Source organism: Rhinopithecus roxellana, chromosome 7, assembly GCF_007565055.1.
Source record: "Rhinopithecus roxellana isolate Shanxi Qingling chromosome 7, ASM756505v1, whole genome shotgun sequence".
In the NCBI taxonomy this organism is placed as follows: domain Eukaryota; kingdom Metazoa; phylum Chordata; class Mammalia; order Primates; family Cercopithecidae; genus Rhinopithecus; species Rhinopithecus roxellana.
In genome coordinates, this window is record NC_044555.1 from 105,944,855 (window position 1) to 106,089,033 (window position 144,179).

Below are 144,179 nucleotides of genomic sequence, written 5' to 3' on the forward strand. Positions count from 1 at the left end.
AAAAAAAGCCAACCAGCATTAAAGTGATTGTCACTAAGTGACTCCAGGTTCTCACAGTTGGTTCTCCAGTGTGCAGGGCATCTGTCTGGTAGAATGGTCTCTAGCTTCCTCTCAGAGAATAAATTTGTCCCCATCATGTAACTCTAGGAATGGATCCAAACATATCTACCCATGGCTCTATCTTTAACACTGGATCTGGTCAAGACTATAGGAAATGTCTTTAGTTTGAGCACAGAGTTGAAGTTAAATCTACTTAGGACCAGTGGGAACATTCTGTCTTGGGCATTCTTACTATAATATAATTTAACCTTGAGGTCTCAGGCAGCTAGACACAAAGAATGGCAGCCCCAAGGCATCAGGACTGGCATGAAGTATGATGCAAAACTGCCATCTGAAGACAACAGGGCCTGTGGACCCAGCTCTACTCACAATGCTGTCCTCTTGTCTTCAAGCTATGATGGTCCTATTTTTAGGTCAGTTAGATATAAGATCTCAGAATACTTGGCACATGAAAACTCTGTTAAAACCTCTGCACTAAAGGATTTATCAAAAGCTAGAATGTCTTCTAGCAGTGTCCCTAGGGTGGCCCAGCCCTACTTATCATGTTTACCACAAAATTCTCACAGTTGAGAAAAAATGTAGTTTTTTTTTTCTAGCTAACACGTATTTGGTAATATTTAAACTTCCTTTCTTAGAGCACTCCTAAAAAGAGCTTACAATTTCCTAAAAAGAGATCTTTGGGTCATTGATGAAATTAAGACAGAATTTTAAAAAAAATCGAAATCAGGAGAGTGACAGCATCACGGCAGACAAGAGGCAGGACTAGATTGCAGCTCCGGACAGAGCAGCATGCAGCATCTTGCACTGTGAATTTTAGCTCCAGATCAACTGCAAGAAGAAACCAGCAATCCCGAGAGGATCCACAGACTCTCTAAAGGAAACAGACGGTGCCTGCAGGACCCGGGAGACACCCTGAATACTGTGAGTGCTCCAACTGTAGAAGTGGGAAAGGGAAACCCTCCTCTCCTGGGCCCACCCCCACTGGACAAGCCAAAGGTCAGTTTGCAGGAGAAGTTTCTGACTTTACCTGAAGCTGAGTCAAGTTAGAGAAACGAGTAAAATACAGGGGTAGAGGAAGTAGCAGAAAGGCCCTGAGAGCTCAATGGGTCCCCAAGCAGCCCATTCCTGCCTGGCACCACAGGGATGCATCGGGAGGGTGGTCAGAGGAACGGGGGTAAAACTCTACAGGGAGAAGAATTCTCTAGCTGAACTTTGTAACAATTTGAATGGGGTGAGAGGCCTCCTGACCAGAACTCGGGGGAGGGTGTGAATTGGGCTTGCAGACTTCACAGGAGGGGGAAGAACTTTTCTCTTGCAGCTGGGAGGCAGATGGCCTTGGGCAAGTTTTCAAGCCCAACTTGCCCACCACCTGGAAATAGACTCAGGGCTGTTTGCCGGGGCACAATGGGAGTGAGACTGGCCCTACCGTTTCTGTGGGAGCTGGGTGAGGCCTGTGACTGCCAGCTTTCCCCCACTTTCCTGACAACCTGCATGACTCAGCAGAGGCAGCCATAATCTTCCTAGGTACACAACTCCAATGACATGGGAATCTCACCCCCATCCTCCACAGCAGCTGCAGCAAGACCCACCCAAGGAGAGTATGAGCTCAAAGATGCATAGCCCTGCCCCTACTTGCTGGTCCTTCCCTATCCATCCTGGTAGTGGAAGACAAAGGGTATATAATCCTGGGAGTTCTAGGGCCCTGCCCACTACCAGTCCCTCTCCACACTACTATAGCTGATGATTTCTGGAAAGCACCACCTTCTGGCAAGAGGTCAACCAGCACAAAAATAGAGCATTAAACCACCAAAGCTAAGGACCCCCATGGGGTCCTTGCACCCTCCACCACCTCCACTGGACCAGGTGCTGGTATCTATGGCTGAAAAACCCCTAGACAGTTCACATCACAGGACTCTGTGCAGACAACCCCCAGTACCAGCCTGGAGCTGGGTAGACTCACTGGATGGCTAGACCCAGAAGAGAGACAATGATCACTGCAGTTTGGCTCACAGGAAGCCACATTCATAGAAGGGGGAGAGTAATACATCAAGGAAACACCCAGTGGGACCAAGGAATCTGAACAACAGCCTTCAGCCCTTGACCTTCATTCTGACAGAGGCTACCCAAATGAGAAGAAACCAGAAAACCAACCCTGGCAATATGACAAAACAAGGCTGTTCAACACCACCCCCAAAATCACACTAGTTCCCCCGCAATGGATCCAAACCAAGACGAAATCCCTGATTTACCTGAAAAAAATTCAGGAGGTTAGTTATTAAGCTAATCAGGAAGGGACCAGAGAAAGGCGAAGCCCAATGCAAGGAAATCCAAAAAATGATACAAGAAGTGAAGGGAGAAATATTCATGGAAACAGATAGCTTAAAGAAAAAACAATAAAAAATTCAAGAAACTTTGAACACACTTTTAGAAAAGTGAAATGCTCTGGAAAGTCTCAGCAATATAAATTGAACAAGTAGAAGAAAGAAATTTAGAGCTCAAAGACAAGGTCCTCGAATTAACCGAATCCAGCAAAGACAAAGTAAAAAGAATAATAAAATATAAACAGTCTCCAAGAAGTCTGGGATTATGTTAAATGACCGAACCTAAGAATAATTGGTGTATCTGCGGAAGAAGAGAATTCTAAAAGCCTGGAAAACATATCTTGGGGAATAATCGAGGAAAACTTCCCCAGCCTTGCTAGAGACCTAGACATCCAAATATAAGAAGCACAAAAAACACCTGGGAAATTCATCACAAAAAGATCTTTGCCTAGGCACACTGTCATCAAATTATTCAAAGTTAAGATGAAGGAAAGAATCTTAAGAGCTGTGAGACAGAAGCACCAGGTAACCTATCAAGGAAAACCTATCAGATTAACAGCAGATTTCTCAGCAGAAACCTTACAAACTAGAAGGGATTGGGGCCCTATCTTCAGCCTACTCAAACAATTATCAGACAAGCATTTTGTATCCAGCAAAACTAAACATCATATATGAGGCATACATGAAGGAAAGATACAGTCGTTTTCAGACAAACAAATGCTGAGAACACTCACCATTACCAAATCGCTACTACAAGAACTACTAAGAGGAGCTCTAAATCTTGAAAGAAATCCTGGAAACACATCAAAACAGAACCTCTTTCAAGCATAAATCACACAGGACCTATAAAACAAAAACACAAGTTTAAACAATCATTTACTATGTCATTTTTTTTTACCTTGAAGAACATAAACTGTTGTTTCAGTTCTACATATCAGCAAGATATTATTTATAGCAAGAAATATTCCATTGAAATGTTGTGCTGTAATGTGGGAAAATGTAAACGTTTTTCATGGTTTCTACCAATGTGAAATAAAATTTAATTCTGACTTTTCTGTGAAAGAAAAAAAAAAAAGCGAAAACAAAAAACAAAAAACACCAAGTACACAGACAGCAAAAAGCACAATGAAAGTAATGGTACCTCACATTTCAATACTAACATTGAATGCAAATGGCCTAAATGCTCCACTTAAAAGATACAGAATTGCAGAATGGAAAGAACTCACCAACCATCTGCTGCCTTCAGGAGACTCACCTAACATAGAAGGACTCACATAAACTTAAAGTGGTGGAAAAAGGCATTTCATGCAAATGGACACCAAAAGAGAGCAGGGGTAGCTATTCTTATATCAGGCAAAACAAACTTTAAAGCAACAGCGGTTAAAAGAGACAAAGAGGGACAGCATATAATGGTAAAAGGCCTTGTCGAACAGGAAAATATCACAATCCTAAACATATATGCACTTAACACTGGAGCTCCCAAATTTATACAACAATTACTAATAGATCTAAGAAATGAGATAGACAGCAACACAATAATAGTGGAGGACATCAATACTTCACTGACAGCACTAGACAGGTCATCAAGACAGAAAGTCAACAAAGAAATAATGGATTTAAGCTGTGTCTTGAAACAAATGGACTTAACAGCTATATACAGAACATTTTCTCCAACAACCACAGAATACACATTTGGAACTTTCTCCAAGATAGGCCATATGATAGGCCTTAAAACAAGCCTCAATAAACTTTAAAAAATTGAGATTATATCTGTGGGGAAAAAAGAGGTCAGCTTGTTACTGTGTTTACATAGAAAGAAGTAAATTTAAGAGACTCCATTTGGCTCTGTATTTGAGATGCTGTTAATCTGTGACTCTACCCCCAATCTTGTCCTTGCTAGAGACATCGCTGTGGTAATTAAAGTTGAAAAGATTTTGGGCTGTAAGGAATGTGCTTTGTTAGGCAAATGCTTAAAGCCTGCTTGTGGTTGAAGGTCAGTACCATTCTCTTAAATCTCAGTAAAAGAAAAACATCTGTCTCCTGCCCATCCCTGGGTAAATGGAACATCTCCGTGTATCTGTATGTCTTACTGCTGATTTACTCCCTTATCTTTTGAGCAATAAATACTGAGGGAACTCAGGGGCTGGTGCTGGTGTGGGTCCTCTGTAAGCACAGCACTGGTCCCCTAGGCCCCGCTTTTCTTTCTCTATACTTTGTCTCTGTGTATTATTCTTTTTCTCAAGTCTCTCGTTCCACCTAACGAGAAGCACCCACAGGTGTGGGGGGCAGGCCACCCCTTCATATATCAAGCACTCTCTCAGATCACAGTGGAATAAAACTGGAAATCAACTCCAAAATAAACGTTCAAAACCATCCAATTACATGGAAATTAAATAACCTGCTCCTTGAATAAGCATTGGGTCAAAAATGAAATCAAGATGGAAATTTAAAAATTCTTTGAATTAAATGACAATAATGACGCAATCTATCAAAACCTCTGGAATACAGCAAAGGTGGTGCTAAAAGGAAAGTTCATAGCCATAAACACCTACATCAAAAAGTCTGAAAGAGCACAAATAGACAATCTAAGGTCACACTTCAAGGAACTCGAGAAACAATAACAAACCAAACCCAAACTCAGCAGAAGAAAGGAAATAACCAAGATCAGAGCAGAACTAAATGAAATGGAAACAACAACAACAAAAAATACAACAATCAATGAAACAAAAAGCTGGTTCTTTGAAAAGATAAATAAAATTGATAGACCTTAGCAAGATTAACCAAGAGAAGACAGAAAATCCAAATAACCTCATTCATAAACAAAACAGAAGTTATTACAACTGACATCACTGAAATACAAAAGATCATTCGAGGCTACTATGAACATGTTTATGCACATAAATTAGAAAACCTAGAATAAATCGATATATTCCTGTAAAAATACAACTCTCTTAGCTTAAATCAGAAAGAATTAGATATCCTGAACAGACCAATGACAAGCAGCGAGATTGAAATGGTAATTAAAAAATTATCAACAAAAAAAGTCCAGGACCAGATAGATTCATAGCAGAATTCTACCGACATTCAAAGAAGAATTGGCACCAATCTTTTGACACTATTCCACAAGATAACGAAGGAACCCTCCCTAAATCATTTTATGAAGCCAGCATCACCCTAATACCAAAACTAGGAAAGGACACAACCAAAAAAGAAAACTACAGACCGATATCCTTGATGAACATAGATGCTTAAAGTCCTTAGCAAAATACTAGCTAACCGAATCCAACGACATACCAAAAATATAATCCACCTGGATCAAGTGGGTTTCATACCAGGAATGCAGAGATGGTTTAACATACGCAAGTCAATAAATGTGATACACCACATAAACAGAATTAAAAACAAAAATCACATAGTCATCTCGATAAATGCAGAAAAACCATTTGACAAAAGCCAGCATCCTTTACGATTAAAACTCCCAGCAAAATCAGCATACAAGGGACACACACCTTAATGTAATGAAAGTCATTTGTGACAAACCCACAGCCAACATAATACTGAATGGGGAAAAGTTGAAAGCATTTCCTCTGGGAACTGGAACAAGACAAGGATGGCCACTCATCACTCCTTTTCAACATAGTACTAGAAGTCCTAGCCAGAGCAATCAGACAAGAGAAAGAAATAAAGGACATCCAAAATGGTAAAGAAGAAGTCAAACTGTCACTGCTGATGATATGATTGTTTACCTTGAAAACCCTAAGGACTCCTTTAGGAAGCTCCTAGAACTGATAAAAGAATTCAGCAAAGTTTCTGGATACAAAATTAATGTACAGAAATCAGTAGCTCTTCCATACAACAACAGTGACCAAACAGATAAACAAATCAAGAACTTAACTTTTTTTACAACAGCTGCAAAACAAACAAACAAACAAACAAAAAAACAAAAAACAAAACAAAACAAAAAACCAGAAAACCAAAAAACCAAAACCAAAAACCAAAAACAAAAACCTTAGGAATATACCTAACAAAGGAGTCGAAAGACTTCTACAAGAAAACTACAAAACACTGCTTAAAGAAATCATAGATGACACAAACAAATGGAAACACATACCATGCTCATGGATGAGTAGAATCAATATTGTGAAAATGACCATACTACCAAAAGCAATCGACAAATTCAATGCAATCTCCACCAGAACACTACCATCATTCTTCACAGAATTAGAAAAAACAATCCTAAAATGCACATGGAACCAAAAAAGAGCCCACATAGCCAAAGCAAGACTAAGCAAAAAGAACAAATCTGGAAGTATCACACTACCTGATTTCAAACTATATTATGAGAACATAGTCACCAAAACAGCGTGATACTGGTATAAAAATAGGCACATAGACCAGTGGAGCAGAATAGAGAATGCAGAAATTAACCAGAATACTTACAGCCAACTGATCTTCTACAAAGCAAATAAAAACAAAGTGGGAAAGGACACACTTTTCAACAAATGGTGCTGGGATAATTGGCTAGCCACATGTAGGGGAATGAAACTGGATCCTCATCTCTCACCTTATACAAAAATCAACTCAAGATGGATTAAGAACTTAAACCTAAGACCGAAACTATAAAAATTCTAGAGGATAACATTGGAAAATCCCTTTTAGACATTGGCTTACGCAAGGATTTCATGACCAAGAACCCAAAAGCAAATGCAATAAAAACAAAGACAAATAGCTGGGACCTAATTAAACTAAAGAGCTTTTGCACAGCAAAAGGAACAGCCAGCAGCTTATACACAAAACCCACAGAGTGGGAGAAAATCTTCACAATCTATATATCTGACAAAGGACTAACATCCAGAATCTACAATGAACTCAAATCAGCAAGAAAAAAACAATCCCATCAAAAAGTTGGCTAAGGACATGAATAGACAATTCTTAAGAGATATACAAATGGCCAAACATATGAAAAAATGTTCAACATCACTAATGATCAGGGAAATGCAAATCGAAATCACAATGCAATACCAACTTACTACTGCAAGAATGGCCAAAATCAAAAAACAGTAGATGTTGGCATGGATGCAGTGAACAAGGAACATTTCTACACCGCTTGTGGGAATGTAATCTAGTACAGCCACTATGGAAAACAGTATGGAGATTTCTTAAAGAACTAAAAATAGAATTACCATTTGATCCAGCCATCCCACTACTGGGTATCTACCCAGAGGAAAATAACTCATTATTCGAAAATGATACTTGCATGCACATGTTTATAGCAGCACAATTCACAATTGCAAATTCATGGAACCAACCTAAATGCCCATCAATCAACAGGTGGAATAAGAAACTGTGTTATATTTGATGGAATACTATGCAGCCATAAGAAGGAATGAATTAACAGCAGTTGCAGTAACCTGGATGAGATTGGAGACTATTATTCTAAGTGATGTAACTCAGGAATGGAAAACCAAACATCATGCTTTCACTGATATGTGGGTGCTAAGCTATGAGGACACAAAGCGTATATAGTGGACTTTGGGGACTTGTGCAGAAGAGTGGGAGTGGGGCGAGGAATAAGAGACTACAAATATGGTGCAGTATATACTGCTTGGGCGATGGGTGTACCAAAATGTCACAAATCACCACTAAATAACTTACCATGTAACCAAATATTACCTGTACCCCAATAACTTACAGAAAACATTTTAAAAATACTCTGTTGCCAATAAATAAACACTTAAAAAATTGAAATCAATGAAAATAGAGACACAAAACAACCAACAGCCTGGGATACCTCCCAGACACTTTTGATTGAATGTGCCTATCATCCTGGTGGCCAAGAAAAAATCCCTGCACACTCTGCCTAGTCCTGAGCTGCATAAATCAGGAATCCAGGCACATAGAGTCATGGCTCAGCCAGGGCCAAAGACCGCTTGCATGAGGTTTTCCAGATGCTGATGTGTTGTGCAGCTTAACTGCCACAGTTCCTACATCTCCCATCAGCGTAGAAAATTGGAGACTCCAGCTCTTGCAAGGACCCCACTAGACAGCCTGGTGTCTGCCTTCAGTCAGTGACCACAACCTGGCAGCTCTGACTCTAGCACTGTGTTCCGCGCGTGTGTGTGTGTGTGTGTGTGTGGCTGTAGCGCTGTGTTTCTACCGTGTGTGTGTGTGTGTCTGGCTCTAGCATTGTGTTTCGTGTGTGTGTGTGTCTGTCTGTCTGTCTGTCTGTCTGCCTGTCTCTGGCTCTAGAATTGTGTTCCATCTGTGTGTTTGGCTCTAACACCGTGTTTCTACTGTGTGTGTGTGTCTGGCTCTAGCATTGTGTTTCTACTGTGTGTTTGTGTGTGTGTGTGGCTCTAGCACTGTATTTCCACTGTGTGTGTACCCACACGCATGCCTCACTGAATGCCAAGGGTCCCCTGAACATCCTTTTCTGTAGAGCCAGGTCTCAGAATGTGTAACAATGCATGTTCAATTCCCCTTACCCCAACAGAAATAGACATTAAGAGTCCACAGGAAAAAAAATAAGGATCTTAAAATATACAAAAATAAATTTTAGCGACTCATAAAGGAAATCAAAACAAAAACTACACTGTTGTATATTTTTTCACATATTATCAATTTCCAACCATGACCTGTCCCCCTCTGAGGAACCTGTATTACCTACCATTTCCTGACCCATCTTGGTTCTGGCTCCTATCAAGTGTTCTCAAGTAATCACACTATTTTCTTGCTAGAATTTGTCCTACACATGCAGATAGCCAAATGCCATCTCACAAGGTATGTAAAAACCACATGTTCTGGTGGCAATTGCTTTGTTTTCTTTACTGTTAAAATGGTTATAATCCCACTTAAAACACAGTGCAGTCCCTTATGTGAAACGGCCTCTTATGCAATCAAATCTCCATAGAACTTTGGTCAGTTTTTCTAATCTTGGAAATAAGGCCAAACTTTCGCCTTAGTATCAGTAACAAGAAACACAAAGCTCAACAAGAGCGAACACACACACACTCTTAACATCGTCACCTAGAAATAACCAGTATAACTGTCACAACTGTGTCTTCTTTCCTTTTGAACTTTTTTGTCTACATCTAATTTGTTGAGCTTATATTTTGCATTATTACCACTATCTTTTGTAATTTTTGATACTTTAAGAAGCTTCATTCTTTCTTTTTCTTAATAATCATGGCCGTTTCAGATCCTCCCATTTCACAGAACTGAAAAAAGATGAAAATGTGAGGGAGTCCCTGAAAATCTGGGGGTTGTCTTTCCATGTCTTTAAATGCGTAGGTGGAAACGGAGCTGTACTGCTTTTAGATCAAAATTTCATCGGAGGAAATGTCCCCTCTTTAGGGGTACATTCAGGGAAGCCGAGCCCAGCACTTGTGAGCACGCACGGCGACCACGCAGTTTAACCACCACTCAGTCCAAACCGACACAGCACGTGTACCCTCCTCCAGCCTGGTAGGTGGGGAGCACCTCAGTGGGGCGAAGGAATCTGTGGGCGCACCCTTCTCCTCCTGTTCGCCCCGCCCTTTGGCCCCACAGAAACGCTTCCAGGCCAACCCACGAGGAAGGCTAGAGGGACTCTGCTAGGAGGCTCTTCCTACACTTGCCAGAACTAAAAACACAGGCAGAGGTAAAAACTCAGTGCTCCAAAACGCAAGACCCCGACCCGCCCACACGGCCCTGACTCGACCCTCTGGGACTCCCAGATATCAGCCGAACGCCGGAGCCGGTGGTGAGACAGCCACCATTGCTCAAGGTCGAGCGCCCGGCTCTGGCTGCTCACACGATGGAGGGTGGGGAAGGTCCTCTGCACCAGAAAGGCCGCCTACGGCACAGACCCCGGCCCTACTTCCCCCAGCGTCAGGGAAAAGAAAGGCAAAGAAAGGAAAGACGAAGGAAGGAGACCTACCTGGCTGAGGCCGCGCGCCAGCGAGAAAGGTCCGACTACCTGTGATCTGCGCAGTGGGGAGGGCTGGACCCCAATGCGCCCCCTGCGGCATCGCGACTCCGGCGTTGCCACAGGGTAGGCTGCCATCCTTCCCTCCATCTTGTGTGTCTCCTGTTCCTCGGAGGGGGTGGGAGCTGAAGGTCAGAGGAAGGGGAGGTGTTGGGAATCCGGGTTGTGTGGTGTCGGCTCCGCCCAGGGGAGGAGTGGGACGTCTTAAGCCAGTACCAGGTACTTGAAGGATCCGGAGAGGTGGGCTTGGGAAAGTCAGATGGGAAATCTTTCATCTTGGCCAGTTGCTCGGTAGAATCTATTTCTTTCCCTTAGAGTAAGGTCCTTGTTGCTAGAGGGCAAACGATGATTGAGACAGAACAATAAAATGGAATATCTATAGTTCAATATTCGCAAAACATTTAGACGTAAAAGAAATTTAAATATGTATATTTTCAAACGATCAGTTTGTATCATTATATTGCCTGAGGTTATTAAAAGCCTCAATTGCTCCCTCCCCAGGTGAGAGGGAATGAGTAAGAGAAAAGGTCTGGGAGTATCTGGCCAGCAGGTGGTCTTGGGGTGGGGGCGTGGGGCTGAGAGTATGAGGGTCAATTGGTGGGGAGTGAAATGTCTGGTTCCCAAGACCAGACACTGCCGGTGCCCTATCACCTCCTGATTTTTGTCTGGAACTGTTAGGGGCCCAGTGCTGCTTCTGCGGCCTTCCAGGGGATGCTGCTGATTGGCGCACACGCTGCCTAGGTGGGTGATGAAATGCTATGTCTGAAAGAGTGACAGTGACTCGAAGGTTTCCCATGTCTGACCAGTGCCCTGATACCTTCCTCCTTTTGAATAAAAAGGAACACTTTTCTCTTGCAAAATAATAGTCGCAGAATGAAGACACTTGTAGTGTATAAAGAAAAATGAGGATAACCCGTGATGACACCACTCAGAGAAGAGGACTGTTTGTGGGGCGTACATCCTTCTAGCACCTGATTTCTTAAGTGAGAGGGAGGGATGCAAATAAAGATCCTTTTAAAATAATAGTCTGGTGAACTCCCAAGACCCATGGGAAGCAAGCGTGCAGGCTATTCAGTTGCCAACCTATTGATTGTGAAGATATTTTTGTGGACCCATTTAATTTCTATTCATAATATAGTCTTTGATGGATTTTTACTATTATTTTTTGTTTCACAAACTCAATGTTTTAGGACCTGATGGACTTTTAAAAAAAAAATTCTGAAGAAAACTGTTAAGGAATATTTTCCCTGCAAATAAACAAGTGTTTCAAGTGAGAACTGAAGTCACCGCTGCCCAGGTCCACTCACCAGTATACCCACCTTAAAAGAAACACTTTAAAAAGAAATCCAAGGTCTCTGCACCAACCTGAGGAGAGTGCAACTGGACTTTTACCGCCTCCAACTCCTCAGAATTTTCTGCCTCTATTTCACTCTGCACCAACTGACCTTCACTCTCTCAGTCCCCCATCCCCACCCCACCCCAAGACCACCTGCTGGCCAGATACTCCCAAACCTTTTCTCTTACTCATTCCCTTTCTGTTTGGGCAGATGTGGGTGGGAATTACCAGAAGATAGGGGGAGGAGAATAAATGGGCACAGGTGATACTTTGTTCTGGTCAGACAGTGCCTTCACCTGTTTAGGGGAGAGCTGAGGGAGGGGTTAAGACTCTGTCACAATTCCACGTTGTAGAAAATGGAAAGTGAAAAGAGCTTCCCTCTCCTTCCCAGGTGGAATTAGCTGAAAAAGAACTGGGCTATCAATCTCAGCTGCACCTCTCTGGATGCCTCCCTGTTTTTCTCCTCCTTTATTTAATGTAGGAATGGCCATTGCCCGACACAGAATCAAGTCATAGCCTTTTTTTTCTGTCTACATTATCTGAACTGACACAGATTCAATAAGCACTCATTGTGCCAGGAAACCAAGGTCCACAGAGGCTAAAGCTTTGCCAAGGTGAACCGGAGTGTCACAGGATGAATCCAAACATGCTAGGCTGCAAATCCTTTGCTCTCTTCATGCAAATGGGCAAGCAGCTCCATAAAGGATGCTGAATATCATTCATTTAGGCAAATACAAAGCAAAATCACGAGGAGATACACTTCACACTTACTAGGATGGCTAGAATAAAAACAAAATTGAAAATAACAAGTGTTATGAAGATGTAGAGAAATTGAAACTGTCATACATTGCTGGTGGGAAAGTAAAATGATGTAGACATTATGGAAAGGAGTTTGGCACTTCCACAAAAAGTTAAACATGTAATTACCACGTGATCCAGGAATTCCACTCTTAAGTATATACCCAAGATAACTGAAAATAGGTATTTAAACAAAAGTTATGTATGAATATTTGTGGCAGCATAATTCATAAAACCCAAAAGGAGAAACAACCCAAATGCCTATGAACCAGTGAATGTTTAAACAAATGTGCTATATCCATACCATGGATTATTATTTAGCCATAACAGGGAATGAAGCACAGATACATGATACTACATGGATTTAACCTTGAAAATATTATAATACATTAAAGAAACCAGACAAGAATGCATATTGCATGATTCCATTTATATGAAATGGCCAGAATAGGCAAATCTATACAGAGACAAAGTGGATTAGTAGTTGCCAGGGGCAGGGGAAGGCAGAATAAGAAATGACTGCTAATAGAAATGGAGCTTTCAGTTTAGAAAAATTCTCGAAAATTTGTTGTGGTAATGTATACATAATTTTGTGAATATACTAAAAAGCAATGACCTGTATACTTTTAAATGGTGAGTTACATGGTATGTGAACATGTCAATAATGAAAAGTAAACCAGCACATAGATTTAATAAAATTTAGGTACAAGATTTGTGGGAAATTTTATATCATGGGTAAATCAAGGTGAGAATGCTGCAACTCACTGATATGATCTTTTATATCAAACGTATGAGAAACATATTATGTGAATGCTGATATCATGCAATCAGAGTACAAAGCATCAACTATGAATGTTCCTGCCAAAAAAAAATTGTACCTGAATCTAACGACATCCATAGATCTAACTACAAGATATTTTGCTTATAAAGGAATAGGGTTTGCATTGGAATGGATACAGTAAAATGTAAAAAATGAATAATTCTACAGGACAAATTATAAACCAGTCTTTCACCAAAGGAATAGCAAAGAAAATAGGGAGGGTGGTGTTATAGATTAAAGAAGAAATAGGAGGCTGGGCATGGTGGCTCACACCTGTAATCCCAGCACTTTGGGAGGCCAAGGTGCACAGATCATCTGAGGTCAGGAGTTCGAGATCAGCCTGGCCAACATGGCAAATCCCCATCTCTACTAAAAATACCGAAAATTAGCCAGATGTGGTAGTGAGTGTCTGTAATCCCAGCTACTCGGGAGACTGAGGCAGGAAAATCACTTGAACCCAGGAGGTGGAGGTTACAGTGAGCTGAGATGCTGAGATTATGCCATTGCACTCCAGCGTGGGCAACAAGAGCAAAACTCTGTCTCAAAAAAAAAAAAAAAAAAAAAGGGTAAAAAGAAAGAAAAAAAGAAAGAGAGAGGAAAGGAAGAAATATTTGAATCAGTGTTATGTAGAAGGAGGCAGAACAAGATAACAGAATAGAAGGTTCTACCTATTGTCCCCACCCCTTGCAAGGACACCAATTTAACAACTATCTATACAAGGAAAACACTGTGATAAGAACCAAAAATTAGGTGAGTACTCATAGGACCTGGTTTTAACTTTATATCACTGAAAGAGGCCCTGAAGAGGCAGGAAAAACAGTCTTGAATTGTCACATCACCCCTTCCCCAACCCCTGGCAGTGAGTGTTTCTGTGTGCTGACAGAGGGAGAGTGCAGCCATTGTGAGTCATTGAACTCAGTGCTGTCTTGTCAGAAAGGAAAACCAGACCAAACTCAGCTGATGCTCCCTGCCACCCTAACACAGGGAGTATTTAAATTAGCCCTCACCAGAGGGGAATCTTCAATGCAGGCTAAAATGCCTTGGGGCCCTTGAAAGACAGTTTAGGCCAAAAGTATTGCAACTTTTATTAGTCCTAGTGCTGAACTGGGACCAGAGACAGTAGTCTAGGGGGACATGTGACCTACTGACACAGCAGCCTGGGTTGCTAAGTGAGTGCTGGCATCATCCCTCTACTAACCCCAGGCTGCACAACTCATGGCTCCAACAGAGACCCCTTCCTTCCACTTAAGGAAATGGAAGAGTAGGGAGGACACTGTCTTGCAGCTTGAATAACAGCTCAGCAACAGCAGGATAGGGCACCAGTCAGAGTAATGACTCCCACTTTCCAGGCCCTAGTTCCAGGATGACATTTCCAGACATCCTCTGGGCCAGAAGGGAACCTGCTGCTTTGAAGGTAAGAACCCAGTCGTGGTAGCATTCATCATCTGCTAACTGAAGAGCCATTGGGCCCTGAACAACCAGCAGAGATACCTAGGTACTATGTTTAGGGCCTTGGGTGAGGCTCTGAGGCTTGCTAGCTACAGGCACCAGCTTTGCCACTGAAGCATAGAGCACCAAGTGGGCTCTTGGAGTCCCTGATTCCAGAACTTAGATTTTTGAATGGCATTTTTGGATCTGCCTTGGGTCAGCGGGGAGCCCACTGCCCTGAAGGGTGACTCCCAGGCCAGGCAACATTCACTACAAGCTGACTCAAGATCACTTGGTCCTTAAGGGGACATTGGTGGTAGTCTGACAGTACTTCATGTAAACCTGTGGTGGCCGTGGCCATGGAGTAAGGCTCCTCTGCTTTTGGAAAGGGGTGGAAAGAGTGGGAAGGAACACATCTTGCAGTTTGAGTTCCAGTGCTGCAGCAGCACAACAGAACACCAGGTAGACTTTTAAGGTTTTTAACTCTAGTCCCTAGCTCCCTGATAGCACTCTGGACCCTCATGGGGACATGGGTAACGCACCACCCTGAAGGAAAAGACAGGCCTGGCTGGCCTCACCACCTACTGACTTTAAAACCCCAGGGCCTTGTGTGAACATAGGCAGTAGCCAGGGAGTGGTTACAGCAGGCCTTGGGCAAAACCCAGCATTGTGCTGGCTTCAGGGCTGATCCAGCCCAGTCATAGTGGTGTTGGCTGCAGGGGTGCTTGTGTCACCCCACCCTCAGCTTCAGGTGGCTCAGAACAGAAAGACACTTTGTTTGTTTATGAGAAAGTAAGGGAAAAGAACAAGAGTCTCTGCCTGGTAATCCAGAGAATTCTGTTAGCACTTGTCCAGAACCATCAAGGTGGTACCTGCATGAGTCTATCAGACCCACAACATTACTGGGCTTGGGATGCCCTGTAAAGCAGACACAGCTTAGATCACAACACCCAAGTCCTTTTGAATATCTGGAAAGCCTTCTCAAGAAGGACAGGTACAAACAAGACCAGACTGTAAAGACAATAAATACCTAACCCTTCTATGCCCAGACACAGACAGACATCTATGAGTATCAAGACAATCCCAGAAAACCTAACCTCATCCAATGAACTAAACTGGACACCAGGGACCAATCCTAGAAAAACAGAGATATATGGCCTTTCAGACTGAGAATTCAAAAGAGCTGTATTGAGGAAACTCAAAAAAGATTCAAGATAACAGAGAAGAAATTTAAAGTTCTATCAGATAAATTTAACAAAGAGATTAAAACAATTATAAAGAATAAAGCAGAAATTCTGGAGCTGAAAAATGCAATTGACATACTAAAGAATGCATCAGAGATTTTTTTTACAGCAGAATTGATCAAGCAGAAGAAAGTATTAGTGAGCTTGAAGACAGGCTACTTAAAAATAGAGGAGACAAAAGAAAAAAATAAACAAAATAAAGCATGCCTACAGGATCTAGAAAATAGCCTCAAAAATGCAAATCTAAGAGTTATTGGCTTTAAAAAGGAGGTAGAAATTAATAGGGGTAGAAAGTTCTTATAAAGGGATAATAACAGAGAACTTCCCAAGCCTATAGAAAGATATCAACATTCAAGTACAAGAAGATTATAGAACACCAACCAGATTTAATTCAAAGGTCACCTCAAAGCATTTAATAGTCTGGATCCTGAAATTCAAGGATAAAGAAATGATCCTAAAACAGCAAGAGGAAAGAAACAACATATAATGGAGGTCCAATATGTCTAAGACGTAGTCAGTACAATAAAATAGAAACAACAAAGAAGTGAAAAAGCAGGGGTGTGGAGATAAGGTGTAGAGTTTCTATTAGTTTTCTTTTTGTTTATTTCTTTATGCAAACAGTGTTAAGTTGTTATAAGCTTAAAATGGGTTATAAGATAGTATTTGCAAATCTCATAGTAACCTCAAATCAAAAAACATGTAATGGATACCCAAAAATAAAAAGCAAGAAACTAAATCATATCACCAGAGAAAATCCCCTTCACTAAAGGAAGACAGAAAGGAAATAAAGAAGATCTCAAAACAACCAGAAAACATAACAAAATGGAATGACCTGCATTTCCATCAATAAAGGAATGTTAAAATATTTTTAAAAAGTCACATGTAATACTTCTTTTGATCCTAAGTAGAACAAGTACAAGTTAAGAGCCATATTTAGGCCAATCAGGGAAATTGAACATGGATATTTTTGTGTGCCATTAGAGAATAATTCTAATTTTTCTTAGAGGCAAGGATGACATTTTGGTTATTTTTTCCTAAAATCCCTATTAGTTAGAGTGTATATTATTGTAAACTGCATGGATTGAATAGCTTGTTAGGATTCATACATTAAGTCATACAATAGTTGAAATATGCTTTGAGATATTTCAGTAAAAGTGCAAATAAAACATAATTTGTAAATGTTGATTATTGTTAAACTGGTTGCTGAGTACATGGAATTTTTTATGCATTGTTCTATCACCTTTGTTTGAAAATGTTCGTGATAAACAGTAAACAAGAACAACCAAATCAGAATTTGAGTGTATTAAGAAATATGAGTAAAAATACCAAAAATAAGAGTTGGTTATGGTCACGTTTACAGAACTATAATTGCTTGAGTTTCAAGGCAGAATTGGAAAAACATGATTTTTGTTTTAAGTATTGTCAAAATATTCAACAGTTTAATGGAGGTACAAAGTATCAATTTTTAATGGGCCTTTACATCAGAATGTAACATGTGGAAGGAAACTCTGAAAGAAGTTTACTCTATTGATGACAAGGCCACCTCTGGGAATGACACAAATATTAGAATTGTTGAACAAAGGTAACTTTCGTTAATTCCTTCAGCAAAAATTTGTTGAACAACTAGTATATTCTGATCATGTTCTTAATGCTGCAAGTACAGCCATGAAATAAACACAAAAAAGTTCCTATTCACATAGAGTTCACATTCTAGTAGAGGAGACTGATAAAACAGGATCAATAAGATATATATGTATCATAATAGTCATATGTGCTGCACAGCAAACTGAGCAGGGAAGGGGAACACTGTGGGGTGGGTGTGGGATTTTCACCTCTGGGTAGATTGTGTAGCTAAGGTCTCGCTAAGAAGGAGACATGGGAGAAAAGATCTGAGGGAGGAGATGAGAGCGCTCAGTGGATATCTGGGGATGGGGGTTGCAATGAGAGAGAGTATCCTGAGCTTCCCATGGATTTTTCCCTGTCAATGTATTCATCACTGACAAACAATAATGTTTCCCCAATTTTGATGCAAGGGGTGCTGCATTGCTGCATTGTTGTTTGGTAGTGTGAATTGGTCAGCATTAAGGCCACAGTTACCTTCAAGGTTCATACAATTAGTACATAGTTTCAGACTTTTGATGCTTAGAACAAATTCAGGGTGTAGCTATGCATAGTAACTGTGTATGCTTCTATAAAATAGATCTATTGGGAATATGTATAAACAGGTCCTTGCAATAACCTCTCAAGTGGTTCAGGCCAGTTTTGCAAGGTGTTTGTAGCTACTTGAGTAGCAGTGCTGTATGAATTTCAAACTGTTACTTCACACCCAATGTCAGGATACTCAACCATCACTGGAATCAAAAAGCTACAAGTGGGAGAACATTTCTGTATCCCAAGATGTAAAGCTAACAAGCTATTTATTAATATTTCATTAAATTCAGAGACAATAGCTTAAGTAAGCAGAAAAGGTGGATCAGTATTGTTGACCACAAGCCTGAATTCCAGCTCATTACTGTGTGAAGTCACTAATTGGCCATAGTTGATTACATCACAATTTGTTTTTCCCTATAAAGTTCAGACCATCTTCAGGCTTAGGCTTATTTCTCCTAAGAATGTATAATGGCTTGAAGGGTTTTTAAAATTGTTTTTCTTGCTGTATTTTTAAATAGTTAAAGAGACTGGGTTTTCTTTTTTTATGCTGAATTCTTAGGAAAATTGGTTTGTATCTATGGCTAAGGAATTCAACAACACTTTCTTTTCTTCTCAGGTTACAGTATTGTAAGGAAATAGAAGAGTGTGATTTACAGTTGGTGTGGCCCTGTGGGTGTGGACCCAGACTTCAAGCACAGATTAAGATCATACACTGATTTACCACATCAGATAGGTATGTAACTCAATTATCAATTGTACTTTGATTGTGTTTTACCCCATTCTGTACAATAGGCTTATTTTTTAAATGTAAGTATCTCACTGAACTTCCTCTCTTAATATCTGGTTAGACACTGTGTCCATGAATAGCCCATGGCTAGAGTTAATTATGATGATCATGAGCATTTCCCTTGTGTGATTGAAAATAACCTATTTGGTAAATTCCAATATTGCTGAACTCAGTTTAGACTCAAAGCCCCAGAAAAGGTCACTATTTAACTAGAACAGAACGCCTTGGTATTTAGAAGCATGACTTTCTATAAGTATCATGGAGATTTCTATAAGTATCATGGAGATATCTATTTACTGGTATCATGGAGATTTGGTAGAAACTGTGTTCATTAGGCTTTGACCTGCATCATAGCTACATTCTCAGTGCTCAACATTGAGCAAAGATAGGCAGGGTTATTTCAGTAACCTGGCACCTTGCAAGGCTATCAGAATAGCCTGATATTTCTATAAACCTTAGAGCTGGGAAAGAATTTGAGGTGACCCTGTTTGTCTCCTTGGATTGCTGAGAAAAGGACCCTCTAGCATCTTACAGTGGAATCTCTGAAGGCACTGTGAGCCTTCCCATGTGAAGTGTTCTCTGCTATGTGGCCTTGTAGTTAAGCAGTTGACTTTACTGAAACCGCTGTTGGAAAGGATTTGGCATGGACTAATTTGTGGTGCCTTTTAAGGAAGAAAACTACCACTATAAAATACCAGCTGCATAACATTCTTTCCTCCATAACATAGGGCAGGCTCACAGTGACATTCATAGGTGAATATTATTTATGATGTATTGTTCTTTTGTGATTTTAGTAATACACACCGTAGTTGATTTAAAATGTTATAAACAATTTGATCAGGGAGTCATAAGGGACTGCTTCCCCATCTTTCTATTGGCTTCTAATCTCTTATGAATCACATAGCACACACAGTCTCCCAGTGACCTGAGCTGGCTAGTTCAGGGTTCAACAGACACTGGCTTCCTGTGCTGTGTCCTTGTGATTATGTTCTGTTAACCAAAAGTATTGGGGCAGAGAAAGATAATGGGACCAGGTAAAAGAGGATAGTCAGCATCACAAACCCATTATGACTCATTAACTTGTCATCTCTGATTTTGACCAGATCAATTTACTGCTCCAGATTTGAATTTTCTCAACTAAAATAAGGGTCAAATAAATAAATGGTTCTTAAAATATTATGATTAAAGATCTTTTTGGGAAGCTGGTGAATGGTGTGGAAATTTTATTTTATTTATTTTTTATTTTTATTTTTTTGAGACGAAGTATTGCTCTGTCACCTGGCTGGAGTGCAATGGCGTGATCTTAGCTCACTGCAACCTCCACCTCCTGGTTTCAAGTGATTCTCCTACCTCAGCCTTCCAAGTAGCTGGGATTACAGGCACAAACCACCGTGCCTTGCTAAGTTTTGTATTTTTAGCAGAGACGGGGTTTCACCATGTTGACCAGACTGTTCTCAAACTCCTGACCTCAAGTGATCCACCCACCTCAGCCTCCCAAAGCACTGGGATTGCAGGCGTGAGCCACCACTCCCAGCCTGGACATTTTATTTTTAAAAATACATGCACATACAAAAAAAAAAAAAATTCAGGAACTTCAAGGAAACCTATGGCACTCTCTCTAGAGAGCACCCAGAATTGAAGAGCTCAGTATCTCTTCCAGTTTCACACATTTTTTATTCCAGTGTCTTTCATCATTCAAACTATATCAGATCTGCCAAATAATCTCCAATGTTTTTCCTTTAAATTTGAATTAAAACAATGACCAATCATAGTCAGCAGTCAACAAGATCTTGCTACTCTGCCCTCATCACTTACCACTTTTCTCCTTAGTTGCTTTGTCCTAGTCACACAGGTTTTCCTTTTTTTAAGCTGTGGTAGTACAGGTATAATTCACAGATGACAGTCTGCCCTTAAAGTGTATGATTTGATAAATATTGCCATATGTGACAGTTGTGAAAGTATCAGCACAATGAAGAGAGCAGACATATTCATCACAATCTAAAGTTCCAAATCCCTTTGTATGCACAATAATGAGACCTACGTTGTTGCTCCAAAGAGGATTTTTTAGTTATTTATGTTGTGCTTAACTAGGAGTAATTTAGTATTCAGACAATTACGTATGTGTTTTAAAAGCATGCACCTGGAGTGTTTCAATGTTCCTGAGAAGTTCCTTTACTATGTATTTGTACTTCCCACTCCAGATCCAATGTTACTTAAATAAAATATTTTACTAGAAATCCAGAATTAGAGTCTTATTACATATTATTTTCTTGCAGCTTTTGGTTTTAGAGTAATTTTGAGTTGCAATTGTTTTTAAAATGGGGTCTTTGGCACACCTGTACCCATAATAAGTCATGAAAGAAAATTTAAAAATTATATAACCATAAAATTTGAAAATATTTCAAATCCTTTTAAAAACCATGGGAATGTGGTCAAATATATTAATGTATACTCGGTTACAGGCCCTGATAAGCCCAGCATTGAAAACAGTAAGTTAGCTAAGGAAAGAACATGTGGTAGATAATGCTTTATGTATAGTGTAAGTCAGTTGCTTTTAATGCAATTGATAAAAGTTTTTAACATGAAAAATGGTAAATTACATGCTCTGTATTTTTAAAGTTTTTTTTTTGACAGAGTCTCGATCTGTAGCCCAGGCTGGAGTGCAGTGGTGCAAACTTGGCTCACTGCCACTTCCGCCTCCCAGGTTCAAGCGATTCTCCTGCCTCAGCCTCCCGAGTAGCTGAGATTACTGGTGTGTGCCACCATGCCCAGCTAATTTTTATAGTTTTAGTAGAGATGGGATTTCACCATATTGGCCAGGCCTTGAGCTCCTGAGCTCATGATCTACCTGTCTCAGCCTCCCAAAGTGCTATGATTACAGGCATGAGTCACCATGCCCAGCCCAATAAAAGTAATAATCTGCATAGAATTAGAGGCTGGAAGCCATCTTATGCCTGAGGGATCTGATAATTTCTAATTATTGCTTTTGTTCAATCTTAATAGATTTTTTGGGGACTAGGCAAAAGTTGAAAAAGTTAAAAAAAAAAGCAGTAGAAAATTCCAAAAATGTAAGATTATTGAGTATTTGATATAGTTGTTTTATTTATTTAATTGTGTCACACATCCTTTCCCTTCTCTTTTGCAAGACCTTGTAGATATTGTTTTAACTATAGAGTACTTTATATTTCTAGACCTAAAACATAATCACCACATATTGATTTGCTTGTCCTGATAAGGTCAGCATATGGTAATCTAACATTTCTTTTTGGATCACCTTTAATAGATATGAAAGAAAAACACTTGCCTTATTATATTAAAGTGGGAAATGACATGAAATAATATTAGGTTGTTGAAAGTCATCTTTAGAAACAATCAACCTAAATAAATCTCCATTGCATTCCTTCAGCTTTCACTTCTTTATTATAGATAGTTCCTTTGTAGAACCGTGGGAATAGTTATCTAGTTCTATCTGCTATAGTCTTTAAAGTCAGTCTTGTTGATAGCAACAAATAACAAACAGTAATCCCCACCTTCTTTGCTTAGAGTGAGCCCAATTAACTTCTTGGAATTTTCTACTTTATAATTTTAAAATGATACTACTACTGCATAGAGGTTTGGTGAAATTTGAGGTTGCCTTTTTCATGTTAATAATTTACATAAATGACTTTGAGCTAATGACAGCTTTATGAATATTTTAATGTTATATGTATATACACTGTCTTATTTTATGAAAGCATATCTGCAATTATATTAGGCTCTATCCAAAATTTTCTTTATTTTTCTTCCAGGCTGTATGAAACCTTAGGATAGTATTTCTCTCCTACTGGTGGAAGAAAGAAGAAATGAAGAACAAGGCAAAAACTCTGACAGGAAACTAAAGTGCTTATATGTTGCTGTCTCATTAATATTGACCTTTATTGGAGATCAGATTACTTTCCAGAAGTTTTATAACATCACATAAGTTACTTGAGGACTTCTGAAGAAATGTCTTAGGTCTTTCTGCTTCTAGAATAGATTATGAGAGCTTGAACAGAAAATGTGTAAATTTGCTGTCAGTTTTATTGGTGGGAAAAGTGTGCTTTTAAATAGGCCTTTATGTATTTGATGTTCTTAAGTCGCATATCCAAAACTTTATTTCAGGATATTAGAATCCACTTAATTTGGGGCTGGCAATTTGGAGCAAATTGTGATTATTTATCTGCCAAAGATTTCTGCAAGCATGTATTTTGGGAAAAGTAGCCCTAAAAGTAATGGACACATTTCAGTATTTAATGCTTTTTCTCATCACCAACACTTAGAATGAAAGCATGTCTTCTCTTTTCCTGGTCATTTAAAGAGGCATACAAAGTAGTAAAAACAGGTCATAGAATGATAGACACTTATTATGAGATCTGATCTCAGCCTTGCTGCTAGTTAACTGTGGCCTTAAGTCAGTCACTTACAACCCCTTGCAAATCATAGATTATTCATCATTATAAGGGGAGATAAGAGTACAGGACTTCTAAGAAGGCCTTTTCCAGTTCACATATTTCAGGCATGTAATTCTGATTCTATGTGTGGTTACAGATTGTTTAGCTAATTTTAAAATACAAGCAAAAGGATTGCATGTCTATTTGTAGATGTACAAAGGAACCATTTATGGAAGGAGATTGTGGACAGTGTGCTAGTGTAGGCACCAAACTCTAAAAGTACACGAGAAACTAACTTTGGGAGGGGCACTGGGAGTGTGGATTCAGAGAAGTCTTAACATAGATATTAGTGAAGTCAAGTTCACATTAGAGGACTTTCATCTCAGTGAACTGGGAAACAAGGTTATTGACTGACTGTAAAGGCTCTGGGGTAGGTTTGAAATTTACAGAGAGTAGAAAATACTTATATCAGCCATTTCTAGGGACTCATGTATAAATAAAGAGAACAAGTAGGTGTGGCTGGAAAGATGACCAAATAGGAACAGGTCTGATCTGCAGCTGCCAGCAAGATCAACACAGAAGGTGGGTGATTTCTGCATTTCCAACTAACATACACAGTTCATCTCATTGGGACTGGTTAGACAGTGGGTGCAGCCCATGGAGAGCAAGCCGAAGAAGGGTGGGGCATTGCCTCACCAAGGAAGCTCAAGGGGTTGGGGAACTCCCTCCCCTAGCCAAAGGAAGCCTTGAGGGAATTTGCCATGTCGAACAGTGAACTCCAACCCAGATACTACAGTTTTCCCATGGTCTTTGCAACCCGCAAACCATAAGATTCCCTTGGGTGCCTAACCACCAGGGCCCTGGATTTCAAGCACAAAACTGGGTGGCTGTTTGGACAAACACCAAGCTAGCTGCAGGAGTTTTTTTTTTTTTTTTTTTTTCTTTTCTTTTTTTTTTTCCCCAGTGGTGCCTGAAACACCAGCGAGACAGAACTGTTCATTTCTCTGAAAAGGGGGCTGAAGCCAGGGAGTCAAGTGGTCTAGCTCAGTAGATCCCACCCCCACAGAGCCCGGCAAGCTAAGATGTACTGGCTTGAAATTCTCACTGCCAGCACAGCAGTCTGAAGTTGACCTAAGATGCTTGAGCTTGGTGGGGAGAGGGGCATCCATCATTACTGAGGCTTGAGTAGGGGGGTTTTCCCCTCACTCTGTAAACAAAGCCACTGGAAAATTTGAAGTGGGTGGAGCCCACAGCAGCTTGGAAATCCACTTTAGCCAGACTGCATCTCTAGATTCCTCCTCTCTGGGCAGGGTATCACTGAAAGAAGGGCAGCAGCCCCACTCAGGGGCTTATAGATAAAACTCCCATGTCCCTGCTACAGAGCACCTGGGGGAAGGGGAAATTGAGGGCTCAGCTTCAGCAGACTTTTAATTCCCTGCCTGCTGGCTCTGAAGAGAGCAACAGATCTCCCAGCACAGTGCTTGAGCTCTGATAAGGGACAGACTACCTCCTCAAGTGGGTCCCTGACCCCCATGCCTCCTGATTGGGAGACACCTCCCAGCAGGGGTTGACAGACACCCCATACAGGAGAGCTCTGGCTGGCATCTGGCAGGTGCCCCTCTGGGACAAATCTTCCAGAGGAAGGAACAGGCAGCAATCTTTGCTGTTCTGCAGCCTCCACTGGTGATACCCAGGCAAACAGGGTGTGGAGTGGACCTCCAGCAAACTCCAGCAGACTTACAGCAGAGGGACCTGACTGTTAGAAGGAAAACTACCAAACAGAAGACAATAACATCAACATCAACTAAAAGGACATACACACAGAAAACCCGTCTGAAGGTCACCAATATCAAAGATCAAAGATAGATAAATCCATGAAGACGAGGAAAAACCAGTGCAAAAAGGCTTAAAATTTCAAAAACCGGAATATCTCTTCTCATCAAAGGATCACAACTCCTCTCCAGCAAGAGAACAAAACTGGATGGAAAAAGAGTTTTATGAATTGACAGAAGTAGGCTTCAGAAGGTGGGTAATAACAAACCCCTTCAAGCTAAAGGAGCATGTCCTAACCCAATGCAAGGAAGCTAGGATCCTTGAAAACAGGTTTCAGGAACTGCTAACTAGAATAACCAATTTAGAGAAGAACATAAATGACCTGATGGAGCTGAAAAACACAGCATGAAAACTTTCTGAAGCATACACAAGCATCAATAGCAGAATTGATCAAGCAGAAAGCAGGATATCAGAGATAGAAGATCAACTTAATGAAATAAAGTGAGAAGACAAGATTAGAGAAAAAAGAATGAAAAGGAATGAACAAAGCCTCCAAGAAATATGGGACTATGTGAAAAGACCAAACCTACATTTGATGGGTGTACCTGAAAGTGATGGGAGAATGGAATCAAGTTGGAAAACACTCTTCAGGATATTATCCAGGAGAACTTCCCCAACCTAGCAAGACAGGCCAACATTCAAATTCAGGAAGTACAGAGAACACCGCAAAGCTACTCCTCGAGAAGAGCAACCCCAAGACACATAATCATCAGATTCACCAAGGTTGAAATGAAGGAAAAAATGTTAAGGGCAGCCAGAGAGAAAGGTCAGGTTACCCACAAAAGGAATCCCATCAGACTAACAGCAGATCTCTCTGCAGAAACCCTACAAGCCAGAAGAGAGGGTGGGCCAATATTCAGCATTCTTAAAATAATTTTCAACCAAGAATTTCATATTCAGCCAAACTAAGCTTCATAAGCGAAGGAAAAATAAAATCTTTTACAGACAAGCAAATGCTGAGAATTTTTGTCACCACCAGGCCTGTTTTACAAGAGCTCCTGAAGGAAACACTAAACATGGAAAGGAAAAACCAGCAGCAGTCACTGCAAAAACATATCAAATTGTAAAGACCATCGACACTATGAAGAAACTGCATCAACTAATGGGTCAAAATTACCAGCTAGCATCATAATGACAGGATCAAATTCACACATAACAATATTAACCTTAAATGTCAATGGGCTAAATGCCTCAATTCACAGACTGGCAAATTAGATAAAGAGTCAAGGTCTATTAGTGTGCTGTATTCAGGAGACCCATCTTATGTGTAAAGACACACATAGGCTCAAAATAAAAGGATGGAGGAATATACACCGAGGAAATGGAAAAGAAAACAAACAAAAAAAAGTACAGGTTGCAATCCTAGTCTCTAGTATAACAGATTTTAAACCAACAAAGATAAAAAAAGACAAGGGCATTACATAATGGTGAAGGGATCAATGCAACAAGAAGAGCTAACTATCCCAAAAATATATGCATTCAGTACAGGAGCACCCAGATTCATAAAGCGAGTTCTTAGAGACCTACAATGAGACGTAGACTCCCACACAATAATAGTGGGAGACTTTAACACCCCACTGTCAATATTAGATCAATGAGATAGAAAATTAACAAGAATATTCAGGACTTGAACTCAGCTCTGCACCAAGTGGACCTAATAGACATCTACAGAACTCTCCACCCCAAATCAACAGAATATACATTCTTCTTAACACCACATAATTGGAAGTGAAACACTCCTCAGAGAATGCAAAGGAACAGAAATCATAACAGTCTCTGAGACTGCAGTAAAATCAAATTAAAACTCAGGATTAAGGAACTCACTCAAAACCACACAACTACATGGAAACTGAACAACCTGCTCCTGAATGACTACTGGTACATAATGAATTAAGGCAGAAATAAATAAGTTCTTAGAAACCAACAAGAACAAAGACACAATATACCAGAATCTCTGAGACACAGCTAAAGCAATGTTTAGAGGGAAATTTATAGCACTAAATGCCCACAGGAGAAAGTGGGAAAGATCTAAAATCAATACTCTAACATCATGGTTAAAAGAACTAGAGAAGCAAGAGCAATTAAATTGAAAATCTAGCAGAAGACAAGAAATAACTAAGATCAGAGCAGAACTGAAAGAGATAGAAACATGAAAAACACTTCAAAAAATGAACGAATCCAGGAGCTGGTTTTTTGAACAGATTAACAAAATAGATAGACCGCTAGCCAGACTAATAAAAAAGGAAGACTGAAATAGACACAATAAAAAATCATAAAGGAGATATCACCACTGATCTCAAGGAAATACAAACTACTGTTGGAGAATACGATAAACACCTCTGTGCAAAGAAACTAGAAAATCTAGAAGAAATGAATAAATTCCTGGACACATACACCCTCCTAAGACTAAACCAGGAAAAAGTCAAATCCCTGAAGAGACCAATAACAAGTTTTAAAATTGAGGCAGTAATTAACAGCCTACCAACCAAAAAAAGTCCAGGACCAGATGGATTTGGCCAAAATATTCTTAAGCAAATAGAAGGAACCTGGAGGCATCAAGCTACCTGACTTCAAACTATACTACAATGCTACAGTAACCAAAACAGCATGGTACTGGCATCAAAACAGATATATAGACCAATGGAACAGAGCAGAGGCCTCAGAAATAATGCCACACATCTACAACCATCTGATCTTTGACAAACCTGACAAAAAACAAGCAATGGGGAAAGGATTCCCTATTTAATAAATGGTGTTGGGAAAACTGGCTAGCCATATGCAGAAAACTGAAATTGGACCCCTTCCTTACACCTTATACAAAAATTAACTCAAGATGGATTAAAGACTTAAATGTAAGACCTAAAACCATGAAAACCTTAGAAACAAACCTACGCAATACCATTCAGGACATAGACATGGGCAAAGCCTTCATGACTAAATCACCAAAAGCAATGGCAACAAAAGCCAAGATGGACAAATGGGATCTAATTAAACTAAAGAGTTTCTGCACAGCAATAGAAACTATTATCAGAGTGAACAGGCAACCTGTGGAATGGGAGAACATTTTTGCAATATACCCATCTGACAAATGGCTAATATCCACAATTTACAAAGAACTTAAACAAATTTACAAGGAAAAATCAAACAACACCATCAAAAAGTGGGCGACGGATATGAACAGACTTTCTCAAGAGGAGACATTTATGTGGCCAACAAATATGAAAAAAAGCTCTTCATCACTGGTCATTAGAGAAATGCAAATCAGAACCACAATGAGATACCATCTCACGCCAGTTAGAATGGTGATCATTAAAAAGTCAGGAAACAACAGATTCTAGAGAGGATGTCCAGAAATAGGAACATTTTTACACTGTTGGTGGGGGTGTAAATTAGTTCAACTATTGTGGAAGACAGTATGGTGATTCATCAAGGATCTAGAACCAGAAATACCATTTGACTCAGCAATCCCATTACTGGGTACATATCCAAAGGGTTATAAATCATTCTACTATAAAGACAAATGCACACGTATGTTTATTGCAGCACTGTTTACAGTAGCAAAGACTTGGAACCAACCAAAATGCACATTAATGATAGACTGGATAAAGAAAATGTGGTACATATACACTGTGGAATACTATGCAGCCATAAAAAAGATGAGTTCATGTCCTTTGCAGGGGCATGGATGAAGCTGGAAACCATCATTCTCAGCAAAGTAACAAAGGAACAGAAAGCCAAACACCACATGTCCTCACTCATAGGTGGGAGAAGAACAATGAGAACACATGGACACAGAGAGGGGAACATCACTCACTAGGGTCTGTTGGGGGGTGAGGGGCTAGGGGAGGGATAGCATTAAGAGAAATACCTAATGTAGATGATGGGTTGACTGGTGCAACAAACCATCATGGCACCTGTATACCTTTGTAACAAACCTGCACATGCTGTACATGTATCCTAGAGTTTAATGTATAATAATAATACTAAAAAGAACTTTGAACCTAGAATTTTTAGCCAACTTTTTATTCAAATATGAGAGAATGATAAAAATATTTTCCAAAATATTAGGCCTTAGGGGGTTTGCTACATAAGACTCTACATTGAAAACTCAACAAGAAGTACTCAAATTAGAAGAGAGGCAAATCCAAACAAGGATGCTAAGAATATAGCAAGCTCAAATGATCGTTTCTTTCCTAAATGTATTGATGTCATCATCAATAAAAAGTTAAATTGTATTCATCATAACTCATAACTAAGCTTATAGCCTACATTAACATAATGGAGATGAGAGGAGAATAAATTAACTATAGAGCATGCTGAACTTCTTTTATTCTGGAGAAATTATAAATATGAATAAGATACAAAAAAGAGCAAATAAACATGATAATAATCATTAAGGTAAAAAAACTAGGGGGGCGGAGCAAGATGGCCAAATAGAAACAGCTCCAGTCTCCAACTCCCAGCGCGAGCGACACAGAAGACTGGTGATTTCTGCATTTTCAACTGAGGTACTGGGGTCATCTACTAGGGAGTGCCAGACAATCGGTGCTGGTCAGCTGCTGCAGCCTGACCAGCGAGAGCTGAAGCAGGGCGAGGCATCGCCTCACCTGGAAAGCGCAAGGGGGAAGGGAATCCCTTTTCCTAGCCAGGGGAACTGAGACACACAACACCTGGAAAATCGGGTAACTCCCACCCCAATACCGCGCTTTAAGCAAATGGGCACACCAGAAGAATATATCCCTCACCTGGCCGGGAGGGTCCCATGCCCACGGAGCCTCCCTCATTGTTAACACAGCAGTCTGCGGCGATCTAACCGCAAGGCAGCAGCGAGGCTGGGGGAGGGGCGCCCGCCATTGCTGAGGCTTAAGTAGGTAAACAAATCCTCTGGGAAGCTCGAACTGGGTGGAGCTCACAGCAGCTCAAGGAAACCTGCCTGTCTCTATAGACTCCACCTCTGGGGGCAGGGCTCAGCTAAAAAAACAACAGGGGAAGCAGGAGAGGCCTGAGCAGACGCGAACCACACTGTCTGACAGCTTTGAAGAGAGCAGTGGATCTCCCAACACGGAAGTTGAGATCTGAGAATGGACAGACTGCCTGCTCAAGTGGGTCACTGACCCCTGAGTAGCCGAACTGGGAGACATCCCTCACTAGGGGCAGTCTGACACCCCACACCTCACAGGGTGGAGTACACCCCTGAGAGGAAGCTTCCAAAGTAAGAATCAGACAGGTACACTCGCTGTTCAGCAATATTCTATCTTCTGCAACCTCTGCTACTGATACCTAGGCAAAGAGGGTCTGGAGTGGACCTCAAGCAATCTCCAACAGACCTATAGCTGAGGGTCCTGACTGTCAGAAGGAAAACTATCAAACAGGAAGGACACCTATACCAAAACCCCATCAGTATGTCACCATCATCAAAGACCAGGGACAGATAAAACCACAAAGATGGGGAAAAAGCAGGGCAGAAAAGCTGGAAATTCAAAAAATAAGAGCGCATCTCCCCCTGCAAAGGAGTGCAGCCCATCGCCAGCAACGGATCAAAGCTGGTCAGAGAATGACTTTGACGAGATGAGAGAAGAAGGCTTCAGTCAATCAAACTTCTCAGAGCTAAAGGAGGAATTACGTACCCAGCGCAAAGAAACTAAAAATCTTGAAAAAAGAGTGGAAGAATTGATAGCTAGACTAATTAATGCAGAGAAGGTCATAAACGAAATGACAGAGATGAAAACCATGATACGAGAAATACGTGACAAATGCACAAGCTTCAGTAACCGACTCGATCAACTGGAAGAAAGAGTATCAGCGATTGAGGATCAGATGAATGAAATGAAGCGAGAAGAGAAACCAAAAGAAAAAAGAAGAAAAAGAAATGAACAAAGCCTGCAAGAAGTATGGGATTATGTAGAAAGACCAAAATTACGTCTGACTGGGGTGCCTGAAAGTGAGGGGGAAAATGGAACCAAGTTGGAAAACACTCTAAAGGATATCATCCAGGAGAACTTCCCCAACCTAGTAGGGCAGGCCAACATTCAAATTCAGGAAATACAGAGAATGCCACAAAGATACTCCTCGAGAAGAGCAACTCCAAGGCACATAATTGCCAGATTCACCAAAGTTGAAATGAAGGAAAAAATCTTAAGGGCAGCCAGAGAGAAAGGTCGGGTTACCCACAAAGGGAAGCCCATCAGACTAACAGCAGATCTCTCGGCAGAAACTCTACAAGCCAGAAGAGAGTGGGGGCCAATATTCAACGTTCTTAAAGAAAAGAATTTTCAACCCAGAATTTCATATCCAGCCAAACTAAGTTTCATCAGTGAAGGAGAAATAAAATCCTTTATAGATAAGCAAATGCTTAGAGATTTTGTCACCAACAGGCCTGCCTTACAAGAGACCCTGAAGGAAGCCCTAAACATGGAAAGGAACAACCGGTACCAGCCATTGCAAAAACATGCCAAAATGTAAAGACCATCGAGGCTAGGAAGAAACTGCATCAACTAACGAGCAAAATAACCAGTTAATATCATAATGGCAGGATCAAGTTCACACATAACAATATTAACCTTAAATGTTAATGGACTAAATGCTCCAATTAAAAGACACAGACTGGCAAACTGGATAAAGAGTCAAGACCCATCAGTCTGCTGTATTCAGGAGACCCATCTCACATGCAGAGACATACATAGGCTCAAAATGAAGGGATGGAGGAAGATCTACCAAGCAAATGGAGAACAAAAAAAAGCAGGGGTTGCAATCCTACTCTCTGATAAAACAGACTTTAAACCATCAAAGATCAAAAGAGACAAAGAAGGCCATTACATAATGGTAAAGGGATCAATTCAACAGGAAGAGCTAACTCTCCTAAATATATATGCACCCAATACAGGAGCACCCAGATTCATAAAGCAAGTCCTTAGAGACTTACAACGAGACTTAGACTTCCATACAATAATAATGGGAGACTTCAACACTCCACTGTCAACATTAGACAGATCAACGAGACAGAAAGTTAACAAGGATATCCAGGAATTGAACTCATCTCTGCACCAAGCGGACCTAATAGACATCTATAGAACTCTCCACCCCAAATCAACAGAATATACATTCTTCTCAGCACCACATCACACTTATTCCAAAATTGACCACATAATTGGAAGTAAAGCACTCCTCAGCAAATGTAAAAGAACAGAAATTATAACAAACTGTCTCTCAGACCACAGTGCAATCAAACTAGAACTCAGGACTAAGAAACACAATCAAAACCGCTCCACTACATGGAAACTGAACAACCTGCTCCTGAATGACTACTGGGTACATAATGAAATGAAGGCAGAAATAAAGATGTTCTTTGAAAACAATGAGAACAAAGATACAACATACCAGAATCTCTGGGACACATTTAAAGCAGTGTGTAGAGGGAAATTTATAGCACTAAATGCCCACAAGAGAAAGCAGGAAAGATCTAAAATTGACACTCTAACATCACAATTAAAAGAACTAGAGAGGCAAGAGCAAACACATTCAAAAGCTAGCAGAAGGCAAGAAATAACTAAGATCAGAGCAGAACTGAAGGAGATGGAGACACAAAAAACCCTCCAAAAAATCAATGAATCCAGGAGTTGGTTTTTTGAAAAGATCAACAAAATTGACAGACTGCTAGCAAGACTAATAAAGAAGAAAAGAGAGAGGAATCAAATAGATGCAATAAAAAATGATAAAGGGGATATCACCACCGACCCCACAGAAATACAAACTACCATCAGAGAATACTATAAACGCCTCTACGCAAATCAACTAGAAACTCTAGAAGAAATGGATAATTTCTTGGACACTTACACTCTCCCAAGACTAAACCAGGAAGAAGTTGAATCCCTGAATAGACCAATAGCAGGCTCTGAAATTGAGGCAACAATTAACAGCCTACCCACCAAAAAAATTCCAGGACCAGATGGATTCACAGCTGAATTCTACCAGAGGTACAAGGAGGAGCTGGTACCATTCCTTCTGAAACTATTCCAATCAATAGAAAAAGAGGGAATCCTCCCTAACTCATTTTATGAGGCCAACATCATCCTGATACCAAAGCCCGGCAGAGACACAACAAAAAAAGAGAATTTTAGACCAATATCCCTGATGAACATCGATGCAAAAATCCTCAATAAAATACTGGCAAAACGGATTCAGCAGCACATTAAAAAGCTTATCCACCATGATCAAGTGGGCTTCATCCTTGGGATGCAAGGCTGGTTCAACATTCGCAAATCAATAAACATAATCCAGCATATAAACAGAACCAAAGTCAAGAACCACATGATTATCTCAATAGATGCAGAAAAGTATTTTGACAAAATTCAACAGCCCTTCATGCTAAAAACCCTCAATAAATTCGGTATTGATGGAACGTACCTCAAAATAATAAGAGCTATTTATGACAAACCCACAGCTAATATCATACTGAATGGGCAAAAACTGGAAAAATTCCCTTTGAAAACTGGTACAAGACAGGGATGCCCTCTCTCACCACTCCTATTCAACATAGTGTTGGAAGTTCTGGCTAGGGCAATCAGGCAAGAGAAAGAAATCAAGCGTATTCAGTTAGGAAAAGAAGAAGTCAAATTGTCCCTGTTTGCAGATGACATGATTGTATATTTAGAAAACCCCATTGTCTCAGCCCAAAATCTCCTTAAGCTGATAAGCAACTTCAGCAAAGTCTCAGGATACAAAATTAATGTGCAAAAATCACAAGCATTCTTATACACCAGTAACAGACAAGCAGAGAGCCAAATCAGGAATGAACTTCCATTCACAATTGCTTCAAAGAGAATAAAATACCTAGGAATCCAACTTACAAGGGATGTAAAGGACCTCTTCAAGGAGAACTACAAACCACTGCTCAGTGAAATCAAAGAGGACACAAGCAAATGGAAGAACATACCATGCTCATGGATAGGAAGAATTAATATCGTGAAAATGGCCATACTGCCCAAGGTTATTTATAGATTCAATGCCATCCCCATCAAGCTACCAATGAGTTTCTTCACAGAATTGGAAAAAACGGCTTTAAAGTTCATATGGAACCAAAAAAGAGCCCGCATTGCCAAGACAATCCTAAGTCAAAAGGACAAAGCTGGAGGCGTCACGCTACCTGACTTCAAACTATACTACAAGGCTACAGTAACCAAAACAGCATGGTACTGGTACCAAAACAGAGCTATAGACCAATGGAACAGAACAGAGTCCTCAGAAATAATACCACACATCTACAGCCATCTGATCTTTGACAAACCTGAGAGGAACAAAAAATGGGGAAAGATTCCCTATTTAATAAATGGTGCTGGGAAAATTGGCTAGCCATAAGTAGAAAGCTGAAACTGGATCCTTTCCTTACTCCTTATACGAAGATTAATTCAAGATGGATTAGAGACTTAAATGTTAGACCTAATACCATAAAAACCCTAGAAGAAAATCTAGGTAGTACCATTCAGGACATAGGCATGGGCAAGGACTTCATGTCTAAAACACCAAAAGCAACGGCAGCAAAAGCAAAAATTGACAAATGGGATCTAATTAAACTAAAGAGCTTCTGCACAGCAAAAGAAACTACCATCAGAGTCAACAGGCAACCTACAGAATGGGAGAAAATTTTTGCAACCTACTCATCTGACAAAGAGCTAATATCCAGAATCTACAAAGAACTCAAACAAATATACAAGAAAAAAACAAACAACCCCATCCAAAAGTGGGGAAAGGATATGAACAGACATTTCTCAAAAGAAGACATTCATACAGCCAACAGACACATGAAAAAAATGCTCATGATCACTCGCCATCAGAGAAATGCAAATCAAAACCACAATGAGATACCATCTCACACCAGTTAGAATGGCAATCATTAAGAAATCAGGAAACAACAGTTGTTGGAGAGGATGTGGAGAAATAGGAACACTTTTATACTGTTGGTGGGATTGTAAACTAGTTCAACCATTATGGAAAACAGTATGGCAATTCCTCAAGCATCTAGAACTAAATGTACCGTATGACCCAGCCATCCCACTACTGGGTATATACCCAAAGGATTATAAATTATTCTACTACAAAGACACATGCACACGTATGTTTATTGCAGCACTATTCACAATAGCAAAGAATTGGAATCAACCCAAATGTCCATCTGTGACAGACTGGATTAAGAAAATGTGGCACATATACACCATGGAATACTATGCAGCCATGAAAAAGGATGAGTTTGTGTCCTTTGTAGGGACATGGATGCAGCTGGAAACCATCATTCTTAGCAAACTGTCACAAGAAGAGAAAACCAAACACCGCATGTTCTCACTCATAGGTGGGAACTGAACAATGAGATCACTTGGACTCGGGAAGGGGAACATCACACACTGGGGCCTATCATGGGGAGGGGGGAGGAGGGAGGGATTGCATTGGGGAGTTACACATGATATAAATGATGAATTGATGGGTGCTGACGAGTTGATGGGTGCAGCACACCAACATGGCACAAATATACATATGTAACAAACCTGCACGTTATGCACATGTACCCTAGAACTTAAAGTATAATTAAAAAAAAAAAACTATAGAACATTAAAAGAATTATAACTTTTAAGACAATATAGAGAGGAAAACACTGTCCAATGGAAAGCACCTAATGGAGACAGTAAAAACCAAAGAAAATCTGTAGTATAATCTGATTTTAGACATTTCACAGATGCTCATCCATCAGTGTAAATTTATTAGATTTAGTCCAACTCCAAAAAAATTAAATTACCTCTTCTTTCAGACACTAGTTTACCATACACAGAATTGTTCAATACCCAGAACTTAATATTTTATTGAACTCCTTGTGCTCTGCTAAAAACTATTTTAGTGTATAATCAGCTGGTATCCAAATTATAGCACCCATAATTTGTTTGTATTTTGATCCTGCTCCAAGCAGTGTGTTATGGTCTGGTCATATATACACAAAGAGATATATACATATGCCATGTTTTGTGTATTTTTTTGTGTACTTAACAAAGATGAATAGAATTTTAATATTTAAAGTCAGCTTGCTGAAAAGAAAGAAAAAAAAAACTTAAGGTAATCTTTCAGCTACCCCCGTTTTGGACACCAGAGGGAGACCACGATTCACTTTTACTCAACTGAAAATAAGTGCAATTTTTAAAAATAGTAGACTTGTTTTTCCATTCTTCAAACTCTGAACCAATATTTTCTTTTAAAGGAATTGCTGTCCTTTTACTTAGTTCAGAGGCTCTGAGAGTCTAGGTATGGTTGAGAGGATTAATCTGTGTCTGAGGATATAATAGAAGCTAACAAAGTTAACATTTTTTCATATGTTGATTAGGCACCAGAGATGCTAAATTACTATACTCTAGCTATAGTCCTGCTAAACTTATAACAATGGAAGTGCTATCTGACTACTTGAGCTACACAGATCACCTACTCAGTACCCACACACACCCAGACAGACACACACATGTATAAATACAGATTTACACACACAGAGACACACATAAATGCAGACACACATACACACACACAAACACAAATGTACAAAATTATTGCTGTTGGTGGTTGAGCCTGGATTTAGTGAGACAGCCAGTAGTAAATGAAGATTTGGTTTTCCCAGTTACTACCCAAAAAATGCTGTTTAACTTCAACACCTGTCTGATTTTAGCAATATTCAAAAAAAAAAACCCAGAAAAACAATGAATAATTCTTTTTATTTAAATAAGGATTTTATAATTGTAAAATGATTTTACCCCTAATTGAGTGTATAATTTGATCATCTAAATGTAGCCATGTGTAGAAAATAAAGAGCATCAGAAAGCCAAAAAGAAACATTCATAACTTTCAAATTAAAAATATAAATTATAATTCAGTTTGGGTATATCACTTCATGAAATAAAACTGCTCTCAGGAAGGTACAAGGAGCCTTTGCTCTTTTTACTGATAAGACACCTTGGGGCCCATAAAAGTTTAACTGCAGTTAGGTGAGATATCTGTAATGGGGCCATACTAGAGGACAGACTCAGCTTCCAGTGATAAAAATAAGCCCAGCTTGGAAGGCAGAAAGTACAGAGGGAGGGTACAAAAGGGTGGACTGGTATATGAGTGGACATGGTATTGGCTCATAGGGAGGTAAGCAGGTTAAAAAATAAGACAAAACTCTTTGACTACGTTGACTAGCTTCTCTGTGTCTCAGCCAAAATAATTACGTCAACATATCATCTTAAAAATATATTTGAGTTCTCAGGAGGTGGAGCAAGATGGTAGAATAGAAGGCTCTGCCAATTATACTACCCCACCACCAGCAAGGACACCAAATTAACAACCATCTACACAGTAAAAACACCTGCATAAAACCCAAATATCAGGTGAGCACTCATAGTACCTGGTTTTAACTCTATATCACTAAAAGATGCACTGAAGAGATAGAAAAAACAGTCCTGAATCTCTGAGGCTACCCTTCCCCACCCCCCATCCCCAGCAGCAGCGGCGTGGTATATAAAACATCTCTGAGTTCTGGGGGAGAGAAAACACAGCAATTGTGTGGCATTGAATTTGGTGCTGTCCTGTTAGAGCAGAAAGGAAAACCAAGCCAAACTCAGGTGAAATCTGTTAATGGAGGGAGTATTTAAACCAGTCATAGCCAGAGGGGAATCACATATCCCAGTGGTCTGAACTTGAGTGCCTGCAAACCTAACCATAGAGGGCTACAGTGCTCTGTGTCCTCAAGTAGATTTGAAAGGCAGTCTAGGCTATAAAAACTGCAACTCTTAGGTGAGACCTAGTGCTAAATTGGGCTCAGAGACAGCGAACTCGATAGGGCATTTGACACACTGGGACACCAGCTGGGGCAGCCAAGGAAGTGCTGGCATCACAGCTCCTCTAACTCCAGGCCACACAGCTTCATAGCTCCAAAAGAGACCTCTTTCTTCCACATGACTAAAAGAGAGGGAAGAGTGGGGGAAGACTCTGTCTTGCATCTTGGATACCAGCTTAGCCACAGTAGAATAGGGCACTGGACAAAGTTATGAGGCTCCCACTCTAGGCCACAGCTTCCAGATGACATTTCTAGGCACATCTGAACCAGAAGGGAGCCTACTGCCTTGAAGAAAAGGACCCAGTCCTGGCAGCATTCATCACCTGCTAACTAAAGAGTCCTTGGACCCTGAAAAACCAGCAACTATATTTGGGTACTACATTGTGGGCCCTGGTGACCCTCTGAGACTTACTGGCTTGAGGTGAGACTCAACACATTACCAGCTGAGGTGGCTATGGAGCAAAACTCATTTTTCTTGAGAAAAGCAGAGGGAAAAGTAAAGGGCACCTTGTCTTGCAGCTTAGGTACTAGCATGGCCAAAGTTGGGCAGAGTACGGTTAGTTCTTGGGGGTCCCTTATTCCAGGACATGATTCTTCGATGGCATTTCTGGACATGATCTGGGCCAGAAGGGAGCCTACTGACCTGAAAGGTGAGTCCCAGGACAGGCAGCATTCACCACATGCTGACTTGAAAGCCCTTGGGGCTTAAGGGAACATTGGCTGGTTGTCTGGCAGTACTCCATGTGACCTGGGCTGGTGATGGCTATGGTTGAGGACCGTCTGTCACTGGAAAGGGAAGGGAAGTGTGGAAAAGGCTGCATCTTGTGGTTTAAGTGTCAGCTCAGCTGCAATATAATACATTTAATAGAACACCAATTAGACTTTTAAGGTTTTGACTCTAGTTTCTGACTCATGAACAGCACCTCTGGACCCACCTAGGGTCTGGTGGATATCTCTTCCCCAAAGGGAAGGACACAGGCCTGACTGGCTTTACCACCTGCTGATTGTGGAGCCCCAGGGCCTTGAGAAAATATAGGCAGTAGCCAGGGAGTGGTTACAGCAGGCCTTGGGCAAGACCCAGCGCTGTGCTGACTTCAGGTCTGACCCAGCATAGTCATAGTGGTGGTGGCTATGGAGGTGCTTGTATAACACTGCCTCCAGCTTTAGGTGGCTCAGAACAGAGAGAGAAATTCTGTTTGTTTGGGAGAAAGGAAAGAGAGAAAACAAGAGTCACTGCCTGGTAATCCAGATAATTCTCCTTGATTTGGTCCATGACCATCAAGGTGGTACCTCCACGAATCTGCAAGAACCACAGTGTTACTGAGCTTGGGGTACTCCCTAAAGAAGGTAGAACTTAGATCACAACACTCAGGTCCTTTCAAATGTCTGGAAAGTCTTGCTAGGAAGGACAGGTACAAATAAGCCCAGACAGTGAATACTGAAATAAATAAATAATTCTCCCATACTCAGACACCAAAGAATGTCAACTAGCATCAATACCATCCAGGAAAACATGACCTCATCAAATGGACTAAATAATGCACCAGGGACCAATCCTGGAGAAACAGAGATATGGGAACGTTCAGACAGAGAACTCCAAATAACTGTGTTCAACAAACTCAAAGAAATTCAAGATAACACAGAATTCGGAATCCTATCAGAATAATTTAACAAAGAGATTGAAAAAGTTAGAATCAAGTGAAAGTTCTGGAGGTGAAAAATGTAATTGGCATACTGAAGAATGCATCAGAGTCCTTTATTTTTTAGAGGTGGGGTCTCGCTACATTTGCCCAGGCAGGAGTGCAGTGGCTATTTACAGGCATGATTCCACTACTGATCAGCATGGTAGTTTTGACTTGCTCCATTTCTGACCTGGACCAGTTCACCCATCATTAGGCAACCTGGTGGCCCCCCACTCCTGGGAGGTCACCATACTGATGGCGAGCTTAGCACGTACACCTGATCAGCATAGCACACTATAGCCTAGAACTCTTGGTCTCAAGCAATCCTTCTGCCTCAGCCTCCCAAGTAGCTGAGACTACAGGCATGCACCACTGCGCCCCATGCATGAGCCCTTTAATTGCAGAATTAATCAAGCAGAAGAAAGAATTAGTGAGCTTGAAGACATGCTATTTGGAAATACACGGTCAGAGGAAACAAAAGAAAAAGGAATGAAAAGCAATAAAGCACACCTACAGAATGTAGAAAACAGCCTCAAAAGGTCAAGTCTAAAAGTTATTGGTTTCAAAGAGGAGGTAGAGAAAAAGCTAGGGGTAGAAAGTTTATTCAAAAGGATAAAGAGGATCAAGCAAGATGGCCAACTAGACATAACCAGGTGGAACAGTTGCTATGAAGGACAGAGATGACTGGTGCATTTCTAACATATCTTTAGAAGGAAGGCACCTAGAGTGGACAAAGGGAAGATGCGGAAGGTGGGCTGAAGAGGGAGAAATCTGGGAACCCTGCACAGGGCTACTGTGCACCAGGACTCATTCCTGGCCCTCAATGACTATAGGGGAATGGGTGAGTTGAACTGGCAAGGGACAACTCGCTCTCACCACTGGCCTCTGGAACCCCGGCTGAGGGAAACCCTTTTACCACCATGGACACTTGAGTTTGCAAGAAGAGCTGCTTAGGGAAGTGGTAGGGGTAGAAAGCCAGCTGATGTGGAACCCAAATGGTTTGGTGCAGGAGTATCTGTAGTGGAGCATTGCCAGGGATGGCCATTCTCTTAGACTTGACTTGCTGCCATAGGAGATTTAGCCCTAGGGAACCTTTTGGGCCTGAACTCTGCAGGGTTGTCTTGCTCATCAGAAGGGGCTGATTTTACATGAGCAAACCTTGGTCTACTGGCCTCTCCCAGTGCCCAAGCCTGGCAGCACCTGCTTGCAGGGCAGTCTCAAGTGCCCTGGGAGCCCGTATCATGGCTTCTGGACTGGTGAATCATGCTTGGCTGGTGGAGGGCTCCAGTAGGGTGGCCCTCAGAGTCACACGCCAGCCCACTCCTTCCCTTCCCACACTAGAGCTTCCCCCAGGGCCCATGGCAACCCCCCACATTACTTTGCCACTGCTGTGTCAGGTGTGCAGTTTATTCTGCCTCCCCCTGCCAACTACCATTGCAGGCAGAGTTTGGTGAGAACAGAGCCAACCAGTCCCACATCTGACAGCACCCCACTCTTGCACCAACACTGCTGCAGGAGTGAAACTAGGAACAGAAAACAGCGGACCCTTACCCACCCTGAGCGACTACCCCTGCCTGCAGCACACAGAGAATGCACAAAGACCTCCACCCACTAATTCCCTGCCCCCTTTGTCAGCACCACCTCCAGTGTGACCACAAGCACAGTCTCCAGTAGACCCCTTATCCCTGCCCCCTTGAACTGGCTTACCTCTACCACTGTGGTGAATGCCTTCATGGAGGCAGGCAGGCAGGCACCTGATAGCACCCTGTGGCAACTGAGTAACGTGGAACCTGCTGTGTTGTTGCTGCTGCTGGCGTGAGTGAACGAAGACAGATACTGTTGTCATCTCACTACAAAATATTTTTCCTGACACTACTCACTGAAGTGTAGTGGTTCGGAAGCACCTTGGTCCTCCAAATGGAGTGGATTCTTAACCTTGAGGAGACAGAGAATGAAGTTGGAGCCCAATACAAGCCCCTCAGAGTTACAGCAGTCAGTCCAGAAATTGAGAGCTGAGCATTGACCCCCCTGAGAAACGAAGCCAGTTGACTGAATCCACTTTATACCACAACCAAACCCTCAAAGTCATCAAATAGAATAAAATTTAAAAAAAAATGCCCAAAGGTAAGCAACTTCAAAGATTGAAATAGCATACATCCACAAAGATGACAAAAAACCAGTGCCAGAAACCTGATGACTCAAAAGGCCAGAGTGCCTTCTTTCCTCCAAATGACTACACTACCTCTCTAGCAAGTGTTCTAAACCTGGCTGAGGTGACTAAAATGACAGAAATAGAATTCAGAATATGGAAAGGAATAAAGATCATTGAGATGCAGAAGTATGTTGAAACTCAACCCAAGGAAGCTAAGAATCACAATAAATGATGCAGGAGCTGACAGACAAAATAGCCATTATAGAAAAGAATGTAACCAACCTGATAGAGCTGAAAAACACACTACAAGAATTTTATAATGCAATCACAAGTATGAATAACTGAATAGACCAAGCAGAAGAATCTGAGACCTTGAAGACTGGCTTTCTGAAATAAGATGGTCAGACAAGAGTAAAGAAAAAAGAACAAAATGGAATAAACAAAACCTCAGAGAAATATGTGATTATGTAAAGAGATCAAATCTACAACTCCTTGGTGTCTCTGAAAGAGATGGGGAGAGTGTAAGCAACTTGGAAAAAATGTTTCAGGATATCATCCATGAGAACTTCCCCAACCTAGCTAGAGAGGCCAAAATTTACATTCAGGAAATGCAGAGAACCCACACAAAATACTTCACAGAAAGATTATCTCCAAAACAGTAATCATCAGATTCTCCAAGGTCAAAATGAAAGATAAAATATTAAATGCAGCTAGACAAAAAGGCCAGGTCACCTACAGAGGGACGGCTATCAGACTAACAGCAGACCTCTCAGTGGAAATCCTTCAAGCCAGAAGACATTGGGGTCAACATTCAACATTCTTTTTTTTTTTTAACTTTTATTTTAAGTTCAGGGGTACACGTGCAAGTTTGTTACATAGGTAAACGTGAGTCATGGGGTTTTGTTGTGCAGATTATTTCATCACCCAGGTATTAAGCCTATTACCCATTAGTTATTTTTCCTGATCTTCTCCCCCTTCTCATTCTCCACCCTCTCATAGGCCCCAGTGTGTGTGTTGTTCCCCTTTATGTGTTCATGTGTTCTCATCATTTAGTTCCCACTTATAAGTGAGAACATGCGGTATTTGGTTTTCTGTTTCTGTGTTAGTTTGCTAATGATAATAGCCTCCAGCTCCATCCATGTCCCTGCAAAGGATATAATCTCATATTTCATGGCTGCATAGTATTCCATGGTGTATATGTATCACATTTTCTTTATCTGGTCTATTATTGATGGGCAATTAGGTTTACTCCATGTCTTTGCTATTGTGAATACATATGTATGTATCTTTATAGCAGAATGATTTAAATTCGTTTGGCTATATACCCAGTAGTGAGATTGCTGGGTTGAATAGTATTTCTGACTTTAGGTCTTTGATGAATTGCAACACTGTCTTCCACAATAGTTGAACTAATTTACCCTGCCACCAACAGTGTATTAGCATTCCTTTTTCTTTACAACCTCTTCAGCATTTGTTATTTTTTGTAGAATAGTTTGAAGTCGGGTAGAACTTTGTTCTTTTTGCTTAGGATTGTCTTGGCTATTCAAGCTGTTTTTGGTTCCATATGATTTTAAAATAGCTCTTTTTGGGTTCCACATGAATTTTAAAATAGTTTTTATTTTCTAGTTCTGTGAAGAATGTCAGCAATTGTACAATGGGAGTAGCACTGAATCTGTAAATTACTCTGGACACTATGGACATTTTCACAATATTGATTTGTCCTATCCATGAGCATGGAATGTTTTTCCATTTGTTTGTGTCATCTCTGATTTCTTTGAGTAGTGATTTGTAGTTCTCTTTGTAAAGATCTCTCACCTTGCTATTTAGCTGTATTCCTAGGTATTTTATTCTTTTTGTGGCAATTGTGAATGGGTGTTGTTTTGTGATTTGGCCTTGACTTGACTGTTGTTGGTGTATAGGAATGCTAGTGAGTTTTACATATTGATTTTGTATCCTGAGACATTGCTGAAGTTGCTTATCAGCTTAAGCTTTTGGGCTGAGATGATGGGTCTTTCTAGATATAGAATGATGTCATTTGCCAACAGGAATAGTTTGACATCCTCTCTTCCTATTTGAATGTCTATTTGAGTGCCTTTCTTTCTCTTGCCTGATTACCCTGGCCAGGACTTCCAATACTATGTTGAATAGGAGTGGTGAGAGAAGGCATCCTTATATTGTGCAAGTTTTTAAGGAGAATTCTTCCAGCTTTTGCCCATTCATTATGATGTTGGCTGTGGGTTTGACACAGATGGCTTTTGTTATCTTGAGGTGTATTCCTTCAACACCTAGTTTATTGAGAGTTTTTAACATGAAGGGATGTTGAATTTTATTGAACCCTTTTCTGCATCTATTGAGATAATCATGTGGTTTTTGTATTTAGTTTTGTTTGTGATGAATCACATTTATTAATTTGTGTATATTGGACCAAACTTGCATCCTGGGGATGAAGCCTACTTTATCTTGGTGGATAAGCTTTTGGATGTGTTGCTGGATTTGGTTTGCCAGTATTTTGTTGAGAACTTTTCAATTGATGTTCATCAAGGATATTGGCCTGAAGTTTTCTTTAATTGTTTTCTCTCTTCCAGGTTTTGGTATCTGGACGATGCTGGCCTCACAGAATGAATTTGGGAGGAGTCCCTCCTCCTCATTTCTTTGGAATAGTTTCAGTAGGAAAGGTACAAGATCTTCCTTGTACATGTGGTATAATTCAGCTGTGAATCTGTTTGGTCCTTGGTTTTTATGTTTTTGGTTGGTTTGTAGGCTATTTATTACTGCCTCAATTTTATAACTTGTTATTGTTCTGTTCAGGCATTCAATTTTTTCCTGGTTCAGTCTTGGGAGGTTGTATGTGTGCAGGAATATATCCATTTCTTCTACATTTTCTAGTTTGTGTACAACAGGGTGACTGTTGTCAATAATAATTTAATTGTGCATTTAAAAAGAACTTGAGTGTAATTAAATTGTTTGTAACTCAAAAGATAAAAGTTTGAGGGGATGAATACCACATTTTTCATGATATGCTTATTTCACTTTGCATGCCTGTATCAAAAATCTCATGCATTATCCCATAAATATATACAACTACTATGTATACACAAAAATTAAAAATACAAAAAAAGAAAAAATATTATTACTTGTTATGTTTATCCTTAAAAATATGCACATTTTTGGAGGATGTTTTTATTTTGTTCTTTCCTTAGCTAAGCTTCTATGAGTGTGGTATTCATTACAGGCAGTGATAGAAAACAAAGTATAGTAAAGGCAGGTTGTTGACATGAAAAACTTGGATTCAGCAATATGTGTACCAAAGATGAATAGAGAAAAACTATAGAAAAACTTGGAGCTGCTGTTAAAAACTGGGGCACAGAGTCAGAGTTAAAATTTGTGTTTAGGATGACCTGATATTGATTTCCTGATGAAATCACCTAGAGCTCTTTATATTCTCTTGGCAGAATTAATTCCAAAGCCTGGAGAAGAGACTGCTGGTTAGAGGTTATGGTGCTGAGCAAGAAATATGGGAGGCAGGAAGACAGGACCTTGTCAACCCACAAACTGGTGATACTACTTGTTCTGCTTATTGTGAACAGCATGGTAGAGTGCAGTAGTCCTCATTCTTGATATACATTAGAATTATCTCTGGTTCATTTAAAACATAAGCATTCTGGAAGATTTTTTTGCAGTACATGTTAAAGATGAACATATATAAAAACTGCAATTTTACTCCTAGTTATAAAACAGTATTTTTCAGCATTGTTTCTTTTTTAGTATCACCTTACTTCCCAACCCCAGCATCCAGATCCTTTCTATACATGTTTTTCTTATTATGTCTGCCCCTCATGAAATTTAAATACTTCAATTATACTGTACTATATACCTCTTTATGCTGTTTATGTATTGTAGCCTTTTGGAGGAACATGAATCATTGTGACATCTAAGTTTTTTTTTATTTCTCAAGTACCAATTTTTATACCCCTGAGGGCTTCATTGCCCTCCTTGATAATGCATTATTTAAAGCCAAGAAATGAAAACTTCTGTCCGTCAAAAGACTATGTATATGAATTTTATTGAGAGTTATATTCATATTTGTTTCTAAGTGAAAACCACCCAACTCTGCAACAACTGGTGAATGTTTAAATATATTGGGGTCTATTTACACAATTAAAATACTATGTAGCAAGAAAAAGAAGTGGACCACAGATTCATACAACTATGCAATTGTTTCATAAATTTTTCACTATATATTATTAAACATATATTTATGTCTATCTCATTTTTTCCATCCCCCTGAAACTAGATAGTTGAATCAGAATCTCTGGGAGTGGGGCTTGGGTAATGATAATTTTCAAAAACTCAAATGATATTAATGTGCACATTAAATGTGAGAGGCACCACATAATATGGTGGAAGGAACGTTGGTTTTAGAATAAGCATTGTGGGTTCAGATTATGTCTCTGCTACTTACTAATTTTGTGTCTCTGAGAGTTTTCTCATAGTTAAAAATGTGATAAGGATACTACTTTATTTCATTGGGCTGTTGGGTGGATTAAATTGCCTGTCAAAGTAGAAGCCCCAGAATACAGGTAGTGTTCTGTAAATGCTAGTTTTCAACCACTTTCCTTTATTCCACCACTGTAGGCAATAGGTAGAGATTAACCACTGTGGCAACAGTCATGGCACCCAGGAATCTTGTGCTAAGTTACATCTATTTTTATGCATACATAATTTACTGAATGATTAATTTTGAGTGTTGTGCTGCAGTCTGTCTCCTAACAAATATTGTATATGGATTATCTTCATTAGTGATTCCCACTGTGGGCCAGTGTTATTCCCACCTCCTTCCATCTCTACTCGTTCTGTATATCATTGCCATCCTGTTTTCTAACTTCCTTTTCATGATAAATGCTGGGGAGGACAGGTATCAAGAACTTAAAAACTGTCACATGTAGGTCATAAATATTCCATAGTAGCTTTTCTTCTCTTGCTCTCTCTAGTTATATTAGCTGGTGCTGATAGAAGTCTATCTTTGACTCTCTTCATTTTCTCTAACTTCTTACAACTTCCTTTGCCTTACACTGAGTCACATAGTAATTTCTTCCCTCTGGCCTCTTTCCAGACTCTCAGCACGGGATTTTGTTTCTCAGAACATTTGGTATTACTTTAGTTCACATTAAATCATGTTTTTTCTTTTTTAACATCACATCCATGATCTGATAAGTTGGAACATATCTTAATATTATATTTCTACTTCTGGGAATGAGATTTTTTTCTTTCTCATTTTCTTTCTTTTCACTTTATTTTGTTCAGATTTTAATGTTCAATGAGTTGAATCTTACATTCTATACATCTTTTGTGTCTGGATTGTCTCAGTCATTATTGGGCTATCAGTTTCATCCATGTTTTTATGTGTAGCTACAGTTTGCTCATTTTTACTCGTACATAGCATTCCGTTGTTTAAATATATTACAACAAATTTATCCATTGTATTGTTGAGTGGCATTTGGGCTGTTTCTTGTTTTGGGGAGTTGAAGGCTGGAAACAAATTGTGATCTTTAGAATGAGAGAGTGTGTGTTTGCATGAGGGCATGTAAAAAAAAGATAAATGTAATATACAGCCACAGTGGAAAGGAACAAGGGAAAATATGTTCAAGGTTGAAAATATTTTTTGTTGACTATGAGGCTATTGGCTTCATGTGGTGCTCAAGATTCAGTAACTAAGAGTGCTGAACAATTCAGGGAAAACAAAGTTATTTAAGCAATTGAAGTTGCATGTGTAATATTTCATCACCTCTTTCTATGTGTTACATAGAGAACTTTTTAAAAAAGTTAAAACTGGGAAGTAATCTAAACCTAAAGTTAGATTAAAATTAATCTACAGTTAGATCAAAATTAGAGGGCTTATATTAAATAGGAAAAATGTTGCAATGTTTATGAAAAAATTATTAATAGCTCTAATTTGCTATACATTTTTAAAATGATAACAAGAAAGTACAATAAATAAAAGAAAAAAGGATATGAATAAGCAAATAATGAAATAGGAAATCAAAATGGTCAACAAATCAATGCAAAGATGCTAAGCTACTTTAGTTGTCCAGGAAATGCAAAATGAAGTAAAATAATACTTCTAATCTTACACTTTAGAAAATAATAAAATTAAGTTAACTTTTACTGCTGTCAGAGATAGACGTGGATTTATACATTGCTGGTGGAAATACTATTTTCTAAACTCTCTAGTATAATAATTTGGTTAAAATAACATAATTTAACTTGTTAAACATACTTCTGAAAATGCATCAAGTAGAAAAAAATTTGAGTAACAAATAGTAGATTAAAAAGTATGCGAATTATTTTATAGTTTGTAATGACAAAATATTGGAAACATCCTTAAATCCCTTTAACAGGAGAAATATTGAAAAACGTATGGCACATTCATACATATGAGATATAAAGCTGTTATAAAAACAGCAATCTAAATTTATGGCAGTTTACTTAGACATATTTCCAAGAGGAAGTCATGAGAGTTTTAAAAATAGAGAATAGATTATAAAATGATAACATTTATAACACATTTTGTAAACACAAATATATATATGTGTATGCTCATTTGCCTATGATAACGTGAACCAGGAGAAATTTATGAAAGAATGACCAGTAGTTCACTATTTTTCTTTGTTTTGGTGGTAGTGGTTAGGAATGGAGAAAACAGGGTATATTTTCACCAATCCACCTCTAAAAACATAAAAAAAAGGAAAGTTGTCCCAAGCAAAGATGCGATGTATAACATAGTTTGATTTGCATAAAATTGTATATATACATATATCTAAAATTCATTTAAATCATTAGTATAATAATAACACTGGTATTTCATGTAAAACTTCTGGTGATTTTCTTTTTTTATATTCTTATTTCCATTTAAATTTTATAATGATACTGGATTATACATAGAGACAAGCAACTACAGCTATTTTAATTGTTTTCAACAATTAAAGTACCATACCTAAAGAGACCAGTATTCAAATGTGACTTTTGAAGAGAGAGAACCATATTATTTTAATTTCTGGTTCTCTTAGTAAGACTAAATATTCTAGGATAGCTTTGATGTAATAAACAGGGATAAATATTCTTGATATTGGGATTATCTTTCTGTAAAGATAAACAGTTATGAAAAATTCCTTCGAGATAAAACATTTGTCACAAATGAGGTTTCTGTTCATTTCCAGATACAGAGATAATATAATCTTGGACTTGAAATTTTCTTAAAGATCATCTAGTTTAATCTCTCTATGTGCTATATGGAATTCTGCTATAATATTCCTGATAAGTAATTACTGAGTTTTTGCTGACCTACCTTCAGTGATAAGTAAGTAGTTCACTACTTCCTCACGGTGGCCCTTATCATTTTTTGTATGGCTTTGGCTGCTGGAAGTGACATAGTTTCTTGGGGCCTTCCAGCTCTTGGGTTCTATTATTATGATGGTTTTATTATACTCTGGGGTAATGCTACTTAAAACATGGCCTTTGGACCTGCATCTGGATCATCTGGGAATGCCTGTAACAGGTGTGGATCCCTAAGTCTCCCCCAAGATATGCAAGATTACCAGTCATTAGTGCCCCTTTCTATATTTCTATAGGGCACAGTTAATGACATCATTTATTCTTCAGATTGGACTTGATTTCCAACTGTTCAATTTAACCTGGATGTGCATGGAGGTGGAGTGTTGGGGACAGAGTAGAATTTATTCCAGACTCATAGCCCCTAAGATGACTATTTCATTTTCTTTTTATTTTTCTGGGAGCATTATATCCTGCCCCTACATTTGGTGGCTGAGTTCAGGGCCCAGCCCCATTTTTCTTTGCTCTGGCTCCACCCTTCTCAGAAGGGGTTCTAGCCTCTTTCCCAGGATATTAGGAAGGTGGCACGTGTTCTTAGTGCTTCTCTAGAAGTGCTTGTATTAATAATTGTCTAGAGAGAAATATCTCTCTTGATTAATGCTTTATGCAATTCTTGGTTTTTAGCACCACAGAAATGAACTCAGGGTTAAATTATGCACCATTTTCTTTGGATCCATTCAAATGTATCCTACTCCAGATTGATTCTGTATGATGTGACTGAGTCTTGGAAGCCAACATTTATTAAGAGTGGCTAAATTACTCTTTCATTGTTTTTAAATAATTTAAATTTGCTCACCCAGTCAAGCATCTTATTATCATAAAAGAAATGAGAGGGAGAGTATTTTATTTTCTTAGTGATTCTTGAAATAAATAGACAACAGATAACTCATAAAATATTTGACACACTCAACTGAAGTTGGTCATCAGCACTCAGGAAATAGCTTGTCGAATCTCAGTCCGCATGCCAAACATACCAGATAAAGGCAATAATAATCTCTCAGCAGCAGGAGATAGAATGGAGACCATGGCTGTGGGGATGTCCTTCTATTCATTTTAATTTGCCACTCAGAAAGGCAATAAGGTACTGATGAAGTCCTGAGCAACATCCAGTGGTCTTGGTTGATGTAGAACAGCTTAGGAGTATCCCTATCCTATACCTTTCCTCTGCTGACACAGTTCAGCCAATGCACAGACACAGTTCCAGAAACTGGAACTGTGAAAAGCACATACCTCTGCTGAGGTAGACCTGGGGGCCAGATGACTGACTTAGGAAGCTATGTCAGTTATTTATGCCTGAAGAGGAGATGTGATTTTTATTAGATGAAGAAACAGAAAATGGGAGAGTTTCAGAACTCATTTTATTTTTTTCTGTTTAGATTTAAACTTATCACATCAAATTGTTAAAAAAGGAACTAATTATGATAATTTCCTTTGTATTAAGATTTAAACTCTCTTACTTGATCCAGTCACAGAAAATTTCATTAGCAAGCTTGGTGATTTGGTTGTAGCTTAGCCAAATTTAACATGAAAAGCATTAGGCTTTCATAGGTTGCATGGAGTTATCTAGATCTAAAGATTTTTAGGAACATTTGAGAAAATATTTACAAATACTTATTTTCCCCTATAACATCAGTGTAATTGATTGGCTTTGTGAAGAAACTGGTGATATTTGAGAATTCTGAAGACTCATGGGGATAAATAATATCTGAGAAAAGATTAAAAATTTTTGGAAGAAAAGAGATATGAAAATGCAAAAAAGAAAAATTTCATGATCACTAGAGTAATTAATTTGATGTGTTTAAAAAGACCAAAATAGGCCAGGTGTGGTGGCATATGCCTGTAATCCTAGCACGTTGGAAGGTCAAGATAAGAGGAGTGCTTAAGGTCAGGAGTTCAAGACTAGCCAGGGCAATAGAGTGACACCCTGTTATATATAAAAAAAGACCAAAGTATATTTATATTAATAATGTTATGTTAAGAGGAAATTTTTGCTAAGATGCAACTCTTGAAACCGTGAGGCATTAAATAATCCAGAGTAAAACTACATCAACACAATGTGGTCTAACCAAAGATTGTGAAGGGAAGTCAGGTGGAACATACTAGTGTTAAAACATACTGGCAAAAGTGTTCATGTGAGGTATGGAAATAGTAGATATTACTATTTTGGCATCAGGATGCCAACTTTTTTTTAAACAGAGAACAACACCTTCTGAACATCACTTGTGTTACATTTAGGAACATATAAATAAGTGAAGGAAGGAGACAGGCCATATCCAAGACAATGCAGAAATGATAAGCTAGAACATCCGAAGGGCATTTCTTTGTGTTGAGTGTATTAAAAATCCACTTTTCTAGATATTTGAAAGTCTACAATACATTGTTGTTTAGTATAGTCACCCCATAGTGCTATAGAGCACTAGAATGTATTTGTCCTATCTAGCTGTACTTTTGTATCTGTTAACCACCCTCTAGTTACCCTGTCCTCCACCCCTTCCTTTAGACTACATTTTTGTCAGTGTGCAACATATAGCTTGTGCCTGCTGTAGGCCTGTGAGGCTCACCTGTGCTGCAAGGAATAGCTTAGATGGATGGTCTAGGGCCCCTTTTATACAAGCATTACTGGCTGGATAATACTGACAAGTTTCCCTCCCTAAACACACACCATATTCTCATATGGGGAAGGTGGTAAGAGATAAAGCATAATTGGGCAGGGTATGTCAGCCTTGGAATAGGCAGGAAGGCAGCAGAGTGTACCTCCAGACCCATCCATTGAAAAGGAAAGGAGAAGTCTGAATTAGGCTATTCATTGGCAAGAAGGTGTTGATTTTGGAGGTGGGGTATGGTGGGAGTGTGTAGCAAAAGGAGCAGAATCACAACTATTAAAATTTGTTCCAAGCACAAAAGGAAGCTTTGAGTGAGTTAGAAGCAGTTTTAATGTGCAAAGCTTGTGATTTAACAATTATTTTGCTCTTCTGGGAAACTTTTCTCGCCTTGCTAAAGGAGCCCGGTTGGCTGATTTTACTAAAGTAGCAGTTGTAAACAGCAGCATGTATGGGCAAGATGAGGCAAGGCAGGCAGAGCTGTGGTAGAAGACAGAGTCCCAGAGACATCGTGGCTGGGGCAGTTTGTACAGACATACTTTTTAAGATGGTAGAGACGTGACAAATGAAAGAGAAACCCTTGGTGACACAATGGAGTCTAGTTGTCCTACAAGGACTCACCAGCATCTATTAAGGTAGCACTTCAATTATGCAAATTATAGTCTAACTTATTCATGATAAAGTAGCACAAAGGTGACTAGCAGTATGAATTCTTATAAATCCTCAATTACCTCCCCTAGGCACATACATGAAATAAAACCTCTAATTAAAACATGAGTTAGGTTAGCATGAAAAAGAAATTACAGCAACTTGAATTTTTGTCTTTCCTATTCTCTAATTCACTTTTCATTAATTTGTTTTTTCATTATTTGATTTATCAAATATTAATTAAGCATCTGCCATGTACTAAAAATGTATTAGACATTAGGAATACAGAAAGAAATATCAATCAATCAAGTTTGGCCTTTGGAACTTTGCCCTGATAGAAGAGTCATACAAATACATTAATATTCATAAGTTAGTGTGATTAACATTATGATAAAGATATATGTAGATTACTGGGGGTACTGAAAAAGGAGAGTCAGGGAAAGCTTCCTGGAAGAGTTCATGTTTAAGTTAAGTCTTAAAGATTAAGAGCTAAGCAGTTAAGGAAATGAAAAAAGATTAAAAATGTGGAATAATTCCAGGTAGAAGAAGCAGCATGAATAAAAGTACAGAATGAAATGGTGTGACATATTCAGGAAAATGCAGGCAGTTCATTTTGTAGGGCATATAGAAGGCAAATAGTGGAGAAGCAGGAAATGAACCTGGCAGTGTTGTTAAGGACCTGTATGCTAAAGTTATCTTTTACTTTTATTGTGAAATCAATAGATAGTCATTGAAGAGAAGTGATATGGTCAGATTTGCACTTCAGAAATTTTAAGTGGGATCTCTGTGGGAGAATGGATTGCCCAGGGCCAAACTGTGACATGATCTCATGAAGTGATCTTGTTTATTTTATTGAAAAGGTAATGTCTTCAATCTTTTCTTTTTTGTACTTCTTACATTTAAGATCTGGAATTATAGGACTTGGCTGAGGAAGAGGGAGATGGACCTCAGAATATCTCATAAATCTCTGGCTTGAGTCAGGGTAGATGTTCATGTTATTAATGAAGAGGGAAATCATAGAATTGGGAGGGTGAATTCAGTCTGAGATGTGTGGAATTCACATTGTCTTTAGATTATCCAAATAGGCACATCCTGTACACACTTGGATATGAGGGTTTTAAGCTTGAGAGAGAGGCCTGGGGGTAATGCAGATGCTCCCTGACTTATGATGGGGTTATGTCTAAGTCAATGCATCATAAGTTGAAAATATAAGTCAAAAATACATTTAATACTTCTAATCTACCAAATATCATAGCTTAGCTTAGCCTACCTGAAATGTGCTCAGAACACTTAGATTAGCCTACAGTTGGGCAAAATCATCTAACATAAAGCCTATTTTCTAATGAAGTGTTGAGTATCTCATGTAATGTATTGAATATTGTTCTGGAAGTGAAAAACAGAATGGTTGTATGGGTACTCAAAGTATGGTTTCTACTGAATGTGTATCACTTTGGCACCATTGTAAAGTTGAACCATTGTAAGTCAAGGACTGTCTGTAGTTGAAGTTTTATGTAAGTGCATGGGATTACAAGGGAGAATGTATAATATGAGAATAGCATAGAGTTGAGTTTGGAGTCCTGGGTAATAATAACATTTAGTTGGTAGGCAAAAGCAATGTTTTGAAAAGTGACTTAAAAGCAATGTTTTGAAAAGTGGCTAAAGACACAGCCATAGCCAGGTGTTGTGGCACATGCTTGTAATCCTAGCTGCATAGGAGGCTGAGGTGGGAGGATTGCTTGAGTCCAGGCATTCAAGACCAGCCTGAGCAACATGCTGAGACACTTGTGTCAAAAAAAGACAGCCATAAGGATAGGATATAAATCAGGGTGGCTAGGGAAGAGAGTTTGGAGTCATAGGAAACTTTTAACATTGGGCAAATGTTACAGCCATCAAGCAAGATAAAGGTAAACAATGATTGCTAAATTTAGAAATGTGGAGGTCATAACCTTACAAAAAGTTTCAATAAAGAGGTAATGATATACGTTACAAATCAGTAGACAGAGGAGTCACTGGAATCCAGGGAAGTGGACAGGGGGAGTGTAGACTGCTCTTCAAGCAATTTGTCAGTGAGAGTGGCAGTAAATAAGATTGTAGCCAGTACTTGAGGTTGAGGGAAGATTGATTTTCTATGGAAGAGACTTGAGCATGTTCATATTTTGAGAGGAAAAAGCAAGCAAGCACAGAAAAATATTGGAGATATGAGAGATGGGATATGGGTGATGAAACAAATTCAAGGCTCAGGGACAGGAGGATGGGCTGGGCAATATCAAGTGTGCTTAGGTGGGAAGACTTAGTCTTGGCTGGAGAAGGGACATTTGTCCCACCAAAAGATTAAGCAAGAATGCATGGAAATTTAAGTAAGTTTGTTAGTGGTGTAGGAGCAAGCTGAGGAACTTCTGTCATCTCATGGCCTTGATGTTTTTCATAGTTTAGAAAGGAACATTGCCCCTGAAAGTAAGGCAAGAAAAGGTACATTGTATTGTTTGAAGAAAGTGATAATTCTTTGAAGTAACCACTGGAGGAATAGGAGAGGGTGATATTTAAGGACATCAGGCTCAGTGAAACTAGAGTTGATGAATTTGTAGCATACTCTTAACCAGCAGTGTCCATCACCCTGGAGAAGCTGAATGATTGGATTGATCCAGGAATGAGGTTTGGTGAGGAGGTGTGAAGGAAGGACAAAGGAACAAAATAAATAAAAATCATTTCAAGGGAGGAAGTGCATAATGAGCCATAAGAACAAAGTAGACCCCGAAAGGGGCTGATAAATTCAGAAAGTACGGAAAAGGAAAAAAGACTAAACACTTTGTTGAGAAGTAATAGTAGATTTATTGTCAATAAAGGTAGAGACAGCTGTATTAATATGATGAAACAAAACAAAAACATAAAACTAGGATAGTGGAATTTACAATTTTGAAAGTAGAACATTTTTGTTGCTGAAGAGTGAGTTGCCAAAGTGGAGGTGAGACATTATTGAAGTGGAGCATATCCAGCAACTGTGAGGCCAAGGAGTCAAAGTCATTCTGGTTAATGACAGAATTGATGTTGAAAAACAGTGAACCTCAATGTCTTTATTAATGTAGAGGAGCGGGAAGTAACAGTAACAAGGTACTGTTACTGTTTGGGTAACAGTAACAAGGAGGAATAGAGCAGGGGTTCACTAATGCAAATCCTACAGAGGCCTACAGGTGAGGGAAAGAAGTCAAATTTAAGAGAAGATACCCCACCTAATGGAGGCAACCACCACTCAGCTTCAAATGACAATTACTATTTGGAAAGATGAGTCTAAAATTGCTAGAAATTTACACTTTTAAGATAAAGGCAAATGCCTTTTAAATATGTGATTTTTTTCATTTTGAAATATTGGTAATTGATTTTTAAAAATACTGTGAGGACCAAACAAGGCATCTCTTAAGTGTGAATGCAGCTCATGAGGTGCCAGTTTGCAACCTCTAGGATAAAAAGTAGTATGCCCAAATGGCCTGAGACACAAAGCAGGAAAGACTTAAACAATGGTATCTTCACTCTTCTCTAGGCTATGGCAGACATCACTAATTTGATCAGGTATGCAGAGCTTCAGGAGGCAAGTACGAATCAGTTGTATTTGGCATACAAGGTGAAACCTTATTTGCCATAATGTTTCTATAATTTTCAGGAAAGTTTCTGAATCTTTGAACTTTCATTGGTCTTTGAAAAAGAACACGCATGCTGTAATGTTTCAATTCAGTTTTGCCCTCGCAGGATTTTCAGGTGGGCTTTCTTGTTGAATGTGTGCTTTGTATGTTTTCAGAAACCTCTTCACACCAGTAACTGTGTCTTAAAAATTTCCAGTAATGTGCTCAGAGGTCCTGAGTGGGAACTAGTGTAACATTCAAGGTGAACAAACAAAACCTTTCATCTGTTCCCAGGTATGTCTGGCTTCTGGCAGCTTTGCCATTAATAGTTGAGAGCCTGTTTGCCGCCTGAACACTGAAGGGTTGTTAAACAGCTCTCTGCCTTTTAAAAAGAGTGGGAGATGATTGGGAAGCTTCTAGACTGAGGCATAAATTAAAAATATCATGCATGTTTAGCTATGTGGTTTATTAACTCATTTGCTGAAGTGTGTGCTTGATTTCTATTAAATCTTTTTATGCTTAGGCATGTTTGCTATTGAGTGATTTTTCTTTTCGGTATTTAAATACTCAAATAACTCATTCATATTCAAATACCTCATTTAACACATTTCTCATTTCCTTTAGAAGCAAAACATACTCTCTTTGCAGGAACTGTTTTCAGCCCCGCCTCGACCTCTCAAAACTCTGCACTTAGCCAGCTGTTTCCATGGCCAATACTGTAAGCCCCTGGGCCCGATTCACGTGGCAGCAGGGGAAGAAGAACAGCTGAAGCTGGAGCAGCGAGCTGCCTTAGCTGCCAAAGTCCACTTGATTCTGACGCAATGCAACTGCATTCTCCGTTTTTAATTTGTTCCTGTTCTGCTTTTGGTTTTCAGTCTCTGCCACTATCCCCTCACTCTCCAGCCTCTGCCCACCCTTTCCCCTTTTAGGTTTCTGAAAAATAGACTATTTGGTTGACCCTGCAGGGCTTCCAATTTGCCTATTTTGTCATGATGTACTGTTTCTCCCCATCATGCTCACACTTGCTTCTAAAATGCCTCTGGCTCTTCTCGTGAGCTCCTTGCTCTCTACCTATTCCTGTCTGTGGCTCTGGGTCTTGTTGTCTGTCTCTGGTTGCCTGCCTAACACAAACTGCCTTGCTGCCTGTGGTGTGTCACGGATCTGCTGATTTTCTGTGGCACCTGAAACAATAGAAGCTGAAAAATCCATGACTTCTGTTTAACTGTGCTTCTTCCCAGTTTCCTTATTAGGCATTACATGATCAAAACTCTGAAACTAAACTCTTTAACTTAAGTACAGGTGTCAGGCCTCTGAGCTGAACCTCAGCCATTATAACTTCTGTGACCTGCACATACACATCCAGGTGGCCTCCAGGAGCCAAGAAGTCTGGAGCAGCCAAAACACCACAAAGAAGTAAAACGGCCAGTTCCTGCCTTAACTGATTAACCAAAATTATAACATTTTACCATTGTGACTTGTCCTTGCCCTACCTTAGCTGATCAATCAACTTTGTGACATTCGTCTTCTGGACAATGAGTCTTATGATTTCCCTATCATGTGTCTTGTGAGCCCCTTCCCTGCTAATAATAGGTAATCACCTTTTACTGTAATTTTCCATTACCTACCCAACTCCTATAAAGCAACGCCTTCCCCATCTCCCTTCGCTGACTCTCTTTTAGGACTCAGCTCACTTGCACCCAAGTGAATAAATAGCTTTATTGCTCACACAAAGCCTGTTTGTTGGTCTCTTCACATGGACGTGCTTGACATTTGGTGCCATGACTCGGATCGGGGAGATTAATCCCCTGTCCTCCTGCTCTTTGCTCTATGAGAAAATCCACCTATGAGTTTGGGTTCTCACACCAGCCCAAGAAACACCTCACCAATTTTGAATCGGGTAAGCAGCCTCTTTTTATTCTCTTCTCCAATCTCTCTCGCTATCTCTCAACCTCTTTCTTCTTTCAATTTTGGCACCCCCTTCAATCCCTCCCTTCCTTTCATTTCCTTTTCCTTTGTGGTAGAGGCAGCGGAAATGCGTTTTTTCCATGGATCCAAAACTCTGGTGCTGGTCACGGACTCAGGAAGATAGTTTTCCCTTGGTGTCTAATCACTGCGGAGACGCCTGCCTGATTATTCACCCGCATTCCAGAGGTGTTCGATCACTGCAGAGATGCCTGCCTTGATCCTCCACCTCAGTAGCAAGTGCTACCCCCCCTTTTTTCTCCGTGTCTCTACCCCTATTTTCTCTAAATTTACCTTTTTACTATGGGCAACCTTCTGCCCTCCATTCCTCCTTCTTCCCCCTTAGCCTGTATTCTTAAAAACTTAAAACCTCTTCAACTCTCACCTGACCTAAAACCTAGCATCTTATTTTCTTCTGCAACACCACTTGGCCCCAATACAAACTTGATAATGGCTCTAAATGGCCAGAAAAAGGCAGTTTTGATTTATCCATTCTACAATATCTAGATAATTTCTGTTATAAAATGGGCAAATGGTCTGAGGTGCCTTATGTCCAGGCATGTTTTACACTTTTTTCCTTCCCTAATCTCTGTTCCCAATGCAAGTCATCCCAAATCTTTCTTCTTTCCCTCCTGCCTGTCCCTTCAGTCCCAACCCCAAATGCCACTGAGTCTTCTGAATCCTCCTTTTGTGCAGACCCCTCTGACCTCTCTCCCCTTCCCCAGGCCACTCCTCAACAGGCTGAATCAAGTCCCAATTCTTCCTCAGCCTCCGCTCCTCCACCTTATAACCCTTCTGTCACCTCCCCTCCCCATACCCAGTCTGGTTTACAATTTCATTCTGTGGCAAATACTTCCCCACCTGCCCGAAAATTTCCTCTTCAAGAGGTGACTGGGGCTGAAGGCATTGTCAGAGTGCATGTACCATTTTCTCTATCAGACGTTTCTCAAATTAATCAATGCTTAGACTCCTCCTCGTCAGACCCCACCAAATATATACAAGAATTCCAATATTTAACTCAGTCCTACAATTTAACCTAGAGTGACTTAAATGTCATCCTAACTTCTACCCTCTCCCCAGATGAATGAGAAAGAGTTTTTTCTCTAGCCCACCTGCCGGCGTCATGAGCCGGACCTTCACAAAGGTCCTTCAAGAAGGTATCAGGGCAGTTCCCTGAGAGGATCCCCGATGGAATATCAGGCAAGTTCCCCAGATATAGCTAGATGAGATTACATGATTTCCTGCCTAGTTGAAGGGCTTAAAAAGGCAGCATACAAAGCTGTTAATTATGACAAAATTAAAGAAACTACCCAAGGTAAAGATGAAAATCCAACCCAGTTCATGGCTTTTTTGGCAGCAACCCTGAGACACTTTACAGCCTTAGACACTGAAGGGCCTGAAGGCTGTCTTATTCTCAATATGCATTTTTTCACCCAGTCAGCTCCTGACATTAGAAAAAAGCTTCAAAAGTTGGAATCCAGCACTCAAACCCCACAACAGGAATTAATCAACCTGCCTTCAAGTTGTACAATAATAGAGACTAAGCAGCCAAGTGACAACGCATTTCTGAGTTACAATTACTTGCCTCTGCTGTGAGACAAAACCCAGCCGCATCTCCAGCACACAAGAACTTCAAAATGCCTGAGCCGCAGTGGTCAGGCATTCCTACAGGACCTCCTCCCTCAGGATCTTGCTTCAAGTGCCAGAAATCTGGCCACTGGGCCAAGGAATGCTCAAAGCCCGGGATTCCTCCCAAGCTGTATCCCATCTGTGCAGGGACCTACTGGAAATCAGACTGCCAAGCTCACTGGGCAACTACTCCCATAGACCCTAAAGCTCTGGCCCAAGGCTCTCTGACTGACTCCTTTCCAGATCAGCTTGGCTTAGTGGCTGAAGACTGACACTGCCCGATTGCCTCAGAAGCCCCCTGGACCATCACAGACGCCGAGCTTCAGGTAACTCTCACGTTGGAGGGTAAGTTCCCTTTTTAATAGATATGAGGGCTACCGACTCCACATTACCTTCTTTTCAAGGGCCTGTTTCCCTTGCCCCTATAACTGTTGTGGGTATTGATGGCTAGGCCTCTAAACCTCTTAAAACTCCCCAACCTTGGTGCCAACTTAGACAACATTCTTTTATGCATTCCTTTTTAGTTATCCCCACATGCCCAGTTCTCATATTAGGTTGAGACATTTTAACCAAATTATCTGCTTCCCTGACTATTCATGGACTACAGCTACATCTCATTGCTGCCCTTCTTCCTAACCCAAAGCCTCCTTTGTGTCCTCCTCTTGTATCCCCCACCTTAACCCCCAGGTATGGGACATTTCTACTCCCTCCCTGGCAACTGATCACATGCCCATTACTATCCCATTATAACCTAATCACGCTTACCCCACTCAATGCCAATATCCCATCTCACAGCAGGCTTTAAAAGAACTGACGCCTGTTATCACTTGCCTGCTACAACATGGCCTTTAAAAGCCTACAAATTCTCCTTACGACTCCCCTATCCTACCCTTCCAGAAATGAGACAAGTCCTATAGGCTAATTCAAGACCTTTACCTCATAAATCAGATTGTCCTTCCCATCCATCCTGTTGTGCATTTTTATTAAGTCTCTTCTTCCTTACTCTACTTTTTACAACAGGGCCTTATGCAATCACCCCCTCCTTTTTGCACTGCACCTCACAAACTTTTTCATTCCTGCTATTTTCCTATTCACCTTTCTCATCTACTCATAAATGCCCCACTCTTGTTTACATTGCTGGTTTACACTTTTTCTCCAAACCATCACAATTGATATCTCCTGGAGTGAGATATCCCCAAACCACCACTCTTGACTCCCTCTTGGAGTGGATAGATGATCTTTGCTGGCAGGGCACACTCCAATACTTTCACCTTGATGAAGTCCTATTCTTTACATTTATACTTACTTTTAACCTCATTCCCATTCTTATGCTGCCCTCTACCCTTGAATTTTCTTTAAGGTGTCCACGCAGTCCCTGGTCACACTTGAAGCAGTCCTGAGAAACATTGACCCTACCCCAATAACCCTCAGTAAAAAGTTATATTTTCTTGAATTTTTCTTATAACTTTATATTTTATAAATAAAAAGACAGGAATGTCAGGACTCTGAGTCGAAACTCAGCCATTATAACTTCTGTGATCTGCACATACACATCCAGGTGGCCTGCAGGAGCCAAGAAGTCTGGAGCAGCCAAAAAACCACAAAGTAAAAGAGCCAGTTCCCGCCTTAACTGATAAACCAAAATTACAACATTTTACTATTGTGACTTGGGCCTGCCCTACCTTAGCTGATGAATCAACTTTGTGACATTCTTCTTCTAGACAATGAGTCTTATGATCTCCCCACCACGTACCTTGTGACTCCCTCCTCTGCTAACAACAGGTAATCACCTTTTACTGTAATTTTCCGTTACCTACCCAACTCCTATAAAGCAACGCCTTCCCCATCTCCCTTCGCTGACTCTCTTTTAGGACTCAGCCCACTTGCACCAAAGTGAATAAATAGCTTTATTGCTCACACAAAGCCTGTTTGTTGGTCTCTTCACATGGACGCACTTGACACAGGTTGCTGGGTACATAGCATTGAGCAACCGGTACTTTAGCTAAATGTCAGAGTCAGGGTTAAGATCAGTAAAAGTTACAATACAGTAACACTTGCCTAGACACAGTGGCCCATCTTGTTTATGATGATTTCCACATGTGAAGCCATTTACTAGGTTGGAAGTAGTATGTATATATGTAGGTATGTATGTTTGAGTGTTGCCATAGATAATATCTTGCATTTTAGCCTTCCGAATTGGGATTTTATGATGAAAAAATTGACCTTTAGGCTGGGCACGGTGGCTCACACCTGTAATCCCAGCACTTTGGGAATCTGAGGCAGGCAGATCACCCGAGGTCAGGAGTTTGAGACCAGCCTGGTCAACATGGTAAAACCCAGTTTCTACTAAAAATACAAAAATTAGCAGGGCATGATGGCTCACATCTGTAATCCCAGCTACTTGGGAGCCTGAGGTGGGAGAATCGCTTGAACCTGGGAGGCGGAGGTTGCAGTGAGCCGAGATTGCACCACTGCCATCCAGGCTGGGTGACAGAGGGAGACTCCATCTGAAAAAAAATATTTTTAAGAAATAATGACTACTTAACAAATTGAATAAACATGCTTCTTAATTTTAATCTGCCATGTTTTTGTTTCCCGAAGTGACACATATTATTGTCTATTAGTCTAAGAATTAAAATATTACCACTCTAATTAGATCATCTTGATTAATTTGCTTTTTGTCTTTCTTGAAGTTGAATTCATTCTCATTTGATCTGATCTTTAGAATATGTTCTTACTATGCCAAGTATTATATATATCTTGAAATGTGAAAATAATTTACCATTAAAATTTTTATTATATATCTGGGAAATTAGTATAGTAATAATAATTTAATAATAGTTTTCAATATGATTGAGCTTTTGCTATGTGCTGGACATTGCACTAAGGGCTTTATTTGTACTATTTAATTCCATCAACCACCATTTAATGGGTTCTAATGTTACCCACATTTTACAGTGGGGAAAACTAAAATGCACAGAAATTTGGTAATGTGTTCAAGGTCACAAAGCTAAATTAGTACCATAGCCGAAATTTGAGCCCAGGTTTGTAGGCATCCCAAAGTCTGAGCCTCTGAACATCAATGAGCACCATTTCTCATAGCAATAATTTATGTCTAAAATCTGTTCTTTGCTTCTACACTTCCTTTCAAATTTAAATACCTCTTTTACAATGTCATGTAGTCATATTTAGATATACTATCTCTTCTTACTAAAATAATACATTCATGCAAATGTATTATTTATTAGAGGAGGTTGCACTAGAGGTTTAAATAGTAAGATATTGAACCAAAATGCTGGGATCATATTTTAATTCTGCCACTTATTTTCTGTGACTTTCAAAAATTACTTTTTCTCTCTGTATTAGTTAATTTTGGATTCCTATAAAGGAATAGCAGAGACTGGGTAATATATAAAGAAAAGAGGTTTATTTGGCTAATGATTCTGCAGGCTGTACAAGTAGCATGGTGCCAGCATCTGCTTCTGGTGAAGCCTCAGGAAGCTTACAATCATGGTGAAAGGTAAAGTGGAAGCAGACATGTCACATGGCAAGAGAGGGAATGAGAGAGTGAGGAGGGAGGACCCAAACACTTTTAAACAGTCAGATTACACATGAACTCATAATCGTGGGGAGGGTAGCAAGCCATTCATGAGGGATCTGCCCCATGATCCAAACATCTCCTACTAGGTCCCGCCTGCAACATTGGGGATCACATTTCAACGTGAAGTTTGGAGGGGACACGCATCCAAACTACATCACTCTCTGAACTTCAGTTTTATTAATTATATAACTAGTGCTAGAATTTAGTTCATTTGGAGTTTGTGATGATTAAGTGAGATAACACATATAAATTACTTGCAATAGTGCCTTCATATACTATGTGCTGAAAAATAGCTTAACATATAATTTATAGATACCTTAAAAGTTCTATGTTATAGTCTGATTATTTTTCCTTTGTTTCCATTCATTTATCTATCTATCTATATATTTGTATTCATTCATTCATGTGTTCACTAATTCATTTTGCAAATCCATGTTGAGCACTCAGCAAGTATTTCCCATCTATGGTGTTAAACTCTGTAAAATCTTCTAGAGTCCACTTCATTTAGTGGAATTCTTGCTTAGAGCAAGATTTTGAACAAGAAAGATTTTGATTAATTTCTGGAAGATTAGGACATTGCACAGGTCAAACAGCAACATAGGACATTCAAATTACAAAGGTATATGTAGAAGACAATTTTTCACTTGCCACCTTTCTAGATACTGGCAAAGTTGTAGACACTTCAAAGGTCTAATTTTATGAATAACACTAAAAATGCTATGCAAGAGGTAAACAGTCAACTCAAGTGCTGTCATTCTTAAATTGTAGCTTCATTATGATCTGGATAATATTGGAAGAAGATGACCTTCTAATGGGATGGTAAATGTTCTTGTGAATTGTTGGTATGTATATACGAGTGAGGGGCCCTGACCATGGAATTAGCCCTCTGAAGTGGGCCTACTTTTCAAACATGTGGGCTCTGTCATCAGACTAATGTTGCGGTCATACATGGATTTAGATAAACTCTTCTGCATTTACATGTAATAATATATTACCAAGATCCAAGGAACCCTGGCCCAGAGGTGGCAAAATGTTGGGGTCTACTGGGAGATATTATTTGTGCTAGTAGCAGATTTCTGATGTAAAGCAGAGAGCATGGGTTTTTTAGAATAAAATTGTGAGCCTCTGGCTAAGTGATGCTAAGACCGAAGAGGAAATAAAAGCAATTTGCAACAAATAGCTTTAGCTTCTTTAAAGTACTACCAAAGAGGGCTCTCTTGTGGAGTTCTCATGAGACTGGTTTTCACTGACATTGCTGTCAGTGTCTAACACTCACAGTTGGATGGGTTCAGGTGTGCCGTATTACGGCTTATTACACAAAGTTGCCAGATACCTCTATGACTATTATTATTTCAATTTGAAGAAATTCTACTAGGGTATTATATGAGTCTGTCTGGGATACTGTAACAGAATGCCATAGACAAGATGGCTTATAAACAACAGAAATTTATCTCTCACAATTCTGGAGTCTGAGAAGTTCAAGATCAAGGCATTAGAGATTTGGTGTTTGGTGATGGTCCACTTCCTGGTTCATAGATGGAACCTTCTACCTGCATCCTCAAATAGTAGAGGGGCAAAAGACCTCTTTGTCATCTCTTTTATATGTGTACTAGTCCTATCAGCCACTTCCCAAAGGCCCCACCTCTTAATGCCATCACACTGGGGGTTAAGATTTCAACATAAAAACTTGGAGAAGGGCACAAACATTCATTCTATAGCAGACATATAATATGATCACCTACTGTCAAAAATTACTTTGCACTAGTAGAAGGTGATGTTGGTTAGGAGCAAGCCCAAATTCACTGTTGCACATACTGCAACCTCTGCCGGTCATTCTCTTCCTCACTAATTTTTTTTGGCCAACTCCTACGATCTTTCTTTCTTTTTTTCTTTCTTTCTTTCTTTCTTTCTTTCTTTCTTTCTTTCTTTCTTTCTTTCTTTCTTTCTTTCTTTCTTTCTTTCTTTCTTTCTTTCTTTCTTTCTTTCTTTCTCTCTCTCTCTCTGTCTCCTTCCTTCCTTCCTTCCTTCCTTCCTTCCTTCCTTCCTTCCTTCCTTCTTTCTTTCTTTCTTTCTTTCTTTCTTTCTTTCTTTCTTTCTTTCTTTCTTTCTTTCTTTCTTTCTTTCTTTCTTTCTTTCTTTCCTTCTTTCTTTTTTTTTTGAGACAGTGTCTTATTTGGTCATCCAGGCTGGAGTGGCACTGTCATGGCCCACTGCAGCATTGAACACCCTAGGCTTAGGTGATTTCCCACCACAGTCTCCCAAGTAGCTGGGACTACAGGTATGCACCACCATGCCCGGCTAATTTTTGTATTTTTTTGTAGAAACAGAGTTTCACCATGTTTCCCAGGCTGGTCTTAAACTCCTGAGCCCAAGTGATCCAGCCACTTTGGCCTTTCAAAGTGCTGGGATTACAGGCATGAGTGACCACACTCAGCTGTGATCTTTCAAATCTTGGCTCAAGCATTTATTTTTCAGAGAAATCATTCCTGATTCCTCAATCAAACTTATGTCTCTTAGTATTGTTTTTATAATCCTGTTCCTTTTCTTTATAGAATGCATTAAATTTTGTAGTAATATATTTGTTCCTTTAATTATGTGACTCATCTATTAGATTTTAATTTATAAAACAGTAGATTTTGTTCATCAATGTTTTACTAATCAGTGTATGTCCAATGTCTTACACAGTCCCTACTATATAGAAGGACTTCAATTGATATTGGTTGATTACTGATTGAGAAACATGCTTTTATGTACTAATGGGAAATTGACAAGTACATAAATAAGTAAAATGTTGAAGCTATGAGAGAAGACTGTATAAGGTAGGGTATCAAGGTCAAGAGTGGTCCCTTCTACCCTGGAGGTTAGAAATGGTTTATCGGGTGAAGTAATGTTTGGGCTGATTCTAGAAAAATTAAAAATTAATTTCTAAATAGATGGCATAATTGATACAGTTTGATAATTATGTATTTGGTTGTTCAATGTTTTTCTTCATCAGATAGGACAACTATCTAAACTGAAAGTGCCATGGAGAGAGGAATTATATCTGTTTTGTTCATTTCTTATACTCAACATTTAGCACACAGTAGGTGGTATATGAGGGGTCTTCAAAACTTTCATGGAAAATGCATATTAGGAAAAAACTACACATTGATTTCAATTTTTTTTGCACCAACATAAACTCATACTATCTTATTGCATCATGTCTGAACAAGATTTAGTTTGAGGCACTAAGAAGCCTAAGACATCAGTTTGAAAACAGCTCTTACTAGAGCACCATGAATTCTGTGAAAATTAAAGCAAGAACAAACATCAAATTTGTAGTGAATTTTGGTGAATGAATGGTGAAGTCATTGATGCTTCACAAAAAGTTTATGGAGACAATGTCTCAAAGAAATCAGTACATTACAAATGGATAACTTGTTTTAAAAAGGGACAAGACAGTGTTGAAAATGAAGTCCACCGCATAGACCATCCACATCAATTTGTGAAGAAAAAATTCATTTTATTCCTGCCCTTGTTGAAGAACTGACAATTAACAGCAGAAAAAAAAGGCCAATACCATAAGCATCACAATTGATTCAGCTCACACAATTCTGACAGAAAGATTAAAATTGAGTAAACTTTCTACTTGATGGATGTCAAAACCATTGTGACTAGATCAGCTTCACATAAGAGCAAAGCTTTCAGTGAAAATTTTAAAGTGGGGTCAATATCCTGAAGCAGAATTCAAAGAATTATAACAGGAGATAAAGCATGGATTTTGCCAGTATAATCCTGAAGACAAAACACAATCAAAGTGATAGCTACCAAAAGGTGGAAGGGATTCATTCAAAGCAAAAGTGGATCGGTCAAGAGCAAAGATTATGAAAACAGTTTTTTTGGGATGCTTAAGGCATTTTGCTTGTTGACTTTCTGCAGGGCAAAACAACAATAACATCTGCTTATTCTGAGAATGTTTGAGAATGCTACATTGCACCAGAGTCAATTACACGTATGAGTTTACAACAGCTTGTGTATGGAATTCTCTAGGTCAGGATCCTAGTGATAAGAATGATCAAAAGTCACTGTGAATTGTTTGATTTAAAAATTGTGGCTCCAAATCTTGCCTCTTTCTAGACAAGCATAACCCTAGAAGGGTGAATGAGTCTACGGTAGTGTTTTGAGTGTCTAGGTCGAGTGGAGGTGAGGCAGGATTTATCCATGGACAATTACAAAAGAAAGCACATTATATCTCCTAGAGAAATTAAAACTGAAAAACAGGTAGGCCAACGAGTGTGTGCATCAATGCATAGAATGAGATAGAGAGAGGATGCAAGTATTTCTTCTTTTACTTGGTAAATATTTATCACACTTGTCTAGTTGCAAAGGATACAGAGGTATATAATACAGATATAGTTGCTTACGTCATGTACTTACACTTTAGTGAAAGAGTGAGACAGAAACTGGGAAAATCATTAAACATTTGAAGCTTGAAAAGCATAGAGGAAAGCAGTAGGTAAGAAAGTGTAAAGCAAATACTTGAGTTAACAACGCTATGATTACAGATAAGGCTTATAGGTCATGCTTCTTTGACTATGTCCTTGGAAGGAAAACTGGCAAGGATTACAAATGAGTTTCAACAATAATAATCATAGTTACCATTTACTACGATCTATATGTAGGAAGCATTTTGCTAGGTATCTCACATACATGATCTATCTGTGAGATCTACCTGTGAAAATGTATTATTTCAATTTTACAGATAAATTAACTATGGCTCAGACTGGCTGAATAGTGGCCCTAGATCAATCAGCTGCAAATGGCAGATACGGGATTCAAACATGGATTTTTACTTCAAAATCAGATTATTTTAGAAATGATGTGATGACTCACAAAACATGTAAATAAATAAATTCCAATGCAGGTGAAAATATATTGAACACTTTAGTCATCAAATAAATGAAAATAAAAATCACAATGAGATAACTTGCTATGGTTTGAATGTTTGTCCCCTCCAAAACTCATGTTGAAATTTAATGGCTATTTTAACAGTATTAAGAGGTTGGACCTTTAAGAGGTGATTAAGTCATGAGGGCTCCATCCTCATGAGTACAACTGGTGATGGTATAAAAGAGTGAGTCTTGCCCTCTCTCACCCTGTCTTAGTTCTTCTACTTCCATGTGAGAAACAGTGTTCCTCTCTACTGGAGGATCCAATGCTCAAGGCACCATTTTAGAGGTGGATACCAGGCTCTTATTTAAACACCAAACCTGACTATGCTTTGATATTGGACTCCTCGGCTTCTAGAACTGTAAGAAACACATTTATTTTCTTTAGACACTGTCTCAAGTATTGTGTTTTAGAAGCACAAAATGGACTAAGACATAATACTTCAGACTCATTAGAATGGCAAAAATTAAAAACCTGACCATACCAAGTATCTTTGGAGTTATGGAGCAATTGGAGCACTCATATACTACTGGTGAATGTGTACAATGTCACGACTATTTTGTAAAAACAGTTTGGTAGTTTCTTACAAAATTAAAAATACACTTACCATATAACCTAGGAATTCTACTCAGAGTTATTTACCCAGGATAAATAAAATACATGTCCACACAAAGATGTGCATACAAATGTTGATAGCATTTTTTTTCCATAATAGTGCCAAACTGGAAACCACTCACATTTTTTTCAACAGGTATGTGGTTAAACAAAATGTGGCATATCCGTACAATGGAATACCCCTCAGCAATAAGAAGGAGTGAAATGGAGATACAAGCAACAACACAGATACATGAAAAGCATTGTGTTAAGCAAAAGAAGCTAACCTCAAAAAAGCAAGTGCTGTGTGATTTCATTTACATGTATTAGTTCATTTTTACACTGCTGATAAAGACATACCTGAGACTGCGAAATTTATAAAGAAAAAGATTTAATGGACTCACAGTTACACGTTTCTGTGGATGCCTCACATTCATGGTGGAAGGTGAAAGGAATGTCTTACAGGTGGCAGGCAAGAGAGGATGAGAGCCAAGCAAAAGGGGAAACCCCTTATAAAACCATTAGGTCTTGTGAGACATATTCACTACCATGAAAACAGTATGGAGGAAACTGCCACCATGTGCCATTTATCTCTGACTGGGTCCCTCCCACAACACTTGGGAATTATGGAAGCTACAATTCAAAATGAGATTTGGGTGGGAACGCAACCAAACCATATCGCTCAGAGAAATAAAAACATATGTCCACACAAAGATATGCATACAAATGTCAATAGCATTTTTTCCATAATAGTGACAAACTGGAAACCACTCAAATTTCCTTCAATAGGTATGTGGTTAAACAAAATGTGGTATATCCATACAATGGAATACCCCTCAGTAATAAGAAGGAGTAAATTGTAGATACATGCAATAACACAGATGTGTGAAAACCATTGTGTTAAGCAAAAGAAGCTGAGCTCAAAAAAGCACATGTTGTGTGATTTATTTAAATGAAGTTTTAGAATAAGAAAAACTAATTTATATTTGTAGAAATAAGATTAGTGTCTCCGTATGTGGGTGTGATTGACTCAAAGGAGCATGTATATGGAAGATTTTTTTTTTTCATGTTGGTGATGGAAATACTTTACACCTTAAGTGGGGTGGTTATTACACAAATATATACACTTGTCAAATCACACCAATCTGTATATATAAAGTGTGTATTTTATTTTCTGTAAAGTGTATCTCAATAAGGTTAGTTAAAAAATTCTAATTTAAGATGATACTTGCAATAGGAGCACATGGAGACACGAGAACACAAGTTAGACACACATAACTATCTTAGGGAGAAAGAGATGAGAGAGAGACAGAGAAATTTTTTGGAAAATGATTTCTTGACTAACATTTAATAAAACAGGGATTAGTCAGTTTAGTCAGTTGAAGATCTAAGGAAAGGGCATCGTGGTAGGGAAAATAGTTTATTGAAAGTTGGAGGCATGAGAGAAATATCACTTTTAGGGAGATTTAGATAGCTTTAAGTAGCTTGATTTGATAGGGACAATGATGCTAGAGCAGTAGAGGCCAGGATGAGACTGTAGAGTAAGATAAAGACTAAATGGCTATATCAAGATAGACATTTTATGTCATGCAAAAATTATTGGAGTTGTTGAAGAATCAAAAATCGATCTCTTTGGAAATAATATAAGAAGTGTGAGGACTAAGGGTTAATTTATACCCTTAATATCTTTGTGCACTTAACACTAAACTTTGTTAGCCAAAGATTAAAGAGTTATACTTTTTCTTATAAAAACTCTATTAGTTCAAATTTTAGTATTTGATAAGGTATATTCAAATTAATAGTAAAAGATAGGGGATGATAAAAAATTAATATCTGATGAAACTCAATAATTGTAATGCAGAATTTAAGAATTAAGATTAAAGTAATTATTACAAGCACATTGATTTAAGTAACATCTGCATTTATGCAAAGAAACATCTGTGTTACCCCTAAAATGTGTTTATAATTTCTTTGGATAGAAATATGAAGCCTTCTGACAGAGAAGCATCCAGTTGGCTTGAGAGAAAATAAATGACCGTGGGAGGAACATGCTCAGGATGACCCTCTCTTCTTCAGAAAGAGCACTAAGTACTGAAAAATAAAAGACCTGGCCTGCCAAAGCAAAATTCCAGTAAAAGATTTGCTTACAAGATGGGACAATTCAACCTTGTCAGTGCCTGATTTTTATTTGTTTGACCTTCAGTGAAAAAAAGATACTTAAAAATACAAATGATTTCAAAATTCTAAAAATGGTTGACAATAGTATTTTTTTTTGGATAGGATTTTAGTTCAGTAAGATAGGATAATCATAAAACAACACATATCACAGCTTTCTAACTTCACTTGTTGTACCATTTTAGCAGATTTATGGATGCAATGGGTTTTTAAAGAGAGATGTAAATTTTTGTTTGATATACCTACGTAGTTTGTTGTCTTTATTTCACTGGCCTATTTTAAGACTAAATTTAAGTACTGTAGTTTTTGCCAAAACTGACCACTCTTTTTTTTTTTATTATTTATTTATTTATTTATTTTTTTTTATTATACTTTAAGTTCTAGGGTACATGTGCATAACGTGCAGGTTTGTTACATATGTATACTTATGCCATGTTGGTGTGCTGCACCCATCAACTCGTCAGCACCCATCAATTCATCATTTATATCTTGTATAACTCCCCAATGCAAGCCCTCCCTCCTCCCCCCTCCCCCCTCCCCATGATAGGCCCCAGTGCGTGATGTTCCCCTTCCCGGGTCCAAGTGATCTCATTGTTCAGTTCCCACCTATGAGTGAGAACATGCGGTGTTTGGTTTTCTGTTCTTGTGATAGTTTGCTAAGAATGATGGTTTCCAGCTGCATCCATGTCCCTACAAAGGACGCAAACTCATCCTTTTTTATGGCTGCATAGTATTCCATGGTGTATATGTGCCACATTTTCTTAATCCAGTCTGTCACAGATGGACATTTGGGTTGATTCCAAGTCTTTGCTATTGTGAATAGTGCCGCAATAAACATACGTGTACATGTGTCTTTGTAGTAGAATAATTTATAATCCTTTGGGTATATACCCAGTAGTGGGATGGCTGGGTCATATGGTACATCTAGTTCTAGATCCTTGAGGAATTGCCATACTGTTTTCCATAATGGTTGAATTAGTTTACAATCCCACCAACAGTGTAAAAGTGTTCCTATTTCTCCACATCCTCTCCAACACCTGTTGTTTCCTGACTTCTTAATGATTGCCATTCTAACTGGTGTGAGATGGTATCTCATTGTGGTTTTGATTTGCATTTCTCTGATGGCGAGTGATGATGAGCATTTTTTCATGTGTCTGTTGGCTGTATGAATATCTTCTTTTGAGAAATGTCTGTTCATATCCTTTCCCCACTTTTTGATGGGGTTGTTTGTTTTTTTCTCGTATATTTGTTTGAGTTCTTTGTAGATTCTGGATATTAGCCCTTTGTCAGATGAGTAGGTTGCAAAAATTTTCTCCCATTCTGTAGGTTGCCTGTTCACTCTGATGGTAGTTTCTTTTGCTGTGCAAAAGCTCTTTAGTTTAATTAGATCCCATTTGTCAATTTTTGCTTTTGCTGCCGTTGCTTTTGGTGTTTTAGACATGAAGTCCTTGCCCATGCCTATGTCCTGAATGGTACTACCTAGATTTTCTTCTAGGGTTTTTATGGTATTAGGTCTAACATTTAAGTCTCTAATCCATCTTGAATTAATCTTCGTATAAGGGGTAAGGAAAGGATCCAGTTTCAGCTTTCTACTTATGGCTAGCCAATTTTCCCAGCACCATTTATTAAATAGGGAATCCTTTTCCCATTTCTTGTTTCTCTCAGGTTTGTCAAAGATCAGATGGCTGTAGATGTGTGGTATTATTTCTGAGGACTCTGTTCTGTTCCATTGATCTATATCTCTGTTTTGGTACCAGTACCATGCTGTTTTGGTGACTGTAGCCTTGTAGTATAGTTTGAAGTCAGGTAGCGTGACGCCTCCAGCTTTGTCCTTTTGACTTAGGATTGTCTTGGCAATGCGGGCCCTTTTTTGGTTCCATATGAACTTTAAAGCAGTTTTTTCCAATTCTGTGAAGAAACTCATTGGTAGCTTGATGGGGATGGCATTGAATCTATAAATAACCTTGGGGAGTATGGCCATTTTCACGATATTGATTCTTCCTATCCATGAGCATGGTATGTTCTTCCATTTGTTTGTGTCCTCTTTTATTTCACTGAGCAGTGGTTTGTAGTTCTCCTTGAAGAGGTCCTTTACATCCCTTGTAAGCTGGATTCCTAGATATTTTATTCTCTTTGAAGCAATTGTGAATGGAAGTTCATTCCTGATTTGGCTCTCTGCTTGTCTGTTACTGGTGTATAAGAATGCTTGTGATTTTTGCACATTAATTTTGTATCCTGAGACTTTGCTGAAGTTGCTTATCAGCTTAAGGAGATTTTGGGCTGAGACGATGGGGTTTTCTAAATATACAATCATGTCATCTGCAAACAGGGACAATTTGACTTCTTCTTTTCCTAACTGGATACCCTTGATTTCTTTCTCTTGCCTGATTGCCCTAGCCAGAACTTCCAACACTATGTTGAATAGGAGTGGTGAGAGAGGGCATCCCTGTCTTGTGCCAGTTTTCAAAGGGAATTTTTCCAGTTTTTGCCCATTCAGTATGATATTAGCTGTGGGTTTGTCATAAATAGCTCTTATTATTTTGAGGTACGTTCCATCAATACCGAATTTATTGAGCGTTTTTAGCATGAAGGGCTGTTGAATTTTGTCAAAAGCCTTTTCTGCATCTATTGAGATAATCATGTGGTTCTTGTCTTTGGTTCTGTTTATATGCTGGATTACGTTTATTGATTTGCGAATGCAAAACTGACCACTCTTTATAAAATTCTTCTTCCTTGTTCTTTGTGAAACTATCTTCTCTTATTTATATTCTCATGTTTCTTTATCTCACATTCAGTCTCTGTTTCAAGTGTTCTAAGAGTCTACAGTTCCACTAGGTCATAAATGTGGCTTCCTATATACTAAAGTTGCCATTAAATTTATCATCTCATGGAATTAGCTGATCCTGCCTGCCACCTAACCATGAGAAAAACCCAGAATGTTTGCAACATTTTATTTAAAAGGTGTTCAAAGATGACAATATATCAACCTCATCAGGTCTCTTATAGCCCTCATCCTGGTGAGACTTACACCTTAGATGGATCAGCCTAGCCTTGAGTTTCATCCTTGTCATTATTCACCATTATTCCAAATGCAAATAAATTTCAAGCTCTCTTCTCATTATGCTGCCTTTTTATCCCTACATTCTACTTTTCATTGCTGACCTCACTACAATCTTTTTAAAACTGGCTCTCTGAAATTCTTATCCCCTGATGGATGAATTTTTTCCATGTTAATCCTTTTCAAGCAGTAATGCTCCTAACTCTTGGCCTTAAATCTACTGAAGAAATAGACAAGAAACTTTAAACAATAGTTGTCTCTAAGGAATAGCACATGAGGATAAAAGAGAAAAATGAAAGAAAATCTAATTTTAAAAAAGCTATGGTCTAAATTGTCTTTCAAAATTAATATGTTGGTATTTAATCACCAATGTGATAGTATTAAGTAGGACCTAAAGGAGGTGATTAAATCAAGACTGAAGCCATTATGGATAGGATTTGGGTATTCATAAATTAATTTGAGAGTGTGGGTTTGCTCCTTTCCATACTTTCCACATGTGAAGACACAGCATTTATCTTCTCCAGAGGATGCAACAACAAAGTGCCATCTTGGAAGCAGAGACCAGGCCCTTACCAGACACTAAACCTGCCAGCACCTTGATTTTGAACTTTCTAGCCATCAGAACTGTGAGAAATAAATTTCCCTCTCTTTTTTTGATAACAAAGAACTCAGTCTTAGTTTTTTTGTTATAGCAGCACAAATGGACAAAAACATCAAATGTTATGCACTGCTTATTGTGTGTGAGACATGTCTGCAAGTAAAATGGACTTTTTCCTTTTTTCCCAACCCAATGTGGTTTTACATTGAAGACATTCCACAATTATATGTACTTAGCCACCTAACTTTATTGAATATAAATTTTTTTTAAAACAAGGATTGTTTTGTTCTCTATGTGTTGTTTAAAACCTAATTTTTCACTCAATAATATGAGGTGAATATTTTTTAATAACATTAAATGTTTTCTACACCAAGGGGCTACTCAAGAGTTTGAGGCAGGAGAATCACTTCCACATAGGAGATGAAGTTTATAGTGAGCTAAGAACACACACTGCACTCCAGTCAAGGTGACAGAGTGAGACTCCATCTCAAAAAAATAAAAATTCCTTGGTATGTATCAAGAAGATAAATGATAATTAATTATTTACTACTGTACTTTTAGAGCTTAAGTTATAAATTTTCCTGTAATATACTATGCTATAACAATTAACCTTGTACATAACTCACTGCGGTTATCTCTGATTAGATAAACAGACTGGAAATTCTGATTGGGCCACATTCTTACATGAACTATTGGGTAAAATAATATGAATATTTTCAAGCCTTTTTTGTTTTCCCTGTTCTCCTTCTTCTAGGTGAAATTGATTTTTTAGAACTAACATGTTAGTTTCTCTTTGGAAAGTTAATACATATTCACTGTAGAAAATTTAGAAAAAAACAGAACAAGAGAATAAAATAAAATTAACATACAATTCTGTGCTTTGGAGGCAGAGCAAGATGTTGAAGTAGAATGCTCTACTGATTGACCACCCACAATGACACCATGTTAAAAACTATCAATACAGAAAAAAAAAAAAAAAAAAAAAACAAATTTATAAGAACCGAAAATCAGGTGAGCATGCATAGTACTTGGTTTTAACTTTATATCACTGAAGGATGCACTGAAAAGATAGAAAACATAGTTGTGAATTAATAAGAACCACGCCCCCCCCAACTCCCCTGGCAGCAGCAGTGTGCTGCAGAGAACACCTCTGGGCACTGGGGGAGGGAGAACACAATTGTAAGGCATTTAACTCAGTATTGTCCTGTAAGAACAGAAAGGAAAACCAGACCAAACTCAGATAATGCTTACCCATATAGGGAGCATTTAAACTAGCCCTAGCCAGAGGGGAACCATAGATCTCAGCAGTCTGAACTAGAGTTTCTGCAAACCTCACCATCAAGGATTATGGTGCTCTCTGTCTCCAAGTAAACTTGAAAGGCAGTCTAGGCCATGAGAACTGCAACTATTAGGCACAACCTAGTGCTGAATTAGGCCCAAAGACAGTGACTGGAGGGGAATGTGACATAATGGGACACCAGCAGGGGCAGCAAAAAGACTGCTGGCATCACTCCATCATCTAATCCCAGGCTGCACAGCTCACAGCTCCAAAAGAAAACCCTTCCTTCCACTTGAGGAGAGAAGAGAGAAGAGTGGGGAGGATGTTGTCTTGCATCGTGGATACCAATTCAGCCACAACCAGTTAGAGTTATGAGGTCTTCTTTCCAGGCCCTAGCTACCAGATTACATTTCTAGACATACCCTGGGCCTTGAAGAAAAGGATCCAATTTTGGCAACATTTCTCACCTGCTAACTCAAGAGCTCCTGGGACCTGAATGACCATCAGTGATACCCAGGTACTACATTGAAGGCTTTGGGAGAGAATCTGTGACTTGCTGACTTCAGATGAGACTCAGCACATTACCAACTGTAGTGACTATGGGGCAAAACTTCAGCTTAAGAAAAGCAGAAAAAAAGTAAAAGGGACTATGTCTTACACCCTAGGTACCAGCACAGCCACAGGTGGGTAGAGAACCAACTGAGCTCTTGGTGGTGCCTGATATTCCAGGACTTGACTTTTGGACGGCATTTCTGTAACTTGGTCTTGGCCAAAGGGAACCCCACTTCCATGAAGGGTGAGTTCCAGGCCAGGCAGCGTTTACGACAAACTGACTGAAGAGCCCTCGAGCCTTAAGGAAACATCACCAGTAGTCTGGAAGTATTCATGGCCTGGAGCGGTGGTGGGTATGGGGTGAGGCTCCTCTGCCCTTAGAAAGGGGAGGAAAGAATGGAAAGGATGGCATCTTGTGGTTTGAATTCCAGCTCAGCTGCAATCTAACAGAATACCAGGTAGAATTCTAAGGTTTTTGACTTTTGTTGCTGACTCCCAGATGACACCCCTGGACCCACAGGGAGCCTTGGGATCTAATTGCCCTGTAGGGAAGGACACAGTTCTGGTAAGCTTTTGTACTTGCTGATTGTAGAGCCTCTAGGCACTTGAGAAAATATAGGCGGTAGCCAGGGAGTAGTTACAGCAGTCCTTGGGTAGGACCCAGTGCTGTGCTGGGTTCAGGTCTAAGCCAGCACAGTCATAGTGGTGGTGGCCACAGGGGTGCTTGTGTAACTGCATCCCCAGATTTAGGTGGCTCAGAATAGATAGAGAGGCTCTGTATGTTTGGAAGAAAGTAAAGAAAGAGAACAACAGTCTTTGCCTGGTAATCCAAAGATTTCTCCCAGATCTTGCCCAAGACCATCAAGGCAGTGCCTCTATGAGTCTGTAAGAACCACAGCATTATTGGGCTTGGGGTGCTCCTTAAAGCAGATAGAGCTTAGATCACAACACTCATGTTCTTTCAAGTATCTTGAAAGCTTTCCTAAGAAGGACTGCTACAAATAAGCTCAGATAGTTAACACTAAAATCAATACCTAATGCTTCAATTCGCAGACACCAAAGAACATCTGCTAGCATCAGCACCACGCAGAAAAACATGAACTTACAAAATGGACTGAATAAGGCACCAGGGAGCAATTTTGGAGAAACAGAGATATGTGAAAGTTCAGAAAGATATTCCTCAAATAGCTATTTTGAGGAAACTGAAATGAATTCAAGAAAACAGAAAGAATTCAGAATTCTATCAGATAAATTTAACAGATACTGAAACAATTAAAAATAATCAAACAAAAATTCTGCAGGTGAAAGATAAATTGACATACTGAAGAATCATATAGTTTAATTCATAACTGAATTAGAGTTATTTAATAGCAGATTTTATTAAGCAGGAGAAAGATTTAGTGAGCTTTAAGAAAGGCTATTTGAAAATCCACAGTCAGTGGGTACAAAAGAAAAAGAGTGAAAAACCAGAAAGCATGCCTAAAGGATCTAGAAAATAGCATTAAAATGTTTAATCAGTTATTAGCCATAAAGAGGAAGCAGAGAAAGAGATAGGGGTAGAAAGTTTATTCAAAGGATAACAGAGAAGTTCCTGAACCTAGAGAAATTTGTCAATATCCAAGTACAAGAAGTATAGAACATCAAGCAGATTTAACCCAAAGAAGACTATCTCAAGGCACTTAGTCATCAAACTTCCAAAGTTCAAAGATAAAGAAAGAATCCAAAAAGCAGCAAGAGAAAAGAAACAAATAACATACAATGGAGCTCCTGTTCATGTGGCAGTAGACTTTTCAGTGGAAACTTTACAGGCCAGGAGAGAGTGGCATGTCATATTTAAAGTACTGAAGGAAAGAAACTTTTACCCTAGAATAATATATCCAATGAAAATATCTTTCAAACATAAAGGAGAAATAAAGGCTTTCCCAGACAAACAGATGCTGAGGGATTTCATCAACACCAGATCTATTCTATAAGAAATGCTAAAAGGAGTACTTCAATAAGAAAGAAAAGGACGTTAATGAGCAGTAAGAAATCATCTCAAGGTACGAAACTCGCTGATAATAGTAAGTACAAAGGAAAACATAGAATATAATAGCACTGTGACTGTGGTGTGTAAACTACTCATTTTTTAAGTAGAAAGGATACATGATAGAGGAATTGTAAATAATAACTACAACAACTTTTATTTATTTATTTTTAAAATTACACTTTAAGTTATAGGGTACATGTGCACAATGTGCAGGTTTGTTATATATGTATACATGTGCCATGTTGGTGTGCTGCACCCATTAACTCATCATTTACATTAGGTGTATATCCTAATTCTACCACCTCCACCCCTGGACAGGCCCCGGTGTGTGATGTTCCCATTGTTCTCATTGTTCACTTTCCACCTATGAGTGAGAACATGTGGTGTTTGGTTTTCTGTCCTTGTGATAGTTTGTTCAGAATGATGGTTTTCAGTTTCATCCATGTCCCTACAAAGGACATGAACTCATCCTTTTTTGTGGCTGCACAGTATTCCATGGTGAATATGTACCACATTTTCTTAATCCTGTCTATCATTGATGGACATTTGGGTTGGTTCCAAGTCTTTGCTATTGTGAATAGTGCCACAATAAACATACGTGTGCATGTGTCTTTAAAGCAGCATGATTTATAATCCTTTGGTATATACCCAGTAATGGGATGGCTGGGTCAAGTGGTATTTCTAGTTCTAGATCCCTGAGGAATCACCACACTGTCTTCCACAATGGCTGAACTAGTTTACACTCCCACCAACAGTGTAAAAGTGTTCCTATTTCTCCACATCCTCTCCAGCACCTGTTGTTTCCTGACTTTTTAATGATTGCCCTTCTAACTGGTGTGAGATGGTATCTCATTGTGGTTTTGATTTGCATTTCTCTGATGGCCAGTGATAATGAACATTTTTTCATGTGTCTGTTGGCTGCATAAATGTCTTCTTTTGAGAAGTGTTATTGTGGCACTATTCCCAATAGCAAAGACTTGGAACCAACCCAAATGTCCATCAATGATAGACGGGATTAAGAAAATGTGGCACATATACACCATGGAATACTATGCAGCCATACAAGAGGATGAGTTCATGTCCTTTGTAGGGACATGGATGAAGCTGAAAACCATCATTCTGAGCAAACTATCACAAGGACAGAAAACCAAACACCGCATGTTCTCATTCATAAGTGGGAATTGAACAATGAGAGCACTTGGACACAGGGTGGGGAACGTCACAAACCGGGGCCTGTCGTGGGGTGGGGGGAGGGAGAAGGGATAGCATTAGGAGATATACCTAGTGTAAATGATGAGTTAATGGGTGCAACACACCAACATGGCACATGTATACATAGGTAACAAACCTGCATGTTGTGCACCTGTACCCTAGAACTTAAAGTATAATAAAAAAGAAAGTTAATGTACACAAATCAGTAGCTCTCCTATACACCAAAAACAACCAAGCAGAGAATCAAATCAAGAACTCAATTTGTTTTACAATAGCTGCAAGAAAAAAAAAAAAAAAAATCCTTAGGAATATACCTAACAAAGGAGGTGAAAAATCTCTACAAGAAATACTGCAAAACACTGCTGAAAGAAATCATAGATGACACAAACAAATGGAAACACATCCCATGCTCATGGATGGGTAGAATCAATATTGTAAAAAATCATCCTACTGCCAAAATGAATCTACAAATTCAATGCAATCCCCATTAAAATACCACCTTTTATAATTCTTCACCGAGTTGGAAAAAACAATTATAAAATTCACATGGAACCAAAAAAGAGCCCACATAGCTAAAGCAAGAAGAAGCAAAAAGAACAAATCTAGAGACATCACATTACCTGATTTCAAACTATGGCCATAGTCACCAAAACAGCATGCTACTAGTATAAAAATAGGCACATAGACTAAGGGATCAGAATAGAGAACCCAGAAATAAACCCAAATATTTACAGCCAACTGATCTTCGACAAAGCAAACCAAAACATAAAGTGGTGAAATGACACCTTATTCAACAAATGTTGCTGGGATAACCAGCAAGTCACATGTAGGAGGATGAAACTGGATCCTCTTCTCTCACCTTATAAAAAAATCAACTCAAGATGTATCAAGGACTTTTATCCAAGACCTGAAACTATAAAAATTCTAGAAGATAACATTGAAAAAATGTTTTCTAGACATCAGCTTAGGCAAGGATTTCATGACCAAAAACCCAAAAAGCAAATGCAATAAAAACAAAGATAAATAGCTGAAACTTAATTAAATTAAAGAGCTTTTGCATGTACAAAGGAACAGTCAGCAGAGCAAAAAGAAAACCCACAGAGTAGGATAAAAATCTTCATAATCTATACATCTAACAAAGGACGAATATCCAGAATCTACAATTAACTCAAATAAATTAGTAAGAAAGAAACAAACAATCCCATCAAAAAGTGAGATAAGGACATGAATAGAAAATTCTCAAAAGAAGATGTACAAATGGCCAAAAACCATATGAAAAAATGCCCAACATCACTAATAATCGGAGCAATGCAAATCCAAATCACAGTGCAATACTACCTCACTCCTGCAAGAATGGCCACAGTGAAAAACTAAATAAAAAAAAAGATCTTGATGTGGATGTAGTGAACAGGGAACACTTTTACACTGCTGGTGGAAATGTAAACTAGTAAAACTATTATGGAAAGCAGTGTGAAGATTCCTTAAATAACTAAAAGTAGAACTACCATTTGATCCAGCAATACTACTACTGGGTATCTACCCAGAGGAAAAGAAGTCACATGAAAAACATACTTGAACCCGCATGTTTATAGCAGCACAATTTGCAGTTGCAGACATGTTTAACTATTCCAAATGTCCATCAACCAATGTAGAAAGAGACTGTGGTATATATATACAATGGAATACTACTCAGCCACAAAAAGAAATGAATTAATGACATTAGCAGCAACCTGGATGAGATTGAAGACCATTATTCTAAGTGAAGTAACTCAGGAATGGAAAATCACACTTTGCATATTCTCATGTGTTGGAGCTAAAGAATGAGGATGCAAAGGCATAAGAATGACACAATGGAGTTTTGGGACTCAGGGGAAAAGGGTGGGAAGCGGATGTGTTGGGAGCAGGCCCCAAAACTGGCCATAAACAAAATCTCTGCAGCCCTGTGACATGTTCGTGATGGCCATGACACCCACGATGAAGGTTGTGAGTTTACCAGAATGAGGGCAAGGAAAACCTGGCCCACCCAGGGCGGCAAACTGCTTAAGGCATTCCTAAGCCACAAACAATAGCATGAGTGATCTATGCCTTAAGAACATGTTCTTGTTGCAGATAACTAGCTAGAGCCCATCCCTCTCTTTCAGCCCATCCCTTTGTTTCCCATTTTAGTTAATCTATAGTCTATAGAAACAATGCTTATCACTGGCTTGCTATAAATAAATATGTGGTAAAACTCTGTTCGTGGTTCTCAGCTCTGAAGGCTGTCAGCCCCCTGATTTCTCACTCCACACTCTATATTTCTGTGTGTGTGTGTCTTTAATTCTCCTGGTGACACTGGGTTAGGGTCTCCACGACCGAGCTGGTCTCGGCATGTGGTACTCATACATGGGGGGTCAAACCCAGGTTGAAGGGACATTGAAGTGATGGTTGCAGAACGTGGAACTAAGCTGCAGGACACCCGAGTACTCTGAGGCAATCCCCATGGTGAGTAAGAAGGGGAGCTTGGAAGCATCAGGGTAACAATGGGACAAGTGTGGGCTCTGGTTTGTTCCACTTTGGAACCTTTTCACATTGATGATGAGGAGGAAGGAGAGTATAATGAAGTAACAGAAGAGGTGACAGAGCAGGTTTGTTTGCCAGGGAAAGTTAAAGTGGCAAAGGAGGGAGAGGTTCATCCCCACCCTTCTACACCCCCTCATTATTTTGAAGAAAAAGAGTGGCCTCACACTCCAGATCTTTCTTTTCCAGAGGACATTGGGCAAAAAGTAGTTGCCTTAGTTGACTGTTCGGGCAGCACCTCAAGTGACCACTCTCAGTTCTATTCAGGCAGGAATCCAGCAAGCTAGGCGAGAGGGTAATACAAAGGTTTGGCAGTTTCTTGTTAGGATATACCCCCCAGATCAACAGGGAAATATTATAGCTACATTTGAGCCATTTCCTTTGAGATTACTCAAAGAATTTAAGCAAGCTATTAATCAATACAGACCAGGTTCTCCTTCTGTAATGGGACTGTTAAAGAATGTTGCTGTTTCCAGTCAGATGACACCAGTGGTGATGGTAGCATTACTTCTAGGTAGATCTAATTTAATTTTAAAGGAGTGGAAGTACATACAGGAGTCATTGATTCAGATTACAATGGGGAAATTCAAATTGTTATATCTACTTATGTTCCCTGGAAAGCAAAGCCAGGAGAGAATATAGCACAAATCCTTATTGTATCATATGTGAAAATGGGGAAAAGTGAAACTAAACAACCAGGAGGATTTGGAAGCACAAATAAACAAGACAAAGCAGCCTATTGGGTGAATCAAATTACTGATAAATGTCCTACCTGTAAAATAACTTTTCAGGGAAAGAAATTCAAAGGTTTGGTAGACACAAGAGCAGATATTTCAATCATTTCTCTACAGCCCCGGCCGTCTGGATGGCAAATTCAACCAGCTCAATTTAACATAGTTGGAGTTGGTAAAGCCCTTGAAGTATATCAAAGGAGTTATATTTTGCATTGTGAAGGGCCCGATGGACAACCTAAGACTAATAAACCAATTATAACTTCTGTACCTATAAATTTATGGGAGGAGAGATTTATTACAACAAAAGAGAATGCAAGTTCTAATTCATTAGCAATTATATAAGCCCTCAAAGTCAATATATGATGCATGAAATGGGATATATCCCTGCTATGGGACTAGGAAAAAATTTTCAAGGTTTGAAGGAATCGCTTGAAGTGGAACGACAAAGTTCCCACCGAGGTTTAGGATATCATTTTTGATGTCAGCCATTTTTTTCCTTTTTAAAATTATGTATATATATTTTTATTATACTTTAAGTTCTAGGATACATATACACAACATGCAGGTTTTTTACATCTGTATACATGTGCCATGTTGGTGTGCTGCACCCATTAACTCGTCATTTACATTAGGTACATCTAATGCTATCCCTTCCCTGCCCCAACCACATGACAGGCCCTGGTGTGTGATGTTTCCCTTCCTGTGTCCAGTGTTCTCATTGTTCAATTTCCACCTATGAGTGAGAACATGCGGTGTTTGGATTTTGTCCTTGAGATAGTTTGCTGAAAATGATGCTTTCCAGCTTCATTCATGTCCCTACAAAGGACAGGAACTCATCCTTTTTTATGGCTGCATAGCATTCCATGGTGCACATGCACCACATTTTCTTAATTCAGTCTAACATTGATGGACATTTGGGTTGGATCTAAGTCTTTGCTATTGTGAACAGTGCCACAATAAACATAGGTGTGCATGTGTCTTTATAGCTGCATGATTTATAATCCTTTGGGTATATGCCCAGTAATGGGATAGCTGAATCAAATGGTATTTCTAGTTCTAGATCCTTGAGGAATTGCTACACTGTCTTCCACAATGGTTGAACTAGTTTACAGTCCCACCAACAGTGTAAAAGTGTTCCTATTTCTCCACATCCTCTCCAGCACCTGTTGTTTCCTGATTTTTTAATGATTACCCTTCAAACTAGTGTGAGATGGTATCTCATTGTGGTTTTGATTTGCATTTCTCTGATGGCGAGTGATGATGAGTGCTTTTTCATGTGTCTGTTGGCTGCATAAATGTCTTCTTTTGAGAGGTGTCTGTTCATATCTGTTGCCCACTTTTTGATGGGGTTGTTTGTTTTTTCTTGTAAATTTGTTTGAGTTCTTTGTAGATTTTGGATATTAGCCCTTTGTCAGATGAGCATATTGCAAAAATTTTCTCCCATTCTGTAGGTTGCCTGTTCACTCTGATGGTAGTTTCTTTTGCAGTGCAGAAGCTCTTTAGTTTAATTAGATCCCATTTGTCAATTTTAGCTTTGTTACCATTGCTTTTGGTGTTTTAGACATGAAGTCCTTGCCCATGCCTATGTCCTGAATGGTATTGGCTAGGTTTTCTACTAGGTCTTTTATGGTTTTAGGTCTCACATTTAAGTCTTTAATCTATCTTGAATTAATTTTTGTATAAGGTGTAAGGAAGGGATCCAGTTTCATCTTTCTACATATGGCTAGACAGTTTTCCCAGCACCATTTATTAAATACGGAATCCTTTCCCCATTTCTTGTTTTTGTCAGGTTTGTCAAAGATCAGATGGCTGTAGATGTGCGGTATTATTTCTGAGGACTCTGTTCTCTTCCATTGGTCTATATCACTGCTTTGGTACCAGTACCATGCTGTTTTGGTTACTGTAGTCTTGTAGTATAGTTTGAAGACAGGTAGTACGATGCTTCCAGCTTTGTGCTTTTGGCTTAGGATTGTCTTGGCAATGCAGGGTCTTTTTTTGGTTCCACATGAACTTTAAAGCAATTTTTTCCAATTCTGTGAAGAAAGTCATTGGTAGCTTGATGGGGATGGCATTGAATGTTGGGCAGGTGGTAAGTTACCTTGGGCAATATGGCCATTTTCATGATATTGATTCTTCCTATCCATAAGCATGGAATGTTCTCCATTTGTTTGTGTCCTCTTTTATTTCATTGAGCAGTGCTTTGTAGTTCTCCTTGAAGAGGTCCTTCACATAGCTTGTAAGTTGGATTCCTAGGTATTTTATCCTCTTTAAAGCAACTGTGAATGGGAGTTCACTCATGATTTGGCTGTCTTTTTGTCTCTTATTGGTGTATGAGAATTCTTGTGATTTTTGCACATTGATTTTGTATCCTGAGACATTGCTGAAGTTGCTTATGAACTTAAGGAGATTTTGGGCTGAGATAATGGGGTTTTTAAAATGTACAATCATGTCATCTGCAAACAAGGACAATTTGACTTCATCTTTCCTAATTGAATAAACGGTATCCCTGTCTTGTGCCGGTTTTCAAAGGGAATGCTTCCAATTTTTGCCCATTCAGTATGATATTGGCTGTGGGTTTGTCATAAATAGCTCTTATTATTTTGAGATACATCTCATCAATATCTAATTTATTGAGAGTCTTTGGCATGAAGGGCTGTTGAATTTTGTCAAAGGCCTTTTCTGCATCTATTGAGATAATCATGTGGTTTTTTTTTTTTTTTTTATTTTTATTTTTATTTTTTATTATACTTTAAGTTCTAGGGTACATGTGCATAACGTGCAGGTTTGTTACATATGTATACTTATGCCATGTTGGTGTGCTGCACCCATCAACTCATCAGCACCCATCAATTCATCATTTATATCATGTATAACTCCCCAATGCAACCCCTCCCTCCTCCCCCCTCCCCCCTCCCCATGATAGGCCCCAGTGCGTGATGTTCCCCTTCCCGAGTCCAAGTGATCTCATTGTTCAGTTCCCACCTATGAGTGAGAACATGCGGTGTTTGGTTTTCTCTTCTTGTGATAGTTTGCTAAGAATGATGGTTTCCAGCTGCAACCATGTCCCTACAAAGGACGCAAACTCATCCTTTTTTATGGCTGCATAGTGTTCCATGGTGTATATGTGCCACATTTTCTTAATCCAGTCTGTCACAGATGGACATTTGGGTTGATTCCAAGTCTTTGCTATTGTGAATAGTGCCGCAATAAACATACGTGTGCATGTGTCTTTGTAGTGGAATAATTTATAATCCTTTGGGTATATACCCAGTAGTGGGATGGCTGAGTCATATGGTACATCTAGTTCTAGATCCTTGAGGAATTGCCATACTGTTTTCCATAATGGTTGAACTAGTTTACAATCCCACCAACAGTGTAAAAGTGTTCCTATTTCTCCACATCCTCTCCAACACCTGTTGTTTCCTGACTTCTTAATGATTGCCATTCTAACTGGTGTGAGATGGTATCTCATTGTGGTTTTGATTTGCATTTCTCTGATGGCGAGTGATGATGAGCATTTTTTCATGTGTCTGTTGGCTGTATGAATATCTTCTTTTGAGAAATGTCTGTTCATATCCTTTCCCCACTTTTTGATGGGGTTGTTTGTTTTTTTCTCGTATATTTGTTTGAGTTCTTTGTAGATTCTGGATATTAGCCCTTTGTCAGATGAGTAGGTTGCAAAAATTTTCTCCCATTCTGTAGGTTGCCTGTTCACTCTGATGGTAGTTTCTTTTGCTGTGCAAAAGCTCTTTAGTTTAATTAGATCCCATTTGTCAATTTTTGCTTTTGCTGCCGTTGCTTTTGGTGTTTTAGACATGAAGTCCTTGCCCATGCCTATGTCATGAATGGTACTACCTAGATTTTCTTCTAGGGTTTTTATGGTATTAGGTCTGACATTTAAGTCTCTAATCCATCTTGAATTAATCTTCGTATAAGGGGTAAGGAAAGGATCCAGTTTCAGCTTTCTACTTATGGCTAGCCAATTTTCCCAGCACCATTTATTAAATAGGGAATCCTTTCCCCATTTCTTGTTTCTCTCAGGTTTGTCAAAGATCAGATGGCTGTAGATGTGCGGTATTATTTCTGAGGACTCTGTTCTGTTCCATTGGTCTATATCTCTGTTTTGGTACCAGTACCATGCTGTTTTGGTGACTGTAGCCTTGTAGTATAGTTTGAAGTCAGGTAGCGTGACGCCTCCAGCTTTGTCCTTTTGACTTAGGATTGTCTTGGCAATGCGGGCTCTTTTTTGGTTCCATATGAACTTTAAAGCAGTTTTTTCCAATTCTGTGAAGAAACTCATTGGTAGCTTGATGGGGATGGCATTGAATCTATAAATAACCTTGGGGAGTATGGCCATTTTCACGATATTGATTCTTCCTATCCATGAGCATGGTATGTTCTTCCATTTGTTTGTGTCCTCTTTTATTTCACTGAGCAGTGGTTTGTAGTTCTCCTTGAAGAGGTCCTTTACATCCCTTGTAAGCTGGATTCCTAGGTATTTTATTCTCTTTGAAGCAATTGTGAATGGAAGTTCATTCCTGATTTGGCTCTCTGCTTGTCTGTTACTGGTGTATAAGAATGCTTGTGATTTTTGCACATTAATTTTGTATCCTGAGACTTTGCTGAAGTTGCTTATCAGCTTAAGGAGATTTTGGGCTGAGACGATGGGGTTTTCTAAATATACAATCATGTCATCTGCAAACAGGGACAATTTGACTTCTTCTTTTCCTAACTGGATACCCTTGATTTCTTTCTCTTGCCTGATTGCCCTAGCCAGAAGTTCCAACACTATGTTGAATAGGAGTGGTGAGAGAGGGCATCCCTGTCTTGTGCCAGTTTTCAAAGGGAATTTTTCCAGTTTTTTCCCATTCAGTATGATATTAGCTGTGGGTTTGTCATAAATAGCTCTTATTATTTTGAGGTACGTTCCATCAATACCGAATTTATTGAGCGTTTTTAGCATGAAGGGCTGTTGGATGTTGTCAAAAGCCTTTTCTGCATCTATTGAGACAATCATGTGGTTCTTGTCTTTGGTTCTGTTTATATGCTGGATTACGTTTATTGATTTGCGAATGTTGAACCAGCCTTGCATCCCAGGGATGAAGCCCACTTGATCATGGTGGATAAGCTTTTTGATGTGCTGCTGAATCCGGTTTGCCAGTATTTTATTGAGAATTTTTGCATCAATGTTCATCAGGGATATTGGTCTAAAATTCTCTTTTTTTGTTGTGTCTCTGCCAGGCTTTGGTATCAGGATGATGTTGGCCTCATAAAATGAGTTAGGGAGGATTCCCTCTTTTTCTATTGATTGGAATAGTTTCAGAAGGAATGGTACCAGCTCCTCCTTGTACCTCTGGTAGAATTCAGCTGTGAATCCATCTGGTCCTGGACTTCTTTTGGTGGGTAGGCTATTAATTGTTGCCTCAATTTCAGAGCCTGCTATTGGTCTATTCAGGGATTCAACTTCTTCCTGGTTTAGCCTTGGGAAAGTGTAAGTGTCCAGGAAATTATCCATTTCTTCTAGATTTTCTAGTTGATTTGCGTAGAGGCGTTTATAGTATTCTCTGATGGTAGTTTGTATTTCTGTGGGGTCAGTGGTGATATCCCCTTTATCATTTTTTATTGCATCTATTTGATTCCTCTCTCTTTTCTTCTTTATTAGCCTTGCTAGTGGTCTGTCAATTTTGTTGATCTTTTCAAAAAACCAACTCCTGGATTCATTGATTTTTTGGAGGGTTTTTTGTGTCTCTATCTCCTTCAGTTCTGCTCTGATCTTAGTTATTTCTTGCCTTCTGCTAGCTTTTGAATGTGTTTGCTCTTGCCTCTCTAGTTCTTTTAATTGTGATGTTAGAGTGTCAATTTTAGATCTTTCCTGCTTTCTCTTGTGGGCATTTAGTGCTATAAATTTCCCTCTACACACTGCTTTAAATGTGTCCCAGAGATTCTGGTATGTTGTATCTTTGTTCTCATTGGTTTCAAAGAACATCTTTATTTCCGCTTTCATTTCGTTATGTACCCAGTAGTCATTCAGGAGCAGGTTGTTCAGTTTCCATGTAGTTGAGCGGTTTTGATTGAGTTTCTTAGTCCTGAGTTCTAGTTTGATTGCACTGTGGTCTGAGAGACAGTTTGTTATAATTTCTGTTCTTTTACATTTGCTGAGGAGTGCTTTACTTCCAATTATGTGGTCAATTTTGGAATAAGTGCGATGTGGTGCTGAGAAGAATGTATATTCTGTTGCTTTGGGGTGGAGAGTTCTATAGATGTCTATTAGGTCCGCTTGGTGCAGAGATGAGTTCAATTCCTGGATATCCTTGTGAACTTTCTGTCTCGTTGATCTGTCTAATGTTGACAGCGGAGTGTTGAAGTCTCCCATTATTATTGTATGGGAGTCTAAGTCTCTTTGTAGGTCTCTAAGGACTTGCTTTATGAATCTGGGTGCTCCTGTATTGGGTGCATATATATTTAGGAGAGTTAGCTCTTCCTGTTGAATTGATCCCTTTACCATTATGTAATGGCCTTCTTTGTCTCTTTTGATCTTTGATGGTTTAAAGTCTGTTTTATCAGAGACAAGGATTGCAACCCCTGCTTTTTTTTGTTCTCCATTTGCTTGGTAGATCTTCCTCCATCCCTTTATTTTGAGCCTATGTATGTCTCTGCATGTGAGATGGGTCTCCTGAATACAGCAGACTGATGGGTCTTGACTCTTTATCCAGTTTGCCAGTCTGTGTCTTTTAATTGGAGCATTTAGTCCATTAACATTTAAGGTTAATATTGTTATGTGTGAACTTGATCCTGCCATTATGCTATTAACTGGTTATTTTGCTCATTAGTTGATGCAGTTTCTTCCTAGCCTCGATGGTCTTTACATTTTGGCATGTTTTTGCGATGGCTGGTACCGGTTGTTCCTTTCCATGTTTAGGGCTTCCTTCAGGGTCTCTTGTAAGGCAGGCCTGGTGGTGACAAAATCTCTAAGCATTTGCTTATCTGTAAAGGATTTTATTTCTCCTTCACTGATGAAACTTAGTTTGGCTGGATATGAAATTCTGGGTTTAAAATTCTTTTCTTTCAGAACGTTGAATATTGGCCCCCACTCTCTTCTGGCTTGTAGAGTTTCTGCCGAGAGATCTGCTGTTAGTCTGATGGGCTTCCCTTTGTGGGTAACCCGACCTTTCTCTCTGGCTGCCCTTAAGATTTTTTCCTTCATTTCAACTTTGGTGAATCTGGCAATTATGTGTCTTGGAGTTGCTCTTCTGGAGGAGTATCTTTGTGGCGTTCTCTGTATTTCCTGAATTTGAATGTTGGCCTGCCCTACTAGGTTGGGGAAGTTCTCCTGGATGATTTCCTGAAGAGTGTTTTCCAACTTGGTTCCATTTTCCCCCTCACTTTCAGGCACCCCAATCAGACGTAGATTTGGTCTTTTTACATAATCCCATACTTCTTGTAGGCTTTGCTCATTTCTTTTTCTTCTTTTTTCTTTTGGTTTCTCTTCTCGCTTCATTTCATTCATTTGATCTTCAATCGCTGATACTCTTTCTTCCAGTTGATCGAGTCGGTTACTGAAGCTTGTGCATTTGTCACGTATTTCTCGTGTCATGGTTTTCATCTCTGTCATTTCGTTTATCATCTTCTCTGCATTAATTAGTCTAGCTGTCAATTCTTCCACTCTTTTTTCAAGATTTTTAGTTTCTTTGCGCTGGGTACGTAATTCCTCCTTTAGCTCTGATAAGTTTGATGGACTGAAGCCTTCTTCTCTCCTCTCGTCCAAGTCATTCTCTGACCAGCTTTGATCCGTTGCTGGCGATGGGCTGCGCTCCTTTGCAGGGGGAGATGCGCTCTTATTTTTTGAATTTCCAGCTTTTCTGCCCTGCTTCTTCCCCATCTTTGTGGTTTTATCTGTCTCTGGTCTTTGATGGTGGTGACGTACTGATGGGGTTTTGGTATAGGTGTCCTTCCTGTTTGATAGTTTTCCTTCTGACAGTCAGAAGGACTGTCTGTTGGTCTGTTGGAGATTGCTTGAGGTCCACTCCAGACCCTGTTTGCCTGGGTATCAGCAGCAGAGGTTGCCGAAGATAGAATATTGCTGAACAGCGAGTGTACCTGTCTGATTCTTCCTTTGGAAGTTTCCTCTCAGGGGTGTACTCCACCCTGTGAGGTGTGGGGTGTCAGACTGCCCCTAGTGGGGGATTTCTCCCAGCTAGGCTACTCAGGGGTCAGGGACACACCTAAGCAGGCAGTCTGTCCGTTCTCAGATCTCAACCTCCGCGTTGGGAGATCTACGGCTCTCCCCAAAGCTGTCAGACAGAGTCGTTCGCGTCTGCACCGGCTCCTGCTACTTCCCCTGTTGGTCTTCAGCTGTGCGCTGTCCCCAGAGGTGGAGACTACAGAGACAGGCAGGCTTCCTTGAGCTGCTGTGAGCTCCACCCAGTTCGAGCTTCCCAGCGGCTTTGTTTACCTACTTAAGCCTCACCAATGGCGGGCGCCCCTCCCCCAGCCTCGCTGCTGCCTTGCGGATAGATCGCGGCAGACTGCTGTGTTAGCAGTGAGGGAGGCTTCGTGGGCGTGGGACCCTCCCGGCCAGGTATGGGTATAATCTCCTGGTGTGCCTGTATGCTTACAGCGCAGTATTGGGGTGGAAGTTACCCGATTTTCCAGGTGTTGTGTGTCTCAGTTCCCCTGGCTAGGAAAACGGATCCCCTTCCCCCTTGCGCTTCCAGGTGAGGCGATGCCTCGCCCTGCTTCAGCTCTCGCTGGTCAGGCTGCAGCAGCTGACCAGCACCGATTGTCCGGCACTCCCCAGTGAGATGACCCCAGTACCTCAGTTGAAAATGCAGAAATCACCGGTCTTCTGTGTCGCTCGCGCTGGGAGTTGGAGACTGGAGCTGTTCCTATTCGGCCATCTTGCTCCGCTGAACCAATCATGTGGTTTTTGTCTTTAGTTCTGTTTATATGCTGGATTACATTGATCAATTTGCATATGTTGAACCAGCCTTGCATCCCAGGGGTGAAGTCCACTTGATCATGGCGGATAAGCTGTTTGATGTGCTGCTGGATTCGGTTTGCCAGTATTTTATTGAGGATTTTTGCGTCGATGTTCATCAGGGATATTGGTCTAAAATTCGCTTTTTTGTGTGTGTGTCTCTGTCAGGCTTTGGTATCAGGATGATGTTGGCCTCATAAAATGAGTTAGGGAGGATTCCCTCTTTTTCTATTGATTGGAATAGTTTCAGAAGGAATGGTACCAGCTCCTCCTTGTTCCTCTGGTAGAATTCAGCTGTGAATCCATCTGGTCCTGGACTTTTTTTGTTTGGTAGGCCATTAATTATTGCCTCAATTTCAGAGCCTGTTACTGGTCTATTCATGGATTCAACTTCTTCCTGGTTTAGTCTTGGGAGGGTGTATGGGTCTAGGAATGTATTCATTTTTTCTAGATTTTCTGGTTTACTTGGGTACAGGTGTTTATAGTATTCTCTAATGGTAGTTGGTATTTCTGTAGTATCAGTGGTGACAACCTCTTTATCATTTTTTATTGCATCTATTTTATTCTTCTCTCTTTTCTTCTTTATTAGTCTTGCTAGTGGTCTACCAATTTTGTTGATCTTTTCAAAAAAACAGCTCCTGGATTCACTGATTTTTTGAAGGTTTCTTTTGTGTCTCTATAGCCTTCAGTTCTGCTCTGATCTTAGTTATTTCTTGTCTTCTGCTAGCTTTTGAATGTGTTTGCTCTTGCTTCTCTAGTTCCTTTAATTGTGATGTTAGGGTGTCAATTTTAGATCTTTCCTGCTTTCTCTTGTGGGCATTTAGTGCTATAAATTTCTCTCTACACACTGCTTTAAATGTGTCCCAGAGATTCTGGTATTTTGTGTCTTTGTTCTCATTGGTTTCAAAACATCTTTATTCCTGCCTTCATTTCGTTGTGTACCCAGTAGTCATTCAGGAGCAGGTTGTTCAGTTTCCACGCAGTTGAGTGCTTTTGACTGAGTTTCTTGATCCTGAGTTCTAGTTTGATTGCACTGTGGTCTGAGAGACAGTTTGTTATAATTTCTGTTCTTTCATATTTGCTGAAGAGTGCTTTATTTCCAACTATGTGTTCTATTTTGGAATAAGTACGATGTGGTGCTGAGAAGAATGTATATTCTGTTGATTTGGGGTGGAGAGTTCTGTAGATGTCTATTATGTCCACTTGGTGAAGAGTCGAGTTCAATTCCTGGATATCCTTGTTAACTTTCTGTCTCCTTGATCTGTCTAATGCTGACAATGTGGTGTTAAAGTCTCCCATTATTATTGTGTGGGAGTCTAAGTCTCTTTGTAGGTCTCTAAGGACTTGCTTTATGAATCTGGGTGCTCCTGTATTGGGTCCATATATATTTAGGATAGTTAGCTCTTCCTGATGAATTGATCCCTTTACCATTATGTAATGACCTTTGTCTCCTTTGATCTTTGATGGTTTAATGTCTGTTTTATCAGAGACTAGGATTGCAACCCCTGCTTTTTTTTGTTTTCCATTTGCTTGGTAGATCTTCCTCCATCCCTTTATTTTCAGTCTATGTGTGTCTCTGCACATGAGATGTGTCTCCTGAATACAGCATACTCATGGGTCTTGATGCCATTCATTTTGCCAGTCTGTGTCTTTTAATTGGAGAATTTAATCCATTTACACTTAATGTTAATATTTTTATGTGTGAATTTCATGCTGTCATTATGATGTTAGCTGGTTATTTTGCTCATTATTTGATGCAGCTTCTTTTTCGCATCAATGGTCTTTACAATTTGGCATACTTTTGTATTGGCTGGTAGTGGTTGTTCCTTTCCATGTTCAGTCCTCCTTTAGGATCTCTTGTAGGGCAGGCCTGGTGGTGACACAATCTCTCTGCATTTGCTTGTCTGTAAAGGATATTATTTCTCCTTCACTTATGAATCTTAGTTTGGTTGGATATGAAATTCTGGGTTGAAGATTCTTTTCTTTAAGAATGTTGAATATTGACCCCTACTCTCTTCTGGCTTGCAGAGATTCTGCTGAGAGATCTGCTGTTAGTCTAATGGACTTCTCTTTGTTGGTAACCCGACCATTCTCTCTGGCTTCCCTTAACATTTTTTCCTTCATTTCAGCTTTGGTGAATCTGACAATTATATGTCTTGGAGTTGCTCTTCTCGAGGAGTATCTCTGGCGTTCTCTGTATTTCCTGAATTTGAATGTTGGCCTGCCTCCCTAGGTTGGGGAAGTTCTCCTGGATCATATCCTGAAGAGTGTTTTCTAACTTGGTTCCATTTTCCCCCTCACTTTCAGGTACACCAAACAGATACAGATTTGGTTTTTTCACATAGTCCCACATTTCTTGGAAGCTTTGTTAGTTTCTCTTAACTCTTTTTTTCTAAACTTCTTTTCTCACTTCATTTCATTCATTTGATCTTCAATCACTGATGTCCTTTCTTTCACTTGGTCGAATCAGCTACTGAACCTTGTGCATTCATCATGTAGTTCTCATGCCATGGTTTCAGCCCCTTCAGGTCATTTAAGGACTTCTCTACACTGATTATTCTAGGCAATCATTCTTCTACTCTTTTTTCTAGGTTTTTAGCTTCTTTCCAATGGGTTCGAACTTCCTCCTTTAGCTCTGAGAAGTTTGATCGACTGAAGCCTTCTTCTCTCAACTCATCAAAGTCATTCTCCGTCTAGTTTTGTTCCATTGCTGGTAAGGATCTGTGTTCCTTTGGAGGGGGAGGGGTGCTCTGATTTTTTGAATTTCCAGTTTTTCTGCTCTGTTTTTTCCCCTTCTTTGTGGTTTTATCCACCTTTGGTCTTTGATCATGGTGACATACAGATGGGGTTTTGGTGTGGATGTCCTTTCTGTTTGTTAGTTTTCCTTCTAACAGCCAGGACCCTCAGCTGCAGGTCTGTTGGAGTTTGCTGGATGTCCACTTCAGACCCTGTTTGCCTGGGTATCAGCAGCGGAGGCTGCAGAAGATAGAATATTGCTGAACAGTGAGTGTTGCTACCTGATCATTTCTCTGGAAGCTTCATCTCAGAGGGGTACCTGACTGTGTAAGGTGTCAGTCTGCCCCTCCTGGGGGGTGCTTCCCAGTTAGGCTACTCGGAGATCAGGGACCCACTTGAGGCGGCAGTCTCTCTGATCTCAGATCTCAAACTCCATGCTGTGAGAACCACTATTCTCTTCAAAGCTGTCAGACAGGGACATTTAAGTCTGCAGAGATTTCTGCTGCTTTTTTTTTTGGCTCGTCCCTGACCCCAGTGGTGGAGTCTACAGAGGGGGGAAGGCCTCCTTGAGCTTCAGTAGGCTCCACCCTGTTCGAGCTTCCTGGTTGCTTTGTTTACCTACTCAAGCCTCAGCAATGGTGGGGGCCCCTCCCCCAGCCTCACTGCCACCTTGCAGTTTGATCTCAGACTGCTGTGCTAGCAATAAGTGAGACTCTGTAGGCATGGGACCCTCCAAGCCATGAGCAGGATATAATCTCCTGGTGTGTAGTTTGCTAAGGCCATTGGAAAAGTGCAGTATTAGGGTGGGAATGCCCCAATTTTCCAGATGCCATCTGTCACAGCTTTCCTTGGCTAGGAAAGGGAATTCCCTGATCGCTTGCACTTCCCAGGTGAGGTCATGCCTCACCTTGCTTTGGCTCATGCTTGTTGGGCTACACCTACTGTTCTGCACCCACTGTCTGAAATGCCCCAGTGAGATGAACCTGGTACCTCAGCTGGAAATGCAGAAATCATCCACCTTCTGCATCACTCATTCTGGGAGCTGTAGACTGGAATTGTTCCTATTCGGCCATCTTGGATCCACTTCCAATGGCGGCCATTGTTAAGCCTCCAGAACCCATACATTTAAAATGGTTGGGGGGCACCCAAGATGGCCAAAAAGGAAGAGCTCCAGCCTCCAGCTCCCAGCATGAGTGACACAGAAGACAGATGATTTCTGCATTTTCAACTGATATACCAGGTTCAACTCACTGGAGCATGTTGGACAGTCGATGCTAGTCTGCAGGTGCCGCCTGACCAACAAGAGCTGAAGCAGGGCGAGGCATTACCTCACCTGGGAAGGGCAAGGGGGAAGGGAATTCCTTTTCCTAGCCAAGGGAAATTGAGACACACAACACCTGGAAAATCCAGTAACTGCCACCCTAATACTGTGCTTTACCAAGGGACTTAGCAAATGACACACCAGATTATATCCCACACCTGGCCGGGAGGGTCCCATGCCCACGGAGTCTCCTTCATTGCTAGCACAGCAGTCTGAGATCTAACTGCAAGGTGGCAGTGAGGCTGGGGGAGGGGCGCCCACCATTGCTGAGGCTTAAGTAGGTAAACAAAGCCAACAGGAAGCTCGAATTGGGTGGAGCCCAACACAGCTCAAGGAGGCCTCCCTGCCTGTGTAGACTCGACTTCCGGGGACAGGGCATAGCTAAACAAAAAGCAGCAGAAACCTCTGCAGGTGTAAAAGTCTCTGTCTGACAGCTTTGAAGAGAGCAGTGGTTCTCCAAGCACGGAAGTTGAGATCTGAGGACAGACAGATTGCCTGCTCAAGTGGGTCTGTGACCCCTGAGTAGCCTAACTGGCAGACATCCCCCACTAGGTACAGACCGACACCTCACACCTCACATGGCTGGGTATACCACTGAGATGAAGCTTCCAGAGCAAGAATCAGACAGCAACACTCACTGTTCAGCAATATTCTATCTTCTGCAGCCTCCACTGCTAATACCCAGGCAAACAGAGTCTGGAGAGGACCTCAAGCAAACCCCAACAGACCTGCAGCTGAGGGTCCTCACTGTTAGAAGGCAAACTAACAAACAGAAAGGACCAAAACCCCACACCAAAACTCCATCAGTATGTCACCATCATCAAAGACCAAAGGAAGATAAAACCACAAAGATGGGGAAGAAGCAGTGCAGAAAAGCTGGAAATTCAAAAAATCAGAGCACATCCCCCCCCTCCAAAGGAATGCAGCTCATTGCCAGCAACAGAACAAAGTTGGATGGAGAATGACTTTAACGAGTTGAGAGAAGAAGTCTTCAGTCGATCAAACTTCTCAGAGCTAAAGGAGGAACTACGTAACCAGTGCAAAGAAACTAAAAACCTTGTAGAAAGAATGGATGAATGGATAACTAGAATAATCAATGCAGAGAAGACTTTAAAAGAACTGATAGAGATGAAAACCATGACACGAGAACTACGTGACAAATGCACAGGCTTCAGTAACCAACTTGATCAACTAGAAGAAAGAGCATCAGTGATTGAATATCAAATGAATGAAATGGAGTAAGAAGAGTAGTGTAGAGAAAAAAGAGTATTAAGAAATGAACAAAGTCTACAAGAAATATGGGATTATGTGAAAAGACCAAATCTGTATCTGATTGGTGTGCCTGAAAGTGACAGGGAAAAAGGAACCAAGTTGGAAAACACTCTGCAGTATATCATCCAGGAGAACTTCCCCAACCTAGGGAGGCAGGCCAACATTCAAATTGAGGATATACAGAGAATGCCACAAAGATACTCCTAAAGAAAAGCAACTCCAAGACACATAATTGTGAGATTCACCAAAGTTGAAATGACGGAAAAAATGTTAAGGACAGCCAGAGAGAAAGGTCGGGATACCCACAAAGGGAAGCCCATCAGACTAACAGCAGATCTCTTGGCAGAAACTCTCCAAGCCAGAAGAGTGTGGGGGCCAATATTCAACATTCTTAAAGAAAAGAATTTTCAACCCAGCATTTCATATCCAGCCAAACTAAGTTTCATAAGTGAAGGAGAAATAAAATCCTTTACAGACAAGCAAATGCTTAGAGATTTTGTCATCACCAGGTCTGTCCTACAAGAGATCCTGAAGGAAGCACTAAACACAGAAAGGAACAAATGGTACCAGCCATTGCAAAACCATGCCAAAATGTAAAGACCATTGATGCTAGGAAGAAACTGCGTCAACTAACGAGCAAAATAACCAGCTAATATAATAATGACAGGATCAAGTTCACACATAACAATATTAACCTTAGATGTAAATGGAATAAATTGTCCAATTAAAAGACAGAGACTGGCAAATTGGATAAACAGTCAAGACTCATCAGTTTGCTGTATTCAGGAGACCCATCTCACATGCACAGACACACATAGACTGAAAATAAAGGGATGGAGAAAGATCTATCAAGAAAATGGAAAACAAAAAAAAAAAAAAAAAGCAGAGGTTGCAATGCTAGTCTATGGTAAAACAGAGTTTAAACCATCAAAGATCAAAAGAGACAAAGAAGGCCATTACATAATGGTAAAGGGATGAATACATCAGGAAGAGCTAACTATCCTAAATATATATGGACCCAATACAGGAGCACCCAGATTCATAAAGCAAGTCCTTAGAGACTTATAAAGAGACTTAGACTCCTATACAATAATAATGGGAGACTTTAACACCACATTGTCAGCATTAGACAGACCAAGGAGACAGAAAGTTAACAAAGATATCCAGGAATTGAATTCAAGTCTTCACCAAGCGAAGCTAGTAGACATCTACAGAACTCTCCACCCCAAATCAACAGAATATACATTCTTCTCAGCACCACATCACACTGATTCCAAAATTGAACACATAATTGGAAGTAAAGCACTCCTCAGCAAATGTAAAAGAACAGAAATTATAACAAACTGTCTTTCAGACTACAGTGCAATCAAACTAAAACTCAGGACAAAGAAACTCAATCAAAACTGCCAAAGTACATGGAAACTGAACAACCTGCTCCTGAATGACTACTGGGTACATAACGAAATGAAGGCAGGAATAAAGATGTTCTTTGAAACCAATGAGAGCAAAGACAAAATATACCAGAATCTCTGGGACACACTTAAAGCAGTTTGTAGAGGAAAATTTATAGCACTAAATGCCCACAAGAGAAAGCAGGAAAGATAAAAAATTGACACCCTAACATCACAATTAAAAGAATTAGAGAAGCAAGAGCAAACACATTCAAAATCTTGCAGAAGGCAAGAATAACTAAGATCAGAGCAGAACTGAAGGAGATAGAGACAAAAAACCCTCCAAAAATTCAATGAATCCAGGAGGTGGATTTTTGAAAAGATCAACAAAACTGATAGACTGCTAGCAAGACTAATAAAGAAGAAAAGAGAGAAGAATCAAACAGATGCAATAAAAAATGATAAAGGGGATATCACCACCGACCCCACAGAAATACAAACTACCATCAGAGAATACTATTAACTCCTCTACGCAAATAAATTGGATAACCTAGGAGAAATGAATAATTTCCTGGACCCTTACCCTCTCCCAAGACTAAACCAGGAAGAAATCGAATCCCTGAATAGACCAGTAACAGGCTCTGAAATTGAGGCAAAAATTAATGGCCTACCAACCAAAAAAATGTCCAGGGCCAGATGGATTCACAGCCGAATTCTACCGGAGGTACAAGGAGGAGCTGCTACCATTCCTTCTGAAATTATTCCTATCAATTGAAAAAGAGGGAATCCTCCCTAACTCATTTTATTAGGCCAACATCATCCTGATACCAAAGCCTGGCAGACACAACAAAAAAAGAGAATTTTAGACCAATATCCCTGATGAACATCTATGCAAAAATCCTCAATAAAATACTGGCAAACCGAATCCAGCAGCACATCAAAAAGCTTATCCACCATGATCAAGTGGGCTTCATCTCTGGGATGCAAGGCTGGTTCAACATACGCAAATCGATAAACATAATCCAGCATATAAACAGAACCAAAGACAGAAACCACATGATTATCTCAATAGATGCCAAAAAGGCCTTTGACAAATTCAACAGCCCTTCATGCTAAAAAATCTCAGTAAATTCGATATTAATGGATTGTATCTCAAAATAATAAGAGCTATTTATGACAAACCCACAGCCAATATAATACTGAACGGGCAAAAACTGGAAGCATTCCCTTTGAAAACTGGCACAAGACAGGGATGCCTTCTCTCACCACTCTTATTCAACATAGAGTTGGAAGTTCTGGCTAGGGCAATCAGGCAAGAGAAAGAAATAAAGGATATTCAGTTAGGAAAAGAAGAAGTCAAATTGTCCCTGTCTGCAGATGACATGATTGTATATTTAGAAAACCCCTTCATCTCAGCCCAAAATCTCCTTAAGCTGATAAGAAACTTCAGCAAAGTCTCAGGATACAAAATCAATGTGCAAAAATCACAAGCATTCTTCTACACCAGTAACAGATGAACAGAGAGTGAAATCATGAATGAACTTCCATTCACAAGAGCTTCAAAGTGAATTAAATACCTAGGAATCCAACTTACAAGGGATGTAAAGGACCTCTTCAAGGAGAACTACAAGCCACTGCTCAGTGAAATAAAAGAGGACACAAATCAGTGGAAGAACACACCATGCTCATGGATAGGAAGAATCAATATTGTGAAAATGGCCATAGTGCCCAAGGTAATCAATGCCATCCTCATGCCATTCTCATTAAGCTACCAGTGGCTTTCTTCACAGAATTGGCGAAAACTGCTTTAAAGTTCATATGGAACCAAAAAAGACCCCGCATTGCCAAGAAAATCCTAAGCCAAAAGAACAAAGCTGGAGGCCTCATGCTACCTGACTTCAAACTATACTAGAAGGCTACAGTAACCAAAAAAGCATGATACTGCTACCAAAACAGAGACATAGACCAATGGAACAGAACAGAGCACTCAGAAATAATACTACACATCTACAGCCATCTGATCTTTGACAAACCTGACAAAAACAAGAAATGGGGAACGGATTCCCTATTTAATAAATGGTGCTGGGAAAGTTGGCTAGCCATAAGTAGAAAGCTGAAACTGGGTCCTTTCCTTACTCCTTATAGGAAAATAAATTCACGATGGATTAGAGACTTAAATGTTAGATGTAAAACCATAAAAATCCTAGAAGAAAATCTAAGTAGTACCATTCAGGACATAGGCATGTGCAAGGACTTTATGTCTAAAACACCAAAAGCAATGACAACAAAAGTCAAATTTGACAAACGGGATCTAATTAAACTAAAGAGCTTCTGCACAGCAAAACAAATTACCATCAGAGTGAACAGGCAACCTATAGAATGGGAGAAAATTTTTGCAATCTACTCATCTGACAAAGGACTAATATCCAGAACCTACAAAGAACTCAAACAAATTTACAAGAAAAAAACAACCCCATCAAAAAGTGGGCAATGGATATGAACAGACACTTCTCAAAAGAAGACATTCAGACAACCAACAGACACATGAAAAAATGCTCATCATCACTGGCCATCAGATAAATGCAAATCAAAACCACAATGAGATACCATCTCACACCAGTTAGAATGGCAATCATTAAAAAATCAGGAAACAACAGGTGCTGGGGAGGATGTGGAGAAATAAGAACACTTTTACACTGTTAGTGGGACTGTAAACTAGTTCAACCATTGTGGAAGACAGTGTGGCGATTTCTGAAGGATCTAGAACTAGAAATACCATTTGACCCAGCCATCCCATTACTGGGTATATACTCAAAGGATTATAAATCATGCTGCTATAAAGACACATGCACATGTATGTTTATTGCAGCACTATTCACAATAACAACGACTTGGAATCAACCCAAATGTTCATCAGTGACAGACTGGATTAAGAAAATGTGGCACAGACACACCATGGAATACTATGCAGCCATAAAAAAGGATGAGTTCGTGTCCTTTGTAGGGACATGGATGCAGCTGGAAACCATCCTTCTCAGCAAACTATCACAGGAACAGAAAACCTAACACCACCTGTTCTCATTTATAGGTGGGAATTGAACAATGTGATCACTTGGACACAGGAAGGGGAACATTACACAACGGGTCCTATTGTGGGGAGGGGTGTGAGGGGAGAGATAGCATTAGGAGATATACCTAATGTAAATGACGAGTTAATGGGTGCAGCACACCAACATGGCACATTGTACATATGTAACAACCCTGCACGTTATGCATATATACCCTTGAACTTAAAGTATAATAACAAAATAAAATAAAATGGTTAACAGTTAAGCTAATTTGCGTAGAACAATGGCCACTAAGTAAAGAGAAACTGGAACCTTTAGAGGACTTCGTTACTGAACAATTAGGAAAAGGACACATCGCTCCAACATTTTCCCCCTGGAATTCTCCAGTTTTTGTAATTAAGAAAATATCAGGTAAATGGAGAATGTTGACAGACCTTAGAGTCATTAATTCAGTTATACAACCCATGTGTACATTACAGACAGGATTGACTCCTCCTGCTCAGGTTCCAAAAACTTCCCTTTAATAGTCATAGATTTAAAGATTCTTTCTTTACTATCCCCTTAGCTGAGCAAGACTGTGAACGGTTTGCATTTATAATTCCTGAAGTAAACAACCTGCATCCTGCTAAGCATTTTCATTGGAAAGAGTTGCCACAAAGCATATTAAACTGTCTGACAATTTGCCAGGTGTATGTAGGGCAAGCAATTGAACCTACTCATAAAAAATATTTACAGTGTTACATTATTCATTATATGGATGATATACTTTGTTCTGCCCCCTCCTGAGTAATATTCTAATGTTATGATCACTTGCAAAACTCGATTTCTCATGCTGGTTTAATTATAGCTCCTGACAAATTTCAGACTATTACTTCTTACTCCTACTTGAGGACCTTAGTGAATGACACTACAATAGTTCCAAGAAGGTAACTGTACATAGGAATCAATTGAAAACATTAAATGACTTTCAAAAATTAATAGGGGACATTAATTGGAAACAACCTGCTCTAGGCATTCGTACCTATGCCATGAGTAATCTATTTTCTATCCTTAGAGGAGATCCTAGTCTCACAAGCCCTCTGCATTTAAAAAAAAGGACGCTGAGGCAGAGTTACAGCTGATTGAAAAAGAAGTCCATAAAGCTCAAATAAATAGAATATATCCAGAGAAGACTCTAGTTTTGCTAATTTTTCCAATTCAGCCTTCACCTACTGATGTTCTTGTCCAAGAGCAGGACTTAGTAGAATGGTTTTTTCTTCCACATACTAATTCATGGACTCTAACTTCTTATTTGGATCAACTCACTAGTATGATAGGAAATGTGAGAACTTGGATTGTTAAATTACATGGATATGATCCTGGAAAAATTATTGTCCCTCTCACGAAGGCACACATACAGCAAGCTTTTATAAATAGTCTTACTTAGCAAGCCCATTTAGCTGACTTTGTGGGTATTCTCGATAATCATTTTCCTAAAACAAAATTATTTCAAAATTTGAAATTAACTAATTGGATTCTCCCTAAAATAACTAAATTTAAACCAATTTAAGGTGCTGAGAATATCTTCACAGATGGGTCTAGTAGTGGTAAAGCTTCTTATTCTGGATCGAAAGGTAAAGTTTTTCAGATGTCCTAAACCTCAGCTCAAAAAGCAGAGCTTATAGCTGTAATTGAGGTATGGACTTCATTTGATATGCTTATTAATATGATTTCTGATTCTTCATACATGATTCATTCCACACAATTAATTGAAAATGCTCAGTTATGATTTCATATGGATGAACAACCAGTGACTTTATTTACCCAATTGCAAACAGCAGTTAAGAGCAGAGTGCACCATTTTTACATTACTCATATTAGAGCTCATACACCTGTTCCAGGACCTTTCACTGCAGGGAGTCAAATGGCTGATTGTCTAGTTGCTACTGCAATATCTAATGCCAGACACTTTCTCAGTTCAACCTGTTTTAATGCCTCTGGTCTCAAACGCAGATACAGCATTACGTGGAAAGAAGCTAATGATATTTTCCAGTGATGCCCAACTTGCCAAATGGTGCTTTCCTCGTCTTTTACAGAAGGAGTTAATCCTCGGAAAATGGAACCTAATTCTCTTTGGCAAATGGATGTCACTCATGTCCCCTCATTTGGGATACTAGCTTATTTACATGTATGTGTAGACACTTTTCTGACTTTGTCTGGGCTACATCCCAATCAGGAGAGTCTTCTGCCTGTGTTAAACATCACCTTTTGCAGTGTTTTGCAGTGATGGGCATTACAACTTCTATCAAAACGGACAATGCCCCAGGCTATACTAACCAAGCTCTAGCTACATTTTTCTCTATATGGAATATTAAACACATCACTGGTATGCCATATAATTTTCAAGGAAAAGCCATAGTGGAAAGAATGAATCTGTTCCTGATACAGCAGTTGCAAAAGCAAAAAGGGGGAAACAAGAACTATGGGACACTCCATGTGCAATTGAATCTAGCATTATTAACTTTAAATTTTTTAAGCCTGCCTAAAGGCCACATGCTATCAGCAGCTAAACAGCATTTACAGAAACCAGCTGCAAAGACAGAGCAGAAAAACTAGTTTGGTGGACAGATCTGATAACAAAAAGTTGGGCAATAAGTAAAATAATAACTTGGGGTAGAGGTTATGCTTGTGTTTCTCTAGGCCAGAACCAGCAGCTGATTTGGATACCATCAAGACACCTGAAACCTTACGCTGAGCCAGATGCCGAGGAAGAGATTCCAGGAGGATCCCAAGGATCCCCCGGTTGCAGCCATGTTGAGACTGATGCTGAGGAGAACCCCAAGTGTCATGAGCAACACCCATTAAACACAGCCACCTACCTGGTGACAGATCAAGAAGCTGTCACAGATGGTGGAAGAAAACCTGAGGAATATGGAACAACCAGTCACAATGAGTAATCTAATGATAGCTCTGATAGCAGGCATCACCATTGTCATGAGTATTCCTTTAGCAATGGCTGACACAGAGAACAATTACACCTATTGGGCATATTTACCTTTTCCACCACTTCTATGGCCTGTAACTTGGCTGGATCCCCTAGTGGAGGTACACACTAATGATAGCTCTTTGATGTTTGGTCCTACAGATGATAGAGGCCCATCTCACCCCCATGAGGAAGGAACTGTTACGAATATTTCTTCACGATTTGAACATCCAACTATCTGTTTGGGAAAGGCCACTAGTTGTCTACCCCCTCACTGTCAATCTTGACTGGCAATAATGCCTGGATGTAATCACTTTCTTACACAGTTACACATGCTTTCTGATCTCAGTATTTACCGTAATAAATCTGCTCCTATAATTGAGGCATAACACCCTCAAAAACCTGTTTGTAAACAGAATTGGACCTGGCCAGAAATAATGAATGTGCTTGTTTGGGAATATTGCTTTGCAGAACAGGCAGAGGTGCTGCACAATGATTCCTATGGAATCATTATTGGTTGGTCCCCTAAGGGGACGGTTAGCTTGAATTGTACCTCTCAGTCTGTGTGCCATGGCCACACTACGTTCAGCTGGTCTGAACAAAATTGTCAGATGGTAGAACTTGTAAGGTGTATGACAAGAGTTCCTATTATCTGGAAACATTGCAGTATAGTGGCAGCTCAACCTCAAATGATATGGCCTGCTGTAGGAGCCAAACATAAGGATTTGTGGAAACTACTAATGGCTCTTAATAAGATCAATATTTGGGAAAGAATAAAAAAGGATCTAGAAGGACACTCTATAAACTTTTCTTGTCTTTGGATATTGCAAAATTAAAAGAACAAATATTTAAAGCATCCCAGACACACCTGACCTTAATGCCAGGAAAGGGAGTGCTTGAAGGAGCTGCAGACAGATTAGCAGCTAGTAACCCATTTAAAAAGATAAAAACACTTGGAAGCTCTGTAATTTCAATGATGATTGTGCTTTTAATGTGTGTTGTTTTTCTTCATATAGTCTGCAGATGCGGATCCCAACTCCTGCAAGAAGTAATTCACTGTGATAAAGCCACCATTGCTTTTATTGTCTTGCAAAAACAAAAAGGGAGAACATGTTCGGAACAGGCCCCCGAACTGGCCATAAACAAAATCTCTGCAGCACTGTGACATGTTCATGATGGCCATGACACCCACGCTGAAGGCTGTGGGTTTACCTGAATGAGGGCAAGGAATGCCTGGCCCACTCAGGGTGGAAAACTGTTTAAGGCGTTCCTAAGCCACAAACAATAGCACAAGAAATCTGTGCCTTAAGGACATGTTCCTGCTGCTGATAACTAGCCAGAGCCCATCCCTTTGTTTTGACCCATCCCTTTGTTTCCTGTTTTTTGTTAATCTATAATGTATAGAAGCAATGCTTATCACTGACTTGCTATCAATAAGTATGTGGGTGAAACTCTGTTCATGGCTCTCAGCTCTGAAGGCTGTCAGCCCCCTGATTTCCCACTCCACACTCCATATTTCTGTGTGTGTGTCTTTATTTCCTCTAGCACTGCTGGGTTAGGGTCTCCACGACTGAGCTGGTCTCAGCAGGGATGAGGGATGAAAGAGTATAAATTGTGTGCAGTGTATGCTGTTCAAGTGATGGGTGCACCAACATCCCAGAAATTACCACTAAAAAACTTACTCATGTAATCAAACACCACCCATTCCCCCAATAACGTATGTAAATCAAAAATTAAAAAAAAATCATATGAACGGAGGTGGTAGGAGGAGAAAGAGATAATTTCTTAAAGGAAAAGAAATATTTCAGGTCAAGAAAAAGAGAGATAAATTAATTTGCAGAGAAAATCAACTAGTGACTTCCTATTTTCACATAAAATCAAAATCCCATTTATTTCATCTTCATGGTGTAAAATAAACATGTTGTTAGAATGATTTTTCTCTGAAATAATCTAGTTTTTGATAATGTTTGGTCAGAATTGACTAAATATTTCATACTATAAGGGCCTGGCATCTGCTATAATCTCATCCTACAGGCTGTCAAAATGCTGAACTCCAATGGCCCCTTTTAATAAAATAATAAACTATTTTCAACTGAAGTACTTCTTCTTCCACTGAAGCTCTTTGATTTTTGCCATCAATACCCTAGAATATGCAATAACATATGCAATTTTCTTTGATAATTATAAAAAGAAGGGAGAGCACATCCTTGAAAATTAGTCTGTTTATGGAATCAAAGAGCTAGTTCAAGGTTTCAAAGAAAACACTTATATACTGTTGATGGGAGTGTAAATTAGTTCAACCATGTGGAAAGCAGTACAGTGATTCCTCAAAGAGCTAGAAACAGAACTACCATTCAACCCCAGCAATCCCATCACTGGGTATATACCCAGAGGAATATAAATAATTTTACCATAAAGACATAATCTTGCAAATGTTCATTGCAACACTATTCAAAATAGCAAAAAATTGAATCAATCTAAATGGCCATCAATGACAGAGTTCATGGTACATATACACCATGGAATACTGTGCAGTCATAAAAAGAATGAGATCATGTCTTTTGCAGGAGCATGGATGGAGCCAGAGGCTATTATCCTCAGCAAACTAACACAGGAACAGAAAATCAAATACCACACATTCTCTCTTATAACTGGGAGCTAAATCATGAGAACTCATGAATACAATGAAAGGAACAACACACTGGGATCTACTTGAAGGTGGAGGGTGGGAGGAGGAAGTGGAGCAGAAAAGGCAACTATTAGTTACTGGGCTTAATTCCTTGGTGATGAAATAATCTGTACAACAGACCCCCGTGACACAAGGTTACCTATGTAACAAATATTCACATGTACCCCTGGACCAAAAATAAAAGTTGTTTTTTAAAAAGGGGGAAAAAACCTCTATGAAATTGTTCTGGGCAATGATTTTTTGGATGTGACTCTGAAAGCAGAGGCAACAAAAGTAAACATAGAAAAATGGGATTACATTAAACTAAAAAGTTTCTCCACAAAAGAAAACAATGAACAGGATAAAGAGACAATCTACTGAATGAGATAATATATTTACAAACTACACATTTGATAAAGGGCTAATAACATCTGAAATACATAAGGAACTCAACAGTAATAAAGCAACCTGATTAAAAATGGGAAAAGAACCTGAACAGACATTTCTCAAAATAAGACAAATGCTCAACAGGTATATCAACAAATTCTTAACATGATTAATCATCAGGGAAAAACACATCAAAACCATAAGAAAAATTTCATGCCTATTAAAACGACTATTATAAAAAATATGAAAGATAACAAGTGTTGGTGAAAACATGGGGAAAAAGGAGTCATGGTGCCTTGTTGGTAGAAATGCTGTAAATTAGTACAGTCATTATAGAAAAGAGAATGAAATTTACTCAAAAAATTAGTAATGGAACTACTATATGATCCAGCAACCCCATTACTGTGTATATATCAAAAAGAAATCAGAAACGCAAAGAGATAACTGCACTCCCGTGATCAATGCAGCATTATTCCCAGTAGCCAAGATATGGAACAAGATATGGAATCAACCTAGGTGGATGAAGGGTTGGTGAAAGCTATTGGCATCTCCAACTTCAACTATTTTCACATCAGGAGGGTCTTAAACAAACGTGGTTAAAAGTATCAGCCAGTGGTTAAACAGATTGAGTTCTACACATACCTAACTCAAAAGAAGTTAATCCAGTACTGCCAGTCCAAAGGCATCATGGTGACTGCCTATAACCCCCTTGACTCTCCAGGACAGGGCCTGGGAAAGCTCAAGGACTCTTCCATCCTGGAGGATGCCGGGATCAAGGTGATCACAGTCAAGCACAAAAAAATTACAGCTCAGGTTCTGATTTGATTTCCCATTCAGAGAAACTTGGTGGTGAATCCCAAGTCTGTGACACAAAAATGCATTGCAGAGAACTTTAAGGTCTTTTACTTTGAACTGAGCAGCAAGGATATGACCACCTTACTTAGCTACAACAGAAACTGTGCCTTGGTAAGCTGGGCCTTCTGCAAGGATTACCCCTTTTAGGATGAATTTTGAAGCTGTGGATGCCTGCTGATCTCCAATTGACCTACATCTGTTTTTCCTGCCTCATTTTTTTTCTTGCCAATGTAATATAGCCTGTGACACTCAGTGGTGAGACAGCAATCTATTAATTGAACAGTGAGGGCTTGCCTGGCTTGATGTTGAGTCTGAAGAGCAGTACCCATAGAGTAGAAGTTTCTTCCAGTTTTCTTTGCCCCCTTTTTTGCCCAGCTGGGGAAAGTACAACCTGAATATCCTTTTATGACTAAGGAGAAACAAAATCTACAAGGTCAAAATAGTGCAACTAACAGTTGGGATTTGACTGCTTGGAATTGTAATCCTTTCAGCAAGACTTCTTTTTGCCTCAAATAAAAAGTGCTTTTGTGAGCTTGGAAAAAAACCCAAATAGGTAAATGGATGAAAGAAAATGTGATAAATATACATAATAGAATAGTATTCAGCCATAAAAACAGAAATCATGTCATTTGGGATGACATTAATGAATCTCAATGACATTATGTTAAATGCAATAGGCCAGGAACAGAGAGACTTTATGATCTTGCTGATAATGTGGAATCTAAAAATGTCAAACTCACAGAATGAGAGAGTAAAATGGTGGTTACCAGAGACTAAGAGGTAGGGGGATTGAAGAGATGTTCCTTGAAAAATACAAAATTTCAGTTAGGAGGAATAAGTTAATGTGCAAGACGTTGGTTGCACATCATGTTGACTATAGTTAATGACAATGTATTATATACTTGAAAATTGCTAAGAGAATATATTTTAAATGTTCTGACAACAAAATAAATGAGTTAATGTGTATGTTAATTAGCTTGATTTAATTATTCTGCAGTGCGTATGTTATATACCATAAATATAACATAAATAGATACAAGAAAAGCAATTTTAAAAAGAGGATTAAATAGTTAATTAAAATTCTACATGTGTCCTAAATTTTAAAAAGCAAGAAACCAAACTCTTAACTAGGAATATAAATAAATTTACATAATATCTGCACAAGAATATACAGAGTGGAAAAATAGACATTGGAGACTACAAAAGGTAAAATTGTGGGTTGGGGATGAAGGTTGAATAATTACCTATTGGGTACAACTTTCACTATTCAGGTGATGCATAGACTAAAAGGTCATACTTCACCATTACACAATATATACATGTAAAAAATCTGCACTTATAACCCTTAAATATATTAAAAAAACAAAAGAAAACCAAAAATAATTTCCATAATATGACAAAATATTCTCCAGTCAATACATAAATTTATGTCTGATGGTAAAAAATTGGAGATATTTCAATAAAATCTGCTTCTACTACCATGATTTCAATATTTTTTCTAGATATTTTACTTAATGTGACAAAAGGAGAATAAAGTATGTATATTAGAAAGGAGGACACAAAATTATCACTATTTACAATCATAAGATTGCTTCTTAGTAAAATTCAGAGAATCATGTAAAAAGCACACTGGGGAAAATAAAAATTTGATAACATTTCCATTTGCAAAATACAAGGCAAAATTTCAGTTTTGTTGTATACCTACAATAAGAAATTTGCACATATAATGGGGAAAATCTTATTTATAAGATCAATGTATGCATCAATGTGCAGAGAACTTTATGGGAAAACTATTAGGCCTTATGGATGTACATGAAAAAATGATTGGGATTTTATTTAAATGAAGATGGCCGAATAGGAACAGCTCCAGTCTCCAACTCCCAGCGCGAGCGACACAGAAGACTGGTGATTTCTGCATTTTCAACTGAGGTACTGGGGTCATCTCACTAGGGAATGCTGGACAATCGGTGCTGGTCAGCTGCTGCAGCCCGACCAGCGAGAGCTGAAGCAGGGTGAGGCATCGCCTCACCTGGGAAGCACAAGGGGGAAGGGAATCTCTTTTCCTAGCCAGGGGAACTGAGACACACAACACCTGGAAAATCGGGTAACTCCCACCCCAATACTGTGCTTTAAGCAAACAGGCACACCAGGAGATTATATCCCACACCTGGCTGGGAAGGTCCCACGGCCAGGGAGCCTCCCTCATTGCTAGCACAGCAGTCTGCGATCTAACCGCAAGGCAGCAGCAAGGCTGGGGGAGGGGCACCTGCCATTGCTGAGGCTTAAGTAGGTAAACAAAGCCGCTGGGAAGCTCAAACTGGGTGGAGCTCACAGCAGCTCAAGGAAACCTGCCTGTCTCTATAGACTCCACCTCAGGGGACAGGGCACAGCTAAACAACAACAACAAAAAAAGCAGCAGAAACCCCTGCAGATGCAAACAACTCTGTCTGACTGCTTTGAAGAGAGCAGTGAATCTCCCCACACGGAGGTTGAGATCTGAGAAGGGACAGACTGCCTGCTCAAGTGGGTCCCTGACCCCTGAGTAGCCTAACTGGGAGACATCCCCCACTAGGGGCAGTCTGACACCCCACACCGCACAGGGTGGAGTACACCCCTGAGAGGAAGCTTCCAAAGAAAGAATCAGACAGGTACACTCGCTGTTCAGCAATATTCTGTCTTCTGACAACTCTGCTGCTGATACCCAGGCAAACAGGGTCTGGAGTGGACTTCAAGCAATCTCCAACAGACCTGCAGCTAAGGGTCCTGACTGTTAGAAGGAAAACTATCAAACAGGAAGGACACCTATACCAAAACCCATCAGTACGTCACCATCATCAAAGACCAGAGGCAGATAAAACCACAAAGACTGGGAAAAAGCAGGGCAGAAAAGCTGGAAATTCAAAAATTAAGAGCGCATCTCCCCCTGCAAAGGAGCGCAGCTAATCGCCAGCAATGGATCAAAGCTGGTAGACATCTACAGAACTCTCCACCCCAAATCAACAGAATATACATTCTTCTCAGCACCACATCGCACTTATTCCAAAATTGACCACATAATTGGAAGTAAAGCACTCCTCAGCAAATGCAAAAGAACAGAAGTTATAACAAACTGTCTCTCAGACCACAGTGCAATCAAACTAGAACTCAGGACAAAGAAACTCAATCAAAACCGCTCAACTACATGGAAACTGAACAACCTGCTCCTGAATGACTATTGAGTACATAACGAAATGAAGGCAGAAATAAAGATGTTCTTTGAAGCCAATGAGAACAAAGATACAACATACCAGAATCTCTGGGACACATTTAAAGCAGTGTGTAGAGGGAAATATATAGCACTAAATGTCCACAAGAGAAAGCTGGGAAGATCTAAAATTGACACTCTAACATCACAATTAAAAGAACTAGAGAGGCAAGAGCAAATACATTCAAAATCTAGCAGAAGGCAAGAAATAACTAAGATCAGAGCAGAACTGAAGGAGACAGAGACACAAAATCCCTCCAAAAAATCAATGAATCCAGGAGTTGGTTTTTTGAAAAGATCAACAAAATTGACAGACTGCTAGCAAGACTAATAAAGAAGAAAGGAGAGAAGAATCAAATAGACGCAATAAAAAATGATAAAGGGGATATCACCACTGACCCCACAGAAATACAAACCACCATCAGAGAATACTATAAACACCTCTATGCAAATCAACTAGAAAATCTAGAAGAAATGGATAATTTCCTGGACACTTACACCCTCCCAAGACTAAACCAGGAAGAAGTTGAATCCCTGAATAGACCAATAGCAGTCTCTGAAATTGAGGCAATGATTAATAGCCTACCAACCAAAAAAAGTCCAGGACCAGATGGATTCACAGCTGAATTGGACCAGAGGTACAAGGAGGAGCTGGTACCATTCCTTCTGAAACTATTCCAATCAATAAAAAAAGAGGGAATCCTCCCTAACTCATTTTATGAGGCCAAGATCATCCTGATAACAAAGCCTGGCAGAAACACAACAAAAAAAGAGAATTTTAGACCCATATCCCTGATGAACATCGATGCAAAAATCCTCAATAAAATACTGGCAAACCGGATGCAGCAGCACTTCAAAAAGATTATCCACCATGATCAAGTGGGCTTCATCCTTGGGATGCAAGGCTGGTTCAAGATTCGCAAATCAATAAACGTAATCCAGCATATAAACAGAACCAAAGACAAGAACCACATGATTATCTCAATAGATGCAGAAAAGGCCTTTGACAAAATTCAACAGCCCTTCATGCTAAAAACGCTCAATAAATTCAGTATTGATGAGATGTATCTCAAAATAATAAGAGCTATTTATGACAAACTCACAGCCAATATCATACTGAATGGGCAAAAAGTGGAAAAATTCCCTTTGAAAACTGGCACAAGACAGGGATGCCCTCTCTCACCACTCCTATTCAACACAGTGTTGGAAGTCCTGGCTAGGGCAATCAGGCAAGAGAAAGAAATAAAGGATATTCAGTTAGGAAAAGAAGAAGTCAAATTATCCCTTTTTGCAAATGACATGATTGTATATTTAGAAAACCCCTTCATCTCAGCCCAAAATCTCCTTAAGCTGATAAGCAACTTCAGCAAAGTCTCAGGATACAAAATTAATGTGCAAAAATCACAAGCATTCTTATACACCAGTAACAGACAAACAGAGAGCCAAATCATGAATGAACTTCCATTCACAATTGCTTCAAAGAGAATAAAATACCTAGGAATCCAACTTACAAGGGATGTCAAGGACCTCTTCAAGGAGAACTACAAACCACTGCTCAGTGAAATAAAAGAGGACACTAACAAGTGGAAGAACATACCATGCTCATGGATAGGAAGAATCAATATCGTGAAAATGGCCATACTGCCCAAGGTTATTTATAGATTCAATGCCATCCCCATCAAGCTACCAATTAGTTTCTTCACAGAATTGGAAAAAACTGCTTTAAAGTTCATAGGGAACCAAAAAAAGCCCGCATTGTCAAGACAATCCTAAGTCAAAAGAACAAAGCTGGAGGCATCACGCTACCTGACTTCAAACTATACTACAAGGCTACAGTAACCAAAACAGCATGGTACTGGTACCAAAACAGAGATATAGACCAATGGAACAGAACAGAGTCCTCAGAAATAATACCACACATCTACAGCCATCTGATCTTTGGCAAACCTGAGAGGAACAAGAAATGGGGAAAGGATTCCCTATTTAATAAATGGTGCTGGGAAAATTGGCTAGCCATAAGTAGAAAGCTGAAACTGGATCCTTTCCTTACTCCTTATACGAAAATTAATTCAAGATGGATTAGAGACTTAAATGTTATACCTAATACCATAAAAACCCTAGAAGAAAATCTAGGTAGTACCATTCAGGACATAGGCATGGGCAAGGACTTCATGTCTAAAACACCAAAAGCAATGGCAACAAAAGCCAAAATTGACAAATGGGATCTAATTAAACTAAAGAGCTTGTGCACAGCAAAAGAAACTACCATCAGAGTGAACAGGCAACCTACAGAATGGGAGAACATTTTTGCAATCTACTCATCTGACAAAGGGCTAATATCCAGGACCTATAAAGTACTCAAACAAATATACAAGAAAAAAACAAACAACCCCATCAAAAAGTGGGCAACGGATATGAACAGACATTTCTCAAAAGAAGACATTCATACAGCCAACAGACACATGAAAAAATGCTCATAATCACTGCCATCAGAGAAATGCAAATTAAAACCACAATGAGATACCATCTCACACCAGTTAGAAGGGCAATCATTTAAAAGTCAGGAATCAACAGGTGCTGGAGAGGATGTGGAGAAATAGGAACACTTTTACACTGTTTGTGGGATTGTAAACTAGTTCAACCATTATGGAAAACAGTATGGCAATTCCTCAAGGATCTAGAACTAGAAGTACCATATGACCCAGCCATCCCACTACTGGGTATATACCCAAAGGATTATAAATCATGCTGCTATAAAGACACATGCACACGTATGTTTATTGCGGCACTATTCACAATAGCAAAGACTTGGAATCAACCCAAATGTCCATCTGTGACAGACTGGATTAAGAACATGTGGCACATATACGCCATGGAATACTATGCAGCCATAAAAAAGGATGAGTTTGCATCCTTCGTAGGGACATGGATGCAGCTGGAAACCATCATTCTTAGCAAACTATCACAAGAAGAGAAAACCAAACACCGCATGTTCTCACTCATAGGTGGGAACTGAACAATGAGGTCACTTGGACTCGGGAAGGGGAACATCACACACCGGGGCCTATCATGGGGAGGGGAGAGGGAGGAGGGGGGAGGGATTGCACTGGGAGTTATACCTGATATAAATGACGAATTGATGGGTGCTGACGGGTTGATGGGTGCAGCACACCAACATGGCACAAGTATACATATGTAACAAACCTGCACGTTATGCACATGTACCCCAGAACTTAAAGTATAATAATAATAAAAAAAGTTAGTAGCATCCTTATGAACCAACTGTGTTCAAGCTGAGTGCCAAATCAAGAACATAATCACATTCACAATAGCTACAAACATACATAGGATTATAGCTATCCAGAGAGGTGAAGGTTTCTACCATAAGAATTACAAAACACTGCTGAAAGAAATCAGAGACAAGAGAAACAATAGCAAAACGTTTCTTGCTCATGGATAGGAGGAATCAGTTTTGTTAAAATGGCATGCTGTCCAAAGCAGTTTATAGATTAAATGCTATATCTATCAAAACACCAATGACATTCTGCATAGAACTAGAAAAAAAAATTCTAAAATACATAAAAAAAAAAAAAAAAGAAAGCCCAATAGCCAAAGTAATCCTAGGCAAAAAGAACAAAGATAGTGGCATCACATTATTCCACTTCAAACTATGCTACAAGACTATAGTAACCAAAAACAATATGACACAGGTACAAAAACAGTTACATAGACCAATGGAACAGAATAGAGTTCCCAGAAATACAGTTGCACATCTACAACTATCTGTTCATAAAGAAAATTGACAAAACCAGTGGGGAAGGCACTGTCCATTCAATAAATGGTGCTTTAATAACCATTTTGGCTGGGCATTTGCAGAAGATTGAAACTAAACTGCTCCCTTCCACTGTATACACAATCAAGTCGAGATGGATTAAAGACTTAAATGTAAAACCTAAAACTATAAAAATCCTTGAAGATTACCTAGGAAATACAATTCTATACATAGGCTCTACCAAAAATATTGTGACAAAGACGCTAAAAGCAATTGCAACAACAACAAAAAATGATAAATGAGACCTAATTAAACTAAAAGGCTTCTGCACAGCTATTAAATTATCAACAGATTAAACAGACAGCCTACAGAAAGGGAGAAAATATTTGTAACCTATGCATCCAACAAAGATCTCGTGTCCAGAATTTGTAATGGTTCAACAAGCAAAAAACAAATAACCCCATTAAAAAGCTGACAAATAGCATGAACAGATACTTATCAAAAGAATATAGATAAGCAGTCAACAAATACAAAAAAGTGCTCAACACCACACATTATCAGAGAAATGAAATTAACCCATGAGATACCATCTCACACTTGTCAGAAAGGCTATTAATAAAAAGTAAAAAAAAACATGAAAAGTTGCAGAGAAAAATGAATGCTTGTATACTGCTAATGAGGATGTAAATGTGTTCAGCCACTATGGAAAGCAGTTTGGAAGTTTCTCAAACAACTTAAAACAAAACTACCATTTGGCTCAGAAATCCCATTATTGAGTATACACCCAAAGGAATAAAAATAATTTGATCATAAGGGCACATTCATGTGTATGTTCATTGCAGCAGTGTTCACTATAACAAAGACATGGAATCAATCTAAGTCTATCCTGTAGAATGGATAAAGAAAATGTGGTACATATATACCATGGAATACTATGCAGCTATAAAAAGAATGAGATCATGTCCTTTGCAGTAACATTGATGGAGGCGGAGGATATTATTCCAAGTTAAGTAATGCAGGAATAGAACACCAAATACTGTATGTTCTCATTTATAAGTGGGAGTGAAATATTGAGTACACATGGGCACGGAGAAGGAAACAATGGATACCAGGGCCTATTTAAGGGTGGAGGGTGAGAGGAGGGTGAAAATAAAAAATCTACCTATTGGGTACTATACTTATTACCTGGATGATGAAATTACCTTTACACCAAACCCTCATGACTTGCAATTTATGAATATAACAAACTTGGACATGGTTCTCTGAAATGAAAATAAAAGTTAAAAAACTTAAAAAATAAAATGTGTCAGGCGAACGTGATAACCACTACACTACGGAAACCTATCATGGGGCCTATCATGGGGAGGGGGGAGGGGGGAGGAGGGAGGGATTGCATTGGGGAGTTATACATGATATAAATGATGAATTGATGGGTGCTGACGAGTTGATGGGTGCAGCACACCAACATGGCATAAGTATACATATGTAACAAACCTGCACGTTATGCACATGTACCCTAGAACTTAAAGTATAATAAAAAAAAAAAAATAAAAAAAAAAAACACTCTAACCAGAATTTTTCATAAAAAAAAAAAATGTGTTATATAGTTAAAAACATATATGAGAGTATGTCCATAGGTTATACGCAAACACACCACACCATTTTTTATAAAGGACTTAAGCATCTACCGATTTTGGTTTCTAAGGGGATTGTATAGGTTGAAGGAGGGGGTCCAGAAACCAATCTCCACAGCCAGCGAGTGAAGACTGTACATTTATCTGTGCTTCAAAATTATTTATTGCTTTCTGTTAAGGATTGCTCCCTTTCCCATTCTCTACCTTCTTTTAAAATGGTATGAGAGTACATCACCAAAAGTTTAGCTGGAATAAATATATTAGATACATTATTTCCACATGTATGTATTGGATTCCTATGGAAAATGTTGCAAGAAATGGAAATACAAAATGTAACATATTTTATATATATGTTATATGTATAACATATATAGCATATATAAAATATAACATATATATGTTATATATAACACATATATAAAATATAACATATATAAAATATAATTTTATATATAACATATAACAATATTGTTATATATTGTTATATTGTTATATATAACAATACAACATATATAAAATATAATTTTATAAAATAAAATTATGCTTCCTTAGGACCTCTATGTTTGCAGAAAAAGTACAGTCTCCTGAAAATCTTTCTGGGATTTTTCACAAATCACTTCTGCCCCCACCATGCATACAATTGGATTCTACTTCAATTATGTGATTCAACTTGGTTTGGCCTAAAAAAGCATGACTTTATTTAAGGCCCTAGAGTAACAAAAGATGAAAATAGGGTACCATAAAGCCAGAAAGTCTGTGTTAAGAAATAGCTTGCTCTACTGAAAGGAAGTATGACATCACGGTGAAAAATCGTCACCTAGGACCTATCTGTCTGGATTTTATTCCCAACTTTAACATTTACAAGCTTTGTGACTTGGGACAGTTTAATCTCTTTGTGTCTCTTTTTCCATTTGTTATATGAGAGTAACAGTAGTACTTAGTTCCTTCTTGCCTAGCTCCCGAACTTTCCTCATACGTCAGACAGCATCTTGAGTGCTTCTTGGATAGAATATAATAAAAATTCAGATGAGGAGAAGATGGGTTATGATTTTTTTTTTTTTGATGGAGTCTCACTCTGTTGCTCAGGCTGGAGTGCAATGGCGCGATCTTGGCTCACTGCAACCTCTCCCTCCCGGGTTCGAGCGATTCTCCTGTCTCAGTTTCCTGAGTAGCTGGGATTACAGGAGTCCGTCACCACGCCTAGCTAATTTTTGTATTTTTAGTAGAGACGGGGCTTCGCCATGTTGGCCAGGCTGGTCTCGAACTTCTGACCTGACATGATCCCCAACCTCAGCCTCCCAAAGTGCTGGGATTACAGGCTTGAGCTCCCATACCCAGCTGCGTTATGTTTTTTTACCCACCTAGGTAGGGCCTACATTCACGTGTTGCTTGTAAGACCGGCACCAGGATACATTTTCTCTTGAGAAAAATGTAGTCCCTTACCTGAAGGAATGCTTTCTTTTCCTTGCAGGCCAGAAGAGTATAGCCATACCCCAAAAGCACACCACAACTCCAGTATTTATATTACTAAATAGCATACCAAATTTTGTCAAAGTCAGACTATCTTTGTTGATAACACGTTCTATATCATGAACAATGAACAGTGTACCAAACATGTTTGACTCTTAATTGATTATTTAACATAGACTGATGCCCTAAAAATCAATGCTAGGTCATTCTAAACTTACTTTTTTTTTTTTTTTTTTTTTTTGGAGACGGAGTCTCGCTCTGTTGCCCAGGCTGGAGTGCAGTGGCGCAATCTCGGCTCACTGCAAGCTCCATCTCCCGGGTTCCCGCCATTCTCCTGCCTCAGCCTCCCGAGTAGCTGGGACTACAGGCGCCCGCCACCACGCCCGGCTAGTTTTTTGTATTTTTTTAGTAGAGACGGGGTTTCACCGTGTTAGCCAGGATGGTCTCGATCTCCTGACCTCGTGATCCGCCCGTCTCGGCCTCCCAAAGTGCTGGGATTACAGGCTTGAGCCACCGCGCCCGGCCACTTTTTTTTTTTTTTTTAATGGAGTGGCCCCTCTTTAATGGTGCAGAATATTGCTCTGATTTATAAGTTGTGGAGATTTTGCAATGTGTGCCTTTAAAATAAACTGTTTCTTGTCAAGCGTTTACAACAGGGAAGAACTATACACTCCATAGTTGATGAAATCTTGTCTCAGTGGGAGTGAGAATTACATTTACAACATCAGCTGAAACTTCAATTTTTAATTTCCCAGGCTTTAGGTGCCAGGCTAGGATGGACCTAAACCATCAACAGAGATAACCTGCTGGTGAGACTGTATTTTGGCTGGTGATGTGGAGTTTAATGAAGTCTGCCTGTATATACATCTTGATTCTGACAAAAAATAAACTGAAGTCTTCATTTGAGAACTGAATAGCGTTCCTGGTCACAATATGTAGCAGATGAGTATGATGCTCAGGATGGTGACAAAATGACCTTTGACTATAAGAAGACTTTACAGAAATAACAGCTATTTCTCATTGCAGCCAACTATATCTATTTTCTAAAGATATTTAATACTGCTAGGAGATAGCTGAAAATAGACGTATCTTAATTTAACTGGATGTTGCTGCAGACACCACCCACTCAAGGAAGGACAAGGAAACCGTGTTATCCTAAACATATCTAAAACAAGACCCATTTCCTTGGAAAGAACTTCTGTGAGACAAAGAATCAAGCACACCACACTCCCTATAGTGGTCTATGCTGTTTACCTGAAAGAGGCCCCACCTATTTTCATCAGAAGCTTACATTAGGTACCATTTTGAGAGTTTAAAACTGAACTGTGCCCCATTTTCATGCTGAGTTTGAGGCAACATGGCTGCTGCTACCACCTAGCTGTGGGAGGAAGAGGGAAGACTAAGTTCTCTTAAGCACTCATAGGGCAATAGCCACTGCTAGTCACTCACCTTCTCAGGTGGGTGACTGGGGACTAGCCCATCCAACTCGAGGCAACTTCCAACAACAAAGACAGACTGCTTGCCTTCCACTGCTACTGCCATCACCCACACCACACAAGCTTCCCAGGGACCTGAGAACCTGCCCATACACCTGGTCCACTGCTCCCACAACTAGTTTCCAAGCAAGTCACCGGGAGGCCCAAAAATCAGCCCTTTAGTACCTCCAAAACACTGGAGCCAGTGTAATCTGCTCTGGGTCCTAAAAACAGGCACACTAATCCCACTGCTACCACAACCAGGACCTGAAGAATGGCTCGGTTGCTGTCAAATTTCTCTGCTAAACATCACCACAACCTCAACTAATATCTGTATCTTCAGTCATCGAGGAAATCACAGAGATCATTGACCCTGTGCACTGCTGAAGATGTCATACAGAAATCACACTACCTCAGTTACCCCAAATCAAAGTCTAAGTATCTGACTCAATTAACAACAAACAGGGGGCTGGGCGTGGTGGCTCAAGCCTGTAATCCCAGCACTTTGGGAGGCCGAGACAGGTGGATCACGAGGTCAGGAGATCGAGACCATCCTGGCTAACATGGTAAAACCCTATCTCTACTAAAAAATACAAAAAACTAGCCGGGCTAGGTGGTGGGCGCCTGTAGTCCCAGCTACTCGGGAGCCTGAGGCAGGAGAATGGCGTGAACTCGGGAGGCGGAGCTTGCAGTGAGCTGAGATCCGGCCACTGCACTCCAGCCTGGGCGACAGAGCGAGACTCCGTCTCAAAAACAAAACAAAGCAAAACAAAACAAAACAAACAAACAAAAAAATTAACAACAAACACATTCAAAAAAACATTGCTCCCTACAAAACAATTTTTAAAAATTGGCTCAAGTGACTGCTATACCATTAGCATATATTAATGGAAAGACATATATTAATGGAAAGACATATACCATTAGCATATATTAATGGAAAGGCATATATTAATGGAAAGTCTGCTATACCATTAGCATATATTAATGGAAACATGAAAAAGCAGGGAAATATGACACCCCAAAAGGACCATGACAATTGTCTAGCAATAAATTCCAATGAAAAAGAGATCCTTGAAATGCCAAAAAAATATTTAAAAATATTGATTGTTTTTGAGAGAGAGTCTCATTTTGCCACCCAGACTGGAGTGCAGTGGCATGATCATAGCTCACTGTAGCAAAGATCAGAGCAGAACTAAATGAAATATAGAGCCAAAAATATGCAAAGGATAAACAAAACAAAAAATTGGTTTTTGAAAACATAAAATTGATGAACCTCTAGCTAAACTAACTAAGAAAAAGAGAAAAAATCCAAACAAATAAAATCAGAAGTAAAAAAAAAAAAAAAAAAAAAAAAAGACATTGCAACCGATACCACAGAAATACAAAGAATAACTAGAGCCTTACGTGCACCACTATACACTCAAACTAGAAAGGCTGGAGGAAATGGATAAATTCCTGAACATATAACCCATCAAGACTGGACTAGGAAGAAATATAAAACTCAAACAGATGAATAGCAATAAATGACATTTAATCGGTGATTTAAAAGTCTCCCAACAAAGAAAAGTTCAAGACCGGATTGTTTTACTGCTGAATTCTACCAAAATTTTAAAGAAGAACGAACATCAATTCTCAAACTATTTCAAAAAATTGAAGAGAAGGGAATTTGTTCTATCTCACTCCACAAGGTCAGTATGGCCCCAATACCAAAACCAGATGAAGACACAATAACAGCAACAAACTACTGACCTATATCTCTGATGAATACAGATGCAAAAATCCTCAACAAAATATTAGTAAATTGAATCCAAAAGCACATCAAAAGATAATACACCACAAACAGTTGGAATTTATCCCAGAGATGCAAGAATGGTGCAGTATACAAAAACCAATACGTGTTATATAACACATCAACAGAATGCGGGAGAAAAATCACATGATCATCTTAATAGACACAGAAAGAAACATTCAGTAAAGTTTGGTACCCATTCATGGATAAAAACTTTCAACAAATTAGGCGTAGAAGGAATATACCTCAACAAAATAAAGGCAGTATATGACAAATGCCCAGCCAACATAATACACAGCAGAGAAAATTTGCAAGCATTTTCTATAAGAACTGGAGAAAGACAAGGATGTTTACTTTTACCACTTTTATTAAACATATTACTGGATGTCTTTGCCAGAACAGTGAGGCAAGAGAAAGAAATAAAAGGCATCCAAATTAGAAAAGAGGAAGTCAAATAATTTCTGTTTGCTGATGATATAATCTTAAGAAAACCCTAAAGACCACCAAAAACTCTTAACTTTGACACATGAATTCAGCAGCTGCAGGTGACAAAATTAATATACAGAAGAGAACCTAGGTAATACCATTCTGGATGTATGGTATGAATGAAGGTTTCATGACGAAGACACCAAAAGCGATCATGAAAAAAGAAAAAATTGACAAATAGCATCTAATTAAATTTAAGAGCTTGTGCATAGCAAAAGAAGCTATCAATAAACAGACAACCTACAGAATGGGAGAAATTTTCTGCAAATTATACATCTGACAAAAGCCTAATATCCAGCATAAAGAACTTCAGCAAATTTACAAGAAAAAAACAAGTAACCCTATTACAAAGTGGGCAAAGAACATGAACCATCATTTTTCAAAATAAGATATACATGTAGCCAACAAGCACACGATAAAAAGCTCCATGTCACTAATCATTAGGGAAATGCAAATCAAAACCACAATGAGATACCATCTGACACCAGTCAGAATGGCTATTATTACTAAACAATCAAAAACTAACAGATGCTAACAAGATTGTGGAGAAAAAGGAACACCTATACACTGTTTGTGGGAGTCTAAGTTAGTTCAACCACTGCAGAATGTAGTCTGGCAATTTCTCAAAGAGCTAAAAACAGAACTACCATTTGACACTGCAATCTCATTACTGGGTACATACCCAAAGGAATGTAAATTGTTCTACCATAAAGACATGTGCACTATTCATCACATCACTATTCACAATTGTCAAGACATGGAATCAACTTAAATAGTGATCAATGATAGGCTGGAATATAAATCACTCTACCATAAAGACACATGCACTATTCATTGCAGCACTATTCACAATAGTAAAGCCATGGAATCAACCTAAATGTTAATCAATGATAGACTAGATAAATAGAAAGTGGTACAGATATACCATGAAATACTATGTAGCCATAACAAAGAACAAGATTGTGTCCTTTTCAGGAACATGGATGGGACTGGAGGCCATGATTCTCAGCAAACTAACACGGAAAGAGAAAACCAAATACTGCATGTTCTCACTTCTAAGTGAAAACTCACTTATATGTTGTAGGTAAATGATGTTAACTCATGGACACAGAGAGTAAAACAACAGACACTGGGGCCAACTTGAGAATTGAGTTTGTGAGGAGAAGGACTAGAAAAAACAGCTATTGGGTACTAGGCTTTCTACCTGGGTGATGAAATGATCTGCACAACAAACCCCAATGACATGAGTTTGCCTATATAACAAACCTGCACATGTACCTCTAAACCTAAAATAAAAGTTAAGTAAATCAGTAGCATATCTATACACCAATAATTATCTAGCTGAGGACCAAATGAAGAAGGCAATCTCATTAACAATAAATATAAAAATATCTAGGTATATATTCAACCAATGTGGTAAAAGATCTTTAAAAACAGAACTAAAAACACAGAGGAAAAAAGTTGTAGATGGCACAAACAAATGGAAAAACATCCCATGCTCATGGACTGGAAGAATCAATATCGTTAAAGTAATCATACTCTTCAAAGCAATCTACACGTTCAATGCAATCCCTATCAAATTACCCACCTTTTTTTTCACAAAATCAGAAAAAAATGATGGTAAAATTAATATGAAACCAAAAAGGGTCTGGATAACCAAAGCAATCTTAAGCAAACAGAACAAAGGTGAAGGCATGACATTACCTGACCTCAAATTATACTATAAGACTATAGTAACCAAAACAGCATGGTACTGGAATAACAAACAGACAATAGATCAATGGAACAGAATAGAAAATGCAGAAATGAAGTCACAAACCTATAACCAACTAATCTTCAACAAAGTCAACAAAAACATATACTGGTGACAGGAACTCGCCAATAAATGGTTCTGGGAAAATTGGATTGCCATATGCAAAAGAATGAACCTAGGCTCGTACAACTTACCATATGCAAAAATTAACTCAAGATGAACTAAAGACCTAAATGTAGGAGCTGAAACTATGAAAATCTTAGAAAACAGTCTCGGAAAATTCTTCCGGACATTGGTCTAGGCAATGAATTTATGACCAAGTTCTTAAAAGCAAACACAACGAAAATAGAAAAGTGGGAATTAATTAAACTAAAAACCTTTCGCACAGTAAAATAAACAATCAACAGAATAAACAGACAATCTACATTACGGGAAGACACTTTTGCAAACTATGCATCTATAAAAGGGCTAATATCTAGAATCTACAAGGAACTCAAACAGCTCAAGAAGAAAACAAATAACCTCATTAAAAAGTGGGTAAAGGACATGAACATACTTTTTCAAAAGAAAACAAAGAAATATTAACAACTAATTCAGGGAGGAGGGGAGCTGATTTCCACAGTGGTCACATTATGTTATTTGAATTGTCTAGTTTTAAACCAAAATGTTTGACATGCAAAGAAACAGAAGAATATGACCCATACACAGGAAAAATTAAATCAACAGAAATTGTCCTTGAGGAAACTCAGATGTTAGACCTACTAGATAAAAGATATCATAAAGCAGTTCTCACAAATATCTGTAAGACAATAAAGGAAATTGGGTTTAAAGAACAATAGGAACATCAGAGAACAATAGTTCACCAAAGAGAAAACAACAAGGAAAATGTAGAGTTTATTTTTTAAAAAAAGAACCAAATAGAAATTCTGGAATTCAAACATACAATAAACTTGATAAAAAATCTACTAGAGGGCCTCAACAGTAGTTGTGGATGGGCACAAGAAAGATTCAGTGACACTGAAGATGCTGAGGACAGCTACAAAAAGACAAACTATAACAAGTGGTGGGTAGAATGTGGAGAGATTGGAACATTTATACTATTCTGATGGGAATATAAATTGGTGCAGAAACATTGGAAGTCAGTCTGGAAGTTTGCCAAATGTTTAAACATTGAGTTATCATATGAACAAGCAATTCCACTCCTAGGTATATAATCAAGAGAAATAAAAACATACATTCACACCAAAAACTGTGTACTAATGTTCATAGAAGCATTACCCTAAATAGAAAAACTGGAAAGTAGCCAAATGTCCATCAACAAATAAGTAAATCATTAAAATGTGGTACATCGGGGGTGGAGCAAGATGGCCGAATAGGAACAGCTCCATTCTCCAACTCCCAGCGTGAGCGACACAGAAGACCGGTGATTTCTGCATTTTCAACTGAGGTACTGGGGTCATCTCACTAGGGAGTGCCAGACAATCGGTGCTGATCAGCTGCTGCAGCCTGACCAGCGAGAGCTGAAGCAGGGCGACGCATGGCCTCACCTGGAAGCGCAAGGGGGAAGGGAATCCCTTTTCCTAGCCAGGGGAACTGAGACACACAACACCTGGAAAATCGGGTAACTCCCACCCCAATACTGCGCTTTAAGCAAACAGGCACACCAGAAGAATATATCCCACACCTGGCCGGGAGGGTCACATGCCCATGGAGCCTCCCTCATTGCTAACACAGCAGTCTGCAGTGATCTATCCGCAAGGCAGCAGCGAGGCTGGGGGAGGGGCGCCCGCCATTGCTGAGGCTTAAGTAGGTAAACAAAGCCGCTGGGAAGCTCGAACTGGGTGGAGCTCACAGCAGCTCAAGGAAGCCTGCCTGTCTCTGTAGACTCCACCTCTGGGGACAGCGCACAGCTGAAGACCAACAGGGGAAGCAGCGGGGGCCTGTGCAGATGCGAACGACTCTGTCTGACAGCTTTGGGGAGAGCCGTGGATCTCCCAACGCGGAGGTTGAGATATGAGAACGGACAGACTGCCTGCTCAGGTGGGTCCCTGACCCCTGAGTAGCCTAGCTGGGAGACATCCCACACAAGGGGCAATCTGACACCCCACACCTCACAGGGTGGAGTACACCCCTGAGAGGAAGCTTCCAAAGGAAGAATCAGACAGGTACACTCGCTGTTCAGCAATATTCTATCTTCTGCAACCTCTGCTGCTGATACCCAGGCAAACAGGGTTGGGAGTGGACCTCAAGCAATCTCCAACAGACCTATAGCTAAGGGTCCTGACTGTCAGAAGGAAAACTATCAAACAGGAAGGAGAACTATACCAAAACCCCATCAGTACGTCACCATCATCAACGACCAGAGGCAGATAAAACCACAAAGATGGGGAAAAAGCAGGCAGAAAAGCTGGAAATTCAAAAAATAAGAGCGCATCTCCCCATGCAAAGCAGTGTAGCCCATCGCCAGCAACGGATCAAAGCGGGTCAGAGAATGACTTTGACGAGATGAGAGAAGAAGGCTTCAGTCCATCAAACTTCTCAGAGCTAAAGGAGGAATTACGTACCCAGCGCAAAGAAACTAAAAATCTTGAAAAAAGAGTGGAAGATCGCCATCCCACTACTGGGTATATACCCAAAGGATTATAAATTATTCTACTACAAAGACACATGCACACGTATGTTTATTGCAGCACTATTCACAATAGCAAAGACTTGGAATCAACCCAAATGTCCATCTGTGACAGACTGGATTAAGAAAATGTGGCACATATACACCATGGAATACTATGCAGCCATAAAAAAGGATGAGTTTGCGTCCTTTGTAGGGACATGGATGCAGCTGGAAACAATCATTCTTAGCAAACTATCACAAGAACAGAAAACCAAACACCGCATGTTCTCACTCATAGGTGGGAACTGAACAATGAGATCACTTGGACTCGTGAAGGGGAACGTCACGCACTGGGGCCTATCATGGGGAGGGGGGAGGGGGGAGGAGGGAGGGATTGCATTGGGGAGTTATACATGATATAAATGATGAATTGATAAAAAAAAAATAAAATAAAATAAAAATAAAAATAAAAATAAAAAAATAAAAAAAAAATAAAAAAAAAAAAAAAGAAAAAAGAGTGGAAGAATTGACAGCTAGACTAATTAATGCAGAGAAGGTCATAAACGAAATGACAGAGATGAAAAGCATGACACGAGAAATACGTGACAAATGCACAAGCTTTAGTAACTGACTCGATCAACTGGAAGAAAGAGTATCAGCGATTGAGGATCAAATGAATGAAATGAAGGGAGAAGAGAAACCAAAAGAAAAAAGAAGAAAAAGAAATGAACAAAGCCTGCAAGAAGTATGGGATTATGTAAAAAGACCAAATCTACGTCTGATTGGGGTGCCTGAAAGTGAGGGGGAAAATGGAACCAAGTTGGAAAACACTCTTCAGGATATCATCCAGGAGCACTTCTCCAACCTAGTAGGGCAGGCCAACATTCAAATTCAGGAAATACAGAGAACACCACAAAGATACTCCTCGAGAAGAGCAACTCCAAGACACATAATTGCCAGATTCACCAAAGTTGAAATGAAGGAAAAAATCTTAAGGGCAGCCAGAGAGAAAGGTCGGGTTACCCACAAAGGGAAGACCATCAGACTAACAGCAGATCTCTCAGCAGAAACTCTACAAGCCAGAAGAGAGTGGGGGCCAATATTCAACGTTCTTAAAGAAAAGAATTTTCAACCCAGAATTTCATATCCAGCCAAACTAAGTTTCATAAGTGAAGGAGAAATAAAATCCTTTACAGATAAGCAAATGCTTAGAGATTTTGTCACCAACAGGCCTGCCTTACAAGAGACCCTGAAGGAAGTCCTAAACATGGAAAGGAACAACCGGTACCAGCCATTGCAAAAACATGCCAAAATGTAAAGACCATCGAGGCTAGGAAGAAACTGCATCAACTAACGAGCAAAATAACCAGTTAATATCATAATGACAGGATCAAGTTCACACATAACAATATTAACCTTAAATGTAAATGGACTAAATGCTCCAATTAAAAGACACAGACTGGCAAACTGGATAAAGAGTCAAGACCCATCAGTCTGCTGTATTCAGGAGACCCATCTCACATGCAGAGACATACATAGGCTCAAAATAAAGGGATGGAGGAAGATCTACCAAGCAAATGGAGAACAAAAAAAAGCAGGGGTTGCAATCCTTGTCTCTGATAAAACAGACTTTAAACCATCAAAGATCAAAAGAGACAAAGAAGGCCATTACATAATGGTAAAGGGATCAATTCAAGAGGAATAGCTAACTATCCTAAATATATATGCACCCAATACAGGAGCACCCAGATTCATAAAGCAAGTCCTCAGAGACTTACAAAGAGACTTAGACTCCCATACAATAATAATGGGAGACTTCAACACTCCACTGTCAACATTAGACAGATCAACGAGACAGAAAGTTAACAAGGATATCCAGGAATTGAACTCATCTCTGCACCAAGCGGACCTAATAGACATCTATAGAACTCTCCACCCCAAATCAACAGAATATACATTCTTCTCAGCACCACATCGCACTTATTCGAAAATTGACCACATAATTGGAAGTAAAGCACTCCTCAGCAAATGTACAAGAACAGAAATTATAACAAACTGTCTCTCAGACCACAGTGCAATCAAACTAGAACTCAGGACTAAGAAACTCAATCAAAACCACTCAACTACATGGAAACTGAACAACCTGCTCCTGAATGACTACTGGGTACATAACAAAATGAAAGCAGAAATATAGATGTTCTTTGAAACCAATGAGAACAAAGATACAACATACCAGAATCTCTGGGACACATTTAAAGCAGTGTGTAGAGGGAAATTTATAGCACTAAATGCCCACAAGAGAAAGCAGGAAAGATCTAAAATTGACACTCTAACCTCACAATTAAAAGAACTAGAGAGGCAAGAGCAAACACATTCAAAAGCTAGCAGAAGGGGCCGGGCGCGGTGGCTCAAGCCTGTAATCCCAGCACTTTGGGAGGCCGAGACGGGCGGATCACGAGGTCAGGAGATCGAGACCATCCTGGCTAACACGGTGAAACCCCGTCTCTACTAAAAATACAAAAAGTAGCCGGGCGAAGTGGCGGGCGCCTGTAGTCCCAGCTACTCGGGAGGCTGAGGCAGGAGAATGGCGTAAACCTGGGAGGCGGAACTTGCAGTGAGCTGAGATCTGGCCACTGCACTCCAGTCCGGGCGACAGAGCGAGACTCCGCCTCAAAAAAAAAAAAAAAAAAAAAAAAAAAAAAAAAAAAAAAAAAAAAAAAAAGAAAGCTAGCAGAAGGCAAGAAATAACTAAGATCAGAGCAGAACTGAAGGAGATAGAGACACAAAAAACCCTCCAAGAAATCAATGAATCCAGGAGTTGGTTTTTTGAAAAGATCAACAAAATTGACAGACCGCTAGCAAGACTAATAAAGAAGAAAAGAGAGAGGAATCAAATAGACCCAATAAAAAATGATAAAGGGGATATCACCACCGACCCCACAGAAATACAAACCACCATCAGAGAATACTATAAACGCCTCTACGCAAATCAACTAGAAAATCTAGAAGAAATGGATAATTTCCTGGACACTTACACTCTCCCAAGACTAAACCAGGAAGAAGTTGAATCCCTGAATAGACCAATAGCAGACTCTGAAATTGAGGCAACAATTAATAGCCTATCCACCAAAAAAAGTCCAGGACCAGATGGATTCACAGCTGAATTCTAACAGAGATACAAGGAGGAGCTGGTACCATTTCTTCTGAAACTATTCCAATCAATAGAAAAAGAGGAAATCCTCCCTAACTCATTTTATGAGGCCAACATCATCCTGATACCAAAGCCTGGCAGAGACACAACAAAAAAAGAGAATTTTAGACCAATATCCCTGATGAACATCGATGCAAAAATCCTCAATAAAATACTGGCAAACCGGATTCAGCAGCACATCAAAAAGCTTATCCACGATGATCAAGTGGGCTTCATCCCTGGGATGCAAGGCTGGTTCAACATTTGCAAATCAATAAACGTAATCCAGCATATAAACAGAATCAAAGACAAGAACCACATGATTATCTCAATATATGCAGAAAGGGCTTTTGACAAAATTCAACAGCCCTTCATGCTAAAAACGCTCAATAAATTCGGTATTGATGGAACGTACCTCAAAATAATAAGAGCTATTTATGACAAACCCACAGCTAATATCATACTGAATGGGCAAAAACTGGGAAAATTCCCTTTGAAAACTGGCACAAGACAGGGATGCCCTCTCTCACCACTCCTATTCAACATAGTGTTGGAAGTTCTGGCTAAGGCAATCAGGCAAGAAAAAGCAAGAGTATCCAGTTAGGAAAAGAAGAAGTCAAATTGTCCCTGTTTGCAGATGACATGATTGTATATTTAGAAAACCCCATCATCTCAGCCCAAAATCTCCTTAAGCTGATAAGCAACTTCAGCAAAGTCTCAGGATACAAAATTAATGTGCAAAAATCACAAGCAATCTTATACACCAGTAACAGACAAGCAGAGAGCCAAGTCAGGAATGAACTTCCATTCACAATTGCTTCAAAGAGAATAAAATACCTAGGAATCCAACTTACAAGGGATGTAAAGGACCTCTTCAAGGAGAACTACAAACCATTGCTCAGTGAAATCAAAGAGGACACAAACAAATGGAAAAACATACCATGCTCATGGATAGGAAGAATCAATATTGTGAAAATGGCCATACTGCCCAAGGTTATATATAGATTCAATGCCATCCCCATCAAGCTACCAATTAGTTTCTTCACAGAATTGGAAAAAACTCCTTTAAAGTTTATATGGAACCAAAAAAGAGCCCGCATTGCCAAGACAATCCTAAGTCAAAAGGACAAAGCTGGAGGCGTCACGCTACCTGACTTCAAACTATACTACAAGGCTACAGTAACCAAAACAGCATGGTACTGGTACCAAAACAGAGATATAGACCAATGGAATAGAACAGAGTCCTCAGAAATAATACCACACATCTACAGCCATCTGATCTTTGACAAACCTGAGAGGAACAAGAAATGGGGAAAGGATTCCCTATTTAATAAATGGTGCTGGGAAAATTGGCTAGCCATAAGTAGAAAGCTGAAACTGGATCCTTTCCTTACCCCTTATACGAAGATTAATTCAAGATGGATTAGAGACTTAAATGTTAGACCTAATACCATAAAAACCCTAGAAGAAAATCTAGGTAGTACCATTCAGGACATAGGCATGGGCAAGGACTTCATGTCTAAAACACCAAAAGCAAGGAGAGCAAAAGCAAAAATTGACAAATGGGATCTGATTAAACTAAAGAGCTTGTGCACAGCAAAAGAAACTACCATCAGAGTGAACAGGCAACCTACAGAATGGGAGAAAATTTTTGCAACCTACTCATCTGACAAAGGGCTTATATCGAGAATCTACAAAGAACTCAAACAAATATACAAGAACAAAAACAAACAACCCCATCAAAAAGTGGGGAAAGCATATGAACAGACATTTCTCAAAAGAAGACATTCAGACAGCGAACAGACACATGAAAAAATGCTCATCATCACTCGCCATCAGAGAAATGCAAATCAAAACCACAATGAGATACCATCTCACACCAGTTAGAATGGCAATCATTAAGAAGTCAGGAAACAACAGGTGTTGGAGAGGATGTGGAGAAATAGCCACACTTTTACACTGTTGGTGGTATTGTAAACTCGTTCAACCATTATGGAAAACAGTATGGCAATTCCTCAAGGATCTAGAACTAGATGTACCATATGACCCAGCCATCCCACTACTGGGTATATACCCAAAGGATTATAAATTATTCTACTACAAAGACACATGCACACGTATGATTATTGCGGCACTATTCACAATAGCAAAGACTTGGAATCAACCCAAATGTCCATCTGTGACAGACTGGATTAAGAAAATGTGGCACATATACACCATGGAATACTATGCAGCCATAAAAAAGGATGAGTTTGCGTCCTTTGTAGGGACATGGATGCAGCTGGAAACCATCATTCTTAGCAAACTATCACAAGAAGAGAAAACCAAACACCGCATGTTCTCACTCATAGGTGGGAACTGAACAATGAGATCACTTGGACTTGGGAAGGGGAACATCACACACTGGGGCCTATCATGGGGAGGGGGGAGGAGGGAGGGATTGCCTTGGGGAGTTATACATGATATAAATGATGAATTGATGGGTGCTGACGAGTTGATGGGTGCAGCACACCAACATGGCACAAGTATACATATGTAACAAACCTGCACGTTATGCACATGTACCCTAGAACTTAAAGTATACTAAGAAAATTAAAAAAAAATGTGGTACATCTATAAATTGACTGTTGGTTGTCAATGAAAATGAATTAAATAATAATACATGCCACCACAAATGTTAACACTGCATACATTGTTCTGTGTGGAATAGTCAGGCAAAAAGGCCAAATAATGTGTGATTCCATTCTTTTGAATTGTTCAGAATACACACATCCATAGAGACAGAAAATAGAGACAGATATGTCCTGAACACGAAAAGTCCTAGAGACAGTGTTTGCCATGGGCTGGGTGTGGCCACAGGATAGAGAATTACCATAATGTCTGTGGGATTTCTTTTTGAGGTGATGAAAATATTATAAATTTAGATAGTGATGATGCTGGCATAGATCTGTGGATATACAAAAACTCACTGTGTTATACACTTTAAAATGGTGAATTTTTTCATATGTGAATCATGTCTCAATAAAGCTATTATTAATATAATAATACTTAGAGAATTAACAAAAATACATAGGCCACACAACAAAAATAATAATAACAATGAAACACACACTAAGGAAAAGACATACATATATTATTTTACAACAGGCATTTTTCATGAAACATAGTATTTCCCTGATAGTAAAATGAAGCATTTTTTCATATGCTTAGTTTCTATTTAATATTCCTCCTGTGTGAATTGCCTGTCTGCAATTGTTGACTACTTTTCCCTTTGATTGTGAGACTTTCTCTGATTCATTTCTAGGTGCTCTTAATATATTCTGTATTCCAGCTTTTCAAACATGTTTATAGCAAATATCATTTCCCACTCTGCTTGCTTGTTTTACTGTATTATAGTTCTTTTTTGAAGTGCATTTTTTAAAATGTCAAATTTTATCAATCTTTTGTACTTTTGTGTCTTTTTTAAGAAATTTTTTTTCTAACCTTTAATCATATCAATATTTTTCTTATGTCTTTTATTGGATCTTCAAGGCACAAATAGATATAATTGTTTTTTCCCACTACTTAAAAATCCCTTTGTTATAATCTTTGTTTCTCTACAAACAGAGCCCCAGAATCGCCACAGTCTGTTTCCCTTAATCTCTGCTATATCAAATCATTGATCCCAAAGTGGAAAGTGCAAATTTCACACTTTTTTTTTTTTTTTTTTTTTTTTTGAGGCGGAGTCTCGCTCTGTCGCCCAGGCTGGAGTGCAGTGGCCGGATCTCAGCTCACTGAAAGCTCCGCCTCCCGGGTTTACGCCATTCTCCTGCCTCAGCCTCCCAAGTAGCTGGGACTACAGGCGCCGCCACCTCGCCCGGCTAGTTTTTGTATTTTAGTAGAGACGGGGTTTCACCGTGTTAGCCAGGATGGTCTCGATCTCCTGACCTCGTGATCCGCCCGTCTCGGCCTCCCAAAGTGCTGGGATTACAGGCTTGAGCCACCGCGCCCGGCCTAAATTTCACACTTCTTATGCACATTTCAACTCTCTTATGTTGTTTCATCTTGAACATCATCCACAGACATCAATTGTAAAATATGACAATACTTTGCTAGGCAGACATTAATGCCAAAGACTACTAAAAGTGTATGCACTTGGGGTCTTTTTTTCTCTTTAGCTCTCCTGAAGATAGGTCATTGTTCTTCCTTTGCTCTGATGCTATGAGCAGAAAAGTTCTTGCTCACTGGTCTTTGAACCTTTTAATTTTGGTAACACAGGAAGAGTACATATATAAACTCACTGAATGGACAGAAAATTTCAGTAGAATCCTTTTGGACTATGAAGTAGCTAACGAAATCACTTTCCAGAAAGATAATAGACATCTTTTAAAATTTGGAGGAAGAAATGATTTATCTATTATATTTCACTGACTTGTAGGTAGAAAAAACATGAATTGATGAATGCATACATCAAAATACAACTTAATGTGCTTCCTTTTAAGCAGAAAATGATAAAATTAAGCATTAACCTAACAATAACAGAGAATACACTTTTCTATATAATTAGTATTGCCAATGATAAAAATATGTTTCATTTCTACATTGTTAGTAAAATTTTTACATTTGGTAATGATAAGTCTGTGTCTTTCTTCAGAATTTAAAAACATTGTCATATACATTTGCATTTGATGTTCAAAATAACACTTTGAGGCAGATAAGGGAAGTATTTTATTTTCATTTTTTTAATGAAGAAACTGAGATTCAGAAGGAATTTGTGCCTTGTTTAGGATAACTAGTATCAGAACTGGAACTCAAATTCCTAGCCTAGTCTATTAAAGGGTACCAAGAGAAAAGGAGGATTGGAGATAGAATGATATCAGTGAAGATATACAACTATCCAGATGAACTGTTACCAACCTTAAATTCTTTACTCAGAGGTACTGAGACATTTATTTATCTTACTTTTTGTGTCATTAAGGACTAATCCTTCAGTTTAAACTTTCACTTAGTCCAGAAATATTTGTTAAAATAGCCCTGAAAGATGATCTTTCATCTTCTGCTGAAGACTTCTATTTTTCTTCCACAGATATCGCTGTTATATATTGTCTTTTAGTTTTTAGACAAAACTGCCTCTTACAGTTTTAACATATTTATTTAAAGCTCTTTAATCCCAGGACAATCATTCACTTCCTATTATTTTTAATTTTCTCATATTATAAAATACATTCAAGAAAGTGCAGACATCATTAATGAACAAAATACAACCATCCCACAAATAAAGAAATAGCATATGATCACAAGAGCCTCTTTGTGTGTCACCTTCCAATAACTATTCTCTCCTAACAAAGTTCCTGAACTTCCTAACAAGTAGAATAATATATAGTATGTATTCTTTTGTGTCTGGCTTTTTTCACCGAATGCAATGTTTTTGAGATTCTTCCACATGGTTGCGTGTAATTTTATTCATTCTCATTGTTGAGTAATATTTCATTTTATGGCCCAATTTATTTATTCATTTTTCTGATAATAGATATTTGAGTTGTTTCTGGGTTTTGGCTACTATTTGGTTACTGCTGTTTCATTCTTGTACATGCCTTTCAGTGGACACATACATGCATTTCTTTTGAGCATATATCTAGGAGTATACTTTTTCCTTGTGTGTGTGTGTAATTCTGTTTATGTGTATATACATATATATTCAGTTTAGTGGGTTCTGCCAAACAGTTATTTAAAGTGCTTGTACAAATTTATGCTCTGATTTGTATGAGAATTCTAGTTACTTCAAATCTTGGCTGACATTTGATATTGTCAATTTTTTCAATTTTAGTCATTTTCTTGGATATGACTAAAGTAAGATGTGATGGATATGTAATGAGTGTAAATTGTGGTTTAGTTGTTGCTTTGTATTTCCCTGAAGATATTTCCCTGAAGATATTTCCCATTTTCTATGTTTATTTGCCACTTGGTTATTGCCTTTTTAAAAAATTTACTTTAAATTCTGGGATACATGTGCAGAACGTGCAGGTTTGTTACACAGGTATACATGTGCCGTGGTGGTTTGCTGCACTGTAACCCATCATCTAGGTTTTAAGCCTCACACATGTTAGGTATTTGTCCTAATGTTCTCCCTCCCCAGGCCCCCAACCCCCAACAGGCCCCAGTGCGTGATGTTCCCCTCCTTGTGCACATGTGTTTTCATTCTTCAACTCCCACTTATGAGTGAGAACATGTGGTGTTTTGTTTTCTGCTCCTGTGTTAGTTTGCTGACGATGATGGCTTCAAGCTTCATCCATGTCCCTGCAAAGGACATGAACTCATTCTTTTTATGGCTGCACAGTATTCCATGGTATATATGTGCCGCATTTTCTTTATCCAGTCTATCATTGATGGGCATTTGGGTTGGTTACAAGTATTTGCTATCGTAAACAGTGCTGGAATAAACATATGTGCGCATGTATCTTTACAGTAGAATAATTTATAATCCTTTGGGTATATACCCAGTAATGGGATTGCTGGGTCACATGGTATTTCTGGTTCTAGATCCTTGAGGAATCACCACACTGTCTTCCACAATGGTTGAACTAATTTACACTCCCACCACTGGTGTAAAAGTGTTCCTATTTTTTCCGGAGCCTTGCCAGCATCTGTTGTTTCCTGACTTTTAAATAATCACCATTCTAACTGGTGTGAGATGGTATCTCATTGTGGTTTTGATATGCATTTCTCTAATGACCAGTGATGATAAACTTTTTTTCATATGCTTGTTGGCTGCATGAATGTCTTCTTTTGAGATGTGCCTGTTCACATACTTCACCCACTTCTTGATGAGGTTGTTTGATTTTTTTTTGTAAATTTGTTTAAGTTCCTTGTAGATTCTGGATATTAGTCTTTTGTCAGATGAGTAGCTTGCAAAAATTTTCTCCCATTCTGTGGGTTGCCTCTTCACTCTGATGACAGTTTCTTTCACTGTGCAGAAGCTCTTTAGTTTGATTAGATCCCATTTGTCAATTTTGGCTTTTGTTGAAATTGCTTTTGGTGTTTTAGTCATGAAGTCATTGCCCATGCCTATGTCCTGAATGGTATTGCCTAGGTTTTCTTCTAGAGTTTTTAGGATTTTGGATTTACGTTTTAGTCTTTAATCCATCTCGAGTTAATTTTTGTATAAGGTATAAGGAAGGGGTCCAGTTTCAGTTTTCTGCATATGACTAGCCAGTTTTCTCAACACCATTTATTTAATAGGGACTCCTTTCCCCATTGTTTGTTTTTGTCAGGTTTGTTGAAGATCAGATGGTTGTAGATGTGTGGTGTTACTTCTGAGGTCTCTGTTCTGTTCCATTGGTCTATATATCTGTTTTGGTACCAGTACCATGGTTTTTTGGTTACTGTAACCTTGTAGTATAGTTTGAAGCTGGGTACTGTGATGCCTCCAGCTTTGTTATTTTAGCTTAGGGTTGTCTGGCTATAGGGGCTCTTTTTTGGTTACTTACGAAATTTAAAGTAGTATTTCTCTAATTTCATAAAGAAAATTACTGGTCGTTTGTTGGGAATAGCATTGAATCTACAAATTGCTTTGGACAGTATGGCCATTTTCACGATATTGATTTTTCCTATCCATGAGCATGGAATATTTTTTCATTGGTTTGTGTCTTCTTTTATTTCCATGATCAGTGGTTTGTAGTTTTTTGTATTTTGAGCCTATGTGTGTCTTTGCATGTGAGATGATCTCCTGAATACAGCACACTTATGGGTCTTGAATCTTTATCCAATTTGCAAGTCTGTGTCTTTTAATTGTGGCATTTAGCCCATTTACATTTAAGGTTAATATTGTTATGTGTGCATTTGATTCTGTCATCATGATGCTAGCTGGTAATTTTGCACATTAGAGTTGATGCAGTTTCTTCATGGTGTTAGTCTTTGTATTTTGCTGTGTTTTTATGGTGGCTGGTACCAATTTTTCCTTTTTATCTTTAGTGCTTTCTTCAGGAGCTCTTGTAAGGCAGACCTAGTGCTGACAAAATTCCTCAGCATTTGCTTGTCTGAAAAGGATTTTATTTCTCCTTCACTTATGAAGCTTAGTTTGGCTGGATATGACATTCTGGGCTGAAAATTCTTTTCTTTAAGAGTGTTGAATATTGACCCTCACTCTCTTCTGGCTTGTAGGGTTTCTGCAGACAGATCCACTGTTAGTCTGATGGGCTTCCTTTTGTAGGTTACCTGATATTTCTCTCTGGCTGCCTTTAACATTGTTTCTTTCATTTCAACCTTGGAGCATCTGATGATTATGTGTCTTGGGATTGCTCTACTCAAGGAGTATCTTAGTGGTGTTCTCTGTATTTCCTGAATTTGAATGTTTGCCTGTCTTGCTAGGTTGGGGAAATTCTCCTGGATAATATCCTGAAGTGTGTTTTCCAACTTGCTCCCATTCTCTCCGTCACTTTCAGGTACACCAATTAATTGCAAGTTTGGTCTTTTCACATAGTCCCATATTTATTGGAGGCTTTGTTTGTTTCTTTTCTTTCTTTTTTCTCTAATCTTGTCTTCACATCTTATTTTAGTAAATTGAGCTTCAGTCTCTGACATCTGTTCTTCTGCTTGATCAATTCAGCTATTGATGCTTGTGTATGCTTCACGAAGTTCTTGTGCTGTGTTTTTCAGTTCCACCATGTCACTCATGTTCCTCTCTATTTCGGTTATTCTAATTAGCAGTTCCTGTAACGTTTTATCAATGTTCTTAGCTTCCTTGCATTGGATTAGAACATGCTCCTTTAGCTCAGAGGAGTTTGCTGTTACCCACCTTCTTAAGCCTACTTATTTCATTTCATCAATCTCATTCTCTGTCCAGTTTTGTGCCCTTCCTGGAGAGGAGTTGCGATCATTTGGAGAAGAAGAGGCATTTTTGTTTTTGGAATTTTCGGCATTTTTGCCCTGGTTTTTACTCATTTCATGGATTTATCTACCTTTGATCTTTGAGGCTGATGACCTTTGGAAGGGGTTTTTGTGTGGGGAGTCCCTTATGTTGATGTGGATTTTGCTGCTTTCTGTTTGTTATTCTTCTAACGGACTGCAGACTGGCCCCTCTTCTGCAGATCTGCTGCAGTTTGCTAGAGGTCCTTTCTAGACCCTGCTCTCTTGGGTATTGCCAGTGGATGCTGCAGAACAGCAAAGATTGCTGCCTGCTACTTCCTCTGGAATCTTCATCCCTGGGGGGCATTGGCCTTATGCTAGCTAGAGCTATCCTGTGTTAGGTATCTGTCTACCCCTGTTGGGAGGTTTCTCCCAGTCAGGAGGTACAGGGATCAGGGACCCACTTGAGGAGGTAATATGTCCCTAACCAGAGATGGTATGCTGTGCTGGGAGAATCCCCCTTGTCAGGATCAGCTGCTCTCTTCAGAGCTGGCAGGCAGGAATGATTAAATCTGCTGAAGCTGTGCCCACAGCCGCCCCTTCCCCCCAGGTGCTCTGTTCCAGGGAGATGGGGGTTTTGTCTGTAAGATGCTGACTGGGGCTATTACGGTTCCTTCAGAGATGCACTGCCCAGTGAGGAGGAATCTAGAGAAGCACTCTGGCCAGAGCCTCTTTTTCGCACCCAGCCTAGATCTCCCAGCCTCCTTTGCACTATCAGGGGAAAACTGCCTACTAAAGCCTCATTAATGGCAGATGCCCGTCCTCACACCAAGCTCAATCATCCCAGGTTGACCTCAGACAGCTGTGCTTGCAGCGAGAATTTCAAGCCAGTGTTTCTTAGCTTGGTGGGCTTCATGGGAGTGGGACCCGCTGAGCAAGACCACTTGGCTCCCTGGCTTCAGCCCCCTTTCCAGGGAAGTGAATGGTTCTGTCTTGCTGGGGTTCCAGGTGCCACTGGAGTATGAAAAAAATACTCCTGCCACTAGCTTGGTGTCTGCCCAAACAGCCACCCAGTTTTGTGCTTGAAACCCAGGGTCCTGGTGGTGTGCGCACACAAGGGAAACTGATCTGCAGATTGCAAAAACCATGGGAAAAGCATAGTAACTCGGCCTGATAGCAGAGTCCCTCATGGCTTCCTTTGGCTTGGGGAGGGGGGTCAGGTGCCCAGCTCCTCATGCTTCCCAAGTGAGGTGACACCTCACCCTGCTTCTGCTCACCCTCCGTGGGATGGACCCACTGCCTAACCACTGCCAATGCAATGAAATGGGTATCTCAGTTGGAAATGCAGAAATTAACCACCTTCTGCATTGGTCTCACTGCCAGCTGCAGACCTAAGCTGTTCCTATTTGGCCATCTTGGTTAATGTCTTTAGTGAAGTACCTATTCAAGTCTTTTGCCCATATTTTGATTCAGTTATGTGTGTTTTTCTTATTTTGTAACAGCTCCTTTAATAACCTGAATACATATATTTTGTTTAGATTTATGTATAGTAAACAACTTTTTCTACTCTGGTTTGCTTTTTCACTCTATTGATGATTTTGTTTGTTGTAAGAAATTTAAAATTTTTTAATGTAGTCCAATGTATCTTTTCGTGATTGGTAATTCTTGTATCCTATTTGAGAAATGAGGATCATAAGCACAGTCTCCAGTGTTTTCTTCTAAAGGCTTTATTCTAAGTACAAAATAATTTTATTTTCACTTTTAGATTTATAATCAAATGGAATTTATTTTTTTGGCATGATGTATGGTAAAGATTAGTTTTCTTTTTTCCCTATATGAATTATCAAATGATAGAGCACCATTTCTTGAAAAGGACATTCTTTCCACATTGTTCCATTGTATTCCATTTGTCATAAATAATATAAAATATATCTATATTAGTCTGCGTTGTGGGCTGTATAATGGTCTTTCAATGATATCCACATCTTATTTCTTAGAACCTGTTACCTTATATGGCAAAAGAGAATTTACTGATGTGATTAAGTTAAAGATCTTGAGATGGAGATATTTTTCTGGATTATCCGCGTAGGCCCTAAATGTTACCACAATGGTCATTATAAGAGGGAGGCAAAAAGTTCAAAGGAAGAAGTAGAATATGTGACCATGGAAGCAAGAGGTGAGGAAGTGGTCATGAGCCAAGGGATTCAGGCAGCCTCCAGGAGCTAGAAAAGGTAAGGAAATTGATTTACCTTTGAGTTTTCAGAAGCAATTGGACTTGCTGACCCTTTGATTTTGTTCCATAAGACTCATCATGGATTTCTGTCCCCCAGAGCTATAAGAGAATAAATATATATGATTGTAAGCTACCATGTTTGTGGTAATTTTTTACATTATACCAAGAAAACAAATGCAATCTGTTTAAGGACTCTCTGTTCTGCTCCACTGGCCCATTTGATTATTCTTGCACCAATACCAGATTTTCCTAATTGATAAAACAATGTAATAACTCTTAGTATCTGGTAATGTAATTTCTCCAGCTTTCCTCTTTTTGGATAGTTTCTTTTTTTAACTTCCATCTGCTCTCCCTAATTAATATTGGATTCAATTTATTTGATAAATATGGAACCATTTATATTTTCTATTCATTCCTGTGTTAGTGATTGCATATTTTGGCATGTTGCACTTTCCTAGGATTATCCATTTCATATAAATTGTGTAATTATTGGAATAATGTTGTTAATAATATTTTGTTATTATGCATTATTAAAATAACGGCTTTACTGAGACACAATTCACATGCAATACAATTTAGCAATTAAAATTATACAATTCAATAGATTATAGCATATTCACATAGTTGTGCAAACATAACTCCAAACAATTGTAGAACATTTCAACACTCCCAAAAGAAACTCTATATTCATTGGAAATTAATCCTTATATTTCCCCATAACCCTCAGTCCTATACAACTACAAATCTACTTTTTGTCTTTATTTGCCCATTATGGGCATTTTACATAAATAAATAATGGCCGTGTATGGATTTGTGACTAGTTTTATTTACTTAGCCTCAGGAACTAAAGGTTCATCTATGTTGTAGCATATATCAGTACTTCGTTTCCTTTTATTGCCAAATTATATCCCATTGTATGTGTTCACCACATTTATTTACATATTCATTAATTCATGAACATTGGCATAATTTCCACTTGTTGGCTATTATGACTAATTCTGCTATAAAAATTAATAAATACCTTTTCTGCATGGAGACATGTTTTTATGTTCCTTGGATATATACTTAGGATTGATATTTCTGGGTCATATGGTAATGCTGTTTAATATTTTTAGAAACTGGCTAGCTGTATTCCAAGGTAATTGTACTATTTTAAAATCCCGCAAGCAGTATATGAGAATTACAACTTCTCTAATTTTTGCCAATACATGGTATTATCTATCTTTTTGTTTATAGCTACCATACTGCAGGTAAAGTTGTATCTCATTGTGAATAAGATTTACATTTCTTGATGGTTAATAATGCAGATCATCTTTTCATATCCTTATTGTTCCTTCTTTGAATAAATGTTTATTCAGATACTTTGGTAATTTTTAATGAGTTGTTTGTCTTTGTGGAATTGTGAAAATTCTTTGTATCTTCTAGTTTTGAGAACCTTATTAGAAATATAATTTGAAAATATTTTCTTGTATCCTGTGGGTAATACTTTCACTTTCTTACTGGTGACCATTGAAGCCCTAAAGTTTTCAGTTTTGATGAAATCTAACTTATCTATTTTTTCTCAGTCGGCTTGAGCTTTGGTGTCATATTTTGAAAAGTCTTGCCAAATCCATAGTCACAAATATATAATCTATGTTTTTTTACTAAGAATTTTATAGTTTTGGTTCCCTTCCTATAGAGTTGTTTGAGCTTCTTATATATTCTGGTTATTAATCCCTGGCCAGATGGATAGTTTGCAAATATTTTCTCCCATTCTGTGGGTTGTCTCTTCACTTTATTGATTGTTTCCTTTGCTGGGCAGAAGTTTTTTTACTCGATGTCATCCCATTTGTCCATTTTTGCTTTGGTTGCCTGTGTTTGTGAGGTATTACTCAAGAAATCTTTGCCTACCCCAATATCCTGGAGAGTTCCTGATGCTTTCTTGTGGTAATTTTATAGCTTGAATTCTTAGATTTATTTTTAAAATATATTTTGATTTGTTTTTTATATATGATGAGAGGGATCTAAATTCATTCTTATGCATATAGATATCCTGTTTTCCCAGCAGAATTTATTCACTATGTTTTTCTCAGTGTATGTTCTCGTTGGCAACTTTGTAAAAAATAAGTTCACTTTATATGTGTGATTTTGTTTTTGGATTGGCTCTTCTGTTCCACTGGTCTATGTGTCTGTTTCTATGCTGGTACCATGCTGTTTTGGTTACTATAGGTCTGTAGTATAATTTGAAGTCAGGTAATATGAGTTCTTCAGTTTAGTTCTTTCTGCTGCAATGAAAATACGAGTTCTGTTATCTCTTTAGAATTTTGATTTAAATTCTCCTGAATAAATGTTTAGAAGTGGGATGGCTGTAACCACTATCATGTTTTTTATAGCAGTTGCACCATTTTGCATTCCTACTAACAGTGTGCTTGTGTTCCAATTTATTTTCCTCCTTTCCAACACTTAGTGTCTTTTCTTTTTTTTGATAGTAGCCATTTTGACAGATATGAGGTGATATGTCATTGTGATTTTGATTTTCATTTCCCTGAAGATTAACAATATTGAACATCTTTTCATATAACTATTGGTAATTTGTACGTCTTCTTTAGAAAAATGTCTATTTAAATCCTTTGTCCATTTTTAAAATAAGCTTATTTAGTCTCTGTCAAGTTGTAAGAGTTCCTTATATATTTTGAATACTAACTCCTTTTCTGATATGTTTTCTGCAAATATTTTCTCCCATTCCATAGATTGCCTTTTGATTTTGTTTGTTTTCTTTGCTGTGCAGAAAGTTTTTAGCTTGATGTACCTCCAGTTGTTTATTTTTGCTTTCATTGCCTGTGCTTTTGATGCCACATCAAGAAAATCTTTGTCAGGGCCAATTTCAAAAAAGCTCTTTCACTGTATTTTTTTCCTAGGAGTTTCATAGTAGTTGTTCTTAACTTTAAGCCTTTAATCTATTTTGAGTTGACTTTTGCATAAGGTAAGGGTCCAATGTCATCATTTTTTGGATATCTTGTTTTCAATTACTATCATTTTGTGTGCTTATTGGCTATTTGAATATCTTCTCTGAAGAAATACCTATTTATTTTT

General features: G+C 39.1%; 1 pseudogene; it reads left to right on the forward strand.

Annotated features, from left to right (window-relative positions):
* The first annotated feature begins 37,288 nt into the window (after window positions 1–37,288).
* On the forward strand, window positions 37,289–108,771 carry LOC104661628 (annotated as a pseudogene).
* Window positions 108,772–144,179: the final 35,408 nt, after the last annotated feature.